This window comes from Tenrec ecaudatus, chromosome 9 (assembly GCF_050624435.1).
Source record: "Tenrec ecaudatus isolate mTenEca1 chromosome 9, mTenEca1.hap1, whole genome shotgun sequence".
Taxonomy (NCBI): domain Eukaryota; kingdom Metazoa; phylum Chordata; class Mammalia; order Afrosoricida; family Tenrecidae; genus Tenrec; species Tenrec ecaudatus.
Genome location: NC_134538.1, coordinates 19,324,776 through 19,448,095, shown reverse-complemented (window position 1 = coordinate 19,448,095; position 123,320 = coordinate 19,324,776). Strand labels below are relative to the sequence as shown.

The following is a 123,320-nucleotide window of genomic DNA, read 5'->3' as shown; positions in this document are numbered from 1 at the left end:
ATACAGACATTAATTGTGTAAAGCACATCTGTATATTCATTGCCCTCATCTTTCTCTAAACATTTGCTCTCCACTTAAGCCCCTGGCTTCAGGTTTTCATTTTTTCCTCTCTCCATATTCTTTTGGCAATTCTCACAACTACTTAGTAAAACAAACCAACAAACTTAAATTGGAAAGAACCAGGTGAGTTGAAAATCTGTCTGTGATGACCAGGGGTATATAGGTGATGTGAATTAATACAATGGATAAACTGCGAGATGAAAATCCCTGATTGGATGAGTGGAGATAAGTTGGCTTGACCAGAAGTGAGATCCCATGGACAAGGGGCAGCAGAGACAGATGCCCAAAGATGGGAGGAATTAGCGGAGGGGCATATAAAGCCTGAGACAAAGTGGTTGAGCCAGTCGGTGCATCAGAAATGATTTAATCTACATCAATTAAACAATTCTGTGAGACCAAGTCCCAGACAAAGGGGTAAAAAGTCTGCCTACAGTCCGTGAACCATACTTCACCCCCATATACGCATTTCAAATGCACAACCCAGAAAGAGTAGGTCTAACATAGACTGCGGCCACTGTTTTCAGAAGAGGGAAAAGGGAGAAGACCACGCCCTCTGTGCCATACAGCACTGAGTCAGGACTGCAATCAATCAGCAGACACGCCACAGACTGAGAGGAGAACTTTCCCAAAAATCAAGTTAAGAGCAGGGGAAGGGAACATCTACATTAGAGAGCAGGTACTGATATTTCCGTTGGTAGAAATGACAAAGAACAAACTTAGGTCAGGAACGGATGCTAACCAGTAACTGCAGGGACGCTAAGGGGAGATCAAACTGGATTCTGTGTTTCTAAGAAACCCTTTGAGTGAGTTTTTGGCCAAACCTCTGTGAACCTGCCAGGGACTGAGCACTCTGATAACAATAAACACTGGCCTTACAGAGAACAGGGCATCCCCAAAGGCCACACCAGAAGGACCTTCCTTGCCAGACCCTAATAGAGGAACATTTTGCTCTGATCTTCCTTGCAAGATGGTGATAGACCATGTATACTACTCCAGACCGGTGATCTTGACTCTTGTGGACGCTTCATTTGCTTGATTCTTAGCCATCACCCTCCCTGCTGGCCTTGCCCTGGATCCAGGGCCACTGGCGGCCACTAAGGTGGGTAGACCAGTAGCGAGTGGGGACTTTGTCATTTTTCTCACCGCCCGTGGGAGCTTGACCAGCAGTCCCATGCTGGCAACCTGTGGGAGATGCTCTGATGTGTTCATGCTCCTTGGCACCCGGGGATCTGACCCCAGGCCTGCCCTCAGCTAGCCTACAGGTGGCCCAACTACTATCCCTCTTCCTTTCTGGCAAACTTTTGTGTAGTAATGGGTTAGGTTCCACTAACTTTTCTCTAATTTTAATATTGTTTCAAAATGTTTCAAGAATAAAAAATCGACCTTTATCCGTATTTCATAATTTTACTTCAAAACAAAGCCTTATACTGTCTGTCTGCGCTGTGCATGGTACATGCATGTCGGGGGTGCTGTGTGTGTGTCTGTGTGCTTGTATATGCACCATACACCCCTGCTTGTGCAGAGTCGTTTTTTACCACTCAGGAGGCAGCCGCCCAATGTCCAGGTCAGGCAAATGGATGCATGTCCTCCTGGGCGGATGTGTGCACCTTCCTCCTGACCCTACTCCTTGGAGTCCCACACGCAGTTAGGCCAGCTCTGGCTCCTTTCTGGCAAACAGGATCCCCTCCTCTTCCTTTTGAATAGTTCTGAGTAATGGTTTCATTTCTCAAATGTATCATTTAAAAATAATTAATTTTAAAATCGGGCTGGTTATATTTAATAATTTTCTTTTAAAACCCCGGCATGTGTGCGTGTCTGGTGTGTGAAAATGGTGTGTGTGTGTGTGTGTGTGTGTGTGTGTGTGTGTGTGTGTGTACCTGAAAAAGGCAGATGAGTCAAGCCCCGGCATGGCCTAACTCAAGAATGGACACACTCGCTAAGGTGGTGTAAAAAAACACAGTCGAATCCTGTGTTAAGAGGAACATGCTGATAATACCGACTCACAAGCAGCAGCTGGGTACTCTCGCTGAGGAAAGTTTCCAACTCTCCTCCAGAACCGACAAATGATAGGATAGGATCTTCCTTGCAAGACGCTGATAGAGCATCAATCTGCGCTGCCCTTCCTCGCGAGACACAGCTCATCTGCCCTGCAAGACGTTGACAGACGATGTCCTCTGATCTTTGGGAAGACAGCGTTCAACAGTTGCTGCAGAGGAATTATTTGATGGAAGCAAAATTCTTCTCGTTTTTAGTGCAGTGGAAATATGGCCTTTTGACTTATAAAAGCATTTAAAACTCCCCAATACAAAAGTCAGCCTTCAGTATGCCAAAAGTAAAAAAAAAAAAAATGGTCAAGGATCTCAAGAGAGAGATCAGCTTATAAAAGTGATGTTATTAAAAGGTATGAAACAATTCTCTGAAGGTGGTTGGACAACATGCTAACATGAGTAATGATAAGGTGAACATAGTCTGTAAACCTAATGGCAAAATAAGCGTACACAGCACCTTTCTTTCTCTCTATAGATTCCACTTCTTTGGCGACATGGCTCAAGAATTTGAAATTGTTATACATGTATAGTGAAATTAAAATTACATAACGAGAAATGCATAATGAGAAATGAAATAAAAATGTCCCCAGTACGATAAAAAAGTTGGACAATTTTGAACAGTAACAAAACACTATATAGATTTGGATAATAAAGTAAAGCTTAAAAACAAGATCTCTGAGTCCTTACCATATTAATAAATGATTGAATGAATGAAATAAGTAGGGACAGAGAGAAACATCTCCTACAAAGGGATTTTAAGTGAGACATACACACACTCACACACACACACATCAGTGCACCCACTTAAAAAGACTAAAGAGTGAAGTCTCTCAAGAGTTCATTTTACTTGTCCCCATAATTGAATTAAACACCATATTGCATTTGGAGGGGTCTACTGTGGAAGAGCTCTCTAGAGTGCTAATTATAGAGCCGTCACCTTTAGGAATGAGGGCACGTGACAGAAGCCACAGCAGTTTCAATGGTATTCACCTGAAAAAAGTGTGACCATATGTTAGAAAAAGCAAAGAACACTTGGTACCTTTGGGTGATGGCATTGATGATGGATACTTAATATGTAGTAGATTCCTGTGTAGGAACTAGCGCCGCCAGAATTCTGTGGAAGTGAGCACGACAGGACTTCATCTAATGCACTTTGGACAGATGATCCAGAAGGGCCAGTCCTTGGGGATGGCATGATGACTGGTGAAGTAGATGGTAATGAAATGTAAGCCCTCAGTAGCGGCCACACAGACTCAAGCACCGATGGTGACGATGGCCCAGGCTCAGGCAGTGCTTTGTTCAGATGCACAGAGGCCACTCGATGGCACCTAACCACAACAGTGCAAACTGAAACAATCAAACCCAATTTATCTGGCTGTATGCATCAGGGCAAACTCACAATAGCATACATTTAAAAATATATATCTTGATAATATGAACATGTTTACATTCAGAGCATGAACCATGAGCCAGTGCTGAAATAGAAAAAGAAAAAACTCGGGGAAAAGTGATGCCAGGTCATAGTTGGCTCCAGCCCGGACACTTCTGTGTGAGAGGACAGAGGGTCAGATATGAACGTCATTCTGCTGTGACATATTACTCATCCTGAACCAGACCCATCTGACTTCGACCTGACTTGGTCCTCAGACTGTCCCACTTGTAGCAACCCACTGAGATATCCTCAGTGAGTCTGGTATTTCACAAACAGGTCAACAGAACTGTTCTCTAACTTTCAACTTGTTTTCCAGCGCTGAACGGTTTTCACCACCCAGAGCCTCCAGCTGCACTCAGGGAGTTTAGGAAAGTTTCCCAGGTTCCCTGAGGTACACCAAACACTGGTGTTTGGAATTTCAGGTGGAGTTATTTCTCTACCATACAAGACAGGAATAGGACAATAGTTTCTCCTGTTACAATTGTTGCTTCATAGACACCAATTGTAGACCAGGAGTCATAAAAATGGGAAAGATCCCTTGTGCCCACAGCACAAAAGGAAACCAGCCCTGAACCTGCCCATGTGCATATGTTCTTGGGTTGTATCCTATGATCTGTGGATCCTGAGCACCCTGTACGGCCCAGATCTCTCCCTGCAGGGAGTTTGTTTCTGGGATGACACTGACTTCCTCTCACTGTCTTTCTCATGGAGTAAAAGACAACCTTGTCTTCCATTTGCAGGTAAACTGTGTTCTTGCCCTCGTCTCAGGAGACGGTGAATTGACACTTAATGGAGTCTGAATGATGTGTAGTACTGCAGTGAAGGGCTGACAGAGAGAGAGGAGGAAAGTGTCCACACCAAGGTATTTTGTGTCCTCCTCGCTTGAGGGGCTGATTTAATTTCACAGGGAGTCACTTTCTTTGTTTCTCATCTCTAGGTGCATGCTCTGTAAATAACCAGCGAATAGAAGCACAGCTGCCATCCCTTCAGGTGGACTGATACTCTCAGCATGTGAGATATTACAGTGTATGTCTCACACCGTAACAGGTGGCAGTGGCCTTGGGCTTCAGGCTGCTAATCTGTAGATGCGCTGCGCTGACTGAGGAATCCAAGGAGAAGACATAGTCCTGTGTGAATCCCTGGAACTACATTGACTTCCCAGGGTGGGTGTTGATCCAGCCCATCCACTGAAGGCCTTTCCTGGTTCTTGTCACACCCGATTCATATTGCAGTAGGTGAAGGTGTATCTGGAAGTCCTGCAGGACATCTTCACCTACGCTCCATCCATCTGCACCTCGGCCCCAGACTTTACTAAGTGATCTAGGCACGCACACCTGGTAGGAAGTACACCAGCAGGTGAGGGCTCTGGAGCTGCAGTCTTCTCTCCAGCCTCATTCATGTCGTATCTTAACCAGGACGACTGCCGATAGGAAAATGAAGCTACACAGTCACTGCTTGATGAGTGCACTTTGGTGTCAGTGGTTCAGGTGCAGCCTACATGGCAATGTCCTTGCGTACTGCTGTATCAGGGGAGATGGCTTCAGCTTTCAACTCCAAAGGGCCCTTGTATGGACATATAATTCACATTCATGAATGTATTTCTGGTCTACGTCACGTAGAAATAATAGGAAACCCAGAGAACCGGTGAGAGCCACACAGCAGGATAGCCCAGCTGCTCAACTCAAATGTGGTCTGGAATCCTGATGGCTAGTGGTGGGTGTATCACATGATGTGGTTTGACAGCTGGTCATGACTGGGACGAATGTATCCACTTATACACTATTCTTATAATTTCATTGACTTCCTAGATGAGATATGACAAAATCAGATCCTCATGGACTAATACTGACCAATCAAGGGGGACATTCTTTTGTGTCTGTGAAGAGGTATAGTGATGTTTCACTGACTCACTGGGGTGGGTGTGAGGGGAGTCTTACTCATTTTACTATATCATTCTCACTATTACTATTTATGTATTGAGAGTGTTTTCATAAAGAGCAAGCTATATCTTCCATGAACTTCTATTTTCTTAGTTGTTTAAAATAATGTATACCAAAATATTATTTTAATAGGTGTAAAGTTTGCTTATTTCCCTTCTTCACATAAAAACAAGCCCACAAAATGTAACATAAGGAAAACTGACAAATAACCAATTGAATAATATAAAAGTATGTAAAGTATTCAAAAAACATAAAAAAAACAAGGAATACAATCTATAAAATATAAGGAAATATTACTTTATCACCATAAGTCTGATAGTATTGCCCAAATAAATTAGGACATATCTGACAAACTCAAAAATATTTCTAGTGTACAGTACCTATTTTCTGAAAAGAAAAATCTTTCCTTGCCTGAATGGCCTTAAAACAATTCAAGTGCTTAGGGCTTGTGGAAACTCATTAACCATTGGATGCTCTTCATTTCAGGGCCAGGGCACTGATTTCTCAGGTTTCAGCTCAAAGAACCTAGGGACAAAGTATAAGGGTCGATCAAATGTACATAAGTTTCCCGATGCTGGGCAATGAAACAGCCTATACCATCTGTCCACTCATCCCTCTATAATGTCTACTCATGTGGAGGTGACCACACCTCTCTGCCCATGTAGCTCTAGGCCCTCTCTGGACCTCTGCCACACCATTTCCACTCTGGACCCCTGCTCTGTCTCTCTTCGACTGTCCCTTCCTATTCTGAGTCAGGCACCTGCTCCTTATTCTGCAGCATGAGCCGTGGGTGCACTGATGCTGGGAGTCCATGCATGCACCATCAGGGAGCTGAAGTGAATTGGAATATCAAATTCCATCCAAAGTCTAGAAGAGGCCTATTCAGAGAGGCACCGCTGTGTTCTGATTACCTGAATCCGAAGCTACAGAAACCATGATTTTGAAAAAACAAAACAGAATAAAACAACATAAATTAAAATTTGATAAATTTCTAGAGACCGAGTATTGTTTACTGTGATAGTGAGAAGCTATTGGGGCCGGCAATTAGTGGAGCCCCAAATTTTTTGGCTTTGACTATAAAATCCCTCCAGAGGGTTAGGGTTAGGGTTTTTTTTAAAAAAAGAATACAAATAAATGAAAATAAAATCCCTCCATATTTTCAAGTGAACATTCAAAATATGCCCTGTGTTTCAGACACTGGAGGGGAAGACTTTTATCAACTCAAAAGATTTCTCACCAGGGGAACGTCAATTCATAGCTGGAGGTAAGATAGTTCCCCTATCAACGACACACCCCATAGCCATCCCATGAGACCTAAGTGTGAGGGTAGAGTGAACAGGTATCAAAAGTTCAAAGATAAAGAAAGGAGATACTGCAATGAAGGAAAGGAACATGGACAGGCCAAAATATAAACTCCATCACAGGCATGAAGGGCAGAACTCAGAAGGTTCAGGCTCAATCAGAAGAACACAGAGAAAGCTCCCTGTTATACCACTTCATCACCATGTAGATTCCCAGCACAACAGTCGTGGGTTACAATTTAGAATGGGAAGAATCTGCTCCTCTCAGGAGAATAAAACAAAACAAAACAAATGACATATAGCAAACATTACTGTGGTCTAACTCTTCCCAGATTAGCAAAAATCCCCATAAAACTTAGTTCGGAGAATAATGTTGAAAATGTGTCTATTTCAAGGAAACAGTAAATACTAAGATAAATTTTCATTTATCTGAATACACCCAGCTCATTTGTAGACTGATTTTCTGTGTTGCCATAGCTCAACTTTAACTCATTAGTCTTATTGAAGGTTTTAAAATTTTTATTTTATATTGACAACTGAACTATTATTTTCAGTCTCTCCATGAATCAGGATTCTGTACCAAATTGTTGTAGTTTGTCCAATAGAAGTGTGCAGGACACATGGTTCTGGAAACAGAGTGCTGGATGAACCAGAGTCCTTTTTCAGAGAAGAGGATCCCTGGGGAAAAGTTATCTGGAGAGCATATTGAAATCTGCAAACTAAGAGTGAGACTACAATGGATGGACGCCTGGATAGTGATAAGAGTTGTATGAGCCCCCAATAAAGTAATAAAGCCCCCAATAAAGTAATAAAGAAATGTCTAGGAAATAATGATGGAGACATATGTACAAATGTTCTTGATACAACTGATGTAAGGATACAAGAAGTGTAAGAGCCCCCAATAAAATGTTGTTGTTGTTTTCTATTCAGTGAGGAGACTTAAGAGATGATCACATTCTAACAGAGAGTAAGTCAGGTGTAGCAGTGAATAAAGAAAACATAAAGAGCAATTAATAATTATCAAAATCTAGTGAACATAATACCTGAAGCCTAAGGAAAAGCCACCAAGTTTAAAAGAGAAAATGCAAATTATTTATGAAACCTAAGTTGTATCATAAAAGACTAAACTTGTCATTATCTAAAACAGTAGATTAGGACTAGCAATTCAATTAGGAGCACCAGGAAGAAACGTAGTTAATATCTTTTGGGGAGATCCAGGCTGCATCATATTTGAGAATGACCTGTTTTTTTGTATATGTATCGTCCATTTTGACTAAAGGTGACATTTTACTAGGACTAGAACTGCCCCCATAGGGCTCTCTAAACTATAATCTTTTTGGACACAGATTGTCAGTTTAATCGTGCAAAGGACAGCTGATGGGTGGTAACTGCCCACCTTGCAAATAGCATCCATGATCTTGAACTTTGTTTCACCAGGGATTGCTACACCATCACTTACAAATATATAGAGAAACACAGTTTACAAAAGCTTTTAATTGACATGCACAAGGTTTAACTGTAAGCAAGGGTTTTTCTATCTCTATCCTATCATCCATCTAATCTCAGCTGAGAAGCAGTAACCTCTGTGAACAGTTTCTGAGCTAAGAGCACCAAACAAAGGGAGTACATGCTTTCTGTGACATTCATAAAAATGACTTCATTATTTTCAATTCTTTTCTTGAGTACTTTAACACCTGTCTTACATTTATAGTCATGCTTATGCAAAATGAAACACATAGTAAATTTCAACAGGTGAAAAATGTTGTCTATCATACTATTAGTTATGAAAGTGTTTATTAAGAGACAATGTGTTCACATTCTGTTGAAAAAACAGAGTTGTTGGTTCTAGTTTGAATAATACAAAAAAGAAAATTACCTTTGCCATGTTCAGACTCAAATTCCAACATTCATTATAAAATGTATAGTAAATAGAAAATGTACACAGGACTCTTTAAAGACTTCAGGGTATGTAATAAAATTCCCACAAAAGGATAGAGGCATTGGTCTGAAACCGAATTGGAAGTTGTCTCACATGTGACTGTCAGTAGGTTGAGAAATACCCACCTCAATATAATAATTAGAAGAAATATAACCCAAACATATATACGTATGGTAAGAGGGGAAAAAACCCAAAAAACTAGGTTTTCTATATAAAAATCTATCGAGTGTGCCAGGCCTAAGAATGGCCTGCCATTTTGTCAAACTACAGTGAGCACAAAGGACCACGGAACCCATCGCCTATGTTATGCAGAGATAACAAGCCCAAAGAGGAACCCCACCTAAAATGAGGAGCACAAGAACAGAAAGATCATGCCCAGAAAAATTAATTACTGGGGGAAGGAGGAGAAAAAAGAGGGGGTGATAACAAGGCATCAAGTAGATAGATAATGTTTTGAAAATGACAATGGCAACACATGTTTGATTTATGGATTGTTATAATATCTGTAAGATATACAGATGTAGACTGGGGTCTTAAAAACTTGAAGATATACAAGCGGCCATCTAGCTCAGGGGCAACAAAGCCCACATGGAAGAACACACCAACCTGTATGATCGCATGGTCCCGAAGGGATCAGTTATCAGGCATCAAAGAACAAAAATTCCTATCATTGGCTGCACACCTGCATGATACAATCGCCGAAGACAAACCGGTGCATAAGCAAATATAGCGAAGAAAGCTGATGGTGCCCGTCTATCGAAAGAGACAGTTTCTGGGATTTAAAGGCTTGAAGGTGAACAAGTGGCCATCTAGCTCAGAAGCAACAAAGCCCACATGGAAGAAGCACACCAGGCTGTGCGATCATGAGGTGTCAAAGGGACCAGGTTTAAGGCATTATGCAAAAAAAAAGAGAATTTATGTATGTATATATATGTATGTATATATGTATGTGTGTGTGTGTGTGTGTGTGTATTCACCATAGTGAATGAAGGGGGAAGTGCAGTGTGGATACCCGAGGCCCAAATGTCGACCACTGGAGATCACCTCATAGTGGGGTTTAGGAGAAGAGATGAGTCAGTCAGGGTGCAATATAGTACCGATGAAGAACACAGCTTTCCCTCAGATCCTGGATGCTTCCTCCCTCCAACTACCATGATCCGAATTCTACATTGCAGCACTGGATCGGGCAGAGGTTGTACACTGGTGCATATAGGAGCTGGAGCCACAGGGAACCCAGGGTGTATGATACCTTCAGGACCAGGGGTGTGAGGGGCGATGCTGGGAGTGTGGAGGGTGAATGGGTTGGAAAGGGGGAACTGATTACAAGGATCCACATGTGACCTCTGCCCTGGGAGAGGGACAGCAGAGAAGGGGGGGAAAGGGAGACTCCAGATAGGGCAAGATATGACAAAATAACAATCCGTGGATTATCAGGGGCTCATGAGGGAGGGGGGAGCGGGGAGGGAGGGGGAATAAAAGAGGACCTGATGCAGAGTGCTTAAATGGAGAGCAAATGCTTTGAGAGTGATTAGGGTAAAGAATGTACGGATGTGCTTTATATAATTGATGTATGTATATGTATGGATTGTCATAAGAGTTGTATGAGCCCCTAATAAAATGTTTAAAAAAAGATATACAGATATATGATATCTGCAAGAGTCTCCATTAAGTGATTTTTTTTTTAAGAAAAAGAACAGACTGGTAACAGCAGTTGGCAGGTTCCAGATCCTTGAATCAGACGTCAGTGGATTCACTGCTCCAGAACTGGCACCCAGGAAAGGCAACCCGACTGCAGGACCTGAAGTGATTAGAATCCAGATATGAAAACCTAGCTGGAGAAAGCCTGAATTCACTCACTTTCAGTTATGTTATGGGGCAAATTCATCAGGTTTGCCATGAGGTGTGTTACGTAACCATGACATCATTTTTTAATGCAAGTTTCACTGGACCTTGGAAAAACAACTCTCGTTCTACATCTAATCCTATAAATGCGGAAGATAAAAGAAGATTCAAAGCCTTTGAATTGCGGTGCCAGCCGAGAATTTGAAAGTGCCATAAACTGCCAATAGAACAACCAAGTTCCTGAAAGAAGGAAGACCTGAATGCCCTTAGAGACCAGCACAGCCAGCATGGACATGTTGTCAGAAGAGAAGAGTCTCTGGAGAGCACAGCATATGTGGTAGAGTGAAGGGCCTGGGATAAAGTGAAACGCCCACAAGGACAGATTGCACACACAAGATGGATGGACACAGTGGCTACAACAATTGAATTCAACAAAACAACAATTGTGAGACTGGCACAGGACTGGGTAGAATTAAGTCATGTTGTATCTGGGGTTACTATGCTTCAGAACCGACTCAATAGCAATGAGTAACAACACAAAGATGCATCAAGAGCCAAGCACAAAACTTTAAAAGTAAGGATCCATAAGTAGAATTTATGAATTATGCATCTAAAAGAAAGAGTCTCACCAGAGGAATTCAAATCTCCCCAAACTATTCTTAATGGTTAGACCTACCCAGATTCCAATCTGAAAATCCTATCACAGTCTCTTATTTAGGTCTATGTTATCTCCACCCGACTTCTAATTGATCTACTCTTAAGCCCCACCTAGTAATCATCTCAGAAATATCAGTAGCAGCAAATTACCTGCAATGCCTTTCCCCCTAAATTTTAGAGAACTTTACTAGAAAATGAAACAAAACAAATATGAATGCAAACCCAAAAATCTGAAAAGGAAGAATTTAATAATTTAATTTAAAATAATTTAATTTAAAACCTTCAACATAAAAATATCACCATGGTCATTTTTCTTCTTGAGTAAAGTGAAATTCATGGTAACTTCTTTGAACTTGGAACTCCTAATCAAACACAGATAAAATGCTTAGTAGCTAAGTTGGAAGATAGTTGGTTTCTCCTCAGAGACAATTTAAGAGTCAAGCCTATTGACTTATTTTTGAAAAAACAACCTTTGAAACTACTAGGAGGCATGGTTATTCTCTAAAAAACACGGGCTACCATAAATTAAAAACAGAATATCAAAAGTTTAAATACTCTTGAAACTGAGAATATAAAGACAACTGTCTCTCACAAACAAAATATATCCTGTGAGATTGTCTCTAGAACAACCAGGGGCAGCGAGATGAAGGGCCAGGACTCCACCATGATGTTCACCATCTCTCTGTATCTCTGGGCAACAGCTGCCATGAACAACAGTGGAAAAATTTCTATGGTCAGCCGTTCCAGAGAGGCCATGGGTGAAGCCTCATTTTGCAACAAGCTCAATGGCAAATTCCAAAATACTGGGTGGGTCGCTGAGCTCATTCTAATGAATCTACTCCAAAAGGAATCATGGACTCTGAATGGTAAGTTGTATGCTCAGACCTCAGGAGAGCCCAGCCCTCCACAATCTTGGCCCCAGAACCCATACTCACTGGAAGGCATGGAGTCAATGCTGTCTCATAGAGACCCTATAGTAAAGGGGAGAACTTCCGCTGGGGAGTTTCCAAGACTGTACCCTGTACTAGAGTAGAAAGTCCAGTTTTTCTCGCATCCTGCTACCCCGTATCAGAAACACTTAGGAAATATTCCAGTCACGCCACTCACCTTTTCAATTCAGATGTAGAGGCTGGCAAGGCTCAGATATCAGTCTGGACCCTTCTCTTGACTCAAGTAGGTCAAATGCCCCCTGAATCCAAGATGGGAAGGTCAGATGGTAGGCTGCTTCCTCACGGGCTGTGCAGATGGATAAATCCAAGCTATATATGAAATGTGGCAAGATGCTCTCTCACGTATGGAGATCCACACGTCTGGAAAGTTGTGTAGATCTGGCCATAAGCTGCAGATAGAATTCACTTGAATTTATACTGGGGAAAACCACACCCAACAGGGTAACATGTCCCACTCCTCAGGTGCTGACAGCAAATCTCTTCATGGAAGTGATGGCATTATATCAAACCCTGTCACCTAGGCTCATTCATAATTCCTAACCTTCTGAGAATCCTGGCCTGGCCAAGTCGACACAGAACCACAGCCATTACACATTACCCACTGTGCCACCAGCCCAAGTGATTTCAATAACAGTAAAACATGAAAGGGAAGGAGGATGAGCAATACCCTTCCAGAAATAGTTTCATCAACCTGGATCTCATATACACCGGAAGATTTTGACATTTTGAATATTTATGGTATCTATCTGGCTCTGGCCCTTAGCAGAAATTCACTGCAATTGTGTCTATTGTTACTCAGAGCAGCTTTATGAGGAGAAAAAAAGAGCCCCTTTGGCTTTCAAAAATCCTCAAGCTCACTCCTAGGCATTCAATTCTCAGACATGACAACCCTAGAGGAGGAACGGCTCCTTTGGGATCCTGACACTGAAACTCTTCACAGGAGGAGAGAGCACTGTCTTTCACCATCGGAACAGCTAGCTGTTTGGAACTGCAGACCTCGGGGACACAGCCCCTCTCTCAACCAGTATGCCACCAGGGCTCCGTTGGTCTTGTGATATTTGTGAGAGGTTTATTGTGCCAACCTGGTCAAAACACACAGGTGGGATTAATAGAAGGGCAGTTTAATTTAAGGGTGGAGAGATAGATGGCGTGGCAAACCTCGTCTGTCCTATCTCTTGTTCTTTGTTGGTCGGACCATTGTGTCGCTGCTTTAGCTAGTTCTCTGCCTCGGCTAGCAAGGCTCACTTCCTGAGAGAAATCCCTGAGAAGCCAAGTGGACCTACCCTGATGCAGCCCTAAGTCCTGGAGAAGCCGCGTGGAGACCCCTGCCAACACTGAGATGCTTACACCACTGATTCTGCTTTCCTCCTGCATTCAGTCATTGTGTGTGTTTTGTGAGATTGAGGAGGACTTTGTACATCAGTCAGACATGTGGGCTAATGTTGGATTTAAGGGCTTGGACAGCACTGATTGGGATACTTTCTTAATGAACACTTACCCTTTATATAAAACTCTCTTAGACATATATGAGTTTCTGTGGATTTGTTTTTCTGGGCTCCCCAGACCAACACAGTGAGCCAAGATCCTGTTCTAAATATATGATGGTAACTATTTGGTTCCTGTGGTTTTATGTTAATGTCTCCCCCTTCCCCGCCCCCCATGATGGGGAATGCACAAACAAAAGAGTACATGCAAGGAAATCATCTATCATCTCAAACACACATATGTTGACGCTGACTCGGATGTGAGGATAGGAACACATAACCTGATTTCATTTGGAGAAGCCCTCAGGAAGAACAACACAACAAATATGGGTGGGGGAGATTGTGGGGTGCATTGGTCTTACAAGGGGGAAAAACAAACCCGCACTTCCCTTGTCAGCCCTCTCACGTGGATTCCAGGGTTATTATATTTGATGAATGTAAGTTTTGTCTGGAGCTCTGCTACAGTGAGAAGTGATGAACTGATCTTCTGACTGCAGCATTCTTTTATTTTTAAATAATTTTATTGGGGCTCATATAACTCTTATCACAATCCATACATACATCAATTGAGTAAAGCACCCTTATACATTCGTTGTTCTCACCATTCTCAAAATTCGTCTTCCGCTTGTGTTCCTGGAATCAGTTCATTTTCTTTTTCCCTCCCCATTCCCCCCTCTCTCATGAACCCTTAATAATTTATAAATTATTATTTTATCTGATCTTACGCTGCCCGGTGTCTCCCTTCACCCACTTTACTGTTGCCCATCCCCCAGAGAGGAGGTTATATGTAGATTCCTGAAATAGGTTCCCCCTTTCTGCCTACCCCTTCCCTCACGGTATCGCCATTCTCACCGTTGGTCCTGAGGGGTTCATCTGTCCTAGATTCCCTGTGTTTCCAGATCCCAACTGTACTGGTGTGCATCCTCTGGTCTAACCAGGTTTGCAAGGTAGAATTGGGATAATGAGAGTTGGGGTGAGGAAGTATTTAAGAACTAGAGAAAGGTTGTGAGTTTCATTATTGCTACATTGAACCCAGAGTGACTCATCTCCTCCCCACTACCGCTCTGCAAGGGATGACCAGTTGTTTACAGATGGGCATTGGGTCCCCATCATGCATTTCACTCATTCACGATACCCCCCCCACCGCCTTTGTTGCTTGAAACCTGGTCCCCTCGGCCCTTTATGATCACACATGTTGGTGTGCTGCTTCCACGTGGGCTTTGTTGCTTCTGGGCTAGATGGCTGCTTGTTTACTTTCAAGCCTTTAAGTCGCCAGACACCATATCTCTCAATAGCCGGTCACCATCAGCCTTCTTCACACTTGCTTATGCACACATTCGTCTTCAGCAAGGGGAAGGTGATCACAGAATGATGATTTTTGTTCTTTGGTGTCTGCTACCTGATCCCTTCAACACCTCGTGTTCACTTAGGCTTGTGTGCTTCTTCTCTGTGGGCTTCGTTACTTAAGAGCTAGATGGCCGCTTGTTTGCCTTCAAACCTTTAAGACCCCAGATGCTGTATTTTTTTGATAGCTGGCACCATCAGCTTTCCTCACCACGTTTGCTTATTCACATGGCTTTCTTCAGCAATCATGTCAGGAAGGTGAGTATCATGGAATGACCGTTTAGCTGAATAAGGTGCTATTGTGTTGAGGGAGTGCATGTGAGGAGGGAGGCCCAATGTCCACCTGCTACCCTACTGCTGATCCTATAAATATATGCACATAGATCTATTCCCCCATAATCATAAATATATTTACATATGTACATGTCTGTATTTAGACTTCTCTGTATGCACTTTGCCTCCTACTCCTTTCCTCTATTTCCTTATGCTTTCCTCCTGTTCCACTGGCATGTTCAGCCTTCATTCTGGTTTCAGTAATTCCTCTGTTACCTTGCCCTTGGTCACTCCCTCCCAGTCCTCCCAGCCCCTCCCTCCACTGGTTTTGAACCACTTATTTTTCCCTTGTCCCTGGTTTGGCTAACACCTCCTCCCTTCCCTGACCTGGCATGGATGTCATCAGCCAATTCCATGAAGGGCCTGGCGTGAGTAACAGTTGCTGGTACTTACTCCATATCCTACCTATACACTGTGAATACCTGATTGAAAGTCACCAGAGATAAAGCCAAGAACATTTTGCATCTTCAAATGGACAGCCTCAACATTGATAACATAACCTTCTAGTTCAATAATGGGGATACTGAAAAGAGATGGAGGTGACCTGGTCAAGTGTGCAGCTACATCACAGTGTGATCCTTAAATTGCCCTGCCAACCACCAGCAATAGATGTTATGAGATGAGTGTGTGCTAGAATGACCAGGTTCACGTAATGCCATCTATGTGGAAACTGAATGACTCCAATGATCTTCAACTGAAAAATATTGTATCAATTGCTTGAAATCCTGAATTTTAGTGAACCTCATGAATTTTTGTGAAGTTTTTTTTTGCAAAGCTTTTGCTTATTCTCCCCAGCAAATACTGGTTCAGAAAAACTCAGGTGACCACCACCTTGTTCATGGATTTCCACATTGGTAAAATAGACATTAATTGCCAGATACACTGACAGTTTAATTATTCAGTAAATGAGCAGTGTCAACTTCAAGACTGGAGAAAATACTTGTCATGATCGATATAGATGATAAAGACATCTTAATGGGAATTGAACATTAAAAATGCATGTGTAAGGATAGTTCTACTGAGTTCATGGTCTATAATATGCAAATAATTCAAAAATCAGACAATATGTGAATTGGGTAATAAATTCAAGGTTGAGATCCCTGTAGTTATCAAGGGGTCACACCTAAAGCACAAATAGAGAGGCAGACTTGGGTTGTAAATGCTCAAATTTCAGGTGAGCCAGAGTCCCCTGGGTAAAGAATAGTTAAAACTGACTATGCTCCTTCCTAAAATTTTAGGACCGGAATGGATCTCATTTAATGCAGAGTGCCTTTCTGTCTCAACCCGGTGTAGTTTGGTTTAGGATCTGAAATACTGTTTTTGGATCTTATTCTTAGTTTGCCCTGTCTATTAAACAACTCTTTCCCCCTCCCTTCTCTGATGGATGTCTACACGTGAAGTCACGACACCTGACTGGTTTGCACTTTTCTGAACATTCTCTGCCCAACAAAGGGGTCTCTCTTCAGAATCTTTCATTTCTTAGAGAGTACAGAGTTAAAACCTTGTCTTGGCTAGGGACCAACTTTTCTAGTTGGCAACTTCTTTCCTAAAACACGATGGCACGTGAATCACTTTATTTGCATTAAGGTTTTCTTTAGCCATCAGGACTGGGATGCAGTGATGGTGTTGCTTGTTACAGCGGTGGGGATTGTGAGGATCTTGGCTAAGGTGGGGAAAGACCTGGTTGATTACCATTAGTAGGAGACCAATGCCTACTGGAGACATCCTGCCACAGGCCCAGGGCATCTGAGCATTAATAAAATACAGAGACAGAAGTGAAGGACAGCCTCTGGCCCCAGCTTACTGCTGCCTAACCTTAGGAATATGGTCTGAAGGGCACCCACCACCACGTGATCCATTTCCGCAAGTACTCATGAGTTTCTGTTGGACATTGCCACAATTCACAGAGCCCAGAAACATAAGGAAATCTACTCAAGGAAGGAGTGGGTGGAAAAGGGCACTGTATGGCATCATGGAAGAGTTAGATATCTGAGGCATCATCAATCTCCAACTCCTTGGGACGGGTCTGGTATTAATTTTTCTAAAAGATTTGAAAATTACTAAGGACTTTGAGGAGGTAACCAAGTGGCATCAGTGTATAAAAAAGAAGTGTATTTTGGAGAGTGTGAGGTAATGGAGACACTGTGGGGTGGACCTGATGGTTTCAAGTAACTCTGTACTTCCCAGTCTCTGCCGCACAGGATATACGGGAGCCTCAGGCAGGGCAGGAGCAATGAAGGGCTGGAGGGAGAGAATTCTGGGCTCAGAAATGCTGGGCTGTCCTTTGACCATTCACAGACACCTCCTAGGAAAAGTGTTTTGTCATTGCAGACTAACACACAGAAGGTTTCAAAAGAAGAATTCCGCTACAATGGCTCAGAAGAAACAAAGGAGCCTCTATTTATAAGAACACGCTCCCTCTTATGCAAATCATTCTTCAGGCACTAGGTTAAAATACAAGCCATGTGCACTAAAGGCTATCAGTTCTCTTCTGACAGGGCTGTGGGTCCCTTGGGAAAGCACAGCTGTGGTCTAAAGATGCTATTGCTATGCATTCTCCTGTGCCCCGTGACAGTTCCCCAAGGTGAAGATCTCAGATTATCAATGCGGAACCTGGGGATATTGACGGAGATCAATTACCTTCATTTGCACGTGTCCTGTGCCAGGTGCAGCTTCAGGAGTCAGGCCCAGGATTAGTGCAACCCTCCCAGAAGCTGTCTCTCACCTGCACTGTCTCTGGTTTCTCCATTACAAGCAGTGGTTACTGCTGGCACTGGATCCGCCAGTCCACAGGGAAGGGGCTGCAGTGAACGGGAGGCATGTGGTACGATGGCGATACATATTATAACTCGTCCTTCCAAAGCCGACACTCCCTCACCAGAGACACATCGAAGAATCAGTTCTCCCTGCAGCTGAGCTCCGTGACTGCTTAGGACACAGCCATGTATTACTGTGCAAGGGAAACACACAGAGAGGGGAAGTCAGTGTGCTGAACCCAGACACAAACCTCCCTGCAGGGGAGACAATGGGCAGCAGGGGGCATGCAGGACCCACAGAGCACAGACAGCCAAGCCCAGACAGGCATAGATGGACGACAGGATGTCCAGTTGGAATTAAGGCTTCCTCTGTTAGCTCTCAGCATCCCCAGGGACAATTTTACCTTTTCATTTATTTTTTTTCAGTCTAAATTTTCTCCTTCTCAATGCAGGCTTGAAAGGAGCAACTAACATTTTCTGTTTGAAGTAGAAATATAAAAATCACCATGACCCTTTACTATCTTCTTTATTACATATTTTTATTTTTTGACAAACAGAACACCAAAGACATTCTCATCCTACTTGCCACGGGAAAACTGTTTATATTGCAAGAAAAAACAGGCATGTACATACTCATGGGTGCAATTCATGGTTTTAAATATCGTGAGTTCAAACGCTGCATTGCTCTAACAGTGCAGGGCAGGTCCTCTGAGCTGCCTCTCTGCATCGCTCCTTGACTCTGTGAGGAGTAACTGATGAGCTCTGTCTCAGAAAATAATTGTTTTGACTTCTGGTGCGCATAATGATGCAGCCCATTGTCTCCATTTATGCAGACATAAGTGTTCTGGGCACAGGGAGACCCCTGGCATGTGAGACAAGGTCAAATGGAATGGCCTGGAATGACTGGAGGACTTTGTTCTGAGATCACTCATTGAAGGGAACACTCATTGGAAGGACAAGTTTGATTCCTATAAAATGGCAAGTGTGTTACCAGAGCGGACATTTCAAATGAGTGTCTCGGAATGCTGGTTTGAAGTGGAGATGACGACACTTCTCACCTAGTTTGAGTATGTCGTCAGGGAGACAAGTCCCTAGGGAAGAATGCCCCATTGTACTGGAGCACCCTCCATCAGGTGAGAGTAGTCAGTGGCTGCTAAAAGTGTCTCACACACGGGAGGAGTGTGAGGATGGAGCAGGACCTGGGCATTATTGTTATTGTTCGGTTTTATACAGAGTCGCTATGAGTAAGCACTGACTCAACAGCACCTACCAACATCTCTAATGGAGCGAGGGGTAGAAAACTGAAAGTAATTTTGTAAGTAAATGTAATTGCCTAAATCACCATTATAATATCTTACAGCATATTATTTTTATTTTATTTAGAAGTATTAAAATGATTTAAAATTCAATACATGTGCCATTTCTAATTATTATAAAACCTATAGGGATACCAGAAAACCGAGGCCAAGTGTAAGAAATAAATAATAACGACTATAATGACCTAAGGAGCCATGGTGACACAGTAGGTTTAGGTCAGGCTGCTAACTGTGGGCTCAGCAGGTAGTAGAGCACCACAGCCTCTCAACCCACAGGGCCCGCTGTGCTCTACCCTGCAGGACGGTGAAGACAGCGAATGGACTCAAGAGAAGGGAGTTGGGGGTTTAGTATAAACAATGGTAAATAGTCAATGATTCCATTATTGATTCCAATAAAAATTCCCATGTAACAAGGAAGAGCAAATGAACTTGTATCAGAGGAAATACACATAAAACACTTATGATTCTGATGAGATATAATTGCATTCACAAATGAAAAACTAAGTGAACAGTGGACACAAAGTTCGTACTATACTCAGGTCACTGAATCCAAAGGTTATCAGCATATTGTTTTACTAGATATTAGGGTGGAAATATTTCCAAATGTTTCAACTTTTAAGTTTTAGTCACAATTCAATCCATTACCAATTAATTTGATAACAGAAATTTTCAGAAATTGTCATAATATTAAAATTTAGTTGGGATCATTGTAGATTAAAAATAAACAATAAATAAAGCTAATGTATATTCTTGACCAGATTCTCAAGTACAACACCATGTTTGTGGCTTTCAGACAACTATAAAACAATGAGCAACATTAGATATGATCAGTCTTTGTTGCATCTCCTTCTCAGTTGACTGTTTTGTTGTGGGGTTTGTGTGTGTTGATTTCAAACAGTATGTGAGGGTATATCATTGTTTAATCTTACAATTCTCTAATGACAAGTAATGCTGAAGATCTTATCACATCATGTTTCCCTCCATATGTATGACTTTTCTGGTGCTATATCTTGTCTGTTTGCTTTTCAGCAATGTTGCTTATTGGTTATATGTGATGCTTAGAATTTTCTCCCAGTATGTTTGAATAAAGTCTGATTATATGGGTTATTGTATTCCTTTCTGGATGAGGTTTTAAAATCAAATCCTGTTTCCAATATTTTATGTTTTCCTAATTATAGATCCCCTTCTAGTTCCCAATTTAGGTCTGCACCTTCAGTGTTGCTGCCCCTCTCTCTGTGCCTGAGCTAACAGATCACAGGGAAAAACTAAGAAGAGCTTCCACTCCATGGAACACATGATCTAGAACAAATTTGGTAAGAGATTGACAGTATAACTGGGGGATTTACTGGGCGGGCATCTGGACGATCCTTGAACAAAAGCAGGGAATGACAGGGTTCAGATTCCACACTGCGGTCTCTCAGCATCAATGAGAATCCACCTATGGAAGTGGACAGAGGCATCATTCCTGACCAGACTGCCCCCAGCACACCTCTCAGACACCACACCCAGGCCTCTGCCCAGCAGGACAGTTTGCATCTCTGGGCTCCTGCTGCTTCACAGAAGTCTGGGAGCAACCACTACTAGTCTTCCAGCAGGCTACTTCTAGTGTGTGTCTGATGGAACAGAGCGTTTTGGTGACTGAGGTTGGATTTCATCCACTCCTGACTTCAGAAATTCAATAAACACATCACACTTTTAAAATGAAAGCTACACAGTTATCAATAACCAGAAAATGTGTAACAGATAAATAATAAAGATTATATACAAAAAAAATCATCACAATTCATGTGATATGATTAAAGTTTACCTCAGTGATTTTAAGTGAGACAAGAACAGCTTCAGCTTTTAGCAATAATCCACACCAGCTTTTATTATATTAAGGAAATAAATGATAATATATCTGAGGAAAGAGAGAGAAAATAAAATTGTCACACTTCATGGCATATGATTAAAGCTTACCTTAGCTGATTTTTAAATGAGACCTGAGCAGCTTTCAGCATGAATACAAGTCAAGTTTCCAAGTATTAAGGAAATAAATGAATCTATCTGAGGAACGAGCAAGAAAACCCACATTATCCTGATGGAACATCACTGTGGTCACAGAAGACAGAAAGGAAAAAGTAGAAATACTATTGACCCTTTCTAAGATCACCAGATCCAAAGGAAATAAATAATAACATCATTCTAAACTTTAGGAAGAATGGAAGACACATGTTTAAAAGCAAAATACATTTGTGAGATCTACGGAGGAAATAAACCTGCGGTGATTTCCCTCTGTCCATAATAGAGGAGTGGGTTCCGCCTGGTTACTAATCAGATTTCACTGGAGAGATGACTATAGTAGATCAAAATGATAAACCTGACATGAATGGTTAAAACCTTTTCAGTTAACCCCTCACTGATGCATATTGGGCCTGATGTGGCTTTCAGCATTCTCTCCCTCCCTGCCTCTCTCTGTGTTTCATATTGGGTATTCTATACTCAGATGTATATTGTTTTTGGTGGTAACTCTACTGAATTTCCATTATATATATATTTTTTCTGATTTTGCAGTATATGAAACCCAGGACTGATGAACCTATAGAGACAGCAAGTAAAATAAGCATTCCTGAAGGATATAGTGGGGTCGGGGGCTTGGGGGACAGACAGAGTAAAGGGGAGTTGATATCCAAGAATTCAGGAAGTAAGAAAATGTTTTGAAACGGATTGTGGTAGCAAATGCACACTCTTGTCTTGATGTGGTTGAACTATGGGATGATATGATATCTGCATGAGGACCTGCAAAATGGTTTTTGAAAAAAAATAACTAAAATAAAACAAAAAGCAAGATTACATGTTTCAAAGAATGAAATGCATAATAAATTACATGGTATTAATATTTAAAACTCCATATAAAATTTGAAATATTATTGAGGTAAATTAAATATACCAGAAATAAATGGAGGAGCATGTCATGGTATTTATTATAAAACTCAGTGATTCTAAATCTTGTCATTTCTAAAACTGAATGATAAATCGAGTGCAGTAACATTCAACATCTATGTAAGAATAAGTTCACTAGAAAAATAAAACCAAAGATGGATAGATGGATAAAGAGAATCGCTCATGCAGTTGTAGAAGTGGGCACATCATTCTGATTCTACGTCCTTGAGTCTCAGTTAGGATGCTCCTGACTTGTGTAGCTTCGGGGCTGATAAACCTACAATAGGCTGGAGCACACCTTGATAGCAGTTTCAAAGGCAGGTGAATAAAAAGGCAGGTGAATAACAAGTCAGCCTTGTTATTGAAGAGGTATACTACTCCAAGGTCAGATCACATGTCAAACGACAGGCCACTGTGGACTCTCAGAATTGGCGGGAGCTATTTCAAGCCTCCAGTTAAATTCAAAGAACTAGAGATTGAAGAGGCCAGATGCAGGATGCAAGCCCAGAAAGAATCTATCAAGTTTCCCTACCAGTCTGTTTATAAGAGAATTAGGCCACAAACACACGGAATCTTTTTTTTTTCCCCCAGTTGCTTCAGAGCTGTGTGCTGAGTAAGGGAGTTACATTCCACCCTAGTCATACAACTGCTTGGCTACTCACAGCGGACCCCATTATGGAAATGACTAAATTGTGTTCATTCACATGATGAGGACTTACTAGGTGTCAACTACCAAACCACTACGAACACTACCCCAGCCAAGTTCACGCAAAACCTAACTATAAAACTCCTCAACAGATACTTTGGAAAGCATCAAACTGATATTACCATTTATTTAAGACCATAGTACATTAAAACACAAAAATAAAATGTAAACAGCTGGTGCATATTCCTGACCAGATTTTAGAGAACAACTCTCTGAGCTTTTGTCATTTATACAACTATCAAAACACTAAACAACATACGATATTATTAGGTTGCCCTTTATTGTTGCTTGATTCATTCATTTCAAAACTATGGTATCACACTGTTGTGCTTTACAATTACCTACTGGCAAAGACATTTAATATGTTATCATATTCTCACCAATATAGCTATAACCTGGTGTCTGATCTGAGTTTTGTGAGGAAGTTAGGTTTTTTGTCTTTTTAATTTTTCCTATTTAATTTGTGCATTCAGATATATGTGCAGCCAATATTATCTTATGATTTTTCTCCTGTCACCTTGTTGTCAGTTGTCCCCAGGGGCACTTTTTTGTTGCGTTTTCTTTATGGTCTTTATTGATCACTATTGCAGTCTTAGGAGGAGGAAGTGAGATTTTCTGCATACAGATGAGAATTTTCCAATGACTGAAAACATTCTTAGTAGCCATAGTGATGCAAAGGCTTAAGTGTTCAGCTACTAATGCCAAGGTAGTTGGTTCAAACCCACCAGCCATTTTGCAGGAGAGTGATGAGGCTGTCTGCTTCCACACATATTCACAGTCTCTAAAGCACTGTGGAGTAGCTCTACTCCACCTTATTGGGTCACTGTGAGTTGGAATTGTCTCGGTGCTTCAAGGTGAGTGATTGTTCCTATACATTTTACCTACATGACATGCGACCCTTTCCTATTGATAAACAGAATACCCGAGGATTCTCATCAGCTAGGTGATTGAGATAATTTCTCAAAAAGAACAAAGAGTCAGACTGTGTGCCAAATTGACTCTTTCTCCCCTAAGACAGGATTGTCCTTTACCCAGGTGTGCCCCTGCCCTACGACAGTCACACACTTCCCACACAGGAGTGACAGGTATTTGCTTCAAAGGAAATGTCTCCCACTCAAATTAGTACTCAGACTTAAATTAACCACAGTAAATATTTTGTATTAAAAATGAACACATTACTAGCAAGTTTCCTTTACTAGTAGTTTTCTGTTTATCAGATTTAGTTTTTTGTTTTAATTCTTGCCTTGAATTAGTATTTTAAAATTATTATATACATTACATTATTTTTTTTGTTGATATTTTTAAATTTTTATTTTATTGGGGGCTCTTACAGCACTTTTTTAAAAAAATAATTTTTTAAAACATTTTATTAGGGGCTCATACAACTCTTATCACAATCCATACATATACATACATCAATTGTACATTCATTGCCCTAATCATTTTCTTCTTTTTTTTTGTTTTGTTTTTAACAATTTATTGGGGCTGATACAATTCTTTTCACAGTTCATACATATACATACATCAATTGTATAAAGCACATCTGTACAGTCTTTGCCCTAATCATTTTTTTCTCTTTTCTTCTTTTACATTTTATTAGGGACTCCAACAACTCTTACCACAATCCATACATATACATACATCAATTGTATAAAGCACGCCCATACATTCCCTGTCCCAATCATTCTCAAGGCATTTGCTCTCCACTTAAGCCCCTTGCATCAGGTCCTCTTTTTTTTCCCCCACTCCCTCCCTTTTCCCCCCTCCCTCATATGCCCTTGGTAATTTATACCTCGTTATTTTGTCATATCTTGCCCTATTCGGGGTCTCCCTTCCCCCTTTCTCTGCTGTCCCTCTCCCAGGGAGAGGTCACATGTGGCTCCTTGTAATCAGTTCCCACTTTCTAACCCACTCACCCTCCACTCTCCCAGCATCGTCCCTCACGCCCTTGGTCCTGGAGGTATCATCCACCCTGGATTCCCTGTATCTCCAACCCTCATATGTACCAGTGTACAGCCTCTGTCCTATCCAGCCCTGCAAGGTAGAATTCGGATCATGGTAGTTGGGGGGAGGAAGCATCCAGGATCTGGGGGAAAGCTGTGTTCTTCATCGATACTACCTCACACCCTAATTAACCCATCTCCTCTCCTAAGCCCCTCTATGAGGGGATCTCCATTGGCCGACACTTGGGCCTTGGGTCTCCACTCTGCACTTCCCCCTTCATTTAATATAATATATATATACACATACATATATACATATACACATAAATACACATACATACACACACTTATATCTTTTTTTTTTTTTTTTTTTGCATGATGCCTTCTATCTGGTCCCTTGGGCACCTCGTGATCGCACTGGCCAGTGTGCTTCTTCCATGTGGGCTTATTTGTTTCTGAGCGAGATGGCCGCTTGTTCACCTTCAAGCCTTTAAGACCCCAGACACTATCTCTTTTGATAGCCGGGCACCATCAGCTTTCTTCACCACATTTGCTTGTGCACCCATTTGTCTTCAGCGATCCTATCATGGAGGTGTGCAGTCAATGATATGATTTTTTGTTCTTTGATGCCTGGTAACTGATCCCTTTGGGACCACTGGATCACACAGGCTGGTGTGTTCTTCCATGTGGACTTTGTTGCTTCTGAGCTAGATGGCCGCTTGTTTATCTTCAAGCCTTTAAGACCCCAGTCACTATCTCTTTTGATAGCCGGGCACCATCAGCTTTCTTCACCACATTTACTTGTTCACCCACTTTGGCTCCAGCCGTTGTGTCGGGAGAGTGAGCATCATAGAGTTCCAATTTAATAAAAGAAGGTATTCATACATAGAGGGAGTGTTTGAGTAGAGGCCCAAGGTCCTTCCGCCACCTTAATACTTGACCTATAAATATCGACACAAAGATCTATTTCCCCAACCTCCTATATATATTTGCATGTACATGTCTTTGTCTAGACCTCCATGAATGCCCTTTGACTCCTAGCTCTTTCCTCCATCTCCCTTGACCTTCCTCCTGCCCTACTACCATGCTTCATCGCCACCTGGGCTAGAGTATACCTCTCCTCTAAGCAACCTTACCCTTGATCATTTCCCCCCAGGCCTGCCACTCCCCCTTCTCTACCCTTTGGGGTCCCATGTTTTTCCCTTGTCTCTGGGTTTGTTAACACCACTTCCTTACCCCCCCCTACCCCCCACCCCAAGTCCCCCCGGAACTGTCGGTCCCATTGTTTTTCATCCAGATAGTTCATCCAGCCTGTCTTATTCAGACAAACCTGTGGAGTCACTAACATGCATGAAAACTAGACAGAGGAACACAAAGCAACAGTATATAACCAGACAACAAAACAACCAAAACAAACCACTGAAAAAGAACAGAACAAAACAGTTCACAAGAGAAAAGCTTGTAGTTAGTTCAGGGATCTTTGCTGGCCCTTCTGAGCGTTTTCCAGTCCAGTCTGTTGGGGCACCACGCCCTGGCCCCAAAGTCCACTTTCAGCATTCCCTGGGGACCTTGCCACTCCATTCCCTTGCTGTTCCGCTGCACTCCCCCAGTGCTTTGCCTCGGTGTGGTGGGATCAGGTCAGGTGCAATTCCCACACTGTGTCTCCGGTGCTGTCCCCTGTATCGCCCTTAGTCACTGAGGGGCATCATGTCTCATAGTAGGGCCAGCCATGTTGTTCTCTCTGTGGACTGGCTGCTCTACTCAGGAACATCATCATCACGGCCTGGTGGGCCAGGCTGTGCTCCACTCTATCCTCCTGCCCCTTCCTCTGCTCCCGTGTGCTCTGATCAAATATGTCCTTCTCCCATAGCTGCAGGGTCAATGTCGTCCTTTGGAACAAGTTCTTTTCGGGGGAGGGGCAGGAATCCACTTAATTTATGGTGCTGGGGCCAGCCTCCCAGACCTCTCCACCGGTTCCGTCCTCCACGCCGGGATATTGGATTCACACCTTGCGACACTGTGTTGAAGTCTGGTCCCACTTCAATTCATTAATTGAATTAGTAAATTCAATTCATACTGAATTCAATTCATAGTTAATTCAATTCATTAATTGAATTAGTAAATTCTTTTGCATGAACTTTTACTATCCTATGTTTTATGACATGGATTTTTAATAATCATATTTTATGTTCAGTCCGTAATATGCTCCTTTCCTTTATACATAAGGATATTATAAAAACATATTTCCAATTCTTCCTTCCCTATCTTCTGTCCCTTTTTAAACAAAATCACTTGAATATAATAGATAAGTATACAAATTTGTTACTGTTTTAAATATTAGTTATATTTAAGACAAAATAATAATTAATGTTAATTTTCCTTATTTTAATTTCTTTTCCCTGAAAAAACAATTCAACTTTAGTATCATGCACAGACTATTATAAATTAGATTATAATGGATTGAGTCATGGAATGAGATACTAGGTCACTTCACTTCTGTCTTGACCCAATCGAATTTGCTCTAGGGTTAAATATTCTTATATTTTTTTCGACGAGAGTAATTTCTTCTCTGTTTTTTAAAAATATTTTTGGTAGACTTTTATTTATTACACTTTATTTTTATCTTTATATTATTATTATTATTTCTGTTTTGTTTGTTATCATTTATGTTAGCTTTCCCAGTTTATGAAGCACAGAAATGGACACATAGAGACACTAACTGATGAAATGGTTTATCAGGAACACGAGATGGAGAATGTGCAGTCACTGGTGAGCAAAATATGAATGAAGGAGTTATAAGGACCACTGGAACTGAGTTGTGATGATGTAAATAAAGCTATTTTTAAAAGTGATTTAACTAAGGAAGTGGATGGTATGTGAATTTTATATCAAGAAAATTACTTAAAAAAAAGGAAGTAACCAAATTTGACCAACCGTTACCATGGGTGAAGGACAAAGAGTTTTTGCTAAGGGGGCATTGAGCATATATTAATAGTGATGGGAAAATTTGGCAAAGGATATCAATAATGGTTGCACACCAGAGTAAAAACAATGGTGCTGAATTATAAACACAGAAGGTGTTGAATTGGAGGATGTTTTGTTGTGTATATTTTACCACAATGAAAAAAATTACATTAATGAGTACAAGGAAGAAGAAAATGTTCTAAAATGGACTGAGGTAAGGACTGTACAACTCTTGATACGACTGAACTAATGAATTGCATGATATGTGAAAGGGGAGTTGATTCACGGTGTTGTCTGTGGTTGGACAGTGAGCCATCAAGCAGGAATACACAGAAGCAGAAATGAGCAGCTATACCAGGCTGTCAGGGGTTGGGTGGCCAACAGATAGTAAAGTGGGTTACAGAAGTGGAAGGGGAGGGGGGTTAAAAGTGGGATTTTTCACATCCCACAGGTTTCTTTGTCACCAGAGCTGTGCCTTGTCTTCTCCAGAGCAGCACTTTGACCCTTCCTCAGTGAGAATGGCACAGGACTGAGCAGCACTTCATACTGTTGTACAGAGGGTCACTGTGAGGCAGAACCCCACTCGATGGCACCTAACAATAAGAAACCGAAAGCGGCCTACACAAATGGAAGACTATCCCATGTTCATGATAGGAAGGCTCACTATGTAAATATCAGTATTACCAAAGCAATTTTTAAATATGATTCAATACTGATCCAAATAACTTCATCCCATAAATAAGTGTTAAAAATAATTAATAATTTCATATGAAGGGAGAAGAGACCCAGGATAAGCAAAAAACATCAAAAGAAGAACAAAGTAAGAGACCTCACATTACCCAATCTCAAAACCTATTACATAGCCACATTAGCCAAAACAGCATAGTACTGGTAAAATCACAGGTACATTGACCAGTAAAAAAGCATAGACTACTCACAAATAAATTCAGCCACCTATAGGCAACTGATATTCAAAACCATTCTCTTCAACAAATGGTGATGGCAAAATTGGACCTCAATCGCCAGAAGAATTACACAGGACCCAAATGACTTTCCATGAACAAAACTGAAGTCAAGTTGGATCAAAGACCTAAATCCATATACAGACCCATTAAGATCACCAATAGGAAAACAGTTACATACTTAAGGGCCCAAATGCAGGGCATACAATGTTTCAAACCCAGCAGAGGACGTGCACACAAGAGAAGCAAAATAACTGACTAATCCTATGTATAATGAGACCCATATGTACATCAAAATAATACAATAAGATAATTAACAATTATTTCCTGGACTGGAAAATCATGAGCAATGACATAAGGGACAATTACATAACTCTAAAATATATAAAATGATGCAAGACTTCAATAAGGAAAAACCCAATAACTCAACTATAAAGGCAGTAAAAAGTTATACATAGACAGTTAACAAAAATAGGCTCCCAAATGTCAAATAGACACATCAAAAAATGTTCATGATCATTAGTCATACAGAAGATGCAGATAACAAAGAAGTAGATATATCACCTTACACTGAAAATGGTAGCCCATTAATAGAAAGAAAGAATGAAAAACAGAAAAAATATATACTGGAGAAGAAGCAGAGAGATTGGAACTCTCAGACACTGCTGCTGGTAGTTCTGTCCAACTACCCTGGAAAGTGATACGGTGATACCACAAATGGGATAATAAACTGCATGCACTCCAGCAATGCTTTCAGTGCGTATATGAACATCACAAACTAAAGATAGACATATGAACTTCTATGTTCATCAAAGTACTCTTCAAAATATCAAGAAATTGGCAGTAACCAAAAGTCAGTGAGTAGAAGATTGGATAAAGAAACTTTGGTACACACACACGATGGGATACTATATCTGTGTAGAAAATACTGGAACACCGACAAAGCTCATCACTATACAGATAGACCTAGAGAACATTATGCTGAGTTAAAGCAGTCCATCTCAAAAGGACAAATACTGTATGAGACCACTATCAGCATAAACACCAACAGTCTGACACCTGTTCTCAGATTAAGTACTCATTTCACATGATGTCCCAGATTAAGTACTCATTTCATATGAAGTTGTTACATGACTCTCTATGACATTTATATCTTAAAAAAATTAAATGAAAATAGTGCTTCTTTAGTGGAGGCTCCACCTTGGATGAGGTCATTTTGGCATTTAGCAGGAAAAAGGAAAGACCAAATAGCTCTTGTAATTCAGCCTCATCCTAGGGTTACTTCAATTTAATAGTATCTCCTACTATGGTGTTATTAAAGGAACTTAAATATTCCATTGGATTTAGAGTTGGAACACCCTGGACTGGGAGGTACATATAACTGCTCACCCACAGCCATAGGCTTCAGAGTATGATCCAAGGATTTCAAATGGTAACGCCAAGATCAGAGGAGGGAATGGTATTAGAGGTTCAAGCCCATGGATATCGGTGTTGAAGTTTTTTCTTTGCTTCTCGTTTGGCTTTACACTCTCCAGAAACACACATCATACAAACAAACAAACAAACTAACTAACTAACCCCAAAACCACTCTTGCCTTTCCAGCACTATCAGGTGCATTCCAGGATTATTATGTTTGATGACTGCTAATTTTATGTGGGGCTTTGCTAATGGGAGTGGTGAGTAATCCTCTGACTTTGCATCATTCTTTTTTAATGTATAAGAAAGCTTTATGTCAAAGGGTAATTGTATATTAAGAAAACATCCCAGCTCCATCTAGATCAAGTCCATAAGTCCAATAGGAATCCACAAATCCTTCCTCATAATGATACAGTCACATGCAGATGCAGAATGCAGGAAGATCACTGGATGGTGGGTAAAAAGTCTTGTGGATCCAATGGCAGTGAAAGCATTTCAGTGCTGGCACAGGTTTCCATGTGGCTCCTCCATCTCTCCGAATGTGACTCTTCAACAGGAAGGTGAAGCAGAGAGAGAGGGAGGCCAGCCTCCAGAGTCCTTTATCCAGGATGCCCTCCAATCAAGTTGTAACCATACTGACAGGCTAAATCTCAACCCTTCATTCTCAATCCTCTCAAGTTGACATGAGATTACATAACTACCACACATATAATTTTAAAGACCATCATACTTGCCTTTCAAAAATTAAGTTTGATGTCTAAATAGGTATCTTATGAAATACAATTATGTAATATTTCCAGATAAGTGATCACCTATGTGACAATGAAGTTTAATTAATAGATTAAAAAAATTATTTACTTAGGGACTCATACAATTCGTATCACAATCCAGACATCCATCCATTGTGTCAAGCACATTTGTTGCTATCATCATTTTCAAAACATTTGCCTTCTACTCGAGCCCTTAATATCAGCTCATTTCCCCCCTCCCTCGCCGCTCCCCTCCCTCATGAACTCTTGATAATTTATAAATTATTATGTCATCTTACACTGTCCAACATCTCCCTTGACTCACTTTTCTGTTGTCCGACCCCAAGGGAGGAGGTTATATATACATCTTTGTAATTGGTTCCCCCTTTCTACCCCACCTTCCCTGCACCCTCCAGGCATTGCCACTCTCACCAGAGGTCCTGAAGGGGTCAACTGTCCTGGATTCCCTGTGTTTCCAGTTGCTCTCTGGTTTTGTTTTTTTTTTCCCAGTTGCTATCAGTACCAATGTACATCCTCTGGTCTAGCCAGATTTGTAAGGTAGAATTGGGATGGGGGGAGGGGGAAGCATTTAGGAACTAAAGGAAAGTTGTATGTTTCATCCTTGCTATACTGCACCCTGACTGGCTCATCTCCTCCCCACTATCCTTCAGTAAGGGGTGTCCAGTTGCCTACAGATGGGCTTTGTGTCTCCACTCGCCCTCATTTACAATGATATGATTTTTTGTTCTTTGATGCCTAAGGGGGCGCTGTTAACCTATATGTGGATTGTGACCTTAAAAGTATCAATGTCTCTCAATAATGGGCATTATGGGCCCAGGAGAAATTTCTGACCCTCTTCCAGGATAGAACTTCTTTTTCCTTTGCCCCCTCATCCGCTCCCCACCCCCACCCCCCACCAGCTGCAGTAGTCTACCACATGTAACCGTAACATCCTGTTTTGGCGTCATTCACGTGTTCCCTTAGGCATTTACATCTTATAGATGACAGGAGCTATATTATGGGGGAAAGTATTGTTCCCTCTGTTCTTCTTGGTGTCTATGTGGTTTAATAGGTGCATTAAACTTGTATAATCAGGTATAATATTTTTCCAAACACTGTAATTACTAGCTATGTGCCGCAGGACACTCATATCTGCCCAAAGGCACATTAATCTGCTGATGAAAACCAGCCTAGCCTAACTCTTCAGCTCTAGGAAAGACAGCGCATAGCCATGGGCTTGCCCAGGTCTCCCCATTCACTCAGCAGGTATGATAACGCACAAATCCCAATGGAGTTTGCTGACCTAAGATTTCCTGGTGGCAATTATAAAAAGGAAGAGGAGAAAAAGATGAATAAAAGAAACAGTGGATATGTATGATGGTTTCCTGGACAGGATGTCTTTGTATTTGCAGGTGTCCAGGGTAAAGTGCAGCTGGTAGTCTAGGGGAGACTTGAGGCAGACTACACCATGTTTGAGACTCTCCTGTCTCTCCCATCAGATCTCTGCATTTACCACCAGCAGTTATGACATGGATTGCATCAGCAAGCTCCAGGGAAGGGCTTGCAGTGGGGTCAGTTACTAGTACTAAGGTTGGTACTACATCCTACATACAGTTGGTGTGTGGCTGATTGGCAGTCCCCAGAGACAATGACAAGAACATTCCCCACATTCAAATGCTCAGGCTCAAAGGAAGGACATAACCTTGTGTCACCATAAAAGAGACACAGTAAAGGAAATCATTAAACATCTATACGCACACCTCCTACAGGGAGAGAATGGACTTCGGTGATTGCACAGGATTCTCACCCCAGGGCTTAGTTCCAGCAGACAGAACAGAGAGGAGATAAAAGCTGACTTCCTGTCAATGTCTGGGGCTTCCTCTCTCTTATCATTTCCCTTGAGGATCTCTCCAGATGTGTGGGTTTGTATCAAATACTGAATTTCAAACATTTCATTGTAAGATGAGGAAACATTCTTCTATTTCCAAAGAGCAGAAGGTCACACATAGAAGCACATCATACAGAGGGAACGAGGCAAAGCTGGATGGCTAAGATTTCCCTAAAATCTGCTGAGACCTGCATAGACCAGCAATAGCACAATGGCATCCTCAAGCCACAATTGCTCACCAGAGCTGTCATGTGGGTCTCAAAATCTAGCGTGCCTAAATCCTGCTGCCATCTTCAGCTGCTGACTGGGAGTCAGGACAGAAGAGGTGATGGGTTCCAGAGGACACGTTTGAGCCCCAGGAGTAGTGTGCTGCTGTGTTTGAAACAAGGAGAGGCGCTTTTTCTTCAGTAAAACTCTTTTCTAGAGTTTCCCTTGTGGTGTTGATTGTATAGTCCCCCAAAGTATTTATAATGTGTCAAATCTTATAAATAATATTAAACTAAATAATTTTATTTCATAATTTAAATATAAATGTAATTCAATAACTTTTTATATCACTTTCACTTTTTTAATCTCATGACTTTCAGGAGACACTCAGACTGCATGTTGGGAGGAATCTCAGTCCAAAGGAGAGATGCAGGTTCTAGAACAAGGTCCTGGTCCTCAGCTCTGTCTGCATTCCCAGCTTACAGCTGGGACGGCATGCTAAACTTAAGACAAAGCCATCTTGGAAGAAAGGTCTCCATTCATCTGTTGAGCTTTTCAATCGGGCACTAGGTGAGATCTGGAATGGGACCTTCTCCTCCATACCATCTCTTAGTCATAGAGTCAGAAAAACAAACAATAACAAAGTAATTAGAATTTTAACCTGCAAAGTTTTATTCTTGTTTACCAATTAACAGAATACAACTGCAGCAAATTAAATTGTATTTTCCTTAGAATCATAATTTCTTTCATTTCCACATTTCAGAATATTGGGTATTTAGTACACCTTGACTAGATGACTGACCAAATCTAAGTCCAAGTGGTGTTTACTACTATTGCAGTCAGGTTCACAGTGAATCCAGCTGACTACAAGATACATAACAATTACACAGCATCATCAAAACAATATCTGGTCTGTGAGAGACTAATATTGTAGTCACTGTCAATGTATCTCCTTGAGAACTTTACAGAAGGAAAATTCTCCATGGTCATTTCAGTCAGGACAGTGTATCTTCAGATTATCAGTCTGCAGTGTGGGGACACTGCCACCTATAACTATATAGGAAACACAGGGAAAACCCACATCCTGAAAATGTCAGAACTGCAGGACAGAGTGGATGACTTGGACAATTTGTTTGCTGCCTTTCTCCACCCCACCCCACCCCCCACACACTTAGTGGTAAAAACGTTGTGGGCAAAAAAGTAAGTTTTAATTTCCTGTGAAATATTTTCAGTTTGGGGCTGTTAAACCAGCACCACAAAATAGGGGGAATATGCTTTTTGACTCAAGTCAAACAATTAGACCATAAACACAGTCACCTAGTCAATTCCAACTCACAGGGGCATGGTAGGGTCTGGATTGTAAACCCTTAGGAGGCAGACCCTTTAATCATTCTTCCCAGAAGCTGGATTTCAGGGGGTCAATGCCCCACCCACAGTGCTGCCAGGGTTTCTATATGCTCATAACAACTAAACAAAACAAAATCAGTCTGGTATTGTTTTAGATTCTATTGGGGGTGATTCTGATTCATTGTGACCCACTGCACACAGAGCAGAAATGCATTTCTATTTTGAAGGCTGAGACCTTTGAGAAGTAATTCACTAAGTCTGCCTTCCAAAACATTCTGGGTGAATTTGAATCACCCGCCAATTGGTTAGCAGGGCAGTGCGGTAAAAATCCGCAAGCTTGACTCATGTGCCCCCATTCTGGAATTTTAAAAATGCTGGCCTCTTTCATCACTAACGTATGTAATCTCTTTCTCCTACACACCCAGTTTTTCCCCTTCAAATTGTATCATTTCCCAAATGCCAATATTCTCCTGTCCTTTCAATGTGTCCTTTGTCCCTTACCACATTCCATGGTGTCCCACAAAGGTAAGATTAACCCATCCACAAGTTTCTGTAAACTGCTTGCCAAAGGAATGTGGAGCCCCCACCCTTCCCTGCTTTCCCAGGGAAAGGAAAGTAATTCCCTCAACCCTCCTGCTTGCCAAGCTGGTTTCAGTTTTTATCCTTATGAACCCCACCTGAGTATCACCTGGGGCCTTGGGGAACCCGAGAGACCCGAATCCTCCCAATGGCCTCCAGCTAGAGGAAAGACTCCCAAGTGGTGCAGAAAGGACCTTATAGTGGTTATTAATTTCTTACAACGCACCATTTTGGAGGTGCGAGCAAGATACCGTAACTACTGTGCCCTCTGGAATATAGCCTTGACCTGATGATGGGAGAACTCCAGGGGAGGCGCCACCTGAAGCTGTTCCACAGCCCAGGACTTTCTCAATGACCTGGTCTCAAAGCTGCCGGGGAGTTACCCACCCAAAATCTGTATTTGATTTGGAGTGTGCATGGTTCACTTCCATAGGTAAGCCTCCATTTTCTGGTTTTGGACTAGTCCATCGGGGCTTGTGGAGGGGATAAAGGAGGATCAGAACACTCAGAGTCTGGCTGTTATGGTGTCCATTTTTGGATTCGTTTTAAATATAGTTCAGTCTTGATTGTCTTGTCTTCTTCCTTGTCTCATTGTTTTTCCCCTTGTATTGTTCTTAGTCCTTGGATTGGCAGTGACTACTCTGGTAGAGTGGGCTCTTCCTGCAGGCTGGCTCTTTTTAATGATTTTTTGGGGCCGTGTTCTTTTTAGTCCAACAGTGCTTGATCAAATAAGTGATAGTTCTCTGGATCACTTGGGGTCTTAGTTTTCTCATTTCATTCAATGACTATATCAAGATAGCCAATGCTTTTTTTCCTTACATGAGGGACCTAGATCATTTGTTTGAGTGGATTACTGACCTCTGGTTTCAGGGAACTCTCCCAGCTTAACCCTCTATGAGTCTCTTTATTTACTCTTCTATTCTTTCTCCTCTAAACCAACTACCTTCAGGGGAGACTCATGTTCTACCAGTAGCACTCCTCTACAGTGCAGCCTGACAAATTTAAAGCTGAATTTACTGATAAGTACGGAGTAAAGCTTCATCCTAGAAATCTCCAAGCCCTTTGTGAATTAGAGAGGTCTATATTTGAGGTTGGTTGGCTTGATATGGGCACATATAACCCTAAGATATCCCAGTATGGAAGGTAGGAATGAGGCACCCAAGCAAAAGAAACTCCATTTTGGTAAGCTAAGTAACTTGCCCATTCCTCCCTCCCATCTCAGAGAGCTGACCTGCTGGTTCTCCCTCCCCTTATGAGTGTGAGGTTGATTTGGCCATGGAAAGAAAGCAAAGGTAGAAACTGTTTCAGATGTTTATTTCAGAGCTCCAGGGAGGGAAGGGAGAGCAGGAAAAAAAAAAGGAATGGGAGCATCGTGAGCTCCCCAGTGAGGTTCATGGGGCCCCCAGTTGGGGCCCCACAAAATCACACTGTTCAGGTGAGAGGTGAACCGTTTTATAGCCTGGGCCTGGGGGGTGGTAGTAGCTGGGGAATTTTCGACTGCAACTTTGTTGTCTGCAGGTCCAGAGCCAAGTACCAGCATTCAAAGTTATCTGCGATGGTTATTCTTCTGTACCTGGGCCTGACAGCCACTGAAGGGGAGGAGGAGTGTCCTTGGAGTGTTTTCACCAGCTGTATCACCTAGCCCACCTGCCCGGCAAACACCTGCTTCTGCCTCACATTCTGGTGTTTTGGTGATAAGGGGTGTCATATTCTGATTGTGTCATACTGGTAGGGGGCACTGTAGGTTTAGACATCAGAGCAGATAGAAGATGATGGGGGTGGGGGCACAGTGGCCAATTGAGTTTATGGGTGAAGTAGTGGCTGGTTTACTGTGAACCTGGATAATTTCTTTATGCCCTACTGGATAAATCTGAAAAACAGGGAGCTAAGAGGAAAATTAAAGAGATAAGGATTAGTGACCCTAATAGGGGTAAAAACAAGGTGGCCAAGGGGGATTGCAGTAAGCCAAATGGGGAGTAATTTGTCCATCTGTGACCGCGGAGGTCCTCACTTAGGTGGGGCAGTGTTTTTATGTGTTGCTACACCAACCCTGGTTCATTGATATAGTAACAGCACTCTTCCCTGAGGAAGAGGCAGGGACCCCCTTTTTCAGCAATGAGAAGATCTAAGGCCCGTTTGTTCTGTAGGGCAACTCTGGCCAGAGAGGTGATCTGGCACTGCAACAAGGTTAAAGAGGCTGTGGTAGACTCCAAAGCAGTCTGCAATTGGTCTTCGAAATCTTGTGCTCAGATGATGGAGTGGCTGAGTGCTCCTCCAGCCACTACAGATGCTGTGATTGAAGGTTAGGCTTATACCTACCATTATAGGAAGGAATGTCCTCTCTCTTTGATCACCAGACAGTGTAACCATGCTAACTCAGACTGAACATAGAGGGTGAGCTGAGGAACTATGGTAACTGGAAAACAAGGTCCTGCCGTGGAGGAATTTACATATTTAGTTAAAGTTCCATTGCACCAAAAGAATTGTCTGGGGTTGGAGAAAATTTTAGTATTAACAGCTACATTGTCTACACACTTTGTGCAGAGAAAACCCATCTACATTCTGATCTGTGAAGTAACAGACTCACTGTGGGTGAATCTGATTCACTTCCTCTGCGGGTAACCATATTTGCTCTGTTGTTTCCCTGTGTTACCGGGGAATCATCAGTTTGATACCCTTCATATTTCTGACATGTAAGGGGCCCAGTGTACAATGGGTCAGAGGGACGGCTGTTGATGCCCATGACAGACACCTGGGAAGGTTGTAAAAGACCAGAGAAGGGAAAACTGAGAAGGTAACCCCTGTGGCGACTGGAAAGGACAAAACCTTACCCAGTACCTTAATTGTTACCCAAGGCTCAGAGAGGGTGATTGGGGTCGTCAAGTCCAGGTTCTGTCAGTCCTCAGCAGCCAGGCACTTCTCCAGTGGCCCCATTGACTACATAGCGGACAGGTTGTGGGCAATCTAAAGTGATTGGCCCAGTGACATTGCTGATCACACTTGAAGCAGATTCTTAGGGGTGGTCTGAAACTGTTGTGTTCTGGGCCTGAGATGGATGTTGATGTCTTCCCAGTTGCCAGCCGATGTCTTCCCGGTTGCTAAGGGCCTTAGGGCTGCAATCAAGGCTTGGGCCTGTAAGTTTGCCTTCTGGTGATTTCGGGACTCCCTGTCTGCCTCTGCCTGCTCCTCTCTGGTATTAAAAGACGTTAAAGGCCATATTTACTAGGTCACAGACAGGAGTTTGAGGGCTATCTTTGGCCTTTTTAACTTTTCTAATGGCTGAAGCTGATTGAGTAATGAAATGCGTGCAAGGACAGTGGCGCCAGTGGCGCCTGCTGTTGAAGTTAGGTCTAAGCCGGTGTATTGGGTAAGAGCTTCAGTCAGGTGATTTAAAAATGCTGCCAGACAGTTTGAGGTGCTCACTTTCCTGGCACAATCGCAGAAGAAAATGGGTGCACGAGCAAATGTGGTGACAAAAGCTGATGATGCCCAGTCACCAAAAGACATAGCACCTGAAGTCTTAAGGACCTGAAGATAAACAAGTAGCCATCTAGCTGAGAGACAAAAAAACCTACATGGAAGAAGCACACCAGCCTGTCCCAACTCGATCATTGAGGACAAAGAGGGTGCATAAGCAAAAGTGGTGAAGAAAGCTGATGGTGCCTAGCTATCAAATGATATAGTGTTTGGGGTCTTAAAGGCTTGAAGACAATCAGGCGGCTATCTAGCTAAGAAACAACAAAGCCCACATGGAAGAAGCACACCAGCCTACCCTGACACAATGCTGAAGACAAAGCAGTGCATAGGCAAATGCAGTGAAGAAAAGTGATGGTGCCCAGCTGTCAAAATATATAGAATCTGGGGTCCCATAGGCTGGAAGATAAACAAAGCCCACATGGATAGGGTGATCAGACATCCTGCTTTTGGCGGGACAGTCCCGATTTTTAACAATTTTTCCCGTGTCCCGCGGCATTTTTTTTAAAAGTCCGGATTTTTCGAAAGAATGCACAAGCTAGGGTATACAGTTTTTGGCTGCCATGTGCCTATGTCGCCAGGATATGAGTTTTATCAATGGTGTCCAGCTGGTGTCCCGCTTTGCCAATGTTAAAATCTGGTCAACTTACACATGGAAGAAGCACCCAGCCTGTGAGATGACAAGTCATCGAAGGGATCAGGTATAAGGCATCAAAGACCAAAAAAACCCCAAAACATAGCATTGTGAATGAGGGGGAGTGCAGAGTGGAGACCCAGACCCCTTTTGGGGAAATTGGACATCCTCTTGCAGATGGGCTACAAGGAGGAGAGGAGCCAGAGTGCAGTGTAGCAATGATGAAACATACAATTTTCTGCTAGCTATTGAATGCTTCCTTCCCCCCACCCTCCACTATCATGATCCCAATTCTACCTTACAAATCTGGCTGGACAGAAGGATGTACACTGGCACAGATAGGAACTGGAAATACAGGGAATCCAGGGCAGATGAACCCCTCAGGCCCAGTGCTGAGAGTCCCTATATCAGGAGGGCAGAGGGAAGGTGAGGGAGAAAGGGGAAACAAATGATAAGGTCTACATATAACCTCACCCCTGAGGGTGGACAGTGGAGAAGTGGGTGAGGGAGATGTCGGATGGCAGAAGATATGATAAAATAATAAAAATGTATACATTATCATGGGATCAGGGGGAGGAGGGAGTACAGAAGGAGGGGGAAAATGAGGAGCTGATAACAAGGGCTCAAGTAGAAAGCAGGTGTTTTGAGAATAATAATGGCAACATATGTACAAATGTGCTGGACACAAATGATGTATGTATGGATTGTGACAAGAGTTGTATGGGCCACTAATAAAAGCAAATGCTGCCATATTTTTATCTGGTCTTTAAGTAATTTCCATGTGCTTATCAGAATTAACTGCTTTGTGAGAAATTGCCAGGCCAGCCAGGACACACTGGAGCAATTTATCTCAGCAGGCCTGGCTGTCCTGGCCTGCCTGGGTATTGGTTTGGTAACTTTAGTCTGGTTCCTGCCTTGGTACCCACAGGCATGTTGGGGTCAGTGAGATAAACCTAGTCTGCATGCTGCTGGGCAGTGGTAAAAACACACTCTCTTTCATCTGAGGTGAGAGTGGATGGAAGGACTACAAAAATATCATGCCATGATAAATCATAGGCTTGAGACAAATAGCAAAACTTTTGATGTACGTGGTGGGATCATTGGAAAACGAAGTTAAGTGCTTTTCAATTTGGAACAAGTCAGTGGGAGAGAAGGGACCATGGACACAGAGGAGACTTCAGTGCCTGCAACTTCCTGGGGGCAGAGAGGGGTTGGTACAAATGGGTATGATGATGACGGGAAGACAAAGGAGAAAGTTTAGGGCCTGGAGTTGGGGGAACAGCAGATGGGTGGTTGGGAGTTGGGGCAGTGGAGGGAGGTAATGGTAAAGGGCAACCAGAATATGGAGAAGGCCTTACTGGAGGCACAGACAAGGAGTTAGGGGGTTGAGAAAGATGAGGGGGAGTACTGTTGGAGACTTGATTGGGGAGCAGTGGCTCTGTTTGAGCTGGTGTTTCAGGTTAAGAGAATATTGGGATAAAAGAACTTGAGTGGAGTGACAGGTAGTAGAGAGAGAGGGATGGGAGCAGAGAAGGAAGAAAGCTTGGATGTAGGGAACCTCAGGCCATTTGCCAGTTTGCTGGCAAAAGTTACTGAGATCAGTCAAAATGTTGAAATTGAAAGTACTGTCTTCTGGCCATTGAGACCCATTATCTAGTTTACATTGGGGCCAAACAGAATTGCAGTTAAAAACATGGCATTTGAGCCAAAGATCTGGAGTTAAGCCAAGGGTTGAGAGATTAGCCAGGAGGCAACCTACAGGTGTGGAGGATTCTGACTTGAAATTTTTGTTTCCCATGCTGCAGGGTTCTTGGAAGAGACTGAGCTAGACAATCAGCTTCCTGAGTATCCAACTAGGCCTCTGGAATGTGGGGATGGTGAAGACTGGCTTCCCAGCTCCCCCAGAAAAGGAGCAGCGAGCCTCAGGTGTCCCTAAGTGGTGTCTTTTGACCACGGACATTCAGTGGGCCCATGACTCAGAAATGAAATGAATGAGAAGATGCTCTAAACCCAGCAAGAAGGGGCAGTGGCCGAAATACAAATAACATTTAGTAAGGTACTGTCAGGTACTCACTCGTAGATGCTACTGAGAAGTCCTGGTCCGAGAAAAGGGACGGATGGAGCAGAAAGGGGCACCACATTCACCCAAAAGTGGGCAGGGGTGCATCAAGACACCTCTTACTCCTCTCCTGGGTTTCATGCACCAAATGTGAGGTTGACTTGGCGACAGAAATAAAGAAAGCAAAGGTAGAAAACAGTTTCAGAGCTCTGAGGAGGGGAGAGCAGAGAAAGGGACGGGAGCATCTTGAGCTCCCGGGACTCACGGGATCCCCAGTTGGGGCCCTGTAATTTCACACTGTCCATGTGAGAGGTAGATAGTTTTATAGCCCAGGTCTGGAGGGAGGGAGTAGCTAGGGAATTTTTCTGCAACTTTGTTGCCTGCGGGTCCAGAGCTAAGCAACAGCGTTCAATGTTATCTATAAACGCTTAGTCTTCTGTACCTGGGCCTGAAGGCCTTGAAGGGGAGGAGGAACAGGGGTAAGGGGGGTCTGGCCTCTCTTAAGAGTCCTTGGATTGTTTTCACCAGCTCTATCTCCTAGCCCATCTGCCCTGCTAATTCCTGCTTCTGCCTGACAGTGGGAAAGTGTCTACTGGTGGTTAACTTTAGAATGTACTTTGTTTCCAGGTTCTGGACAGTATTAGTTTTGATTACTTGTCAATATATTGTTTGTTCGGATTCAATATTGTTCCCTTTGATGTTGTAATCTGAATGGTGTAGTTAATCTTGTCATGATAACCAGGATGTGACAATATAATTTTGTTATGGTAAATAGAATATTATAATCAATTTTGGTATTGTTCCTTTTATGAAAAGAAATGTACTTTGTAAGGCATGCTTACTCTTTTTGATGTTACAATTAATCCATTAATTTTGCTTTCTGTTTCTGTTGATGATTGCTTGAACCCTAGACTGGTGATAAACGAGATTTTTGGCCTTAAAGGTGGTCTGAAATGTACACTCAGGACTGAAATCAGAGAATCACTTTTACACTCTAGCAGTCCGGTTATAGCCCAATAAAGACTCCTAAATGATCAAGGCATTATAGTGGCTGTCATTTATTTGAATCCCCAACAGTAACAAGGAAACCTGGCCACCTGATCAATTCCCCTATATTGATGTATGGCTGAATCAGTGGTTCTCAACCTGTGGGTCGCACCTCTTTGGGGGTGGAATGACCCGGTTACAAGGGTCGCCTAAGACCATCAGAAAACACATACTTCCAATGGTCTTAGGAACTGAGACACCCCTCCTCTACCCATCTCCACATGGGTATGCCCACGTACGAGTACGTATGGCGTCATGACATCATCACACCAACTCCATCGCATACCCTCCATACAAATACGAGTGTATGTGACAGGGTTGGTGCCATAATGTACTTCTGTGAACCAGTCACACGTGTAGACAGCAACTATCTTGTACGAAGCAGCTGTTGTGTTGAAAGCAGCTACTATGGTAAAAGCAGCTATTTTGTTGAAAGCAGCAGTATTGGAGGTAGGGTAAAAGGACACTTCATGAATTGTAATTACTGAATAAATGTAAAATCATCTACTGCCAAAAATATATATATGTATATATATTATATATATCTGTACCATGGGAATTTGAATTTAATCTGGATGCTGATTGGTCTATTTATAGTCAGCTTTGGTTGATGTGAATACTATCCCCTACTGATGTAACAGGTATGTACAAAACAACAGAGAATAGTAAATCACAGAAAACTTTAATGAACTATATTGACTGAACTATGCCATGTATCATCTTTTATACTATTAAAGCTATTGCTATATATTATTTTCATTACCAAACCATCCCATGACAATGGATCATGTAGAGAAGAAGGTTAAGAAAAGAAAATATAGTGAGCATTTTTTTACAGTATGGTTTTACCTCAATCATTACAGCAGGAATTGAGAAACAACAATGTGTCATTTGTGGTGAAGTTCTGTCACTGAATCTATGAAGCTGACCAAACTAAAACGCCATTTTGATAGCAAGCATCCGAGCTTTGCTGGCAAGGATACCAACTATTTTGGAAGCAAAGCTGGTAGACTCAAGAAATCCAGACTTGACACTGGTGGCAAGTGCCACAAACAAGTTGTAGCAGCCATTGAAGCTTCATATTTGGTGGCACTCAGCATTGTCAGAGCTATGAAACCTCACACCATTGATGAGGATTTGCTGTTGTCAGTCAGTGGCCAAACACATTGTTTGAGTTATGATCGGAGACGAATGTTACAAAATTGAGTGCAATGACACTAGCTGCAGAATAGATGGTATGTCTGCTGATATTCTTGATCAGGTTGTCCAGGAAATTAAATGTGCTCCACTTCCAATATTTAGCATCCAGCTTCACTCTACAGACGTTGTAAATTGTTCAGTTACTTGTTTACGTGAGGAATATTAATGAGGGCGACTTTAAAGATGAATTTTTTGGCAAGCCTCTTGAAATGACAACTACTCCATATGATGTATTTGACACCGTTGCTTGTTTCTGAAAGAGCATAAGATCTCTTGGGAAAGGTTTGTGGTGTTGGCAAGGATGGGGCTCCAGCTATGCTAGGATGTCAATCTGGATGCATTTCAACGTTTGCTACTGAATGAGTCACCCAAAGTCATCGGAACGCACTGTGTGATTCATCGGCAAATATTACCAATGAAGACGCTGCCACAAGAGTTACAAGAAGTAATGAAAAGAGTCATGAGTTCTGTCAATTTCGTAAAGGCGTGCACCTTCCACAGTCGACTGTTTTGCAACTGTGCAACAAGTTTGATGCACCAAACAGTGCTCTATGTCACATGAAGCGAGATGGTTGTCCATAGGAAAAATTTTACAGCGTGTTTTTGAGTTTCATGATGAACTCAAAATTTTTAATCAGAAAGCAAGACCGCAGTTCAAAACACTTTTCAGCGATAAAAATGAACTGCGGAAAATGCTTACTTAGTTGACACTTTGCCATCTTGAATAAGTGAAATTGATCACTGCAAGGACAAAATGCTACATGCCTTGATTGGTCTGAAAATATCCGATCATTCCAAATGACACTTCAGCTTTGGCAAAAATAATTGGATGAAATTAAAATTTGCATGTTGCCTGCCTTTATCTGTTTTCTTTGAGGAACATGACATTGACCAGACAAAAGGAGTATGATGGTAATTTCTGTGAAAGAATATTTGCACATGTTTGCAGAAGAAATTTCATCATACTCTCCAAATCTATCTGACACCCCATTTGCACTTGCCAGAAGCCCATTCACAGTCAAAGCTGAAGATGTTCCTGAGACAGCACAAGAGGAGTTCACTGAACTTATTAACAACGATGCAGAGAACTAATTTCTCTACAATGCCAGTTACAAAATTCTGGATCAAGTGTTTGAAGTCATATCCTGTTCTGTCTGATACTGTGTCGCATTCTCCTTCTTCCATTTCCAACAACATATCTTTGTGAAACAGGGTTTATCAGTTTGCTGATTATCAAGTTTAAATATAGAAACAGACTTGTGGAAGATGATCTTCGTTGTGCTCTTACAAAGACTTCCCCGAGAATTTCTGATCTGGTGAGAAAGAAGCTATCACAACCTTCGTACTGATGTTGGCTTTTTACGCATACTGTCGCAGGATGTAGCAATGTAATTTACTGTTGTCTTATTAAGACTGTTACCCATGCTACGCCATGCTTCAACACAAAATTTCATCTATTTGTAATATAATTACATATTGTTTTGTGATTAATCACTGTTGTAATTATGCTCAATTTGTAACAAGGAAAATACATCCTGCATATCAGAAATTTATATTACCATTCATAACAGTAAGTAAATTACTGTTACAAAGCAGCAACAAAAGTAATTTTATGGTTGGGGGTCACCACAACATGAGGAACTGTATTAAAGGGTGGAGACATTAGGACGGTTGAGAACCACTGGGCTAAATCTTCTTCAGGACCCCATAGTGATTACAGAAATGTGCCAAGCTGTCAGGTCTCCAGGTGATGTTAGCAAATTCCCACTCAGGGCCTTTGTTGACAACTAAGGGTAGTTCACCACCTAGCCCAGGCTCCCAGGCTCCCAGTTTACCTTACACTAAGGCAGTTTACCCTACACTTCCCCAGGAGTCGGACCTTTCCCAGCCTTATGTTAAACTTTGTAGGGAGCAAGTGCCCCACTGACTCCTGCAGGATCAAAAAATCAGGCTTTGTCTCCTCTACACACCCATAGCGAGGCCCCTCACAATGTCCAAGTTCAGCCCCTGAAAGAGGCTCCAACCAGGACCAGAAAGACCAACCCTTTTAGTTTTGTGCCTTACCCCATTCCTTCCTGCCTCCCAAAGTCAGGAAAAATTAACTCTTATCTCAGCCTGTGTAAACTATTGGCTAAAAGGAATGCAGAGTCCTCAGCCCCTCCCTGCTTACCCACTGAAAGGAATGCAATATCCTCAACCTCCTGGGGGCCAAACTGGCTTCCGGTTCTTGTCCTTATAAACCACCTCTGATTATTGTTTGGGGCCTAGGGGAATTTCCCAGACACTTCAATCATCCCAAAGGTCACTGGCTAGAATAAAGCCGATTGGACATAAATGAAGTTACATCAAAAGACAGCATTAAAAGAGTGAAATGAGAGATTGGGAAAATGTTTTTTACCAATGACATATTGGACAAAGGGTTAATTAAGAAAATATACAGAACTCTACATCTCAATAAGAAAATTACAAGAGACCCATTCGAGAAATAGCAAAGAGATATGAACAGCCAGTTAACCAAAAAATGAAGGACAAAAGATTAACAAACTTGAAAAAATGATCAGGATCATTAGCCTTCAGGGAGATGCAAATTCACACCACAATGATAGTACTCAACACCTACAATTCTAGCCCAAACCAAAGACATGAAACAAATGCTGGAGAGGATATAGGAGGGATTCACAATCATATACCTCTGGTGGACTTATAAATACATACAGCCACTGTGAAAAACCTGTGGCACTACTTAAAATAACCAGTACTTGAAATCCCATATGATCTAGCAACACCACTCCCTAGTACGTATCATGGCATTCATATATTGAGAAATATATTTTAAAGAACAACAAAGGCAAGGAGATAAATCTGAATCACAAAGTAATATTAAAAGCTACAATATATTTTAAATGAGTCAAAAAGGATCTCAAAGGATAAAGGGTTATATTTTAACTTAACTGCATCTGCAATAATCAACTTTCCCATGAAGCCTGCACGATAGTAAGGCCATTATCATTCATGTTCTATGGTCAGTTTCTCTGGTTAACGTAGTAAATACAGGTCAAAAGAGATGTCAAAGGTAAAATCAGATATTGGTCTCGCTCCCCCAAGATGAATTTATTTAGAAGGAAAGCGCTGAATTTGCAGCTCCGGGAGAGGGGCATATCTGATCGGAGCACACGAGAGCAGATGAAGTGGGGGAAGGAGGAGAGAGTGGAGCATATCCTGGCCCACCAAGCCATGAGGATCATGTTCCCAATTAGAGCAAGCAGTCCACAGAGAGGACCACATGGGCAGCTCCACTATAAGCCATGACACCCCTCCCTCACTGAACCATCGCCCTACAGGGGACAACACCAGAGACACAGTGCACGAATCGCACCTGATCTGATCCCACCAAACCGAGGCAAAACACTAAGGGGGTATAACAGAACAGCAAGGAAATGGAGCAGTGAGGTCCCCAGGGAATGCTGAAGGTGGACTTTGGGGCCAGGGCATGGTGCCCCAACAGACTGGACTAGAAAACACTCCTAAAGGCCAACAAAAAGTCCTTGAACTAACTACAAGCTTTTCTTTCTTGCGTTGTTATTTTTTGTCATTGGTTTGTTGTTATTTTGTTGTATATTGTTGCTTAGTTTTGCTCTGTCTTGTTTTTGTGATTGTTATTATCTCTGCAGGACTGTCTAAATAAGATAGGCTGGATTAGCAATCTGGAGGAGAAAACAACATGACCGACATTTCCGGGGGGACATGGGATAAAGAGAGGTGGGGGGAAAACTAGTGGTGTTAACAAACCCAGGAACAAGTGATCCAAATCGGTGGTGAGGAGGGAATGAGAGGCTTGGTAAGGCATGATCGAGGGTAATGTAACCAAGAGGAAGTGCTGAAACCCTTGTAGGGACTGAGCATGATAGGGGACACGAGGAAAGCCAAAGGAAATAGAGAAGAGCTGGGAGGCAAATGGCATTTATAGAGGTCTAGATAAAGACATGTACATATGCAAATATATTTATATATGAAGATGGGGAAATAGATCTATGTGCATATATTTATAGGTTTAGTATTAAGGTAGCAGGACATTGGGCCTCCACTCAATTACTCCCTCAATGAAAGAATATTTTCTTCTATTAAATTGGCATTCTATGATGCTCACCTTCCCGACACAACTGCTGAAGACAAAGTGGGTGAATAAGCAAATGTGGTGAAGAAAACTGATGTTGCCCGGCTATCAAATGATGTAGCATCTGGGTTCTTAAAGGCTTGAAGGTAAACAAGTGGCTATCTAGCTTAGAAGCAACAAAGTCCACATGGAAGAATCACACCAGCCTGTTTGATCACGAGGTGCCAAATGGATCAGTTATCAGGCATCAAAGAACAAAAAATCATATCATTGACTGCACACCTCCAAGATATGATCGCTGAGGACAAATGGTGCATAAGCAAATGTGGCGAAGAAAGCTGATGGTGTCCGGCTATCAAGAGATAGCATCTGGAGTCTTAAAGGCTTGAAGGTAAACAAATGGCCATCTAGCTCAGAAGCAACAAAGCCCACATGGAAGAAGTAACACCAGTCTGTGTGATCACGAGGTGTCAAAGGGATCAGGTATAAGGCATCATCAGAACAAAAAATTTTACCATAGTGAATAAAGGGGGAAGTGCAGAGTGGAGACCCAAAGCCCTTTTGTCGGCCACTGGAGATCCCCTTGCAGAGGGGTCTAAGGGAGATGAGTCAGTCAGGGTGTGATATAGCACTGATGAATACAGCATTCCTCTAGTTCCTAAATGCTTCCCCGACCCCTCTTCTATCATGATCTGAATTCTACCTTGCAAGTGTGGATAGGGCAGAGGATGTACACTGGTGCAGATAGGAGCTGGAGGCACAGGGAATCCAGGGATGATGATACCTTCAAGACCAGGTGTGAGTGGCCATACTGGGAGGGTAGAGAGAGAGTGGGTTGGAAAAAGGGAACAGATTACAAGGATCTACATGTGACCTCCTCCCTGGGGACGGACAACAGAAAAGAAGGTGAAGGGAGATGTCAGACAGGGCAAGATTTGACAAATAGTAATTTTAAAATTATCAAGGGCAAACGCGGAAGGGGGAAAAAAAAAGAACCTGATGCCAAGGGCTTAAGCAGAGAGCAAATGCTTTGAAAATTATGAGGGCAATGAAAGTACAGATGCGCTTTACACAACTGATGTATGTATGGATTGTGATAAGAGTTGTATGATCCCCTAATAAAACGTTAAAAAAAAAAAAAGATCGCTGAAGACATATGGGTGCATAAGCAAATGTGGCAAAGAAAGCTGATGGTGCCTGGCTATCAAAAGATTTGGCATCTGGGGTCTTAAAGACTTGAAGGTAAACAAGCAGCCATCTAGTTCAGAAGCAACAAAGCCCACAATGAATTGGGGGGGGGGGGGAAATTGCAGAGTGGAGACCCAAAGCCCATTTGTAGACCATTCGACATCCCTTACGGAAGGGTTTCGGGGAGGAGATGAGCCAGCCAGGGTGTGATGTAGCAACAATGAAACACACAAGTTTCCTCTAGTTCTTAAATGGTTCCTGCCCCCAAAACCCCCATCATGATCCCAATTCTACCTTGCAAATCTGGCTAGACCAGAGGATGTATACTGGTACAGATACGAACTGGGAACAGGGAATCCAGGGCGGATGATCCCTTCAGAACCAGTGCTGTAAGTGGCCATACTGGGTGGGTAGGTTGGAAAGGGGGAACCAATTACAAGGATCTACCTGTGACCTCCTCCCTGGGGGATGGACAACAGAAAAGGGGGTGAAGGGAGACATCGGACAGGGCAAGATATGACAAAATAATTTAAAAATTATCAAGGGCCCATGTAGGAGGAGGGAGTGGAGAGGGCGGGGAAAAATGAGGAGCTGATGTCAGGGGCTTAAGTAGAGGTGACATTTTTTGAGAATGATGAGGGCAATGAATGTACAAATGTGCTTTACACAATGGATGTATGGATGGATTGTGATGAGTTGTATGAGGCCCTAATAAAACAATTAAAAAACGATTAAAATAATATCTGGAGGCATGGGACTTGGGTTTGAGCACTGCTGTGTGGCCTTGCTGCAAGACAGCAGTTCAAACCCACCAGCCCCTCCAAGGGAGAAAGTGTTTGTCTCCACAATATATAGAGCCTTAGATGCCAGAGGCTCACGTGGAGAGCAAGTCTTGAGAATGATACAAATGTACAAATGTGTTTTACTCAATTGATGTATGTATGGATTGTGATGTTGTATGAGCCCCCAATAAAATGATTTTTTTTAATTGTAAAAAAAAAGATATTGGTCTTGATATCAATGTACATGTATGCACACACGATGAATCTATCAGGCTTTCCCAGTCTTTGTATTCCTGATTTCCTACATGATTTACACTGAAGTCATACAATGTGGCAGACATTTTGCTCAACCCTCCTGTCCAATTACTATATCAGAGTTTATCCTATGGGCGTTCTAAAACATAAAAGAAAATGTAATTGGATACTGGAGGCACTACCAGTCATTAAATGTATTCCCTAAATTCATATGTTCTCTGCTGTACAAATCCCCTATTGTCACGACTACTTTTTGGTTATTGGCCAGCCAACCAAACTACATTAGTTAGAATCCTAATGTAGTTTACTGACAAAACAGAAGCCAAAAGTATTTGTCAAGTTATTAAAAGGCCAGAGCTTTTCTCCTGCATGAGATCAGTGTTATGTGATGACACATGACTCACTGTGGAGAGCTTTCCCACCTTGACTGAATTTAAAGCTTTTTCAACGTTGTGTGTTTATGTCAAGAAAACTTAGAAACACAGGTAAATCTTTACCCACACTCATGACAGCTAAATGATAACGATCCTACATGAAATAACTGATGTGACATGAGCTTAAAAAGTTTATGATTTAAAACTTTACACAGTAAATTGGTTTTCCATTCAACAATTCACACCTTGATTGCAGTCCCCAAGATATACGAGCACTCTTCCCACTTCCACCCTCCCTGTGTTTTACCATCATTATTCAACCTTCTTTCCTGTTCCTTCTTGCTTTTAAGAGTTTATCCATAAGCAAATGCTATCCTTTTGATCTGACATGGTTGATTGTTCTAAGGACTGAATACATCTCAGATGTTTCTCTTCCCCTCCAAGTCTGTATAATGTTTAGCTGAGCAGAGGAGTGAGTACATTTCCTGGAGTGAAGAGTCACTAAGGGACATAGTCTGGGGATGCCTGATCTAGTTTATGATTTGTGGTTTTGTTCCACTTTGTTCTCCCATTCAACTCATGCTTCTCTTTTGTGATCCCTTTCTTAGTAATTAGCAGTTGAAGCTAGGCACCGTCTACTTCTTATCTCAGGGTTGTGTAGGCTGAGGTTCGCTGTGGTGAAATGGTCCTCTGGATTAATTGTTCCTATACATCTTCTATCATCTTATTTTATAGTACTTTGGTGCTGTTTCTGGGGGTAACAATGAGCATGTACATGGGGCGGGCACTACTGGCATCTGAGTGGGCAATGTACTGTTTGGTATAGCTGTGACCCAGAAAAAACAGGTTCAGCTCTTTCAGGCACTGACAGCTGGAAGAGCAACAAGGTGCCCTTGTGCCATGTGGAGGTCTGGAAGGCCCTGTCCCTACACTGATGAGCCATGTCAGTAGAGGAACAGCAATTCAGAGAATGGGTACCTGCCTGGTAAGTCACAATTGTCGGTTCCCATGCTTGATCCATGCCAAATTCTAGCACCTCTTCATTTGTTTTGAAAACATGTTACACTAACCCTAATGAAAAGTTTTCTTGGAAATTTTCTCGTTTCATGAGACTTGACTTCTACATATCAGATTTTCCACACTGAACACATGCAAAGGACTGCTTTACTATGTGAAATCTCTGATGTGCTATAAGGAAATTCTTCAAGATATAACTTTACTACCTACACCATATATAAGGTTTTTCTCAGGTATGAATTCTTAGATGAGTTTTGAGATGTTTTCCGAATGAAGCCTTTGCCACATTCACCACATACATGAGGTTTCTCTCTGGTATGAGTTCGCTGATGATTAGTGAGAGTAGTCTTCCTGATAAAGGCTTTTCCACATTCATCACATACATGGGGTTTTTCTCCAGTATGAGTTCGCTGATGAATAGTGAGAGCAGTCTTCCTGATCAAAGCTTTTCCACATTCACTACATACATAAGGTTTCTCTCCAGTATGAGTTCGCTTATGAACAGTGAGATCACGCTTCCAGATATAGCCTTTTCCACATTCACCACATACATGGGGTTTTTCTCCTGTGTGAAACGCCTGATGTGCTACAAGGCATTGCTTCTGGCTGAAAGCTTTACCACACTCATGACATACAAAGGGCTTTTCTCCTGTATGAGTTCGTAGATGACTTTTGAGAGGTGCTTTCTGAGTGAAGACTTTGCCACATTTACCACACACATGGGGTTTCTCTCTAGTATGTGTTCGATGATGAACAGTGAGGTCCTTCTTCCAGAAAAAGGCTTTGCCACAGTCTCTACATACATGGGGTTTCTCTCCAGTATGAGTTCAATGGTGATCAGTGAGAGCAGTCTTCGAGATAAAGGCTTTGCCACACTCACCACATAATGGGGTTTCTCTCCAGTATCAATTTGCTGATGATCAGTGTGAGCAGTCTTCCTGATAAAGGCTTTTGCCACATTCACCACATACAGGGGGTTTCTCTCCGGTATGAGTTCGCTGGTGATAAATGAAAGCACGCTTCCACATATAGGCTTTTCCTCATTCACCACATACATGGGGTTTTTCTCCTGTGTGAAACACCTGATGTGCTATAAGGTATTGCTTCTGGCTGAAAGCTTACCACACTCACGACATACATAGGGTTTTTCTCCTGCATGAGTTCGTAGATGACTCTTGAGACGTGCTTTCCGAATGAATGCTTTTCCACATTCACCACAGACATGGGGTTTCTCCCCAGTATGACTTTTCTGATCAATAGTGAGGTACTTCTTTCTAATAAAAGCTTTCTCACATTTAGTACAGACATGGGGTTTCTCTCTAGTATGAATTCGCTGATGAGCAGTGAGATCACTCTTCGTGGTGAAGCCTTTCCCACATTCTCTGCATACACAGGGTGTCTGCGCCACATGCGTTTTCTGATGTTCCTTGAGGTGTGACATACTGTGATAAGCTTTGGTACATTCCAAGCATTTATATAGTTTTTGTCCTTTATGAGCTTTTTGATAATGTTCATTGAGTTTGAACATTTTATCTCATTTTTGCCCACACTGGCTGCATTCATAGGTCTTATCTAGTATACATATGACCTGGCGCTCACAGAGCAAAGACTCCTCAATGAAGGTTGCCCCACATTTATCACCTGTGAGTGGCTTCTCAATTTAATCAGATTCCTGATGCTGAATCCACTGTAATTTCATGTGCCTGGATTGTTCACACTCATGGAATTTCATGTCAGTACAAAATTTCTTTTGTTCAACATGGACAAAAGTTTTTCATCTCCACCGAGCACAACTGACTCCTTTATTTTGTTGCTTCTGTTCTGAATTAATTTCAGAATGATTAAAAATGATTTTATAACTTCTTCATGAAAGCTAAACATCTCATAATTTTCCTTGAGAAGAAAATTATTTTTGTGCTGAGAAACAATAATTTCCAATATATTAAATTTATAGCACTGTTCTGTTCTATCCATGTATCTTTCATGTTGCAAGTGTTCGAGCATATGATCACCATCTTTCTGGAGGACTATAAAAGAACAGAGCATTGAATCTTTCCATTATCTTGACTTACAATGGACCTCTTAAAATTTGCATTGATACAAGGTAAATCTGTAGTGACAACCCTCTTATATGAAATGTAAATAAAACACTATGTTTAAAGTTTATCCATGAAAAGAAATACAATCATGTAAACAATCCAAATGATAAAACAGCTATTATAGAAACGACGTTGGACATGAAAGTAATGAATGAACACAGATTTGGTATTTACTTAAATAAGGCCATGAAAATATACAACAAATGTAATACAAACAAGACATTAAGACCAATAGACCAAAGGGGTAGTTAAGGTTTGCTAATTTTAATTGGTAGATGACAGATGTATTCATTCCATCAATCTTTATTGAGAGACAACTAAGTACTACATACATAAAGTTGGGAATGTGAAAATGAAGAATGTTCTACTTGGGAGAAAACCATTTTTACAGGTGTATATGAAAGGTATTACGGTACACAAACGTATTCTTTATGTTCAGGGAGCCTGTATTCTAGCTGACACCACCCAGCTTTCAGTGCTGTCCTGTGGTGGTGGCTTGCATGTTGCCGTGATGCCAGAAGCAATGCCACCCAGTGTTTCAAATACAAGCAGGACCACCCATGGTGCATGGATCTTAGTGGAATCTCCAGAAATAGGGACTGGGAGGAAGACCTGGTGATCTACTTCTGGAACATGAACCCCCCAGGTTTAATGGCAATGAAGTAACACTGAACAAGTACTAAATCCTCAAAGTACATTCAACAGTGATGATGTGGATGGAGGAGAGCTTTGGGGACTTGAAGTAGTTGACAGGTCATGACTGAAAACAAGAAAAAATAGATGCAAACTGAGATTGTTAGTTTATTGTGGCAGCCTGACAGATAAACATGAGTGGGATTAATTGAAGGGCAGAGAGATAAATGGCTTGGTGAGCCTCGCCTTTCTTGTCTCTCCCTCCTTTATCATCGGGCCAGTGTGCAGCTGCCTTGCTTGTTCTGTGCCTCAATTTATAAGCTACTCTACCTGTGGGACGCCTAGCCTGTGGACTGTGTCGCTGTTTGTTGGGGTCCCTTTAAGACCACAAGATTGGAATTTACATCTCTTGAACTAGGGACTGACTGTTGGTGACCTGGAAGACAGTTGGTGACATGCCTTACTGTTTGCTGCCTGTGCTGGGATAGCCTAGCTCTCTCTCTCTACAGAGGACTACCAGACGGCCCTCAAGACTTGAAGGACGGCTAGTGTCTCACAACTCTCACGGGAGTGAGTTGCACTGAGCCATTTGTACTGCTTTATAATTTAACTGTTCATTTCTTATTTATAAATATATCTAAAATTATCAACAATCTAGTTTTATCTCTCTAGAAAACCCTGTCTAACATACAAACATCCTCTAATAATTTGAAGGAGGAATAAATGAAGGATTATCGAGAACAATTGCAAGATGTCAAAACAAAATGAAATGTTTAAATATTGATGGTATATGGCTTATTATACTTAAATAGACTGGAACTGGCCATTTTTAATGAGATAATCAAGTGGTTTATAAGGGTGAGATAGACAAATTCAAGAACACTCATGTCATATTCATCAGCAAAAAGTACATTGCAAGAATTCTCTGAAGCATAATTCTGTCTGTAGTAGGTTAGTATTCATATGCTTGCAGGTAAGACCAGTTACTACAAGTGTTATTTAAATTTTTGCACCAAGTGATAAAGCAAACATAAAATGTGGGATTTACCCCACAGCCAAACGGGCCCTTAGGAATAGCATGTGCATCAAGGAAGATAAAGCAGACAGCAACAATGGGGTACGAGTGGCCTCATCTACCATGCCAGAATAAGACAGCGAGGTCATTTAACAGTGAATTTATGTAGTAGTAAGATGTGGAAGCCTCCAGAAGGCATAGACATACAGAATGGACAAGTGGGAATGTGGGAATATCCTGAATTCTTTTAGAATACTTCATGATAAGTAGCAGGTTGTGGGAAACTTAGGACCAAGAAGAGGGTGGATGCAGACAAATTCTTTATTCTCAGAATTAAAGAAGACTGCAAAGCCAGGTATCTGGGAAGAGGGAGGCATTCATATTTGTAAGTTGGAAAAGAGTCCCAGTCACATTCTCCTAATTAAAAATCATGCCCACAATATCCTCTCATTATAGTGCTACCTTAATGATGCCTCATACAAGCACATGGCTTTAACTCTAAGAGAAGACATGTTGTTATTGGCCTCCCTGCTCAGGGGACAGTTATTCCAGCCCCCACACCCCACCCCCACCTGCCCTGAGTACTTGCCTTAAATTGCGCAGCCAAGTACTTCAGGGACGTCCAGGGAAAAGATACTGCCTACCTTGCTAGGTACATAGGTGTCCCGGGGGGGGGGGGCGGGTAGGGGTTGGGGGTGGGGGGAGTTGTGCGGTTGCATGCCCAAGGACTTTATACCACTTTTACTCGAGTATAAGGCAACCCAAATATCACAAAAACTGAATAAAAATTGAGCTGAAAAACTCGGCATATACACAAGCATATATGGCAATTGGTGAAAGAATACATTCTCTCTCTATCCTGCTCAGACTTGGCATCATGGAAGAGGTGAGTGCCTAAATACTTCTGTCTGCCTTTTAATGTCTGCCCTTCAATTACACAACCGTCCCTTAGGACCCATCCAGAATACACTTAAGAGACAAAAGGATAGTTGATTCCTTGAGTGATAGCAACAAAGGGAACCTGATTGCTTTTAAAGCTAGGCACCTTTTAGATGATTAGCAAGTTGTCAGTCACCTGTAGGAGATGTAAACTAACATCTTACTCGAGGGCAGTGTGAATAAAATGTTATCAGGAGATTGTGCATTATCAGCTCTAGCTTTATCCTTGGGGCTTGTGGAGGTTTTCTTCTAACAATAGCACTGATCTTCCAACCCTGTGGTCAGGAGTATAGAGATAAGGCTGCTTACACTTTGATCCAGGTTCTGATTTCCACAATAAAGAAATTGAGGGTGGGGAATGAAGGGAATAAAGGGGAGCTGATATCAAGGAATTCAAGAAGAAAATGTTTTGAAACTGTGGTAGCAATTGTACAGTACTGTTTGATGTGATTGAACTATGGACTGTTATGATATCTGTAAGATCTCCCAATAAAATGATTAAAGATATATATATATATATATATAGAAAATTTGCATAATTTTTGCAACTTGACATTGATCAACAATACAATCATGTGCACTGATGAATGTAAAATTTGGGAACATTATCAGTAATTGGAAAATGTGGCCTTAGTGACAGAAATGACACAAGTTAACCAACAAAATTTTGAGACTAATGATGATTTCACAACAAATTCCTTATTAAACAACAGAAATGGAAACTACACATATAGATCTTTCTGAAAGGAACAAATGAAAATCAAATCAACCACATCGCTACAAAGAAATGCTGAGGAAGCTCATTAGTCAAAACAAGGCCAGGGGTTACCTGTGGAACTGATCATTAATTGCTCAAATGCAAGTTGAAGCTAGCCAAAGTACTTAGATCACAGAGCTTAGAGACTATCTAAAGAATAAACTTAAGGAATAAAAGACTGATGACTGAACTTAATGACTGAGGAGCAGATAAGTGGTGGGATGACACCAAGGACATCATACACATGGAACCCAAAAGACTACTATAAAGAAAATAAAGAAAGACAGCAATATTGAATATACTATGCATTGTTTGAATAACAACAAAAAAAAAAAGTGTTCGAATATACAGCCAAAATATTCTTTAGAAACAGCAGGGCATCTTTCGGGTTTTGGACCTATTAAGAAGGTGTGGGCTTAAGGAAGCACACTGTATAGTAAGGAATATACATCAGACGTGTTTAGTGAAAAAAGAAAACAGAAAGCAGGGTGTTAATAATGTCCTTTCCGCTTACAAAATTATTGGAGGAACAGGAAACTTAAAAAAAAATTGAGAAGAGAGAGCCTGGAAGAAGCCGACGGAGTGACACACACCAGAGGGACTCCGCAGAATCCAGTCAAGGAGAGTTGCTCAGAGTGAAATTCAACACCACTGGATCGCAGGAGGTGCATCACAAAGATAAGTAGGCACAGATCCACGGGGTTTTGAGGGGCTGGGGCCTTTTGGCTTACCTCAGTGGAAGCCAGCTGGGGCTCGACCCTAGTCCAGCTGCCGGATCTGCTCAAGCTGGGACCATTTGGAGCCTGTAGCAGGGCTTGGTCCCAGCACAGCCACAGTTTTCCCCTACCTGCCTCAGGGCAGGGACAGGATGCTTGCGGCTCCACTGGCAGGGATCAGGGTTCAACTACATTGTTGCTTCTGTTTGCTTCTCTGCTCTACATTCCCACACAGCCTTGGAGGGCTGCGCAGGGGCTTTTTCAAAGCACAGCGGCACAGCGTGGTCTGAGCAGGGACTAAACTCAAAACCCCACAGCTCCATAGGCAGGGATCAAGCTTCAGCTACACTGAGGCATCTGTTAACATCTCTGCTCTCTGTCCCCCCACATCTCTGGGGGCTGCTGAGCAGTTTTCTTGCAACCCTTCTTGGGGCTCAGCTGCGGACTACCAGTGGGGCTTGGGGCAGGGAGTAAGCCCTTTCAGATCCAAAGGCAGGGAGTGGGACACAGCTATATAGTTTCTTTTGCTTCCCTCGCTTCCCTGTACCCCTGCACAGTCTAGTCCCACTTTTTGAATTTTCTCCCCCCCCTTGTTCCTGCCCTGCTCTCTCACACTCCATTGCAGACTTATGGGCACTCCCATTGCCCTAGGGCATTTGCGCCTGGGTCACACCCAGCTAGGTGAGCTCCACCCTGCATAGATAGCCCAAGGCTAGGGAAAGGCCTGCTTGCTCTCCAGGGGATACTCCTCAGACTTCTCACCAGGGAGTTCCTGCCTGTGTACCTGGGGACATAAAGCAGCTCAGGCAACACTTATCAATATTCAAACCAATAGAGGGAACTTCAGCCCAGCCTCTGCATCACTGGGGCAGGCAGTGGACCTGGCATCTGGGGCACTCCCCAGATAGGGATGCCACAGGAAGATAAAGTGGTAGGTTAATCCCGCAGCAAAATCAGCTGTAGGTTAATGCCATAGCAAAATCAGCTGTAGGCAGATCGAAGAAGCATTCCTATAAGTCTTCCAGAGAGAGACTAGAAAATGGCACCTGGTCCCTCAAAAACAACTCAACGCAAACAGCCATCACCCCCAACGACCTCAACGAAAAAACAGGAGAAAAAAAAGACGAAGGCAGAAGATGTCCTGAACATAGCAACATACATAGAAGAATCAGACATTGGGATGCCATACAAAGAAACTCTCAGAATGCTGCTTGGAGCCATACAGGATATGAAGGAAACAATACAGAAAAAGGATGAAATGATAGAGGAGATAAAAGACATACACCAAAGGGAAATACAGGAGCTTAAGGAGCAGATAACGAAAAACAATAGTAGAATCGTGTTCCTTGAGAATCGATTGGAGGAATCAGAGAACCGCATCAGTGTTGTGGAGGACAGCCAAGCAGACTTTAATAAACGTGAACAAAAATCTAAGAAGAGCATCAGAGAAGCTGAAGAAAACCTAAGAGCTATGTCTGATGCTATGAAGCGGAACAACATTAGAATTATTGGCCTACCAGAGGAAGACACAACAAAGAAGTCATCTGCAACAATAGCGAGAGAATTCTTGGAGGAAAACTTCCCCAGCCTAATGAATGAAAACCAAGCAACCATCCAGGAGGCTGATAGAACACCAGCACGACGGGACCCCAAGAAGAAATCACCAAGGCACATAATAGTTAAACTACCCAACTTTGAGGAAAAGGAGAAAATCATGAGAGCAGCTAGGGAAAAGCAAGCAATCACATATAAAGGTTCCCACATAAGGATATGCTCAGACCTATCAGCAGAAACTATGAAAAAAAGGAGAGAGTGGAGTAACATATTCCAAAAATTGAAAGAAAACAACGCAAATCCAAGAATACTCTACCCAGACATATTATCGATCAAGATCGATGGAGAAGTAAAAGTCTTCCCAGACAAGGAAAAACTCAAAAAATACGTTACAACAAACCCAGCCTTACAAAAGATCCTCGCCGACTCAGTATGGGTAGAAGAACAACACTCACCAAGCACAAATAAGAGACCAACACATAGAACAACTTCACCCAGAGCACAACAAAGAGAAATCAGACGCTAAAATAGCAATGGCTTAAGTATGGAAAGAAGTCAAGAATGATACACACACACTAATGAGAAAGGAAAGTAGGAAAACTCCCAACACAAAAGGTATAAAATGGCATCACAGAGTCCGCACATGGAGATAATAACCCTGAATATCAATGGCCTGAACTCAGGCATTAAAAGACTGAGACTAGCAGAATGGCTTAGAAAACACAACCCATCAATTTGCTGCCTACAGGAGACACATCTCAAGGCTACAGACAAAAATAGGCTGAGAATCAAAGGCTGGAGAAGGACCTACCAAGCAAACAGCAATACAAAAAAAAGCAGGGGTTGCAATCCTTATTTCAGATAAAATTGACCTCAAAGTGCAAACCATATAAAGAGATAAGGAGGGACACTATATAATGCTCAAGGGAATGATAGACAATGAACCACTAAGCATTGTAAACATATATTCCCCGAATGAGAGACCAGCTCAATACGTCAACCAAACAGTCCAAAAGATTAAGAAACAAATCACAGACTGGACAATTATAGTGGGCGACTTCAACACACCACTCAGTGAGAAAGATAGATCACAGGGAAAGAAACTCAACAAGGAGACTAGAGAGCTAAACTCCACAATTAGACAATTTGACCTAATAGATACTTACAGAGCTTTTCATACAAATATAAAAAATTTCACTATCTTTTCAATTCCCCATGGCACATATTCGAAGATAGACCACATGCTGGGGCATAAGGCAAATCTAAATAAATTTAAGCACATTGAAATAATACAGACCTCTCTCTCTGACCACTCTGCCATAAGACTGGAAATCAACAAAAGGAAGACAAAGAAAATAAGAGCAAATAATTGGAGGATGAATAACTCCCTACTGCAAAAGGAGTGCATACTGGTCCAGATCAGAATCGAAATCAGGAAATTTCTAGAAACCAACGAAAATGAGCACACGACATACCAAAACTTATGGGACACAGCAAAGGCAGTCAAGAGAGGAAGGTTCATAGCAATACAAGCACACCTAAGAAAAGAAGATAGACTCAGGACGGATACACTGACGCAAAATTTACAAAAACTAGAGCTGAGTCAGCAGGACAACCTTACTAATAGCAAAAGAAAAGAAATTATAAAAATCAGGGCTGAGATTCAGGAGAGGGAAAATTAAAAAAACTATGGAAAAAAATAATATTGCTAAAAGTTGGTTCTTTGAAAGGATAAACAGGATCGATAGACCATTGGCAAACCTAACCAAAGAAAGGAGGGAACAAATCTCAATAGCAAGAATAAGGGATGAAAGAGGGGTCATTATAACAGACCCTAATGAAATCAAAAGGATAGTAACACAATACTATGAAGGATTGTACTCCAATGAATTCAACAATTTGGAAGACATGGACAAATTCCTGGAAAAACAATCCCTCCCTAGACTCTCCTCGGTGGACATCAAGGATCTCAACAGACCCATAGCAATAGAAGAAATAGAAAAGGTTATCAAGGGATTTCCAACAAAAAAATCCCCTGGACCAGATGGATACACTGGAGAATTCTACCAAGCATTCAGGGAAGAACTAATACCAATCCTACACAAACTTTTCCAGAACATAGAAAAAGATGGCAAACTCCCAAACTCCTTCTATGAAGCTAGTATAACTCTGATACCCAAACCGGGCAAGGATCCCACAAGAATCGAGAACTACAGACAGATATCCCTAATGAACATTGATGCAAAAATCCTTAACAAAATACTAGCCAACAGAATACAAAAATATAATAAAAAAAATTCACCATGACCAAGTGGTATACATACCAGGGATGCAGGGATGGTTCAACATACGAAAGACCACTAGTATTATTCGTCACATTGACATGAAAAAGTATAAGTATCAGATGTTTATATCAATAGCCGCAGAAAAAGCATTCGACAACATCCAACACCAATTCCTGTTTAAGACACTAGTGAAGATAGGGAAGGAAGGAAAGTTCCTCAAGACAATACAAGCTGTATATGAAAAACCAACAGCCAAAGTCATAGTCAATGGAGAAAAGACTAACACAATCCCACTGAAAAAGGGGACCAGACAAGGATGCCCCTTACTCCACTCCTATTTAATATTGTTCTGGAGGTTTTAGCTAACAGCATAAGGCAAAGAAGTGACATCAAAGATATTCACCTTGGGAAGGAAGAGGTGAAACTATCGTTATTTGCAGATGATATGATTTTATATATGGAAAATCCCAAAAGTTCCACAAGGGGAGTACTGGAAGCAATAGAGCAGTTTGGCAGAGTGGCAGGATACAAGATCAACAAACACAAGTCCATCGGACTGTTATACACATCAGATAAGACCACAGAACAAGAGATAAAAAAGGTGGTACCCTTCATAATAGCCAAACACAAACTGAAATATCTAGGGATATACTTGACTGAAAAAACAAAAGATCTTTATAGGGAAAACTATAGAACACTATTACAGGAAACCAAGAGCGACCTCAACAAATGGAAGAATATTCCATGCTCTTGGATTGGGAGACTTAATATAGTTAAGAAGTTAGTTCTGCCAAAGGCACTATATAAGTTTAATGCTATCCCGATACAATTACCATCATCTTTCTTCAAAGAAATGGAAAAACTCATTACCAACTTCTATGGAGAGGGAAGAAGCCCAGAATTAGCAGACAACTCCTCAAGAACAAGGACACCGTGGGAGGGCTTGCTTTACTTGACTTTGGCACATACTATGCAGCCACAGTTCTAAAAACTGCATGGTATTGGTACAATGACAGATACTCAGACCAATGGAAAAGAACTGAAAATCCAGAAATAAAAGTATCAGCATACACACAGCTGATCTTTGACAAGGGCCCCAAAAATATCAAATGGGAAGCAGATGCCCTCTTTAACAAGTGGTGCTGGAAAATGGATATCAACATGCAGAAAAATGAAGCAAGACCCTTATCTCACTCCATGCAGAAGAATAAACGCAAGGTGGATCACAGACCGTGAAGTTAAATCCCAAACTATTAGGGCCATCAATGAGGGAATTGGGACCAACGTGAGAACTTTGGCGCAGGGAATACACAGGCTATCAGAAATAGGGAAGGACACAAACACAGAGGAGGCACAAATTGACAAATGGGATATACTGAAGATAAAACACTTGTGTACATCCAAAGAATTCACCAAGAGAGTAATAAGAGACAAAGGCCTTATTAGTAATATTTACAATACTCGGCTAGATTCAAAAAGAAAAAAACCAATAGCCCACTTGAAAGCAGGGCAAAGGACTTGAACAGAAATTTTACAGGAACAGAAATCTGAATGTCCAACAAACATATGAGAAAAGGTTCCCGATCTTTAGCCATAAGAGACATACAAATTAAAACAACAATGAGGTACCACCTGACACCCTCAAAGGTAGCCCAATTTAAAAAAATCAGAAAGCAATAAGTTTTGGAGGGGCTGTGGGGAGACAGGAACTGTCATCCACTGCTGGTGGGCCTGTAAGTATGTACAGCCACTATTGAAATCAATCTGGCGATACCTAAAAGAGATGGAAATAGAGTTACCATATGACCCAGCAATCCCCCTACTGGGCATATACACAGAAGAGGCAAGAAACAAACCAAGACCAGACATCTGTGCTCCAATGTTCATTGCAGCACAGTTCACAATTGCAAGGAGTTGGAAGCAACCCAAATTTCCATCAACTGATGATTGGATTAAAAAACTGTGGTATATACATACAATGGAGTACTACGCATCACTAAAAAGCAGTGATGAAAGTATGAGGCACATAGCGGCATGGGAAGAACTGGAGGAAATCATGCTAAGCGAGGTAAGTCAGGCACAAAAGGACAAGTACAACATGAGCCCGCTCAGGTAAGGATTAAAAAGAATTTTAAAAAGCAAAAGTGGCATAGGGGAAAAAGCTACTGTATACAAACATTTTAGGGGTGGAGACTGTGTAGTATGGAAGGGACCAGACCAAAACCAAGGATGTACATTGTAGACAATGGTGGAGGAGGGGGGGAAAGGAAAACAAAAGGATGAATATAAGGAAGAAAAGGGGAGCTGGGGCATGGGACATTAATCCACCCAAGGGGAGGGTATTGTTTATATCTCCACAGGGAAAGTGGGACCAGACTTCAACCTAGTGCCGCAAGGTGTGAATGCAATATCCCGGCGTGGAGTAGGGAACCAGTGGAGAGGTCTGGGAGGCTGGCCCCAGCACCATAAATTAAGTGGATTCCTGCCCCTCCCCCAAAAGATTTTGTTCCAAAGGACGACATTGACTCTGCAGCTCCGGGAGACAAACATATCTGATCAGAGCACACGGGAGCAGATGCAGGGGCAGAAGGAGAGAGTAGAGCACAGCCTGGCCCACCAGGACGTGAGGACGATGTTCCTGAGTAGAGCAGTCAGTCCACAGAGAGAACAACGTGGCTGGCCGCACTATGAGAAATGATGCCAATCAGTGACTAAGGGTCATGCAGGGGACTGCACCGGAGACACAGTGTGGGAATTGCACCTGACCTGATCCCAACACACCGAGGCAAATCACTGGGGGTGTGCAGCGGAACAGAAAGGGAATGGAGTTGCAAGGTCCCCAGGGAATGCTGAAAGTGGACTTTGGGGCCTGGGCGTGATGCCCCAACAGACTGGACTGGAAAACACTCCTAAGGGCCAGCAAACAATCCCTGAACTAACTACAAACTTTTCTCTTGTGAACTGTTTTGTTCTGTTATTTGTCAGTGGTTTTTTTTGGTTGTTTTGTTGTCTGGTTGTATACTGCTTCTTTGTTTTCCTCTGTCTTGTTTTCGTGCATGTTAGTGTCTCCACAGGTCTGTCTGAATAGCACAGGCTGGATGAACTATCTGGAGGAAAAACAATGGGACAGACAATTCCGGGGGGACTTGGGTTGGGGGGGTAGGGGGGTAAGGAAGTGGTATTAACAAACACAGGGACAAGGGAAAAACATGGGACCCCAAATGGTAGAGAGGGGGCAGTGGCAGGCCTGTTGGGGAATGATCAAGGGTAAGGTTGCTTAGAGAAGAGGTATACTCTAGCCCAGGTGGCGAAGAAGCATGGTAGTAGGGCAGGAGGAAAGTCAAGGTAGATGGAGGAAAGAGCTAGGAGTCAAAGGGCATTCATGGAGGTCTAGACAAAGACATGTACATGCAAATATATATATATAGGAGGATGGGGAAATAGATCTATGTGTCTATATTTATAGGTTAAGTAATAAGGTGGCGGAAGGACCTTGGGCCTCTACTCAAACACTCCCTCAATGCATGAATACTTTCTTTTATTAAATTGGAACTCTATGATGCTCACTCTCCCGACACAACTGCTGGAGCCAAAGGGGGTGAACTAGTAAATGTGATGAAGAAAGCTGATGGTGCCCAGCTATCAAAAGAGACAGTGACTGGGGTCTTAAAGGCTTGAAGATAAACAAGCGGCCATCTAGCTCAGAAGCAACAAAGTCCACATGGAAGAACACACCAGCCTGTGTAATCGAGTGGTTCCGAAGGGATCAGTTACCAGGCATCAAAGAACAAAAAATCATATCATTGACTGCACACCTCCATGATAGGATCGCTGAAAACAAATGGGTGCATAAGTAAATGTGGTGAAGAAACCTGATGGTCCCGGCTATCAAAAGAGATAGTGTCTGGGGTCTTAAATGCTTGAAGATGAACAAGCAGCCATCTAGCTCAGAAGCAAAAAAGCCCACATGGAAGAAGCACACCGGCCAGTGCGATCACGAGGAGCCAAGGGACCAGGTATAAGGCATCATGCAAAAAAAAAAAAAAGTTATATGTGTGTGTGTATATATGTGTATATATATATGTATATATATACCATATTAAATGAAGGGGGAAGTACAGAGTGGAGACCCAAGGCCCAAGTGTCGGCCAATGGAGATCCCCTCATAGAGGGGTTTAGGAGAGGAGATGGGTTAAGTAGCGTGCGAGGTAGTACCGATGAAGAACACAGCTTTCCCCAAGATCCTGGATGTTTCCTCACCCCAACTACCATGATCCGAATCCTACCTTGCAGGGCTGGATAGGGCAGAGGCTGTACACTGGTACATATGAGGGCTGGAGGCACAGGGAATCCAGGGTGGATGATACCTTCAGGACCAAGGGTGTGAGGGGCGATGCTGGGAGAGTGGAGGGTGCGTGGGTTGGTAAGGGGGAACTGATTACAAGGATCCACATGTGACCTCTTCCCTCGGAGAGGGACAGCAGAGAAGGGGGGGAGGGGAGACTCCGGATAGGGCAAGATATGACAAAATAACGATGTATAAATTACCAAGGGCACATGAGGGAGGGTGGAATGGGGAGGGAGGGGGAAAAAAAGAGGACCTGATGCAAAGGGCTTAAGTGGAGAGCAAATGCTTTGAGAATGATTGGGGCAGGGAATGTATGGATGTGCTTTATACAATTGATGTATGTATATGTATGGACTGTGATAAGAGTTGTATGAGCCCTAATAAATTGTTAAAAAAAATCGAGTCATCTAGCTCAGAAGCAAAAAAGCCCACTTGGAAAAAGCACACCAGCCTGTGTGATCACCTGGTGTCGAAGGGATCAGGTATCAGGCATCATCAGAACAAAAAATCCTATCATTGTGCATGAAAAGGAGTGCGGAGTGGAGACCAAAAGCCCATCTGTAGGCAATTGGACATCCCCTTACGGAAGGGTTGTGAGGAAGAGACAAGCCAGTCAGGGTGCAGTGTAACAACAATGAAACATACAACTTTTCTCTCGTTCCTAAATGTTTTCCCCCCATCATGATCCCAATTCTACAAATCTGGCTAGACCAGAGGAAGTACATTGGTACAGATCGGAAGTGGAAACACAGAGAATCCAGGGCAGATGATCCTTTCAGAACCAACAGTGAGTGTAGCAATACTGGGAGGTGGAGGGAGAGTGGGATAGAGAAGGGGAACCTGTAATAAGGATCCACATATAACCTCCTCCCTGGGGGACAGACAACAGAAAAGTGGGTTAAGGGAGATATCGGACAGTGTAAGAAATGACAAAATAATAATTTATAAATTATCAAGGGTTCATGAGGGAGGGGGGACCAGGGACAAAGGGGAGAAATGAGGAGCTATGCCAAGGGCTTAAGCGGTGAGCAAATGTTTTGAGAATAATGAGGGCAACAATTGTGCAAATGTGCTTTACACAATTGATATATGTATGGATTGGGATAAGAGTTGTATGATCCCCAAGTAAAATGATAAAGAAAAAATCCTACAGGTAGAAAAAACTGAAGGTAAATGCTAAAAGATATCCTAAGCTGATAACAATTTTCTTGCTGGGAAGATGATCATAGACACCTGAAAATAACAGAAGTCGCACACGTATTTCACCAAAAAGAGTAAAATATGGAGAAATATGTCTGTTAAACTATTCCAACAGATAAGGCAATTTGACCATCTCTAATAGGAAACAAATAACTTATCTCACTAGAATGAAGAAAACTTTAAAGGGAGAGGAGACAAAATGAGAAAATGGAAACCGAAACCTTTATTCATTCTCAAACTGTGAGTTGTGACCCCTTTGGGGATCCAACGACCCTTTCACAGGGGTCACTGATTCCTAACAGTAGCAAAATTAATTGTGAAGTAAGAAGGAAAATAGACAAACTCCAAGGAGGGAAGCTAAGTTAGCACAATGGAGAACGTTTATGGTGGGAGCTCGAGATCCATGCTTGCTCAGTAGTGGAGGCGAGAGGATCGCAAGATGGACTTTCATAGTAAGGTAGAAGCATATAAGAGAGGGAACTTTTTGACAATCTTAAAGAAAATTATAGACCCAAACATATACTAATGTATATCAAATAAATAGAAATCTAAAAATCTAATCTCAGAAGAGCACTGGAGTACTATTGCAACGGTAGGAAAAGTGAGGTCTCACATTCGAAGGACACCTGTGATGGATGTGAGGCCTTCTACCAGTTGAATCAACTCCCCTGCCCTGTCCAATTACCTTTAAGGTACTTGACTACGCACCGGAAAAATTTCCACCATAGCTTGTCTCTAAAAATGACCACATTTCTCCTTGTTCCTATTGAGAGGAAGCTTCTGAGGTGACAACTGGATAACCTGCTCATGAGAAATTATAGAATCTTAGACACACCAAACTTGACCTAAACTTTATAAAGCCTGCAGAATGTTGTATTTCTAGAAAAATCATGTTCAAATGAACAAAGTAAAGGGTAGTCTCTCAAGGACAGATGACCTTACCCACTAACTTAGGACCAGAGAATGCAATGAGAATCTACCTCTTTGAGAACACAACAGACACTGTAAGGATTTCAACACTTAAGATAGGAAAAGTTAATGACAGGGCCAATGACTTGAGAATTCTCCTCACCAATGGAAACCAGGTTGCGATAGTTCTCCAACATCACATCCTGATTTAGGGTCTTCTGAGCAGTGTTCAGGAGCCGCCATTCTTCCCAGGTGAACTTTACAGCCACATCACTGAATGTCAGTGATTCCTGTAGTAAAAGGAGTCTATTTAATGACATATTTTCCATTTGAAAATTAAAAAAATACATCTTACACTAAAGAAAGCAAAATAATAATAAAAACTATTCTGAGTTAGTACATTCCATAGGTGTGGTCAACTGAGGACTTGGTAGAAAGCATTTGACCTATTTTTCTAGACTTGCAACCATGGGCACGGAAAACTAGTCCTATTTTCAGAAAGATCTCCATTGTTCGGATAAAGAAATCTTCCCAAATACACATCCTCCAAATAATGTGCACCCGACAACAGACCTCCATAAAGGAGCAGTCTTAAAGGAGCTATCACACTGTGTTTCCCTGAAAATAAGACATACCCATAAAATAAGCCATAGCAGGATTTCTAAGCATTTGTTCAATATGAGCCACACCCCCAAAATAAGACAGTGATAGGCATGGCTATGCAGCATATCGCCATGGAGAGGTAATGAAGACGGGCAGCCATTATCGTCTGCCCCATCGTGACAGCTGTTATCTTGGAGGTGACCGAAGAGGTGTGGGCAGCCCCATCAACCTGGCTGGCCCCCCAGTCAGGTCCCGGTTGTACCATGTGTGCTGCAAGCTGAGGCACAGCGGTAGACACAGAAAATGAACATAAAAGTCTCCTCAGTGAAGTGAGGAGCAGGTTGCTCTGCTTCAGGCATTGTTTGTCCTCAGGGGGACGGAGGAAAGCTGTGCCTGCCATTTTACTCAGCACTGTGGGTCGATGTTCCAGAAGAAGACGACTTAACTATATTTGAATAAATGTAGATTGTTAGACCATACTTAATAAAATTAAGACACCCCTGAAAATCAACCACAGAGTGTCTTCTTGAGGAAAAATAAATATAAGACAGTGTCTTATTTTGGAGGAAACACAGTAGTAGTAGAATCATTTCTCTGCCTGGCTGCTTCTAACTATGCTTGAAGGTTATCTGTGGATTAGAACCACCAGGTTCTGTAGCCAGTCCACCATAAAATGTGGCAAATGCCTGGGGAGGGCTCAGGGCATGTTTGATGTCAATTAATCCTAGGTCAAGATGGTGACTCACCTTTTTGCTTGTTTGTTATGTTACCCACTTATGATATTACCCATTGACCATGTATATGCTAACTGCATGAGGTACATGCCTTATGAAAGATCTGTAAGCTCCATTATATACACCCACTGGAAAATACATTCACTCTCTCAATCCTGGCATAGGAAGAGAGCCCCGGTGTCCGGCTGTCTACTCTCCGTATTTTAATATTTGCCACAATTGCAATGTTACTCCTAAGGTTCGAGTGTTGGGAACCCTGTGCCACCAAAATAATCCACCCACTCATAAAATTAGAATTTTGAGTACCAGTGAAATGATCTGAACGGCTAGAAATCGCTAATTTATACTCACACAAAGTAGATAATCACCTGTTTATATTAACAAACAAGTTTACAACACATTGTGAAATGGAATTAGGAGTCCTGGCAGGATCACCAGTATACGAGGCTCTGCATCTTCAGTGGCAATAGGTATCAGGAACTGTTCAGATGGGGAGGTCAAACATGCCTCAGCTCTCCAACATTTTTTGTCAATTCTTACACAAGTCATTCCTCCCACACCACTCTTTGTCTCACTTCTGGGTTTGATAATTTGTTGCTATGGCCACACAAAACTCATAAAGCAAAGTGGTCTATTAATGAACAAGGTAAAACCTGGGATCAGGAATAAGAAGCTATAACTCAGATCCCAACACAGAAAGTTCATAGGGACTATCTCCCTTCCTGAGGCAGGAAGCTCTTATAAGTCACCTTTGGACAAGCTCCTCTAGTCAATCTTAGGAAAAATTCTTCTCAGCCACCTTGGAACAGTATTGACTTTAATTAAAAGGTCCTTTTGAACTTGCCTTCGTTCGTCACATGCTCTCCAAGAGGCCCCTCCTAATCTTGCCTAGGTGGGCAAGGTGCTAGGTTGACCCAAGAAGCCATCATATCAAGAGCTAGAAAAAGAGGGAGAGAGAGAACTGCATGCAAGCATTGTTGAGAACAAACAGTGAGACATTGGCCTGTTACGTGCTATCTTGTATTGTCAGCCCCTGCAGCCACATAGTTCAGAATCGATTAGGGATTTGCCAGCTTCCAGAACTCCATGAGCCATTTCCGTAACATCCCTGTCAACTGTGAGCTGCCTGTGTGACCTGATTTAAGAGCTTCTCCACTCCATGAGCCAACAGTTTGCTGCCTGACATCTGAGATTCACCAACTTCCACATCCTGAAGAGTTAATTACCTGATGACTATTTAGTTTTGTTGAGAGACTGCAGAGCAAATCAAGGGACATCTTGAACCTCTACTTCATATGGACTGATCTACTGCTGCTCCTGCACAATGTACTGTAATATTCATGAATCAAGGGCTATACCAATGGAGATAATGCCGAGGGCAGAAGGGACATAGTGACAGAGCCAATTGTGACAGGTCCAGAAATGGCTTTTCAGCCAAGATATGGGACAGGCAGGCAAGATCAAGAGGAGGACATCTCTATGGAGCTGAGAGGAGCCTATAAAGATGGCACTATGAAGAGAGCTTACCTTCAGGGGGCAAAATGTCTGAGAGCGACACAGAGAAAAGGCCTGCCCTGAAGAAGAGCAAATGTGCCTACATGGTTCTGTAATATGAATGCCAATGAGTAGCCTATGGATTCTGCTACTAAGGTACATTCTGTTACCGAATAAAACTTGTACATGTGACTCTGGACTGTAAGTTGTACATGGCCACTGCAAAAAATTGATGAGCTGAGTAGGAGAGGACTGTGGGAAAGATACTAGGGTCAAAACTGTTAAAGTATTGGAGAGTACAGGTATGTTTATGCTCTGCCTCACATGAATCAGAGCTGATGCTGATGGCTGATTCTCTCTCCTGCATCTATAGTTAGAGGAGGTGAGAAGCCGTCAACCTTTTTTAAACTACTATTGCTACAAGGCCCATTTTAGCTGCATTAATAAGAATATGTAATGCATCACCTTTAGAAAGAAACATTAAAGAAACTTACTCCGACAAAATTCCCATGAAATACTGACCTGTCCTAAAGAGGTGACCTTATTGCTCCTTAAAAACTAGGCATAGTGCAAATGAAGAAAAGAGGAGAATAAAATGATTAGGGCAAAGACTGTACAGATGTGCTTTATACAATTGATGTATGTATATGTATGAACTGTGAAAAGAATTGTATCAGCCCCAATAATTTGTTAAAAAAAAAAAAAAAAAAAAAAAAAACTAGGCATAGTCAAGGAGTTGGAAATAACCAAAATTTCCATCAACGGATGAATGGATCAAAAACTGTGGTACATACATACAATGATGTACCATGCATCCTTAAAAAGCAGTGATGAACATATGAAGCACATCACCGCATGGGAAGAACGGGAGGAAATTATGCTAAGTGAAGTAAGCCAAGCACAAAAGGACAAGTATAGCATGAGTCTGCTGAGGTAAGCTTAAAAATGCAAAAGGGTCATAGGGAAAAAGCTACTTTATACAAACATTCCTAGGGTGAGGTTCAGGTAGTATGGCAGGGGCCAGACCAAATCCAGGGATACATATGGTAGCCAACTACAAAGATGGGGGGGGGGGGGGAAAGAAAAAGACATGGGTAGCAGGGGAACAGAATATTAACCCATCCAAAGGGAGGACATTGTTTATATCTCCACAGAGAAAGAGGGACCAGACTTCAACCGGGTGCACCAAGACATGAATGTAACATACCGGCATGAAGCAGGGAGCCAATAGGGGGGTCTGAGGAGCCAGCTCCAATCCCAACAATGTGGAGAGTGCCCCCTCCAATAGAAGAATTCACTTCAGAGCACATTACTGAAATTACAGCTCAGGGAGAGGGACATGTCTGACCAGAGCACACAGGAGCAAAAGAAGGGAGAGGAAGAGAGTGGTATACATCCTGGCCCACTACGGCTTGAGGGCAATATTCCCGCTCAGAGCAGCCAACGAACCGAGAGGACCATAGGGCCTGACTCACTACAAGACAGGATGTCCCTAACTAACCCACAGCATTACAGGGGACAACACTGGAGACACAGTGCAGGAATTGCGCCCAATCTGACATCATACTGAGGCGAAACAAGGGTAGGCAACAGAACAGCAAGGGGAACAGAACAATGAAGTCCCCAGGGAATACCAAAAATAGACTTTGGCTCCAGAGCATGGCACTCCATCAGGAAAACACTCCTAAATGTTAACAGACCTTGAATTATTTACAGGCTTTTTGTGTATGTTTTTGGTTTTGTTGTTGTTTTGTTTTCTTTTGTTGCTTTGTTTTGCTCTGTCTTCTTTTGTATGCATGTTATTATCTCTGCAGGTCTATGTAGATAAGATAGGCAGGATAAACAAACTGGAGGAGAAAGCAATGGGAGAGGGGGAGGCAGGGGGAAAGGAAGTGGTTGTTAATAAATCCAGAGACAAGGGAACAACAAGTGATCTAAAATTGATGGTGAGGAGCATGTAGGAGGCCTAGTACTGCTTATCAAGGACAATGTGACCGAGAGGAATTACTGAAATCTACATGAAGGCTGAACATGATATTGTGACAAGAATAAATTAAAAGGAAATATAGGAAGGAACTAAGAGGCAAAGGGCATCGACAGAGGTCTAAATACAGTCATGTACAAATATAAATATATTTATATATGATGATGGGGAAATAGATCTATGTGCATATATTTTATAGGTTTTAGTACTAAGGTGGCAAATGGACCTTGGGCCTTTACTCAAGTACTCCCTCAATGCATGAACATTTTGTTCTATTAACCTGGCATGCTCACCTTCCCCACATGATTGCCGAGTGCATAAGCAAGTGTGGTGAAGAAAGCTGATGGTGCCCGGATATCAACAGATATAGCGTCTGGAGGCTTAAAGGCTTGACGATAAACAGACAGCCATCTAGCTCAGAAGCAACAAAGCCCACAAGGGAGAAGCACACCAGCCTGTGTGATCACGAGGTGTTGAAGGGATCACGTATCATACATCAAAGAACAAAAAAAAATCATATCATTGTGAATGAGCGGGGAGTGCAGAGTGGAGACCCAGAGCCCAACTGTAGGCAATTGGACATCCCCTTGCAGAGGGGTCACAGTGAGAAGAGCCAGTTAGGGTGCACTATAGCACCGATGAGACATACAATATTCCTCTAGTTCTTTAATGCTTCTTCCCCTCCACAATCATGATCTCAATTCTACCTTGCAAATCCAGCTAGACCAGAGGATGTACACTGGTACAGATAGGAACTGGAAACACAGGTAATCCAAGATACATAACCCCCTGAGGACCAATAATAAGAGTAGAGATACCAGGAGGGTAAGGGGAAGGTGGGGGAGAAAAGGGAAATCGATCACAATGATCTACATTTAACCCCCTCCCTGGGGAAGGAACAACAGAAAAGTGGGTAAAGAGAGACACTGGACAGTGTAAGACATGAAAAAAGAATAATAATTTATAAATTATCAAGGGTAAGGGAAGGTGGGAAAAAATGGGAAGCTAAAATCAAGAGCTCAAGTAGAAAGAAAATGTTTTGAGAAGGATGGCAACAGATGCACAAATGTGCTTGACACAATATATGTATGTATGCATTGTGGAAAGAGTTGTATGATTCCACAAATAAAATGACTTCAACAAACAAATTTGGCATAGCATATCATTTGAATGATATTTATGAGTTGGCCATAGAATAATGAATTATTAGTTGAAAGATAATGTCATCCAAAGACTCCTCAGTGACGTATTATGTTCAATGTCAATAGTTTAGTTTTAATCCTATGAACAATATACATACTCCTAATCTTCTCCAGACCAATCTTGAAGTCAGAATCAGAGTTTATCTATAACTTCTATTTCAAATTTCCTCTTTTCCAATGAACTGAATCAGTATTATACAGGCTTCTACATTTCCAGTAGGAAATATAGAAAAGGATAAAATACATCAAAATCACCTGAGTCTTGGCCATTTTCTTTTGGTCTTTAGGACACTGCCAGCAACTGGGATGCTCTATGTTTGTCTTATCTGGATCAGCTCTAACGATGTTCACAAATTTCAATCTCTCATGGGGATATCCAGAAATAATAATACCCAAACCAGGCACTTCCTCTTTCTTCTTCGCTGCTGTTGACGCACAATTTGCAGGCTGGTGAGAGAATGCAACGTGAGTAATACATAACCTGTAGGTCCAGATGTGTTACTATTCTGTCCCTCTTCTTACACAAAGTCCTCAATCCTGTTAGCAGTGGCCTTACTGAGTGATGGAAAACATGCTTGACGGAAAACATGCTTATACCATGCCCAATAAATCAAAAATTCTGAATTTTCAGACATGCGAGTAAAAGATGAGTTTGTGACAACTAGAGAGTGGACAATCAAATATACATCTCAAAAAAGCTGGATCCCTACCTCACAGCATACAGAACTATCAATTACTTACTGTGTGAATCTCAAAGAGAATGACAAATCAATGAACTTTAAAGATGATTACATTAATTAAACCATCTGGCAACATTTTACATGGGCTATATAAAAACTATTATACACTGAAAATTATTTTCAGGAGGAACTTTAAATTTTAAAATCACTTTAGAAACACTTTAAAACTAACCATCAAGTAGAGTTAGAAGGATAAGCACACGTTAGGACACAATAAAACTGCTGCACAGAGTTTCTGAGACTCTAAAGCCATAACAGGCAGCTAATGGGTTTGTACCTTTGACCATGAGGTTAGCAGTCCAATTCTTAATACATGTCAAAACCAGGGCTCCAAAATAAATACTTATGTATCATATCCGATTGAAACTTATATATTTTGAAATGAAGTAAGTATACATCCCCTTATAGTGCTTTTAAGGTAGCATTATTTGTATTACCTAATGCAGTTTGCTAGTTGGCCCATACAAGTATACAGTCCCTCTAGAGATGGCCCCTTAACTCCTTCCAAATATTTACGTGGGTTTGTTGCCCACCAATGTGAATGAAGCAAAGGAGCCCTGGTGGCAATAGTGGCTACTGTTGGGCTGCTAACTGCAAGGTCAACAGTTGGAAACCATGTATTTCTCCTTGAAAGAAAGATGTTATTTTCTTCTCTCAAGAGTGGCACGGCTCTCTACTCTGCTAAAGAGATAGTCTTTGAAACCCACAAGGGCAGTTCTACCCTGTCATATAAGCTTTCTATGAGCCAGTGTTAACTTGATAGCACTGAGTTTTTTTGTTTTTTTTGTTTAAGAGGATTGGGCAGCTTGCCCAACAACACATTGGTATCCTTGGGGCTATGCAAATAAGATGTCTGAAAACCTAATGAGGGAATTAGTCACATTAGACATCATGTTAGGTTTCATTGATCCATTTCAGAAAAAGAAATTGGGATCTCACTACCATCAAAAAAGAATAGCCTGGATCCAAGATTCTTATTTTTATTGAGGAGGGGGGAGTAGCGGGTGGGGAAAATAGTCTTAATTGTTGTTTAGAAATATCCCCCAAGGGCGTCCAGGCATGATCTTGCACACATCGGGAACGTCAGGCAGCAGAGTGCAGGCCACCAGCCAGCTACCCTGAGGACTGCCTGGTAGCACGCTCTAGTCCTGGCTCATCTCCAGCGAGTCTGTCAGGTCCGTCACAGAGCACTCCCCAGGGCATTACAGTTGTCCTTAAAGCCCTTCAATCCGAGGACGTGCTTGGCACGTTCACTCTTCTGACTGGAGGGGAGGTATGTCACCTGGAAGGTAGTTGGGGAGGCTTCAGGAGATTGGGTAAGGTCTTTGGCTGCTGACTGGTGGTGTCACTGAGAGCTCCCACTTGGTGCTTTGACCGCAGTGGCCAGCTCAGTCAGGGCCTCCTGATAGCACAGGTACTCACTCTGGCCAAAGACCCCTGCCCCATAGCGGACTGCCTCATAGCCATGCAGCAGGGGATCAATGAGGGTCTTGCACATACCCTTGAAAGGAGGAGCAGCGTTCCAAAGATAGAGCAGGTAGGAGAAATGTTTGCCCATTAGGGAACAGGGATGCCGGCCTTCACTGTGAAATGGGATCTAAGAGGCAGGAAGGGCGTCCAGAGCTTTCGTCTTGTACAGATAGTTGTAGCAATTTTGATTTCCCCAGGTTTCCAGCTGTGGCAGTTTGGCATCATCAACTGCAAGGAGATGGGGTTCCTACTTGGTAGCCTGAACTCTGGACAGTTGAATATCAATTACTTCTTTCAGATCCTTGGGGGCATTGTGTCCCACAGGGTCATGAGGTCCCCTCTGAGATTTCATTGCAAAGTGCATGATTTGCCTCTTCACAAAAAATAAATAGTAGTATAAACACCAAGCTCCCGTAGGCCATCACCAGCGTGACATTCACCTCGGACAGCCAGTCACTACTGGATGCCATGGCCTTCCCACCCTACACAGAGCTGCTCTGGTTTACCCCGATGCCTTGACTCATCAGCCCAGGTTTGTCTGCGTTTCCTGGAGCACCCCGGCCATTTCCTTATGGGGGAAGACTAAGTGAGACCCAGCCAGAAACATGGTAGCTTCGGGAGGGGGTGGGGTGGGGAGGCATATCCTGGATTCTTGTATTAAAACTCTTCATCCAAAAGACAGAGCTATGACACAAGAGAGAAAGCGATGGGGAGGAGCAACAACAGAGACATGGTGGCAGCAAAACCAAGAGACTGAGAGAGAGCAGTGGGCTTAGAGGCCACAGAACAAGAGAGCTCAGTGCCTTTGGGCAGGAGTTTAGGAGGTGAATTACTGTACATCTGAGTACTTATTTGGGAACTAGATTTGCCGACCCACACAGAGCTGAGTATATTTGGTCTGAGGCTAAGGAGTAGAGAGAGCATTTATTCCGCAGAGCTAAAAGACCTTTGTAACATTTGCCCATTTAGGACAGAGACCAATAGGCTACAGGGCCTGACATTAGATGCAGGTATATCTGTCAAAGTGCTGTCCGAAAGAAGAACTGTACCTTGAGTCATTTATGATCCTAAATTGTGTGTTAGGGTAGAAAAGTGAACCATTTGTCAAATATAATTTAAGGAGATCATTTATTAAATTTAAGAGATAGCAAAAGACCTGCGCGTGCGCACGCACGCACACACACCCCATATATTTAAGGGAGGCCAGTAGCATAAAGTCAAAATAACAACTGAAGAATCAGTCGGGACCCTGAATAAAAAGGGCGTAGAACAAAAGGCAAGTCACAGATCATGACTGGTGGCATAGGAATACATCACAGGTACAGATGGGACTGCAGCAGCAGGAATGAGACCATGATTAGGACATGCACATTATTAGAGAGAGGGACTTACAAAATAGGTCCAGAGTCTTTACACAAAGCCAGTCAAGGCAAGACTCCTGACAATGGCCCCTGTTCTTCCCTCAGGAAGTTGACCTCCATCAAGGATACACCTAGGCAGGCAAGTGGAGAGAGGCTGGCTGGAAAGGAGTGCAGTCTACTTCGAAGGCATTCTTCCCCAGGGGAAAATTATCTGCCTGCTAGGTTAATGATCAGAGAGAATTTAATGGCAGCTTAATCAAAGTGGGGACACAGCAAATGGACACTGAGTTGTCACTGTCATCAGCAACTCAATGCCATCAAGTGGATTCCGATTATAGCAACTCTTTAGGAGAAGATGAACTGCTGTTTCTGGGTTTCTAAGACTAACTCTCTACAAGAGTAGACACCCCGTCTTTCACCCCAGGTGTGACTTGGAATCTGTAACCACTACGACACCAGCCTTTTGTTAAGTTGGAGTGCTCAGAACTTAAGTTCTAATACAATTATAAACAGTTACTTACCCAGTGAATGCTATCATTCAGGGAGACGAGTAAAGACCTTGGACGCTGACCATCAGGACAGCCTTGTACACTGTCACTCTCCTGGGGTCAGAGTCCAGGAGACACGGATCCTTCCTGCCTCCCCTCAAGCTCCTCGCCCAGCACTGCCCTCAGGAACCCCAGGCCTTCTCACCCTGCTTGGAGTCAGGTGAACGGATTTGCTTCACAAACCAGTCAGAAGTTGAAATCTTTCCTTGTGACACTTCAATGCGCAAGACAGTAGTCACAGATTTCTAGCTCCCTAGACTGGATCAAATTTCACTGTGGCAAATCTTTGATCTGAAACAGAAGAGGAGTCAGTGTTGAGAAAGGCATGTCAGGTTCTTGGCCTGTACTTTTTGCACTAAATAGTGATCACCCCACCCCCTGGAATCAAAACCATGCTCCAATCTGAGGGTGTTTACATTAAACAAGAGCCCACTCTATCTTTACAGCGTAATTTTACTCATTTCTCAAATATCGTTTTCAACTTCGGATCCACATCCTATATATACAGTATTTATTTATTTTCAGAATAAAATGGAAGTATTTAAAGTCTCAAAATTCTCAAGCTCAATTGAAGCTAAATATCTCCTTTTCACCAACAATCTGAAGAAAGGAATATTTTATGAAAAACATTTACTAACCTGTACTCAACCTCAGACCAACCTTTGACATATTTGGCTAAATCATATTTGGCTGAATCATGCTCATATATGCCCTCCAATCCATGCTAAGCTTTTCATCAAGTTTAACCTGCCACAATTCCCTTCCATCCTGTGTATTCCTTACAATATCTATTGTGTGTGAAGAAATGCCTAAGGTTGGGTAGCCCATTTATGTACAATAGTGTGGTAATTAGAGAAACTTGCTGTGGAAGTAGATAAGAGACAGAAGGACACCAACAAGACAACCTAGAGGTACCTTGGTCAAGACAGAGTTATCCTAAACAAGAAAATAAGCCAGGGGAATGCTTATTTGCTACCCTCTTAAGTTCGTAGGTTGATGCATGTCCAATTTTAAAGCCTTTGGGAAAGATTGCATCCTACAGTCAAAGAATGGCAAGGGGTAGGTAGATGGGTGATGCCAAGAACCAAGGTAAAGGCAGAAGCTTAAAAGAACAAGAGGGATCCAGGAAAGAGATGACTGATCAACCATTCTGTCATCTTGGCCTAGATTCTGGATTCCAAGCTCTAGGTAATGCTGACTGATGACACACAACACAAACTGTAGGAGAGGGCTTATTGGCTTGGGTTCTAGGATGTCCCATCCATAGTCGTGGTCTTCTAGGGAGAAAGGAAAAAGCTAATGCCTAGGCTTGAGCTTGTGAAAAATGCTCTACCAGGAACCTAGTTTGGTAGGATAACAAAATGAATGTGCTGGGAAGAAGCTATGCTGTGATAAAGTAGGGAGGCAGTAGCCTGAGTGACTAGTTGGATATCACTGACACTGACCTTTTGCAAGCCCCAGTGTTTCTGAAGGAAGAGATGTGTGAGGTGAAGGGATAGGATAAAGGATGTGGATTAGTGCTAGTCTAAAACTAATCAGTAAGTCAGGTTCCTACAGAAAAACACAATTTGTTTTAAACTCTCTCTCATGTATACCAGTCATCAGGCATACCTTCAATATAAGGCTCACCATTCCACCGGGTCTTAAGGACAGGCTTCAACTCAGGGCTCTTACATTGGTTGGTTGCAGAGTAAGGTTGGCTTACAGGCCCCTCCTTGATCAACACTTTTAATCTAAGCTTGACTAAGCTTTAATTCCTTCCAGAAATACTGATAGCTTGTGCAAAAAATACAAAAAAACAGAATGGTGATAGTAACAGTCAAGAGACCAACAGATCCATTGCATTGGATAAATATGCCTTATTAGGCCTGTTCAGAGTGTTGAAGAGCAGGGCTCTTACTTTTGAGGACTAGGTTCACCTCACCCAAAACATGGTATTGTCAATTGTTTCATATGTACTGGGAGTTGAACCCAGCATAAGGAAGAATGAAGAAGAATTGATTTGTTTGAATTGTAATGCTGGCCAAGAATACGGAAATAACATTGGGTCTCCAAAAGCACAAACAAATTTGCCTTCGAAGAAGTAAACTCAGAGTGCTAGTTAGAGGTAAACATACTGAGAGTTCATATTACATACTTTGGACAATGTTGTGAGAAGGGAGCAGTCCCTGGAGGATAGTATATGTGGCAAAGTAGAAGGACAGGGAAAAATAGGAATCGCAAGCTAAAGGGATTGACACAGTGATGGCAACAATGGGTTCATCCTAAATTGTGAGTCTGGCAGAGGAGAAGCCAGTGTTTCCTTCTGTGGTATACTGGGTCCCTGGGATGTGGAATCAACTCAATGCCACCTAACAACAACTTCAGAAACCACTGATCAGTACCCAAGACAGGCACAAAATACCATTGTGTAAGTTATGTTTACAAAACACTGTTTCCATGGTAACGGAAGCCAAGTCTTTCAGGCAACATTTGCTGGAACATGAGCTTTCTTATTAAAAAGGAATGTTTTATTTTTTTGGGGGGATGTGTGTGTGTGTGTAACAAAGCAATGACAAAATCACTGAGGAATTCCTGCCCCTTATTGATTTACACCATTCGCCTGGAGGGGAGTTGAAGGAAATCCTCTGAGATTCACCAAAAATGTCTTATGACAGAGTATTTCCCAAACTTGGGCTCAAGTGTGAGGGCAGTATACAGTCACTCAGGTGTGCGTGACTATTTGTCTGTCAAGAGGAGTGTAAATCATTTATCCCTCTACACTGAGGGGTCAGCTACAAGTCCAGAAGGTCCAGACAGAGCAAGTTATCTATGAGAGTTAAGTGGGATTCAGGATACTCAAAAGGTCTACAATCACCGAAGCAAAATTAAATTCCATGCAAAATTTCAAGGCTAACTGTAAAATAGATTAAAGCTAAAGATTCTGGTAGCTAGAGACCAGAGTATTCACACAGTATTTCTTTAGGTTTTGTTGTGTAAGCTCAAGTTATTGGGTACACTTACTAACATTTTCTATGAGACCAGTAAAAAAAACTGATACCAAGGTCAGATGATAATTAAGAAAACTCTAGACCAATATTGGTAATGGATTTACATGAAAAAGTTCTTAAAATTATTGGGAACTGAGTCAGACAACACATTAAAATAATCAAGCACTTACTCAATGCAAGAACACGTTGTTCTAATAAATTGGCATTCCAGGATGCAAACCTTCCCGACAGGATAGCTGAAGAAAAATGTGTGCATAAGCAAATGTGAAGGAAGCTGACAGTGCCCGGCTATCAAAAGATATAGCGCCTGGGGTCGTAAAGGCTTGAAGATAAACAAGAGGCCATCTAGCTGAAAAGCACTGAAGCCCACATGGAAGAAGCACACCAGCTTGGCTGACAATGAGGTGTCGAAGGGACCAGTTATCAGATATCAAAGAGCTAAAAACCGTATCAGTGGGTGCCCACCTTCCTGACACAACCACTGAAGACAAACGTGTGTATAGCAAATGTGGTGAAGGAAGCTGATGGTGCCCAGCTATCAAAAGATATAGCATCTGGGGTCTTAAAGGCATGAAGATAAACAAGAGGCCATCTAGCTGAGAAGCATCAAAGCCCACAGGGAAGAAGCACACCAGCCTGTCTGACCACAAGATGCAGAAGGGACCAGTTATCAGACATCAAAGAGCTGAAAACCATATCAGTGGGTGCCCTCCTCCCTGATATGATCAATGAAGACAAACGTGTGCATAAGCAAATGTGGTGAAGAAAGCTGATGGTGCCCAGCTATCAAAAGATATAGCATCTGGGGTCTTAAAGGCATGAAGATAAATAAGCGGCCATCTAGCTGAGAAGTATCAAAGCCCACATGGAAGAAGCACACCAGCTTGGGTGACCACGAGATGTCGAAGGAATCAGGTATCAAACATCAAGGAACAAAAATCATATCATTGAAAAGGTGGGTGAGTGCAGAGTGGAGACTCAAAGCCCATCGGTAGCCAACCAGACACCCCCTTACTGAAGGGTTGTGGGGAAGAGATGAACCAGGCAGGGTGCAACATATAACTTTCATGTAGTTCTTAAATACTTTCTGCCCCCCACTATCATGATCCCAATTTTACCTTAAGAATCTGGCTAGACCAGAGGATATACATTGGTACAGAAAGCAACTGGAAACACAGGGAATCCAGGACAGATGACTCCTCCAGGAGCAGTGGTGAGATTGGTGATGCTGGGAGGGTGGAGGGAGGGTGCATTAGAAAGGGGGAATTGATTACAAGAATCTACATATAGCCTAATCCCTGGTGGAGGGACAGCAGAGAAGAAGGCGGGGGTGGGGTGGGGTGGGGAAGACGTCAGACAGTGTAATATATGACAAAATAATAATAATTTATGAATGATGAAGAGTTCATGAGGTAGGGGGGAATGGGGAGGGAGGGGTAAAATGAGCAGCAGATATTAAGGGCTCAAGAAGAAGGCAAATGTTTTGAGAATGATGATGGCAACAAATGTACATTTATTCTTGACACAATAGAGGTATGTATGGATTGTGATAAGAATTGAATGAGCCCACAATAAAATGATTTAATAATAATTATATACCATGATTAATTGAAATCTGCCCTAGAGTTGACTTAACATACAATAAGCACTGTAATATACCAATTAATGTAAAAAAACTCTTTTTCACATTACAAAAAAATTGATAATTATCAATTACCTAGACACATAAAACATACTAAACAAACTCAAAGGATTTTAATGTTAAGGGAAAAAACCCTCCACAAACCTTACATACAAGAGATATAGTTCAATATGTTAATATGCTAATAAGCACTCCTTTTTAAAAAAAAGGTCAAAATGTCAGACTTAGAGAGAAGAGAAAAAACATCACCCCACCTCAGAAACACTACAAAAATATCCACTTTCACCAATGATATTCAAAATTGACTGTATATTAAAACTACCGCATTCAGAATAAGTTTTTTAAGGACGAGGCTGCCAAAGAGAAATAAAAAGTGCTTGAATCATACATTAATGATCTTATCCATGAAATAGTCAAGATATGCCTTAAATAGGTAATAAATATATAAACGTTGTAGGCTACATTTCAACACGCAAATATAACTTTGGGTACTCAATTCACAAAGCACATGCTTCCTTGCACATCCTAAAGGTCAGCAGCAGCCGGCGTCAAATAAGGTAGCCAGTGAAACCAGATGTTCCAGTTTCGAAGAAAGAGGCTTCCATACTCCATAAGCTAAGTGCCATAAGTGCCTCACCACCCCTTTATGAACCCTCGCCCCCAGCTGCTGAGTAGACGTCCCAGACCTGTTGCCTAGGTCACAGAACCGCGTCCTGGACCTCCCACCCCGTAATAAAGCTATTTCTGTTTCTGCTCTCCCTCGTCCTGTCAATTATATCCGTCTTCCTCCCTGTTCCTCAGTTTCGCCTTTACATTACCCTTCATATAAAACTCTTACACACATGCGTTTCTATGGATTTCTTCCTCTAGCCTACTTCAACACCCACACGGCTGAGTGTGCTCCCTGCGGCCACACACCAGCTGGCACGAAGGGCCAGGGAGTTTCCAGACCTGGACCTTGGGTTCTCCCCCACCCCCTGCACTGGTGACAAGACTTAGCAATCCTGCGGAGGAAGCCCTAACGTTTTGCGCACCAGCCTCAGCCACGCGCTTCCGGAGACGTGTTCTCTTCTTCATAGTGAGAGAAATAACAGACCCCGGGGCTCACCTTTGAGCTGAAGAGGTGCAAGGAGTCTCCCGGAGAAGGCACCGCTGTGCGGAAAGGAAACAATGAAAGATGGAAACCCACAAGGCAATGAACCTGGGAACCCCGGAAGACAAGAACCCAAGTCTGGGATTACCCCTTTCTCCAACTGGGATTCCCACCACGAACCCCAGCCAATCCAAAATCTGGGGGAAGGGATCAGCCTCCCGGGGCGCCCGCTCTCCTCTCTCACCACCAGAGGGGCGCCTCATGGGGGAAGGGGAGGCGAGAAAGGGCGCTTGCACCCCAGCAGTGCTGCTGTGTGCTCCAGGGTACCCCACTCTGGCCGCCGCCCACACGCAAGTCCCTGGAGACAAGCGCCCCTCACCTGGGAGCTGGGGCTACACGGTGCTCAGGTTGCGGAAGCTCCCCCAGCTCCGCGCACACCACAAAGTAGGACCCGCCCCAAAAGCCACCCTTCCAGCTAGTACACCGCCACTTCCGCCCTGTCTCACAGCAACCCCCCGGGGGAGGAGCTTGCGGGGTCAGGGTCTCTGCCTTCACTTCACCTTTGAGGGGGCTCTGGACTCGCCCATTGCTATTGCTGCTGCTGCTGCTGCTGCTATGCAGGTGCCTGGCGAAGCGCGGAGGGGCGGTGCTGTTTGGGCCGGGGGCGGGGGACGGGGCCTGGGGCGTCAAGGAGCCAGGGAGAGGCGGTCGGGCAACAATGGGCCCTCAGCCTGGCTGAGGCTGCAGCTGCAAAGGCTCAGGTAATGATGGCTTAGGCACCTGCGGGCAGAAATGATACTTTCCCCCAGCGCCGAGAGCGTGCTCGGGGGACTTAAAATGATGCACAATAAACATGTGCAAGCCTGTGATCAGATTCCCCAGATGGGGACTCCTAGTAACTAATGCGAACCACCCAGCCACCCAACCCTGCCAAGGTGTTAATGGGGATGAAGCAAGAACCGAAACTAATGACCTTGAGGTGACGGACCATTCCGCGCCCCAAAGCATTGTGGTGTATGACTGCCTTTAGGAAAAGAGAAATACCTGGCATCATATGGTCTAGGTAAATTATATGTCAGTGTAACAAACTTTAAAAATAAAACAAGCAGGAGCCCTAAATATTGATGGGAGAAAGGGGTGGCTGGGGGGATGGTTGTTCAACTTGACTGCCCTTAGGGTTGGAGTTTGTATTTTTATCTTGTTTTGTTTTGCTTGAATGCTATTGGGGCAGTTAAACATACAGTTCAGTTCAATGAGGCCTATCATGATTATCGCACTGATAATTTAATTTATCACTGACCAGAGGTTCTATCAATCCAGTGGTTTCAAGTGAATGTGCAGATGTTTTTAGAGACTCTTCCAAATTGAGAGGTTTGCAATTTAAGTTTACTTCTTCCAAGTAACTCTTGTCTGTTGGGTCTCTCAGAACAAGTGCTTATGGGACAGATCAAAGTGAAGCATTTCCCTATTAATTTGCATCCATAAGGATTATGCTTCTTTTATACCTGTTATATAGAGAATTCCTTTATGAAAGTTCTAGTCAGATTCCAAAGTTGCTGGCTGAAAATGAGAATTGCATATGAGAATTGTAACACTTTGTCACATTTCCCAATTTGGTCAGATTGTTCTGCAGACTGTACAGAAAACTCTGTTGTCTAACGTTATCAGGAATCGAAATAAGTACTTATCAGCAAATACTTACTGAATTAAACTGATTTATGTTCCCAGTTCTTAAATCTTGGAAAGCAGAGGCTAGATTTTGCAACTAAAGGGGAACTTCTCTTGAAATACCTGTCCTGTTCGACTGGGTAAGCTAGAGAAACAAATCCAGGGATACTCGTGATGTGTAAGAAAGGGCTTTATATCGAAGAGTAATTGGATGTCAAGGAAACATCCCAGCCCAGTCTAGATCAAGTCCATAAGTCCGATGTTAGCACACAAGTCCAATACTAGTCCATAGATTCCTCTTCAGACTCACACAGCACATACAATGATACTGAATGCAGAAAGATCACAGGTCAATGGTGGAAAATTCTTGTGTATCCAAAGGCGGTAGAATTTCTTAGTGCTGCCCGCAGGTCTCCACGTGGCTCTTCTAGCTCTCCGAACAGTGAGAGGGTGACGCAGAGAGGGTGGCTAACCTCCAAGGAGAAAGAGTGGAAGTTCCCAGAATGCTCATGAGAAGTCAAACCCGCCAGGAGGCATCATCCAGCTGTGACCTGATTGACAGGCTAACCTCTACCCCTAGATTTAATTATCAAGTGAATATTAAATTATGTAACTACTACACCTGCTTTCAGATGAAGTTTTCTGTCTCCATGGATAAATCATGAATTTTAAAACAAACAAACAAAAACCCCAACTCTCTGCCATCGAGTCAATGTGGACACACAGTAATGCTACAGGACAGGGTAGAACTGCCCCTGAGAGCTTTCAAGACTAAATCTTTGCTGAAGTAAAAAGTTCCATCTTTCCTTGTGAATGGTGGATTCAAAGTGCTAGTCTTAAAGTTAGCAGCCCAACTCATAGCCACTACACAAACAGGGCTTCTTATCTATCATTGTAGCTCTACCCACATTAGCATGCAAGTAGAGTCCAAAAGGATCCCTCAGTTATGCAAGGTACTTTCCATTGAATTGTTAACCTATTGTTAGTGAGTGATCAGAACCAGATGTGCTCAGGTACCACTACTAAGTGCTCCAAAAGGAATCCCATTAGAAGATCCTAGATCGAGTGGGAGGAAAATGTGGACCCAAACTCAAATCACCAAAGAGATCCTCAGTACAATGGCCTTTAGTCACCTTTCAAGTCCAGTCTTAGTGTAAACAAGCTGTGACAATCATAGGGTTCGTAGGTGCAATTGTTTGGCTATAGTATATAAAGATCATAGTAAAGTCATAGAAGAGAGGAGAGAGAAAGTAAAATAAAGGAGTCAGACACATTTTATGGTGGCGTGCTCAACTCTGGGATGCCCATTAACTCAACAGCCAGGTCCATGCAGAAAGAGGGAAGAGGAGAGAGACAATCATTACTGTCTTGGCGTATTTGTAGGTAGCCATAAAATATGCACATTCAATAGTTCCATACATCGCAAGGTGGGTGGTCACCACAGTAAAGTCTCTGAGCTCACAGGTGAGGAAACCTAATACCTACGTTGCGGGGTGGGGGTATGAGGGGGGATGGGTGCTGAGGTGGGAGGAAACAACAAGAATGTTTGCTTCTATATAGAGATAGAATCAACCATGAGTTCATTTTAAGGCAGCATAGCTGTTAGGGGAGAATCTATGGGTATGATATTTAAAGCAGGATGATGTACTTGGACTTTATCTCTAACGTACCAAAGTGGTGGCTTTCCTATTGTGGAATACTAGCTTTCCAGATTCCCACTGTTATAAATTGGGGACTATAGTCCTAGTCCCATTTCCCTCAGTGTTATTTTCCCATAGTCTGGAACTGAACTCACCCTGTTGATAGACTAGCCAACCATGTAAGATCAAAGGACAGTACCCACCCAAGAACAGAATTTAGGAAATGTGGAGGAATAGAAACAGAAAAGTCCTGAAGAGAGTGGGATGAATGATAGTGTGTTGTTGTTGATAGTTACCCTCAATTAGGTCCAGCTCACAGAAAACCTATGTACAACAGAATGAAACACTGCCAAGTCCTGCTCCATCTCAACACTTTTTCTGTTTAAGTCCATTGTTGCACTCACTCTCACAAGGATCTTCCTCTTTTTCACTGCCCGTCTACTTTCCCAAGCATGATAGCCTTTTCCAGGAACTGCTTTATCCAGATAACATATCCAAAGCACATGAGAAAACATCTCACCATGCTCACTTCTCAGGAGCATTCTCGATGTACGTCTTCTGAGACAGATTTGTTAGTTCTTCTTGAAGTCCATGGTTATTTCAGTATTCTTTGCCAAACCATAATTCAAATGATACAGGAAATACCAAAAGTGAATGGAAGAAAAACACAAAACAAGAATAGCACATGATCAAGAACCGGTGACACTGAAGGAAGAAGTCCAAATGGTACTGAAGATACTAGCAAAAAACAAGGCTCCAGGAGCTGACAGAATACCAGCTGAAATCTTCCAACCAGCTGATGAAGCACAGGAATCACTCATTCCTCTGTGTAAGAAATTCAAAACACAGCGATCTCACAATAAAAAACTGTAGAAATTATCAACCAATAGAATTAATACCTCATGCACATAACATTTTGCGGAATAGAATTCAATAATGATTGCAGCAGTACTTCAACAGGGAGACTCCAGAAATGCAATCTGGACTCAGAAGAGAATGTGAAATGAGATGTCACTGCTGACATCAGATGGGTCTTGCCTGAAAGCTACCAGAAAGGTGTTTACTTGTGTTCATTGACTATGCAAAAGTGTTTAACTGTGTGGATCTGTGGCAGGTAGATTTATGTCAACTTGAAGATGTATGAACGTGTAGTGGTGGAATCCACCTGTCAATCAGATCACAGCCTCATGATCCCTCCTTGGGGGTGTGGCCTTCTAATAATTGGACAATATTGGAATTTCCCTCTATCTGCCACTACATATTCCTGCTTGTTAGAACTCTGTCTTTCTTCAGGGGTGATCCCATGTAGGCTGCCTGAGCCTGAGAACTATTGGCACCCTTCCACACCACGACTGACCTTAGATACATGTGATTTTGCCTGTTATCTTCCGCATCCCGCTTCACCTTTATACGTCATCATCCTGCAGCTATGTGAGTGTGCAGAAGACCCTGCCCTGCATCAGACTTGTGACCTTGAGTTAGACTGGGGTGGGATGCCTTCGTGATAGAATGTTACTTCTTGATGTAAAACTCTTCCTTATACATATGAGTGTCACTGGATTTGTTTCTCTAGACAACCTGGCCTAACACAGGATCACAGCATTGAGATGAATTTGAATTTCAGAACATGTAGTTGTGCTCATGTAGAACTTGTACATGGACCAAGAAGCTCCCATTTAAAAAGAAGAGAATATTTTGTGGTTTAGAATCAGGAAAGGCGTATGTCAGAATTGTATCCTTTCATCATACTTATTCAATCTATACGCTGAGCAAATCATCCAAGAAGCTGGAGTTTCTGAAGAAGAACTTGGCTTTATACTTTGCATTTTCTAGGAAAAAGGCTTTTTAACATCTGTCAATCTACACGTGCCACACCTTGCATGCTGAAAAGGATGGAAACTTTCAGCATGGATTCCAACACGATGTAAAGAAAATGAAACTATCATTAATGGAATCAAGAGATAATATGATAAATAGGGGAAATATTGAAGTTGTCAAGGATTTCATCTTGTTTGGGCACATGTTTTCAGTGGGCATATCTGCTGTACAAGACCTCTTTAAAGTACTGAAGAGGAAAGAGGTCACTTTGAGGACAGAGGTACACCTTTTGTCAGTCCCTTCATATGCATGTGCAAGTTGGATATTGAGTAAAGAAGACCAAAGAGGAATCAATTCATTTGAAATAGGGTATTGGCAAAGAATGCAGAAAGTACCATGGACTGCCAGAAGATAGTGCCTTAAGGGGCTTGAAATGGTTAAGTCAAAACTGTGAGGGTGCAGGGAGAGTGAAAGGGTTAATCTGCTGTTAGTTAAAATATGAAAAATATGTAACCATATCAGGGGCCCAGTGGGAGAGTCCTGGAATCTCTGGAACAGGAAGGTTCTCTGGCGCAGGCCTGTGGCTTTAATCGGCAGACAGGCACCTCAGATCAAGAGGCACAGTGGAAGCCAAGGAGGGGGGAGAGGGGCCTGGCTTTATGGCGGGCAAAAATGGAGGTTAGTCAGGCCTTTGTTTAGGGGGAGTGGAAGGGGAAGCAGAAAATTTTAGAGAAAGCACCGGAGTCACAGACTCAAAACACAAACAGGTAGAAAGGGCTCAGACACACCCTCTGCGTTCCAGGCCAGGCAGAAGGTGCAGTGACTGCTAGGCCTCCTGCTAGGAGACCTGTTGTCAGCAGGAGTCCCAGAAGGTGAGCACAGAGGCAAAAGGCTGGAGGCCACGTGAGCGAAGACTGACACACAGAAAAGATGGACCCGAGAGAGAAAATGACCTTATCGTTGCACCCCTTTTGGGGAAAGGCAGTTATTTCCAGCTCCTCCTGCTTTTCAGGGCTTTCAGCTAGTTAGCCTCCCGCGGACCCTATGTTCCCTATGAGTTTGCTGGTCCTCGGTGTCCACAGCGACAAACAAGACAAATGAGACAGAACGAACATACACAGAGAGATACTGACCAGAGGTTGCTCGTTCAGACAGGCTCCAGCGGTTCGAGAAGAGAGGAGGAGTGGGCTGTGTCCCGGCCCAAGCAGGGGCGGGAGCATGGAGCCCATTTCTAAGGTGACCAGACGTCCCGCTTTTGGCAGGACAGTCGGGTTTTTAACAATTTGCCCCGTGTCCCGCAGAGTTTTTTGAAAGTCCTGATTTTTGGAAAGAATGCACAAGCTAGGGAACAGCGGGAGAACAAGAAGGGAATATACAGTTTTCGGCTACCACGTGGCTGTTTCGCCAGGATATGAGTTTCATATTATTTTTGTTAATTTTATAATGTTAAACTTTAATAATAACAAATAATTGTTGAGAACTGATAATCGAGAACTGCTTATCAAAGTTCGCATTGTTGATCAGTTGTTAGAATTGATCACCATTGTTTGGGCTTAATAAACAATGGCATTTTTTGGCATTGGCAATGATGGAAACATTTTGTAACTGTCTCTCAGACGATACACATCGTACTGCGTGCTAGTGCTTGTTAAACAAGTGATGTCAACAAATCAGCTATTCAGATAATTTAGGTAAGTATTTATTTCATAAATACATACATTTTCTTAAATTTAGCAGACAATACTTGTATTATTTATATTTTATAGTGGCGGTAAAAAGTCTAGCGCCGGCCTTGAAAGTGACACTTATAACTTATGTTAGGGCAAATTGAGAGAAAAAATAATACAAGTTACTATTGTTATTATTTAGAAAGAAATATAGGATTACAATTAAAATAAATCTTAAAATATAGTTACTTTATAACAATCAAATTATTTTAATTTATAAACTAACAATAAAAGGTGTTCATGTAATTATGTACCTAGTTGCTGTGTTTTTAAGCAATATGTATATAATTTATAATATAATTTAAAAATTTTTTTTTAGATTTTTAACATAATGAGTGAGAAAAGAGGATGCAAATTCAACGATGATCTAAGAAGTGAATTTCCTTTTATTAAAAAAAACCAAAAGTGATTACATGGTAAAATGTGAGAAATATAATGGTGAATTTTCTATTCCGTATGGCTGGAAGAATGATATTTCAAAGCACTTGGAGACACAGAAACATAAAAAGATATTTAAATACCGCTACATCTTCCTCTAAAATACAGGAATTTTTTTCTGAAAACACCTTACGGAGACGAAGAAGTTAGCATTAGCAGAAGGACTTATGCCGTTTCATGTATTAATCACAATCATTCCTTCAGATCTATGGACTGTACATCACAAGTTGTCAAAAAGGTAATCAACCAAAAATTTGCCTGTGCTAGAACAAAATCTGAGTCAATTGTGTGTAATGTGCTGCCCCATATGCATTTTCAGAATTAAACAAAAATGTAGAAAAAATTAATTTTATATCCATATATTGAGGCATCTAAACATAAGGATATAAAGTTATTTCCAACCATTATTAGAATTTTTGATTCAGGAACGAATAAAAGTTAGAATTTTATATTTTGTTTCTGTGCCCAGCAAAACTTCTGAAATAATTTTCAGTTCCATTATTAATATTTTGGAAAAAATGTAAAACATAAAATGATTGCATATTGTGCAGACAACATGAACACAAATTTTGGAGGAAAAGCGAGAAAAGGTACAAATAATATTTTTTATAAATTAAACTAAAACCTTAGTCAAAACATTATTGGTGTTGGTTGTACAGTACACATTATACATAATGCCATTCAAACAGCTGCTGATTTGTTGCCTGTAGATGTGGAAAATATTGTTATTAAAATAGATTATTTCTATATATACACTGTGCGTGTTGAAATGCTTAAAGAATTTTGTGAAACTGCAGAAGTCCATTATCAGAAAATACTTGGATACAGTAAAACACGCTAGTTAGCTCTTTTGCCAGCTGTCGAAAGAATTTTGAAAATATATGATCCTTTGAAATCCTACTTTCTTTTTTTGTTTTTGTTTTTTTTTATTTTAACAATTTATTGGGGCTGATACAATTCTTTTCACAGTTCATACATATACATACATCAATTGTATAAAGCACATCTGTACAGTCTTTGCCCTAATCATTTTTTTCTCTTTTCTTCTTTTACATTTTATTAGGGACTCAAACAACTCTTACCACAATCCATACATATACATACATCAATTGTATAAAGCACATCCACACATTCCCTGCCCCAATCATTCTCAAGGCATTTGCTCTCCACTTAAGCCCCTTGCATCAGGTCCTCTTTTTTTTCCCCCTTCCCTCCCCATTCCCCCCTCCCTCATATGCCCTTGGTAATTTATACATCGTTATTTTGTCATATCTTGCCCTATCCGGAGTCTCGCTTCCCCCCTTCACTTCTGTCCCTCTCCCAGGGAAGAGGTCACATGTGGATCCTTGTAATCAGTTCCCCCTTTCCAACCCACTCACCCTCCACTCTCCCAGCATCGTCCCTCACACACTTGGTCCTGAAGGTATCATCCACCCTGGATTCCCTGTACCTCCAACCCTCATATGTACCAGTGTACAGCCTCTGTCCTATCCAGCCCTGCAAGGTAGAATTCGGATCATGGTAGTTGGGGGGAGGAAGCATCCAGGATCTGGGGGAAAGCTGTGTTCTTCATCGATACTACCTCACACCCTAATTAATCCATCTCCTCTCCTAAACCCCTCTATGAGGGGATCTCCATTGGCCGACACTTGGGCCTTGGTTCTCCACTCTGCACTTCCCCCTTCATTTAATATGATATACATACACATATATACACATACATACACACACTTATATCTTTTTTTTTTTGCATGATGCCTTATACCTGGTCCCTTGGGCACCTCGTGATCGCACTGGCCGGTGTGCTTCTTCCATGTGGGCTTATTTGCTTCTGAGCTAGATGGCCGCTTGTTCACCTTCAAGCCTTTAAGACCCCAGACACAATCACTTTTGATAGCCGGGCACCATCAGCTTTCTTCACCACATTTGCTTATGCACCCCTTTGTCTTCAGCGATTCTATCATGGAGGTGTGTAGTCAATGATATGATTTTTTGTTCTTTGATGCCTGGTAACTGATCCCTTTGGGACCACTCGATCACACAGGCTGGGGTGTTCTTCCATGTGGACTTTGTTGCTTCTGAGCTAGATGGCCGCTCTTTTATCTTCAAGCCTTTAAGACCCCAGTCACTATCTCTTTTGATAGCCGGGCACCATCAGCTTTCTTCACCACATTTACTTGTTCACCCACTTTGGCTCCAGCCGTTGTGTCGGGAGAGTGAGCATCATAGAGTTCCAATTTAATAAAAGAAGGTATTCATGCATTGAGGGAGTGTTTGAGTAGAGGCCCAAGGTCCTTCCGCCACCTTAATACTTGACCTATAAATATAGACACATAGATCTATTTCCCCATCCTCCTATATATATTTGCATGTACATGTCTTTGTCTAGACCTCCATGAATGCCCTTTGACTCCTAGCTCTTTCCTCCATCTCCCTTGACCTTCCTCCTGCCCTACTACCATGCTTCTTCGCCCCCTGGGCTAGAGTATACCTCTTCTCTAAGCAAACTTACCCTTGATCATTTCCCACCAGGCCTGCCACTCCCCCTTCTCTACCATTTGGGGTCCCATGTTTTTCCCTTGTCCCTGGGTTTATTAACACCACTTCCTTACCCCCCTTACCCCCCACCCCAAGTCCTCCAGAACTGTCGGTCCCGTTGTTTTTCCTCCAGATAGTTCATCCAGCCTGTCCTATTCAGACAGACCTGTGGAGTCACTAACATGCACGAAAACTAGACAGAGGAAAACAAAGCAACAGTATACAACCAGACAACAAAACAACAAAAACAAACCACTGACAAAGAACAGAACAAAACAGTTCACAAGAGAAAAGCTTGTAGTTAGTTCAGGGATCGTTTGCTGGCCCTTAGGAGCATTTTCCAGTCCAGTCTGTTGGGGCACCATGCCCTGGCCCCAAAGTCCACTTTCAGCATTCCCTGGGGACCTTGCCACTCCATTCCCTTGCTGTTCCACTGCACTCCCCCAGTGATTTGCCTGGGTGTGGTGGGATCAGGTCAGGTGCAATTCCCACACTGTGTCTCCGGTGCTGTCCCCTGTATCACCCTTAGTCACTGAGGGGCATCATGTCTCATAGTAGGGCCAGCCATGTTGTTCTCTCTGTGGACTGGCTGCTCAGGAATATGATCACGGCCTGGTGGGCCAGGCTGTGCTCCACTTTCTCCTCCTGCCCCTTCATCTGCTTCCGTGTGCTCTGATCAAATATGTCCATCTCCCATAGCTGCAGAGTCAATGTCGTCCTTTGGAACAAATTCTTTTCGGGGGAGGGGCAGGAATCCACTTAATTTATGGTGCTGGGGCCAGCCTCCCAGACCTCTCCACCGGTTCCCTCCTCCATGCCGGGATATTGAATTCACACCTTGCGACACTGGGTTGAAGTCTGGTCCCACTTTCCCTGTGGAGATATAAACAATACACTCACCTTGGGTGGATTAATGCCCCATGACCCCACTACCCTTTTCTTCCTTGTATTCATCCTTTTGTTTTCCTTTCCCCACCTCCTCCACCATTGTCTACCATGTACATCCCTGGTTTTGGTCTGGTCTCTTCCATACTACACCGTCTTCACCCCTAAAATGTTTGTATACAGTAGCTTTTTTCCCTATGCCACTTTTGCTTTAAAAAAATTTTTTTTAAATTCTTACCTCAGCGGACTCATATGGTACTTGTCCTTTTGTGCCTGACTTACTTCGCTTAGCATGATTTCCTCCAGTTCTTCCCATGCCGCTATGTGCCTCATACGTTCATCACTGCTTTTTAGTGATGCGTAGTATTTCATTGTATGTATATACCACAGTTTTTTAATCCAATCGTCAGTTGATGGAAATTTGGGTTGCTTCCAACTCCTTGCAATTGTGAACTGTGCTGCAATGAACATTGGAGCACTGATGTCTGGTCTTGGTTTGTTTCTTGCCTCTTCTGGGTATATGCACAGTAGGGGTATTTCTGGGTCATATGGTAACTCTATTTCCATCTGTTTTAGGTATCGCCAGATTGATTTCCATAGTGGCTGTACGTACTTACAGTCCCACCAGCAGTGGATGAGAGTTCCTGTCTCTCCACAGCCCCTCCAACACTGATTTTTTGAATTGGGCTACCTTTGAGGGTGTCAGGAGGTACCTCATTGTTGTTTTAATTTGCATTTCTCTTATGGCTAAAGATCGGGAACATTTTCTCATATGTTTGTTGGACATTCGGATTTCTGCCCCTGTGAAACTTCTGTTCAAGTCCTTTGCCCACCTTTCAAGTGGGCTATTGGATTTTTTCTTTTTGAAAGCTAGCAGAGTACTGTAGATTTTAGTAATAAGGCCTTTCTCTGATGTGTCATTGCTAAAGATGTTTTCCCAGTCTGTGGACTCTCTTATTACTCTCTTGGTGAATTCTTTAGATGTACACAAGTGTTTTATCTTCAGTATATCCCATTTGTCGATTTCTGCCTCCTCTGTGTTTGTGTCCTTCCCTGTTTCTGATAGCCTGTGTATTCCCTGCGCCAAAGTTCTCAAGTTGGTCCCAATTCCCTCATTGATGGCCCTAATAGTTTGGGGTTTAACTTCAAGGTCTGTGATCCACCTTGAGTTTATTCTTGTGCATGGAGTGAGATAAGGGTCTTGCTTCATTTTTCTGCATGTTGATATCCATTTTTTCCAGCACCACTTGTTAAAGAGGGCATCTGCTTCCCATTTGATATTTTTGGGGCCCTTGTCAAAGATCAGCTGTGTGTATGCTGATGCTTTTATTTCTGGGTTTTCAGTTGTTTTCCCTTGGTCTGAGTATCTGTCATTGTACCAATACCATGCAGTTTTGAGAACTGTGGCTGTATAGTATTTGCCAAAGTCAGGTAAAGCAAGCCCTCCCACGGTGTCCTTCTTCTTGAGGAGTTCTCTGCTAATTCTGGGTTTTATCCCTCTCCATATGAAGTTGGTAATCAGTTTTTCCATTTCTTTGAAGAAAGATGATGGTAATTGTATCGGGATAGCATTAAACTTATATAGTGCCTATGGCAGAACTGACATCTTAACTATATTAACTCTCCCAATCCAAGAGCATGGAATATTCTTCCATTTGTTGAGGTCGCTCTTGGTTTCTTGTAATAGTGTTCTATAGTTTTCCCTATATAGATCTTTTGTTTTTTCAGTCAAGTATATCCCTAGATATTTCAGTTTGTTTTCGGCTATTGTGAAGGGTACCACCTTTCTGATCTCTTGTTCTGTGGTCTTATCTGATGTGTATAACAGTCCGATGGACTTGTGTTTGTTGATCTTGTATCCTGCCACATTGCCAAACTCTTCTATTGCTTCCAGTACTCCCCTTGTGGAACTTTTGGGATTTTCCATATATAAAATCATATCATCTGCAAATAACGATAGTTTCACCTCTTCCTTCCCCAGACGAATACATTTGATGTCACATCTTTGCCTTATGCTGTTAGCTAAAACCTCCAGCACGATATTAAATAGGAGTGGAGACAAGGGGCATCCTTGTCTGGTTTCCTTTTTCAGTGGGATTGTGTTAGTCTTTTCTCCATTGACTACGACTTTGGCTGTTGGTTTTTCATATATAGCTTGTATTGTCTTGAGGAACTTTCCTTCCATTCCTATTTTCGCTAGTGTCTTAAACAGGAATTGGTGTTGGATGTTGTCGAATGCTTTTTCTGCGGCTATTGATATAAACATCTGATACTTATACTTTTTCATGTCAATGTGACGAATAATACTAGTGGTCTTTCGTATGTTGAACCATCCCTGCATCCCTGGTATGTATACCACTTGGTCATGGTGAATTTTTTTTATTATATTTTTGTATTCTGTTGGCTAGTATTTTGTTAAGGATTTTTGCATCAATGTTCATTAGGGATATCTGTCTGTAGTTCTCGATTCTTGTGGGATCCTTGCCCGGTTTGGGTATCAGAGTTATACTAGCTTCATAGAAGGAGTTTGGGAGTTTGCCATCTTTTTCTATGTTCTGGAAAAGTTTGTGTAGGATTGGTATTAGTTCTTCCCTGAATGCTTGGTAGAATTCTCCAGTGTATCCATCTGGTCCAGGGGATTTTTTTGTTGGTAATCCCTTGATAACCTTTTCTATTTCTTCTATTGCGATGGGTCTGTTGAGATTCTTGATGCCCACCGAGGATAGTCTAGGGAGGGATTGTTTTTCCAGGAATTTGTCCATGTCTTCCAAATTTGTTGAATTCATTGGAGTACAATCCTTCATAGTATTGTGTAACTATTCTTTTGATTTCATTAGGGTCTGTTGTAATGACCCCTCTTTCATCCCTTATTCTTGCTATTGAGATTTGTTCCCTCCTTTCTTTGGTTAGGTTTGCCAATGGTCTATCAATCCTGTTTATCTTTTCAAAGAACCAACTTTTAGCGATATTAATTTTTTCCATAGTATTTTATTTTCCCTCTCCTGAATTTCAGGCCTGATTTTTATAATTTCTTTTCTTTTGCTATTAGTAGGGTTGTCCTTCTGACTCAGCTCTAGTTTTTGTAAATTTTGTGTCAGCGTATCCGTCATGAGTCTCTCTTCCTTTCTCAGGTGTGTTTGTATTGCTATGAACCTTCCTCTGATGACTGCCTTTGCTGTGTCCCATAAGTTTGATACGTCGTGTGGTCATTTTCGTTGGTTTCGAGAAATTTCCTGATTTTGTCTCGGATCTGCACCAGTATGCACTCCTTTTGCAGTAGAGAGTTATTCATCCTCCAATTATTTGCTCTTATTTTCTTTGTCTTCCTTTTGTTGATTTCCAGTCTTATGGCACAGTGGTCAGAAAGAGAGGTCTGTATTATTTCAATGTGCTTAAATTTATGTAGATTTGCCTTATGCCCCAGCATGTGGTCTATCTTCGAATATGTGCCATGAGGACTTGAAAACAATGTGAAATTTTTGTATTTGGATGAAAAGCTCTGTAAATATCTATTAGGTCAAATTGTCTAATTGTGGAGTTTAGCTCTCTAGTCTCCTTGTTGAGTTTCTTTCCCTGTGATCTATCTTTCTCACTGAGTGGTGTGTTGAAGTCACCCACTATAATTGTCGAGTCTGTGATTTTTTTCTTAATCTTTTAGAGTGTTTGGTTCACGTATTCAGCTGGTCTCTCATTCAGGGAATATATGTTTACAATGCATAGTGGTTCATTGTCTATCATTCCCTTGAGCATTATATAGTGTCCCTCCTTATCTCTTTTTATGGTTTGCACTTTGATGTCAATTTTATCCGAGATAAGGATTGCAACCCCTGCTTTTTTTGTGTTGCTGTTTGCTTGGTAGGTCCTTCTCCAGCCTTTGATTCTCAGTCTATTTTTGTCTGTAGCCTTGAGGTGTGTCTCCTGTAGGCAGCAAATTGATGGGTTGTGTTTTCTAAGCCATTCTGCTAGTCTCAGTCTTTTAATGCCTGAGTTCAGGGTTCATTGATATTCAGGGTTATTATCTCCATGTGCGGACTCTGTGATGCCATTTTATACTTTTTGTGTTGGGAGTTTTCCTACTTTCCTTTCTCATTAGTGTGTGTTTTGTGTGTGTATCATTCTTGACTTCTTTCCTTCCTTAAGCCATTGCTATCTTGGGGTCTGTTTTCTCTTTGTTGTGCTCTGGGTGAGGTTGTTCTATGTGCTGGTCTCTTATTTGTGTTTGGTGAGTGTTGTTCTTCTGCCCATACTGAGTCTTCGAGGATCTTTTGTAAGGCTGGGTTTGTTGTAACGTATTTTTTGAGTTTTTCCTTGTCTGGGAAGACTTTTACTTCTCCATCGATCTTGATCGAAAATTTGTCTGGGTAGAGTATTCTTGGATTTGCGTTGTTTTCTTTCAATTTTTGGAATATGTTACTCCACTCTCTCCTTTTTTTCATAGTTTCTTCTAATAGGTCTGAGCATATCCTTATGTGGGAACCTTTATATATGATTGCTTGCTTTTCCCTAGCTGTTCTCATGATTTTCTCCTTTTCCTCAAAGTTTGAAAGTTTAACTATTATGTGCCTTGGTGATTTCTTCTTGGGGTCCCATCGTGCTGGTGTTCTTTCAGTCTCCTGGATGGTTGCTTGGTTTTCATTCATTAGGCTGGGGAAGTTTTCCTCCAAGAATTCTCTCGCTATTGTTGCAGATGACTTCTTTGTTGTGTCTTCCTCTGGTAGGCCAATAATTCTAATGTTGTTCCGCTTCATAGCATCAGACATAGCTCTTAGGTTTTCGGCTTCTCTGATGCTCTTATTAGATTTTTGTTCACGTTTATTAAAGTCTGCTTGGCTGTCCTCCATGCCACTGATGCGGTTCTCTGATTCCTCCAATCGATTCTCAAGGAACATGATTATGCTATTGTTTTTCGTTACCTGCTCCTCAAGCTCCTGTATTTTCCTTTGGTATATGTATTTTATCTCCTCTATCATTTCATCCTTTTTCTGTAGTGTTTCCCTCATATTGTGCATCGCTCCAAGCACCATTCTGAGAGCTTCTTTGTATGGCATCTCAATGTCTGCTTCTTCTATGTATGTTGTTATGTTCAGGACATCTTCTTCCTTTGCCTTTTGTTTCTCCTGTTTTTTCGTTGTGGTCGTTGGGGGTGATGGCTGTTTGCGTTGAGTTGTTTTTGAGGGACCAGGTGCCATTTTCTAGTCTCTCTCTGGAAGACTTAAAGGAATGCTTCTTCGATCTGCCTACAGCTGATTTTGCTACGGAATTAACCTACCACTTTATCTTCCTGTGGCTTCCCTATTAGGGGAATGCCCCAGATGGCAGATCGACTGCTTGCACCAGTGTTGCAGAGGCTGGGCTGAAGTTCCCGCTATTGGTTTGAATATTGATAAGTGTTGGCTGAGCTGCCTTATGTCCCCAGGTACACAGGCAGGAACTCCCTGGTGAGAAGTCTGAGGAGTATCCCCTGGAGAGCAAGCAGGCCTTACCCTAGCCTTGGGCTATCTATGCAGGATGGAGCTCACCTAGCTGGGTGTGACCCAGGCGCAAATGCCCTAGGGCAATGGGAGTGCCCCTTAAGTCTGCAATGGAGGGTGAGAGAGCAGGGCAGGAACAAGGGGGGTGAGAAAAATCAAAAAGTGAGACTAGACTGTGCAGGGGTACAGGGAAGCGAGGGAAGCAAAGGAAACTATGTAGCTGAGTCCCACTCCCTGCCTGTGGATCTACAAGGGCTTACTCCCTGCCCCATGCCCCAGCGGTAGTTCGCAGCTGAGCCCCAAGAAGGGTCGCAAGAAAACTGCTGAGCCGCCCCCAGAGAAATGGGGGACAGAGAGCAGAGATGTTAACAGACGCCGCCGTTTAGCTGAAGCTTGATCCCTGCCTATGGAGCTGTGGGGGTTTGGGTTTATTCCCTGCTCAGACCACGCGGCATGGCTGAGGCTGCGGCTGTGCCTTGAAAAAGCCCCTGCGCAGCCCTCCAAGGTTGTGTGGGAATATAAAGCAGAGACGCAAACAGTAGCAACAATGTAGATGAACCCTGATCCCTGCAGGTGGATCCCCAAGAGTCTTGTTCCTGCCCTGAGGCAGATAGGGAAAAACTGTGGCCGTGCTGAGACCAAGCCCTACTACAGGCTCCAAATGGTCCCGGCTTGGGCAGATCCGGCAACTGGACTAGGGTCGAGCCCCAGCCGGCTTCTACTGAGGTAAGCCAAAAGCCCCCAGCCCCTCAAAACCCCGTGGATCTGTGCCTACTTATCTTTATGATGCACCTCCTGCGATCCATTGGCGTTGAATTTCACTCTGAGCAACTCTCCTGGGCTGGATTCTGCGGAGTCCCTCTGGTGTGTGTCACTCTGTCGCCATCTTCCCGGAAGTCCTCGGATGCTGAAGTATTTACAGGTGATTAACCTTTAATCAGTCTCTCACCTTCCCTCCTTTATTTCCCAGCTCCTGCTCAGGAACTAGGTGAGCCTGGAGGTAAATAATTCAAGGTGCTGAAATTGGGGCAGATGTGGATTTCAGATAGGGCTGTGCTGTGTGGAAAGAGTGCATCATCCTTGCTTGGATGTTTTGTGCTTCCTGGATGGTAAGAGTACCTGGAATCTGGACATGGGGAACTATTCCAGGCCAGATACCCTCAGCCAGTACACAACACAGGCTCAGGGAGGACATTGCCTTTTGCCTCGGGAAGCCCCTGGGGTAGAGCTCACAGATATGCAGCCTGTGCCAACATCCCGACTCTGAAACCTCCACTAAGGGCTTCTTAGTTGCCGATTTGTCCACACCAGAGCCTCGCTTTCATTCCAGGGTATATGTAGAGATCCACACGCCCAGGGTGCCTGGTCACCATTTAACCGATTTGACTCAGCACGGGGTTTGTGTACTGTTGTTATCACGAGTGACTCTTTGAGATCTTACTTCTCCATGAGTAGAGAGCCCCAGTATTCTCTGAGAGGGAGTTGCTGGCAGTGGACCCACAGGGTGTCCCTGGGATTAACATCTTTACACTTAAGAGGTGAAGCTACAGCTCCTACTTGAAGTATGTCTTGTGACTTTAGTTGTTGGTTCACTGGAAACTCAAGTAGTCACAGACCCAAATATGTTAGGGTAAGAAGGGTGTATTAAATCTTCCTCTGTGCCCTTAAGTCTGAGGAAAAAGTCCAATGTTGAGAAAAATGGAGATCATGGTTCCAATATTAGTACTTTAAATTTGAGACCACCTCCATCTCTATTGACATGAGGGTCCCTGGGAAAGGAGGAATGGAGTGGGTCAAAGGTAGAATGACCAGTAATGTATTTGTTTCATTAAACATGGTTTCGCTACATCTTTGAGGGAGAGACCAGGTGAAATTGCGATGTACAAAAAAGTGAATAACTTCAATTGAGCTCTAGGCCACCTTGGTTATTGGGTAACACATCCCTGCATATGTCTAATAGCAGAGAAGACTCCTTGAGGGTAGAACACAGTAGAGTGGAGGACCACAAGAGTCCTGTGATAGACCTTGGTCATAATGCTTCTGTCCTATTTAAACATTTATACATCACTTCATTTCGCCAAATTCCATGAACCATTTGTAAAAGTTAACTGAAAACAGAGGGTGTGTGAGTGTTACCTAATTTTTCTTGTCTTCCTATGGCAGTGCCTTACATTTAGGTGAAATCTGGGAGAGAAGACAGGTCCACACACATAATTAGCAGCATGAGTTTTCAGTGTGCTAGGTTCGGTGCTTAGCTTAGGGTTTTAGTGTGCTAGAAGCAGAGCCTCAACTTAAGATCGGAATCTAGGTCCTGAGATTAATCAAAGTTGCTGGATCAAGAACAAGAATCAAGGGATAGAAGTAGGAGTTAATTGTGATGATTTGAGATTCAGGGCTTGGTGGACAGATTAAAGGTCATTATGTTCAGAAGCTTTCTGCCTAACAGATTATGTTTTGAGTTGACTAGGAGCGTATGTGTTAAGTTCTAATGATATAGAGATACTGTTTAAGGATTCGAGTTTTCGGGGGGTAGTTTCTGAATTTGAGATTTAGGGTCATAAAGTTAGGATTAAGTTGGTAGACTATAGTCTGGGTTGTGACTCTGATTCAAAGAATTGGAATAAACAAATTAGGCTAGGCTTAGTGTGCATGGTCATTGGATTTGTTAGGCACATGTTAATTTTGTTGAGGCATCAGGTGATGCTCAGGGTGTTAGTGGAAGTTCTGGAGGATGAGTGGCTTTTCAGCTAGTTATCATTGTGTTGTAAGGACACTCAGCACGTTCACGTTATTTGGGAAATGGTGATTAGCAGTGAATGCGTAGGGATTGAAGTACAAGTTAATATCATGTGCAGAAATGTAGCCTACAACATTTTTCTGTTTATCAGCTATAGTATTTATGATATATTTAGAATCATTGATGCATAAGATCATCATTTTTGTGGATCGTGGAATTTTTCTTTCTTCTCTTGGGAGCCTTTTTTCTTCCTTAACAAAAACTATCTTGTTTTGGGACTCCCAGGCTCTTCCACCGCCTTGCTCCGCCTCTGCCCAGGACACAGCCAAGGGCACGCTGTTGCCATGAAGCTGCTGCAAGGGCTGTGGGGTCCAGTCTGTTGTTTCCACAGCAGCCTAGCCCCTGCCTCTGCCCTGGTCCGTGCGCCCTTAGCGTTCAGCCAACAGAAGCTCTCCCCAGGCCCTCTGCCCTGAGAGCCAGCCACCAGGAGAGCCCGCCATCCAGCGAAACGGCATCCCGCATCCGGGCGAACCCACATCCCAGTGAGCCCACAGGCAGGCCGGCGCCCACAGCCCTCAGCCAGTACTGGGAGCCTTTGCGGGAGCTGAGCTCAGGGAGGATGTCAGCGTCCGGGGTGGTGCAGAGCAGCAGGAGAAAGACCAAGAAGAAACCTGAGGCTTGGGAAGAAGCGGAATTGTTGGAGGGCTGCCATGAATGACCTGCGAAGACGGAGCACTTTGTGTGATGTGACTCGTGGTCCAGGAAAGCGAGATCCCTGCTCTCATCGTGTGGTCAGTTTTTAATGTCATGTTCACAACTGCCACGCTGGAATCAACGTCCTTTAGAGTAGAACTCAAAGATGCCGACCGGACATGCCTGAGCACCTGGAGGAATGTGCTTACACTGCTGGGGTTTCTGTGAATCGCAACAACGCGCAGTCTCTGTTGGACACTGCAAACAGTACCAGCTTCAGCCTGTGAAGAACATGCGTGTTGATTTTTTGAAAGAGCCAGTGGATGCTTCAAACGGTTTCTGTCTAAGCGTTCTGGCAGCGCGTCTAGACAGACTGTCCTGAGTTGAAAGCCGCTGCAGACGCCTTTGTTCACCAGATTTTCACTGACGTTTCCAAAACTCAGGAGTTTCTCCAAACTGATGCTCAGGGAGTGACTCAGCTCCTCAACCAGGACGCCCTGACGGTGAGCGCAGAGGAGCAGGTTTATGATGCTGTCGTCAGGTGGCTGGAATCGCCCGCCGTTTGTGGTCCATGTCCTTGTTACAGTCAGATTTCCTCTCATCTCACAGAATGTCTTAAGGAAAACTGTCCCAGCTGAACCACTAATTCAAGACAGCCCTGAGTGCCTTACGATGGTGATGAGTGGAATTCAGTATCCATCTACGGTCTCCACAGGATCAGAAAGAACTGGCAGATGGAACAAGGCCGCGAAGACAACAGTCTTGTAGATATTTTAACCCAAAGTTGGAAAAAGGTGCATATGATACTCGATCCTGAAGTGAAAATGTAACTTCAGAAATCTCACTTGATGCGTGCTTTGCTCTTTAAAATGACCTATGTTGATAAAGATTTTGTATATTCAACCACGCGTTTTTGGTCTTCAAGTAGAACAGTTTAAAGAACTGAAGAATTAACCCCGGATTTTCCAAAAGGCCTCATTCAATAAAGTATCTGTTATTTCCTGAAGCCAGCATTAATAGAATTCCATCACAATATTTGTTAAGTATTTATATTAAATGTGCCCACTCCTCCCTTATCTTTGTTATAAAACTTTGTCTTGGAAATATTTGCCATTTAATTTTTTCATGTTAATTATTCCTAATACAATAATTGCAGAAACAGATTTCATTCGAAATCATTTACTTGCCTTATCCAAAGTGAACATTATTTTATAGGCTCATGTAAGTAGACTACTTATTAAACAGGATTGTATAGTAATTATTTTTAAATTCCTGCCCTTGGCATTGTTCAGAAGTGTTGGAATGATATTAGCTGTTGTTCAATTAGACCCACCCATAGGTGCCTTATACCTGCCAGGAATGGTGGCTTTTCCTTGCTATTATTAAATCGATCTCCTTCAGAGAACATTTTCAGTAGTAACATGTAATTATCCAGATTTAAGCCAATATTTTGAGCTAATAAACTTATATACTATTATCGCTATATACTCCTTGCATTTCAGTGATGACAGGAGAAAAATGTGTAATAATTACTGGTTGAAAAGTGATAGAAAATAAAATCTTGAGGTTTTTTCTGAGTATTGTCAGGAATTGACCTCTTGGCTCTCTATTTTAAAGGTAAATCATACCATTCTAAGGAGGCCAGGGAAGAGCGAAAAACTTTTAAGATATGAAAAGAGGACAATTGAGAAAGTTTTAGAACAACCATAAGGGAGGGGTGAGCACATTTAATATAAGTATTTAATGCATATTGTGATGGAATTCTTATAATGCTGGCGTCAGGATATAACAGGTCTTTTAGAAAATCCAGGGTTAATTCTTCAGTTATATAAAGTGTTCTACTTGAAGACCAAAAATGTGTGGTTGAATATACAAAATCGTTATCAACACAGGTCATTTTAAAGAGCAAAACACATATCAAGTGAGATTTCTGAAGTTACATTCTCACTTCAGGATGGAGTATCATATCCACCTTGAGTTTCAAATAGTCACTGAGAAATGTAATTAAAAAATAACAAATCTTCCTTTTCCCACGAACTTTTGGAAGACTATCTTATGATCCTGAGGGAAGGAGGTGTGGGGGGCAGTATGTTGGGCAGAAATTGTATTAACCAGTGTGCATTTCAAGAAAGGTTCAGCATTGCCATTGGGTGTTCTAATTGGATAAACCTCCTCTAGAGATGAAAGACTATATCTTGTGCTCCTCATTTTAGGTGGGGTTCCTCTTTGGGCTGGATATCTCTTCATAACATAGGCGATGGGTTCCATGGTCCTTTGTGCTCACTGCAGTTTGACATAATGGCAGGCCATTCTTAGGCCTGCCACAGTCGATAGTTTTTTATATACAAAAACTAGTTTTTTGTGTTTTATTCCCCCTCTTACCCTATGTATACATGTTTGGGAAATATTTCTTCTATTGATTATATTGATGTGGGTATTTCTCAACCTACTGACGGTCACATGTGAGACAACTTCCACTTCTGTTTAAGACCAATGCCTCTATCCTTCTGAGGGAATTTTATTTCATACCCTGAAGTCATTAATGGGTCTTGTGTACATTTTCTATTTACTGTACATTTTATAATGAATGTTGGAATTTGAGTCTGAACATGGCAAAGGTAATTTTCTTTTTTGTATTATTCAAACTAGAACCAACAACTCTGTTTTTTCAATAGAATGTGAACACATGGTCTCTTAATAAACACTTTCATAATTAATAGTGTGATAGACAACATTTTTCACTTGTTGAAATTTACTATGTGTTTCATTTTGCATAAGCATGACTATAAATGTAAGACAGGTGTTCAGTACTCAAGAAAAGAAATGAAAATAATGAAGTCATTTTTATGAATGTCACAGAAAGCATGTACTCCCTTTGTTTGGTGCTCTTAGCTCAGAAACTGTTCACAGAGGTTACTGCTTCTCGGCTGAAATTAGATGGATGATAGGATAGAGATAGAAAAACCCTTGCTTACAGTTAAACCTTGTGCATGTCAATTAATAGCTTTTGTAAACTGTGTTTCTCTATATATTTGTAAGTGATGGTGTAGCAATCCCTGGTGACACAAAGTTCAAGATCATGGATGCTATTTGCAAGGTGAGCAGTTACCACCCATCAGCTGTCCTTTGCACAATTAAACTGACAATCTGTGTCCAAAAAGATTACAGTTTAGAGAGCCCTATGGGGGCAGTTCCAGTCTCTAGTAAAATGTCACCTTTAGTCAAAATGGACGATACATATACAAAACAACAGGTCATTCTCAAATATGATGCAGCCTGGATCTCCCCAAAAGATATTAACTACGTTTCTTCCTGGTGCTCCTAATTGAATTGCTAGTCCTAATCTACTGTTTTAGATAATGGCAAGTTTAGTCTTTTATGATACCACTTAGGTTTCATAAATAATTTGCATTTTCTCTTTTAAAATTGGTGGCTTTTCCTTAGGCTTCAGGCTTCAGGTATTATGTTCACTAGATTTTGAAATTAATTAATTGCTATTTATGTTTTCTTTATTCACTGCTACACCTGACTTACTCTCTGTTAGAATGTGATCATCTCTTAAGTCTCCGCACTAAATAGAAAACAACAACAACATTTTATTGGGGACTCTTACACTTCTTGTATCCTTACATCAATTATATCAAGAACATTTGTACATATGTCGCCATCATTATTTCCTAGACATTTCTCTATTTTAAATCAGTTTATTGGGGGCTCGTACAATTCTTATCACAATCCAGGCATCCATCCATTGTAGTCTTCTAACTCTTAGTTTGCAGATTTCAATGTGCTCTGCAGATAACTTTTTCCCCCGGTCTCTTCTTCTCTGAAGAAGGACTCTGTCCTCCAGCACTCTGTTTCCAGAACCATGTGTCCTGCACACTTCTTGGACAAACTACAACAATTTGGTACAGAATACTGATTCATGGAGAGACTGAAAATAATGCTCAGTTCAGTTTTCAATGTAATATAAAATTTTAAAACCTTCAATAAGACTAATGAGTTAAATTTGAGGTATGGCAACAGAGAAAATCGGTCTACAAATGAGCTGGTTTATTCAGATAAATGAAAATTTATCTTAGTATTTACTGTTTCCTTGAAGTAGGAACATTTTTCACATGGTTCTCCGAACTAAGTTTTGTTGGGATTTATGCTAATCTGGGAAGAGTTAGACCACAGTAATGGGTGCTATATGTCATTTGTTTTGTTTTGTTTTCTCCTCAGAGGAGCAGATTCTTCCCATGCTAAATTGTAACCCACGACTCTTGTGCTGGGATTCTACATGGTGATGAAGTGGGAGAAAAGGGAGTTTTCTGTGTTCTTCTCATTGAGCCTGAACCATTTATAGCACAGGGGTAGTAAGGCTGTGACGTTCATGCCTGTGGTGGAGTTTATATTTTGGCCTGTCCATGTTCCTTTCCTTCATTGCAGTATCGCCTTTCTTTATCTTTGAACTTTTAATACCTGTTCACTCTACCCTCACACTTAGGTCTCATGGAATGGCTATGGGGTGTGTGGTTGCTAGGGAAATATCTTACCTCCAGCTATGAATTGAACTTCCCCTGGTGAAAAATCTTTTCAGTTAATAAAAGTCTTCACCTCCTGTGTCTGAAACACAGGGCTTATTTTGAATGTTCACTTGAAAATCTGGAGGGATTTTATTTTCATTTATTTTTATTCTTTTTTAAAAAAAAAAACCCTAACCCTAACCCTCTGGAGGGATTTTATAGTCAAAGCCAAAAAATTTGGGGCTCCACTAATGACCGGCCCCAATAGTTTCTCACTGTCACAGTAAACAATACTCGGTCTCTAGAAATTTATCAAATTTTAATTTATGTTGCTTTATTCTGTTTTGTTTTTTCAAAACCATGAGTTCAGTAGCTTCTGTTTCAGGTAACCAGAACACAGCTGTGCCTCTCTGAATAGGCCTCTTCTAGACTTTGGATGGAATTTGATATTCCAATTCACTTCAGCTCCCTGATGTTGCATACAAGGACTCCCAGCATCAGTGCACCCACAGCTCATGTTGCAGAATAAGGAGCAGGTGCCTGACTCAGAATAGGAGGGGACAGTCGAAGAGAGACAGAGCAGGGGTCCAGAGTGGAAATGGTGTGGCAGAAGTCCAGAGAGGGTCTAGAGCTTGTACATGGGCAGAGAGGTGTGGTAATCTCCACATGAGTAGACATTATAGAGGGATGGTATAGGCTGTTTCATTGCTCAGCATCAGGACACTGATGTACATTTGATCGACTCTTATACTTTGTCCCTAGGTTCTTTGAGCTGAAACCTGAGAAATCAGTGCCCTGGCCTTGAAATGAAGAGCATCCAATGGTTAATGAGTTTCCACAAGCCCTAAGCACTTGAATTATTTTAAGGCCATTCAGGCAAGGAAAGATTTTTCTTTTCAGAAAATAGGTACTGTACACTAGAAATATTTTTGAGTTTGTCAGATATGTCCTAATTTATTTGGGCAATACTATCTGACTTATGGTGATAAAGTAATATTTCCTTATATTTTATATTTTATGTTTTTTGAATACTTTACATACTTTTATATTGTCAATTGGTTATTTGTCAGTTTTCCTTATGGTACATTTTGTGGGCTTGTTTTTATGTGAAGAAAGGAAATAAGCAAACTGTACAACTAATAAAATAATATTTTGGTGTACATTATTTTAAACAACTAAGAAAATAGAAATTCATGGAAGATATAGCTTCCTCTTTATGAAAACACACTCAATACATAAATAGTAATAGTGAGGCTGATAGAGTAAAATGTGCAAGACTCCCTTCACAACCCACCCCAGTGAGTCAATGAAACATCACTATATCTCATCACAGACACAAAAGAATGTCCCCCTTGATTGGTCAGTATTAGTCCATGTGGATCTGATTTTGTCAGATCTCATCTATGAAGTTAATGAAATTATAAGGATAGTGTATAAGTGGATACATTTGTCCCAGTTATGACCAGCTGTCGACCAACATCGTGAGATACACCCACCACTAGCCATCAGGATTCCAGACCACATTTGAGATGAGCACCTGGGCTATCCTGCTGTGTGGCTCTGACCGGTTCTCTGGGTTTCCTATTATTTCTACCTGATGTAGACCAGAAACGCATTTATGAATGAGAATTATATGTGTATACAAGGGCCCTATGGAGTTGAAAGCTGAAGCCATCTCCCCTGATACAGCAGTGCGCAAGGACATTGCCATGTAGGCTGCACCTGAACCACTGACACCAAAGTGCACTCATCAAGCAGTGACTGTGGAGCTTCATTTTCCTATCGGCAGTCGTCCTGGGTAAGATACGACATGAATGAGGCTGGAGAGAAGACTGCAGCTCCAGAGCCCTCACCTGCTGGTGTACTTCCTACCAGGTGTGCGTGCCTAGATCACTTAGTAAAGTCTGGGGCTGGGGTGCAGAAGGCGGGAGCATAGGTGAAGGTGTCCTGCAGGACTTCCAGATACACCTTCACCTGCTGCAATATGAATCGGGTGTGACAAGCACCAGGAAAGGCCTTCAGTGGATAGGCTGGATCAACACCCACACTGGGAAGTCAACGTAGGGCCAGGGCTTCACACAGGGCTATGTCTTCTCCTTGGATGCCTCAGTCAGCACAGCACATCTACAGATTAGCAGCCTGAAGTCCAAAGCCGTTGCCACCTGTTATGGTGTGAGACACACGCTGTAAAATCTCACATGCTGAGAGTGTCAATACACCTGAAGGGATGGCAGTTGTGCTTCTATTCGCTGTTTATTTACAGAGTATGCACCTAGAGATGAGAAACAAAGAAAGTGACTCCCTGTGAAATTATATCATCCCCTCAAGGGAGGAGGACACAAAATACCTTGGTGTGGACACTTTCCTCCTCTCTCTGTGTCAGCCCTTCAATGCAGTACGACACACCATTCAGACTCCATGAATTGGCAATTCACCGTCTCCCGAGACGAGGGCAAGAACACAGTTTACCTGCAAATGGAAGACAAGGTTGTCAGGATTTTCAAATAAAAGTTTTAAATATAACCGTCCTGATTTTAAAATTAATTATTTTTAAATGATACATTTTAGAAATGAATCAATTACCCAGAACTATTCAAAAGGAGGAGGAGGGGACGCTGTTTGCCAGAGAGGAGCCAGAGTTGGCCTAGCTGCTTGTGGGACTCCAAGGAGCAGGGTCAGGAGGAAGGTGCACCCATCTGCCCAGGAGGACCTGCCTCTGTTTGCCAGACCCGGACTATTTTGCGACCACCTCATTAATGTATGGTAAAAAAGACTCCGCAGATACAGGTGTGTATGGTGGAGACACATGTGCATGCACACACACATACACACACACACACAGTGCCCCCCAATACGCATGCACAATGCACAGCCAGGACGGGCAGCTTAAGGCAGTGTTTTCAAGTAAAATTATTGAAATACAGATAAAGGACGATTTTTTTCTTGAAACTATTTGAAACAATGATAAAATAAGAAAAAAGAAAATGGAACCTAACCCATTACTTCCCAAAAGTTTGCCAGAGAGGAAGAGGGATTGTGGTTGGACCCACCTATAGGCTAGCTGAGGGCAGACCTGGGGTCAGATCCCCGGGTGCCAAGGTGCATGAACACATCGGAGTACCTCCCACAGATTGCCAGCATGGGACTGCTGGTTAACCTCCCACGGGCGGTGAGAAAAAATGACAAAGTAACGTTCTCCTCTCAGTCTGTGGCGTGTCTGCTGATTGTTTGCAGTCCGGATTCAGTGCTGTATGGCACAGAGTGCGTGGTCTTCTCCCTTTTCCCTCCTCTGAAAACAGTGGCTGCAGTCTATGTTAGACCTCCACTTTCTGGGTTGTGCGTTTGAAATGCATATACGGGGGTGAAGTATGGTTCACGGACTGTAGGCAGACTTTCTACACCTTTGTCTGGGACTTGGTCTCACAGAATTGTTTAATTGATGTAGATTAAATCATTTCTGATGCACCGACTGGCTCAACCACTTTGTTTCAGGCTTTATATGCCCCTCCGCTAATTCCTCCCATCTTTGGGCATCTGTCTCTGCTGCCCCTTGTCCACGGGATCTCACTTCTGGTCAAGCCAACTTATCTCCATTCATCCAATAAGGGATTTTCTTCTCGCAGTTTATCCATTGTATTAATTCACATCACCTATATACCCCTGGTCATCACAGACAGATTTTAAACTCACCTGGTTCTTTCCAATTTAAGTTTGCTGGTTTGTTTTACTAGTAGTTGTGAGTATTTATACAAGAATATGGAGAGACAGTATACATTTTATTTATTTATTTTTGTCATAGACTCAAAGTGCACCCACAGAATGCACCACATTCCAGGCCCTGTGTCCACTTTCCTCTGGTATATACATATCCTCTTCTGTCCAGGACACCTACAGGTTCTCCAGAAATCCACTGCTTGGCTACAGTTCCAAACATCACTTTAGAGAAGGATATCCTTCTCTAGAGATATGTCCATAGAATCATGTTCCCTCATCAGTGTTTTATGACTGCTGAGGATGTGACTGCATATTTCTGTGCCAGACACACCCAGAGGGAAAGCTAGGGGATCACAATCACAATCCCCCCCATGCAGGGGAGGTGTTGGCTTCTGGTGCTGCTCAACACCCAAGGATAACAGGGCCTCTCAAGGGAGAAAATGCAGAGGAGCCTCTGAAGGAGTTGTTAGCTATCTATTTGCTCCGGCTGTGTGTATCTGTTCTTGTGTGTATTTATGTATGTGGGTTTGTGTGTGTTAATCACTTCTGTGTTGGAAGAAGTACAGTCAGAATGATCCTTAGAGGCAAGATGGCAAGACTGCATCTCACATATTTTGGACATGTTGCCAGGGGATACCGGTTCCTGGAGAAGACGTGATATTAACGATAGTGCTGTCTTTGTAAAGTTGTGGTTAACTAGCTGAAAATGTTTCTCACTATTAAAATTTGAAAACAAATTTTACATTAATCGTATTGAATGGTTGTTTCCATAAGTAATATTATGTTTTCTATCTTTGGTTAGTAAATATCATAAATTACAGGAATTGTTTGGAGTATATTGTACCAATATTGCACAGTTCAGAGAATTTTTTTGTATTTAGGTCAATTAAATTTATAGCCATTTTTCCATAACTGTAATTAATTTGTCTCATTTTAGCCATTGCACGATGCTATTTTTTGCGTTTTCAAATTCTATGATTTGCATTTTAGCATACATTAAGAAGGGTTTGTTCTTTCATTTTCAAGATTTCAGGCAGGAATGTAGGATTTTCTCAGAATGAAAGTTCCCAGGCTGCAATCATCTGCTTGATAACCCTCTGTTCAATCTTTATTTTTGTTCATGATCCCAACTGGTAATAGACACATGTCATGCACAACAGCTCATGGGTAAGTCACAGCTACCCTAGCTACGTGTGCACACGTGTGTGCCACACACAGTTGAACCCCCAGCATCCTCATTCGTGTTTGACCACTCTACACACTCTCTCCCAATGTGGATTCCAGGCAAGGTCAGCTAGGTCTTCTTTTGATAACAGTAGGAAACAAAGTGAAAATAGAACGGTCTCACCACAACATATGTGCTAACACCAAAACACCAGATGATATGGATGAGCACCATCCAGGATACCCCATGAGTATCTCCACTGATGTGCCATTTGTTAACTTGTGAACAAACAAGAGCATGTAAGCAAGGATAGAAGCAATAACTACACCACTATTATTTTTGTAACCGAAGTATGTGTGATGGTGGTGTTGATAGTACCCTAAAGACCAGTATTACAGAGTATGGTCATGGAATCCACAAACACTAATGATACCCACTGCCAAGACCTCAGACATATTATCAGCAACATGCCACCTGTTGTGTATGTCATTCTAGGTGACCTGTTCCTAGGTGACAGCAGGCTTGAAGCCAGATCCATTTTTGATATCAGGAACATTTTCAATCACTTCTTGGAATGCACAGAGTAGCATAGAGAGGTCCTATAGGTCAGCTGATCATGTGATATCATAGAAGAAAATCACAAACTAGTAAAATGAGAGTAGAAGCTGTTGGGGGCACAGCTGACTATGTACAAAATTCAGTTTTCTTTCATTAACACCTCTTTGACTTTTTAGGGACAACAGTAGCGTTCATTTCCTCTATGCAGCCTCTTTCTGAACTTAAGTGGTGATATGCGCTCATACTTGGAAGTACTCAGGCAAGTCCACATTCTCTGTTTTGTTCACAAGTCTACAATGGAGATGTGGAGTTCTCTGAGCCTGTCCTGCAAAGGCTCTGAATTTGCCTTCACTAATTATTTTCCCATTTCCTCTTTGGGTGTCCTTTTTCCATTTTTCTTGCCCCACCTGCCTTCTATACATAATTCTGGGACAAACACAGTCCGTCTGCTCTCATGTGGTCCATAGAGGCCCAAGCAGAGTAACCCTGAGAATCAAGTCTAAGGAATCCATGATGGACGGCACATATATGTCTACTGGGAGAGAAAATAGTAAATGCAGTTCCTCCTCTTTTGACATGAAAAGCACTTAATGCTCTGTGTGTGCAGGTCCTGGAGGAGCATCTCTGGCCTGTGCTCTTTCTCACTTTCTACATCACGGCGACAGCTCTGATCTGGGTTTCCCTTCTTATCACTGTCAAAGGTAATATCCCTCCTACATCAGATCTGCTCTAACTGCTGCTTCTTGAATTGAGCTTAACCTCTGGTCTCCGTATGCAGGCGCCCTGAGTGCAGTTCATCTCGTAGAGTCTGTGGGAGATATGACAGAGCCTGGGACTTCTCTGAGCCTTTCCTGCAAAGGCTCTTGGGTTCTGCAAGCCCCAGTGATGAGGCGGGAGTGGGTGGCACTAGTGAGTCAATCAAGTGGGAGTACTCAGCGGTACTTTGCATCAGCTCAAAGAAGATTCACAATTTCCAGGAACATCCCCACAAACACAGTCTCTGTAAATATGACAGACCTGATGTATTATTGTACAAGGGACACAGTGTGGAAGTCACAGGAAGCCCAGACCCAAACCTTCCCCTCAGGAGTGGGGTGGACCTGAAGCTAGTCCTCAGCTTGCATGTAGTGAAAGCCTGCTGGGAGCAGGTCCTGAGGAAGTTCAAGCTTTCCTTTTTATCTCACTGTTTACTGTTCACACTCAGCAGAAGCCTTGGACAAGAACATCCATGTTTGTCCTTTGAACTCCTGGTTGTTCTCAGGCAAAAACACTAATCATAGAACAGTGATTTTGTTCATTATTTAAGCCTTCCTTTTTTTTAGTATTTTTCTAGCAATAATTTTTAGATAAAATTTTAATGATTAGGAAATCATTTTTCCTCAATCCAAATCAAGTAAGATGTCATTGAGTTGGTTCCTAATCATAGCAACCCCATGTACAACAAAATGAAACGCAGCGTGATCCTAAGTCATCATCATGTCATGTCTGATTACATCTTTACACTGTCAATGCATTTGTTTATCCTCTCCTTAGAAATCAAAATCAGTCTCCTGGGAGTGGCCCCGCCTGATATTTTCCACGGTTCCTTTTTTAAAAATCATTTTTAAGGGCTCATACAATTCTTATCACAACCCATACATAGATCAATTGTGAAGCATATTTATACATTAATTGCCGTCATCATTCTCAAAATATTTGCTGTCCACTTAAGCCCCTGGCATCAGATCCTCATTTTTTCCACTTTCTCCCTGCTACACCCCCTCTCATGAACCTTTGATAATTTGTAAATTATTATTTTGTCATATCTTTCCCTGTCTGACATCTCCCTTCACCCATCTTAATGTTGTCTGTACCCCAGGGAGGAGGTCACATGTAGATCCTTGTAATCGGTTTCCCATTTCAAACCCACCCTCCCTCTACCCTACCAGTATCACCACTCACACCACTGGTCCTGAAGGGATCATCTGCCCTGGATTCCCTGTGTTTCCAATTCCTATCTGTACCAGTGTACATCCTCTGGTCTAGCCAGACTAGCAAGGTAGAATTTGGATCATGATATTTGGGGCAAGGGGGGTGAGGGGTGGGGAAGAACTTTTAGGAACTAGAGGAAACTTGCATTTTTCATCGTTGTTACATTGCACCCTGACTGGCTCGTCTACTCCACAAGACCCTTCTGTAGGGCGATGTCCAGTGGCATACAAATGTGCTTTTGGTCTCCACTCCGCACTCCCCACCCCACATTCACTATGGTAAGATGTTTTGTTCCGATGATGCCTGATACCTGATCCGTTCAACACCTCATGATCACACCGGTTGGTGTGTTTTTTCCATGTGGGCTTTGTTGCTTTTGAGCTAGATGGCCGCTTGTTTACCTTCAAGCCTTTAAGACTCCAAACACTATCTCTTTTGATAGCCAGGCACCATCAGCTTTCTTCGCCACATATGCTTATGCACTTATTTGTCTTCAGCAATCATAAGGTGAGCACACAATGATATGATGTTTTGTTCTTTGATGCCTGAAAACTGATCCCATCGGCACCTCGTGATCACGCAGGCTGTTGTGCTTCTTCCATGTAGGCTTTGTTGCTTCTGAGCTAGATGGCCACTTGTTTATCTTCAAGCTTTTATGACCCAAGACGCTATATCTTTTGATAGCCGGATACCATAAACTTTCTACACCATATTTTCTTATTCACCCACTTTGTCTTCAGTGGTTGCGTCGGAAGGGTGAGCATCATAGATTGCCAATTTAATGGGAAAAAATATTCTTGCATTGAGGGAGTACTTGAGTGTAGGCCCAATGTCCTTCTGCTACCTTAAAACTAAACTAAAGTGAACAGATGTCCCACTTTTGGCGGGGAAGTCCAGATTTTTAACAATTTTTCCCGAGTCCCGCGGTGTTTTTAAAAAGTCCTGATTTTTTGAAGGAATGCACGACAAGCTGGGGTATATGGTTTTCGGCTGCCATGTGGCTATTTTTGCCAGGATATGAGTTTTATCAATGGTGTCCTGCTTTACCAATGTTAAAATCTGATCACCTTGTACTAAACCTTTAAATATATGCACATAGATCTATTTCCCCATCCTCATCTACAAATGTATTTCCTCATGTACATGTCTTTATCTAGACTCTATAAATGCCCTTTGCCTCCCATATCTTTCCTTTAACTTTCCTCCTGTCCCAATATCATGCTCTGTCCCCACCAGGGTTTCAGGAATTCCTCTTCATTACATTACCCTTGTTGATGCTCTTCCACGCCTCACACACCCTCCTCAACACCCATTTGGATCACTGCTTGTTCCCTTGTTCCTGGGTTTGTTAACGCCACTACCTTTCCCTCCACCGTCCCCTCTCCCATGTTCCCCAGAGCTGTCGGTCCTGTTGTTTTCTCCTTTAGATTGTTCTTCCAGCCTTTCGTATTTAGAGACAGAAAGAAAAGCTTGCAGTTAATTCAAGGATTGTTTGTGGCCTTTAGGATTGTTTTCCAGTCCAGTCTGTTGGGGCACCATGCCCGGACTCCAATGTCCACCTCGCTGCTCCATTCCCCTGCTGTTCTGTTGCACCCCATTAGTGTCTTTCCTCCTTGTGGTGGCATCAGATCGGTTCCAATTCCTACACTGTGTCTCTGGTGTTGTCCCCTGTACGACTATGGGTCAGTGAGGGATGTCATGTCTCACAGTGGGGCCGGCCATGTGGTTCTCTCTGTGGACTGGCTGCTCTAATTGGTAACATCATCTTCACTGCCTGGTGTACCACGATGTGCTCCACTCTCCCCCCCGCCCCTTCATCTGCCTCTGTGTGCTCCGATCAGCTATGTCCCTCTCCCGGAGCTGCAAATTCATTGCCGTCCTTTGAAATAAATTCTTCTTCAGAGAGGAGCAGGTGTCCACTTAGTAGTTGGGATTGGGGCCAGCCCCCCGACCTCTCCATTGATTCCCTACACCATGCCGGTCTTGTACAGTTTCTGATATGACTGTCAACATTCAACCTTCTAACAATATTCTTATAGTATTTCTGCCAACACATAACTTTATCATTATCCTTGAAGTCAATGATATTCTCAATATTCCCCCAACACCTAATTATAAGGACAAACTCTGCATCAGTCTTTTTAATCATTACACAGCTTTCTCATGAATATGAGATTTTCCATGAAGTACTCTTCCTTGGATCAGGTTCACCTTAGTCCTACATTTGACCACATTTGCTCTTTAATCATTAAAATCTGTCATTTGTAGCAATACATTAAAAGACAGAGACTCTGAGTTTATGTATATTGGTCTTGCATAAGGATAAGAAAAAAAAGTATATATTTAATAGAGTTTTCTGTTCATATATATGCCAATTTATATAGTATAGTATACATACAGATTTGGTTGATTAACATTTACTTTATTGTTGTTACATGCCATTTATTTACTTCAAACATTGAGATCAATGGAGAAAAACTTATATCATTCTCTTTGCAAATAGGAGCCAGATAAACATGTTTCCTATCACCACTTTTCTTCACCTTTGAGCTTGAAATCTTACTGAGAAATATTACAGAAGAAAATGACTTAAGAGTAATATAATTAGGCAGACAAAAAGTAAATTTCTCATTATTCACAGATATAATAAACTATGTAGAAAGAACAAAGATGCAACCAAGTTTGTGTGAAGTCATCTAAATACTCAACAATGTGGCAGGATATAAGACTAACACAAAATAATAAATAGTATTACTGTAAACAAATGAAGAGTGCTCTTGGAAAAAAACAATGAGAAAACAGTGTCATTACAATAGCCACACAAAAGATGAAATACCCAGGGTTAAAACAACGCAGAGAAATAAAATATGTGTACAAAGAAAGTATAGAACAAGGCAGCCAGAATGTTCCTAGAGTGAAGGACGGCAAGACTTACCTCACACACACTGGAAATGTTGTCAGTGGAGAATACTTGCAGGAGTAGAACAACATGCTTAAATTCAGGTACGGTGATATGCAGTTAGGCTTCAGGGCCGAAGATTCCTCTCTCAACATGGCTTTAAAACATTTCTCCTAGGGTCTATTGAAAGACAACAGGTGTCCCATGGGTGTCATTGGTAAGACCTTCTACCGTAAAAGAACAAGCATCAAATACTAGAGCCCTTGGTGGGTTTACACCTATATTCAATTTTCAGTCACCTCTGAGTTCCGCGCTTCCGCCGAGTGGATTCCATGCACGGCTGCCCTATATATGGTTCCTAAAGCTGGAAATCCTCACAGGAGCACACAGCCATTAGGCTATGCCACCGTTTGGTAGCATGGCGCCCCCATCCTCTGTAATATTTGGTGAAAGTATGCCCAATATGCTTCATTTGAAAATCTCCTAGACCAAAATGATAATCAACGTGAACATTTGGGGCATAATGAACTGATTTGAACTTCCAGGAAACTGGTTTATTAGGATTGTAAATCAAACAACAAGTGTTTACTGAAATTGATTCACCTTTGACATTGAACTCATTCAAAGAACTAGCTATCTTGAGCCAGGGACTCTTGGTTGGATTGGAAACCATGCCTTAAAAGGGTAAATGGCTAAGTAAGCACAGTTCCTGGTAATGTATGATGACAATGTTGCTCACCTGGAGTTTGTGAGTTTGTGTTTGTAAGATCTCTGCCACAGGTCTTCACATTTTGGATTCCTTAAAGGAATTGTTGGTAGGAGCCCTTGTTGCTTAGCGGTTAGGTGTTGGGCTATAACCCACAAGACCAACAGTTTAATAAACAAAACCTCTCCGCCAGTGGGAGAAAGATGAGGGCTTCTTCTGTAAAGAGTTACAGTCTAGGAAACCAACAGAGCAGTTAGTTCTATTCTGACTATTCGATTCTGTCTCAGTAAATTGGGATCAACCTGATGGCAGTGTGCTCGGTATGGGGTTGTTAAGTAGAAGGTAGGTCCAGCAACATGGCTGGCCCCACTATGAGACACGATGCCCCTCACTGACCCATGGCACTACAGGGGACAACACCAGAGACACAGTGTGGGAATTGTGCCTGACCTGATCCCACCACACCGAGGCAAAGCATTGCAGGAGTGCAGCAGAACAGCAAGGGGATGGAGCAGCAAGGTCCCCAGGGGATGCTGAAAGTGGACTTTGGGGACAGGGTGTGGTGCGCCAACAGACTGGACTGGAAAACACTCCTAAAGGCCCACAAACAATCCTTGGACTAACAACAATCTTTTCTTTCTTGATGTGTTTTGTTCTTTGTCAGTGGTTTGTTGTTGCTGTTTTGTTGTATACTGTTGCCTTGTTTTCCTCTGTCTTGTTTTTGTGCATGTTATTTTCTCCACAGGTCTGTCTAAATAAGATAGGCTGGATGAACTATCTGGAGGAAAAACAACGGGACAGACAGTTCTGGGGGGACTTGGGATAGTTGGAGGTGGGGGGTAAGGAAGAGGTGTTAACAAACCCAGGGACAAGGGAACAACATGGGTTCCAAATTGGTGGTGAGGTGGAAGTGGCAGGCCTGGTAGGGAATGATCAAGGGTAAGGTAACCTAATGAAGAGGTATAGCTGTAAATCAGGTGGGGACGGAGCATGATGGTGGGGCAGGAGGAAAGTCAAGGGAAATAGAGGAAAGAGCTAGGAGGCAAAGGGCATTCATAGAGGTCTAGACAAAGACATGTACATGCAAATATATATATGAGGATGGTGAAATAGATTTGTGTTCCTTATTTATAAGTTTAGTAATAAGGTGGCAGAAGGACCTTGGGCCTCTACTCAAGCACTCCCTCAATGCATGAATACTTTTTTCTATTAAATTGGCATTCTATGATGCTCACCCTCCCAACACAACCGCTGAAGCCAAAGCAAGTGGACAAGCAAATGTGGTGAAGGAAGCTAATGGTGCCCGGCTATCAAAAGAGATAATGTCTGGGGTCTTAAAAGCTTGAAGATAAACAAGCGGCCATCTAGCTCAGAAGCAACAAAGCTCACATGGAAGAACACACTAGCCTGTGTGATCACGTAGTTCCGAAGGAATCTGTTATCAGGCATCAAAGAACAAAAAATCATATCATTGGGTGAACACCTCCATGATATTATCGCTGAGGATAAACGGGTGCATAAGCAAATGTGGCGAAGAAAGCTGATGGTGCCCGGCTATCAAAAGAGATAGTGTCTGGGGTCTTAAAAGCTTGAAGATAAACAAGTGGCCATCTAGCTCAGAAGCAACAAAGCTCACATGGAAGAACACACTAGCCTGTGTGATCACGTAGTTCCGAAGGGATCTGTTATCAGGCATCAAAGAACAAAAAATCATATCATTGGGTGAACACCTCTATGATATGATCGCTGAGGATAAACGGGTGCATAAGCAAATGTGGCGAAGAAAGCTGATGGTGCCCGGCTATCAAAAGAGATAGTGTCTGGGGTCTCAAAGGCTTGAAGGTGATCAAGCGGCCATCTAACTCAGAAGCAACAAAGTCCACATGGAAGAAGCACACCTGCCGGTGCGATCACGAGGTGTCGAAGGGATCAAGTATAAGGGATCATCAAAAAAAAAAAAAATCCTACCGTAGTGAATGAAGGTGGAAATGCAGAGTGGAGACCCAAAGCCCATTTGTTGGCCACTGGAGATACCGTCACAAAGGTGTCTAGGTGAGGAGATGAGTCAGTCAGGGTGCGATGTAGCACTGATGAGGAATACAGCTTTCCTCCAGTTCCTAAAAGCTTCCTCCCCCACACACCCCCGCTACCCCCCTAAACCCACTACCATGATCCGAATTCTACCTTGCAAGTCTGGATAGAGCAGAGGTTGTACACTGGTGCACATAGGAGCTGGAAGCATAGGGAATCCAGGGTGGATGATACCTTCAGGACCAGGGGTGTGAGGGGCAATACTGTGAGGGTAGAGGGTGAGTGGGTTGGAAAAAGAGAACCAATTACAAGGATCTACATGTGACCTCCTCCCTGGGGACAGACGACAGAGAAGGGGGTGAAGGGAGTTGCCGGATAGAGCAAGATATGACAAAATAATAATTTATATATTTTCAAGGACTTATGATGGAGGGGGTGGGCAAGGAGGGGGGAAAGAAGACTTAATGCAAAGGGCTTAAGTGGAGAGCAAAAGCTTTGAAAATGATTAGGGCAACGAATGTGCAGATGTGCTTTATACAATTGATGTATGTATGGACTGTGATAAGAGTTGTATGAGTACATAATAAAATGTTAAAAAATAAAATTAAATTAAAAATGTCAACAACAAAAAAAGAGGTAGGTACAGAATTCAGATGGAATTGCGCTGACCTTGCTTCACAGGTTTCTTGAAATTCTCATGCTTATTTAAAGAAGCTCCAAAGAAGCCAAGCTATTTTGTAATGGGGTGGTGCACTGGTTAACCCCTGGTTGACTACTAACCCCATAGTTTGATTATTCTCACTCAATGTCAGCTCTTCTAAAGAAAGACATTACTCTTTGCTTCCGTAATATTATAGGTTTGGAAACTCCATGGGAAAGTTTTACTTCATTTTATTGGGTGACTGTGAATTGGAATCAGCTAGATTGGGATTTGGGGGTCCTGGTTGACTGACCTCAGTGTAAAATTCTTTGACAATGTCACAATTTCTTCCCCTTCCCACACATTGTTCTTGCTAAATTTGTTTACTCTCAGAATCTAAACGTTGACCTTGAAGTGTACAGCCATGTAACACGTGTTGTATGCACTGTCTTAGGTTTGGCATCTATTTGGGGGAGAAGCTGGGGAATAACCTTTCTCTATCCCACACAATGTGCTCTCTCTATTGCTGTAGTCCCTTGTCTCTAATATTTCCTTCCCCCAATCGTGGTACCTTTCCTGCTTCTGTAATTCTGCATGCAACTGTGAAGATTTATTGATCTATCGGTGATCATGATTTTGTGACTGTTCCAGAGCCTATTTGAAAGACCGAATTTCTGTGAATCTTTCAGCACCATTATGGCCTCATGTTGATGGTCTTCCTGATTTGGATCATTGGTCTCTGTTCTGTTTTGAATATTTAATACATATTAATTAAGACTTGATATTTTGCCTTGGAAACTCCTTGGAGCATTGGTATTAAGAAGCAATAATTTAGTATTGAGTCATAGCATTTTGGGGGGGTGACCCATAGATCGCCTCACTGGGAACTGTGTTTGCCCCTTCACGGAAGAACCCTGCTGCCTTACGGGGACAAAGGTGTAGTTGTGGGTTCCCAGAAAGATGTACAGTGGGCAGCCTTGCAAAACCAACAGGACACTTCTATTCTGCTCCCTAGTCTCCGTGAATTGGAATCAACTTGGAGATGGGGCTGTGGGTCTTGGCCCTTCATGGGAAGACGCCAGTTACCCTGCTGTGCTGTCTTGAGGAGAGAAATCATGGTTATTTATTTTATTACCTTTAAAGGCTTTCTTTGCAGCAGTTTTATGATCACAGCAATATGACACCGCGGGCACTCATTTTAATGAACAATCTCCTCCAGCTGCTCCTGGGTGGTGGCTTTAACTGAGATTCTACAAAATTCTCGATGAAGGAAGGAATGGATTAACTTCACTTCCTCTATGTGATTCTTGATGCCATTATAACCTCGTGTAAATGGCCTCCCTCATCCAGATGGAGAGAGCTACCTAACGTGGCTTTCTGTGACTGCACCTTATTAGAGCTTAAATCCTGACCATTGGGCATGTGGAAGGCCATGCATGGTTTCCAGTGTGAATCCTAAAGCCATTGTTTAGTCTCCACGGAAATTCAGCTTCCACAGATTTCTTTCAGACCAGTAAGCAGCAGTGTGAACAGCTTTGCCCTCAGGAAGCCTGTGTTAGAAAGTGGATTACTTTCATACACACAGTCAACCCTGGGGCTGGTCTTGTAGCTCTTGGGCACTTACCTGGGTGTGGCCTTAGGGAATGTAGGGTGGGTAAGAGACTCCTGAATCAAAACAGTGTGTATCCCAGTTGTAGTCCCTTTCCTGGCCCTGTAGTCCTGTTTGCAGTATCACCTACTGATCTGCTGACAGTCATGCTCTTGGCAATGGAGTTCCTTCCATTTTCTGTCTTTTTCAGCAGTGTGTTTTGTAAAGCCTGAGATACCTTGAAGACCTGGGAGTGATAATCTTCCTCATGCAGACGGTGTAGTTTTGTGTTTGAGAAACAAACTACAGAGACTCCATTTTTGTTAGCTGCTAGGTGACTTCCCACTACCCCCTCTCATCTTGGAAAAACTGACTGCTA

General features: G+C 42.3%; 1 long non-coding RNA gene and 1 pseudogene across 1 annotated transcript; both read right to left on the bottom strand.

Moving 5' to 3' along the window:
- Positions 1–21,234: 21,234 nt before the first annotated feature.
- LOC142456301 (uncharacterized) lies at positions 21,235–77,867 on the bottom strand. Its single transcript, XR_012786057.1, has 3 exons — positions 77,795–77,867; positions 67,849–67,975; positions 21,235–21,302 (listed from the first exon to the last, which is right to left on the bottom strand). It is a non-coding gene; the product is annotated as an uncharacterized LOC142456301 (long non-coding RNA).
- On the bottom strand, positions 75,623–76,382 carry LOC142456300 (protein C1orf43-like; annotated as a pseudogene).
- Positions 77,868–123,320: the final 45,453 nt, after the last annotated feature.